This window comes from Oryza brachyantha, chromosome 7 (genome assembly GCF_000231095.2).
Source record: "Oryza brachyantha chromosome 7, ObraRS2, whole genome shotgun sequence".
NCBI lineage: Eukaryota > Viridiplantae > Streptophyta > Magnoliopsida > Poales > Poaceae > Oryza > Oryza brachyantha.
Genome location: NC_023169.2, coordinates 1,717,729 through 1,860,660, shown reverse-complemented (window position 1 = coordinate 1,860,660; position 142,932 = coordinate 1,717,729). Strand labels below are relative to the sequence as shown.

Here is a 142,932-nt window from a genome sequence, read left to right as displayed (position 1 = left end):
TAATGGAGTAATTTTGCAGAGTGTGTGTTAATGTCGATGATTTCACTGTCTGTCAGTCTGTCAGTGCAACAAGTGACAGAGAAAAATATGTGTAATTAACAGGGAGAGAATCTTGGGTTAGTGAGGATTAATTACCCTATACCTTGGGCCACATGCACAGTAGTGCTACTGCTAATTAGGCCTTAACTAGGGTTAGATTCTGGTTGGTTGGCTTGACGACAAAGCACATGTTAATTTACTGCTTAATTAAGCACATGCATATGCATACTTATGCAGTAATTAACAATGCGTGTAAATTACGGTCAGCTGCGTCCTAAGTACACTATATATAGTTAGTATGCGAATCACAAGTTGCAGGTTTTGTTACATTCTACTAGCAGATTAATTATTTATGCACTACTTAATATAGCTAAATGTAGACTAGCTTGTAGAATGATTAGCTTGGGTTGCAGAGAAGAACATGCCACTTTGAGCACTTGATTGTTATTATTTTTATTCTGTGAGGAGGGGACTTGATTAGTTATTTCAAAAGCTGAATTAAGTAAGGAGAGGATAAACTAATCTATGGATAAAAAGACAAGAACAAACTTTGCTGAACCTTTTCATTTGCTTTTGGGATTACATAGAAGACAAATATAAACACCACCAGACATTCACAATCCTAAATTTTTTTTTCTAGCATGCCTTACATTTGTGGCATAGCTAGCCGCAAAACTCAAAGGGTCCTCTTTTCGTTTTTTGAAGGAAAATCTCAAATGAATATTTGCAAATGAAAAATAATTTGTGAGTAAAACTTTTATATATGTGTTCTGAGTGATCTAAAAGCCGAAGCTAAAAATAAACTACTATGAAAAATCCTAAATTAACTCTAAATCTTAGATTAAAAATTTAAATTTTAGATTATAAGCAAAAGCAAAAAGATGGGGGTGAATACAAATAGTGGTGATAATAAATCCGTGATGACCTGACTAAATTATTTATAGGGAAAATCACACAATAACACGTATCATTGTAGACATCAAAATTTAAACCCTGACAGATAGAGTTACAAATCTAAAAATCCATCCCCACATCAATATGTGCTTTAGGATCGGCTCAGTTAATTAATTTCCTTTAATTGAAGCTTGCTTACGTACACATTAACTAATTAACCATGCATCTATTCTCTCAAAGAAAAATAATTAACCATGCATCTACTGTACGTAGATCACGGTTACCGTAGCAAAACATTAGTCAACTAAAAGAGGCGATCGATATTACCAAAACCCAACAGTTTGATCCCATATGCTTGTCTTGTTTAGTTGTCTACTGCTACATTGATCAGCACGCTAATTAAGAGATTGAAGAACTACATACGGATCATAGCTAGGCTAGGCTCAACGAAAACGTTTCTTAAATATGAATGCCATCGATCCTTGCAATTAGGTCAAACACACATGCATTGTGTACTGATGGTGTGATTAGTGGAGACAGTCCCCTTTAAAGAGAGAACATTAATTAGCATTAACTTCATAGCTAATGTGTACAAAAGTTTGGAAGCCAACTGGCTGAAAGATATAAATATTTCAATTTGAGAGAGATATGTCAACCTCAATTTGAAGATGATGAGTTAGTTGGAAAAGAAAACGTGATTTCAAAAGATTTTTTTCAACTATTTATTCATAAAGTTGCTATAAATATATTGTCTTATGGTAATATATATATTTCGTAATTAATCTATTCCCCTTCTCAAATATAAACATTTATATATTATTCAGCAGAGATTATCGTCAAGAAGATTTAAGGAGGGTTGAAATAAAGGTATGTTGGGAGTAAGAGAGTTGTCAGGAGCAAGACATGAAGAAATTTAATTAAATGATAGGTGATTAATAAAACAAGTGATATTCTGTAAATGATTATATGGTGCATAAAATTTAAATTCTAAAAGTGAATATATTTAAGAATGGTAGTTAGGGATGGATCTACCATGGACTTGAGCCAGGACCATGGGAAACCCCTAAAATTTCCTATCAAAGATTAATGAAAAATGATTCCAGAGTTATTCAAATCCCTTGTATTTTCTATTGGATCCGCCGTAATTATAATGTCATTTTAGCATAAGCTGCAATATCATGTTTTCATGGTATAAAAAAATCCATAATACTTCCCCTATATATGTGAGTACTTAACATTTGAGTAATCCCATTAATTAAGAATTAATTTTTCCAGTTAATCAAAGATGCAATAAGGATTAATTAGGTGTGTACCACTAGTGGATATGCATGCGTTGCGTTTGTTCTACGGCGTCAGCTGCTGACGTAATACTTACAAGCCCCCCAGCAGTTGTCAACCATGACCTAGTAGTGTGTGCACAGTACTTTTCTCCACTGACACGTGGGCCCCACACTTGGTGCTGACTAGATTATATAACATACGTGGAAGGTTTTCACCCGCATGCACCCAGCTGACGGGGCAAAGCGGCCTTGATTATGTGGACGGCTGGGATCCGTCGACTAACAAACGTAGGAACGATCTCTACCGTAGCCTCGTCTTTTCGTCGTTTTTGCTTATGTTATAAGTCAAAATTTAAATTTTAAATCTTAATTTTGAAGTTTATTTTAGAATTTTTTATTATTATTTATTTTTTTTGCCTTTACTTTAAATTGCTAAGAATACGTATATAAAAATTGTATGTATAAATTATTTTTTCTTACAAGTATATTGTTTGGTTTTTGCCCTAAAATAACGAAAAGATGACCCCCTAGAAGTTGAAACAATGTGGTCAAGACTACCTATCACGACCTCAAACTTGTGGAAACTTTTACAAAATATTGCAAATCAACACATGGTGAATTTGCTAATTTTCAGCAAGTTGGAAGAATACGTACCCATAATTATATGCAGTTGTTGCTTACCAATCAAGGCGAGAAGGGTCCAATGGAGGATTTGGAGGGCATTAATTTGTTCAATTAAGTTGGGAAATAACATCAATAGTTAAGCACAAGATCAGCCTTGAGGTTAAGGCCCTACTTAGGGAGTAGCCACCCGGTAAAAATATGAAAAGGTTAGGTTTTTTCATCTTCTATATTCTAATTTATTTTCCAAATTATATAGATGTGAATTTAAGATGTTTGTCAAGTTGAAGGCTCTCTGAGAAACTGTTAAAAGATCCCATAACATGCTGGTAGTTTGGCAAATAGGATAATTAATTAAGTGCTGGGTACATGTGATCCTTGAAGATAGCAAAATATTAGTTAGGAATATGGGATGCTTAATTAACCATCAAACCGAAGCAAGCCACAGCAGAACAAGCTAATTAACCTATCTACTGACCGTACAAGCCCTAGAATCAATTTGCTTGATTTTATTTTTAATTGGGGGTAGTATAGTAGAGCTAGGAGCTAGTTAAGCTGTAGGGAGACAGTTCTATTACTGTGTGACATGTCTCATATGGGCTTAACTAAGTACATAATTAACTAATTAGTTGGTGTGTGATTTGGATCTCTCTTGTACATGCATGTGCTTTTGGGCAGTGTTTGGTTCAAAGGATATGTTAATTAATGTTGTAAACTTAGATTACAGTTGATGATTTGGTGGTGCATGCAATGGTTAATTAAATTAATTAATTGATTGATCCAGTGTGTGAGAGGCTGCTCGAGACAATTGCTGCAGTGTCTTGACCATTAGCTTTGGATGTGAATGTGCTGTACTACTGTACATGTGAATATACATGGGATCTGAATATACGACCTACGGTCCAATTGGGACAAATGGCCGGTTTATTATGTAATCAATGGATCGGAATAAGTTTGGTTGTGTGTATTTTAGTTTTCTGTTTCACCCACAAAAAATGGCCCAATTAAACATACACGTACACCATGTTGGTGGATGAAAAAAATCTTTGAAATGTCAATTGGACAAACACATGGCCCATGCACAGTGACGTAGGCCGTACGTGTTCGGCAGCCTCTTCTTTCCAACCTGTACGCGTACGCTTTTCGAACTAGAAAAATTAACTTAAAAATTTTTATCAAATCTCTGTAAAGTTTTTTATAACTAATAACTAATTAATCATATACTAATCTACTATCATGTTTTGCACGCCAGTTTCTTATTAGCTTATGAGCGAGGTTGCTTAAGCATGCTTTCTAAACTGTGATAGAGCGTGTTTAATGTAAAAACTTTTTAAATAAAATTTCATAATAAATGGAATAAACTCATTTTCAAATTGATCGCTGCTGACACTTGATTAATCATGTGCTATGTGGCTAACATGCCCTTAGATGCATGCAATGGATGTCGGTGGCTCTAAAAACATGCAAGTTTCTGTCAAACCTCTAGAACCCAAACAACTCACTTTTCGCCCTTAAACAGTTTTAAACACCTCATTAATCGGAGTGTATAAAAGAAATATTTTTTTCGAACATACAGATGATAGGACAAGAAAGATGGTGCTTTGCAACGGTATGATAAGTGATCAGAAACAAATAATATGTAGGTTAATGAGGCCTTGTGAGATTAAAAATTTAGTACTTTGATTTGCTTATTGTCCCCATTTGTATATATTGAAAATGTGGTCCAATTTGAGCGTGTGATTGCAACACCTAGACGGTACCAAGCTGACTCTTGTGTATTTTTGCTGCCATTAGCAAAATCAAATTAATTAAATTAATTCATGATAGTGAACTCTGTACTCAACAATACTGTTGATCGATAGGGCCTGATGTACCAGAATGTTACTCCCTCCGTTTCATAATGTAAAATGTTTGACTTTTTTGCTTGTAAAATTTGAACATTCGTCTTATTCAAAAAATTATGAAAATATCATTTTTTTTCTTGTGACTTACTTTATTATCAAAAAAGAACTTTAAGTATGACTTGTTATTTTTTATATTTGTACTAAATTTTTGAATAAGACGAATAGTCAAACGTTATAAAAAAAAAGTCAAACATCTTACATTATAAACGAAGATAGTACAATTTTATCATGCTTAGGAAGAAAGGTGTATATGTAATCGAAAACTAATGCTGTAGATCGACTACTATAGAATGAGAAATAGCTCCAACCATTTTCACTTATATGGTCTTCTCAAGCTTGTCATTTTGGACAAACATTGATATTTTCTTTTGAAGATATTGACGTTGGACATGTGAATCATACGCCCCTAGATTTATTTTGAAAATGATTTTGTAGTATTATAATTTAATCCGGTTATATACACATGTATTGTAACAGAAATTACTCTCTGTATTGATGTTCAAAGCAACATGTGTTTTCAACCCCCGGAGGGTGATATCACATACATCAACCTTTAAGTGTTGTGCTAATTGAATCCCTAAAACAAACAATTGATAAATTGAGTCTCGTCCTCAGGTGATGTGCTAATTTCTTTTGTTCAATACAATATTTTAAAAATAGAAAAGAATGAGGAGGTGGAAAAATTTTAACAAAGGGCTTTTTCAACAAGAACAAAAAGTACATGCTTGGAGACACACTAGTCAAAAGGAGATAGGATTGATTTTGCATCAACTTTTACTTATCTCTAAATCAATCCTTATCTATATACATGTAATATATATCTACTTAGTTCGATAGGGGCGGAACTAGAGATGACAACGGGGACATGATCCGATTGATATTTACTCCGTTAGAGTATAAATATGGATTAAATTTATCACCCATGAGTATCTAATTGAGAAAATACCTTCACCCAGTGGATACGTAGGTATGGATACGTTCCTATGATCCCATACCCGTTTACCCATGGGTAATAAATACCGAAAGTCCAAATGCATATCTTAGCCTAATATCAAATTAGCCCACCACAATTAAGCAAAACACTAGGTATTTAAGTCTATGCCTCGACCCATACATCATTTTTCACCTATCCCCATCTCCTCCTAGCAGTTGGGTGTTAGCGGCCACACATCGCCGTGGCTCCGTGCATCTCGCACACATCGACGGACCGCATTGGTGTGAGGCAACCGCATGACCGCGTTATATGGGTGACCCAACGGGTGAGGTTTACTCAGGCGGGTATGGGTATGGGGGGATTTCTTATCCGTGACAGGTATGGGGATTTTGATAATACTAAATTTTATTGGTGGGTATGGGTCTGGGTACCAATACCCGATGGGGATTTACCCATTGCTATCTCTAGGCGGAACCAACTAGGAGGCACGCTTAGGGCTCAAATCTGTTATTTTATTTAAACTCTTTACAACTTCACCTTTTTTCTAAAAATTTGTAAGAAATTTATGTTGGGTTTGGATTTCAGGCCTGGTTCCGCTCCTGACTCAATATAATACATCATCGACATCCGCAGCACACACATCTACTGTGAGTGCTAAATTCAACAGAGATTTAACTCACATATATCAAGATAGATCTACCAAGGTGTACTACCACTGAAAAGGCCAGTGACAATGGATTAAAGGCTTAAAGCTGCTCAAGATGCAAGTTTTTTGGGGGGCAGGCAGCCCTAAGGTTTTAGTGAAGGCAGGAAAAGTTGCCAGCACAAAAGATAAAAACTAAAGCAAATTAAAGATGATCAAGGAGAGGTCGACATGCACGTGAATGTGTGTGTTCAGATCGAGCTAGGAGAAGCTAGCACTGTACTGTACTGCACTGCACTGCCACATCTATTAATTAATTAATTAATTAATTAATCAGGAACTAAACCTTTTAGGTTCTTGTTCATCGATGATCTCGTACGTACACCGTACTATGCGTATTGATTGTTTGTTAATTACAAACCATTTTACGAGGTTTGTTCATTGGGCGAAATCAATCGAATTTTGTTGTTCTTTGGCTAGCTAACAATTGGGTTCAGGATTAGCTTCTATGGACGAATGAGATTGATTAGTAGGGTGTGTTCAATTATGCGTCTGTCGATCGAGTAAGAATTAATAGATATATTATTGTGTTGACAGTCTTGTACGGGTGTACTTCCTCCGGTCACGGAAGAAAAAATCGTTTTAGAGCCATGTTTAAAGGTTGCAAGATACTCCCTCCATTCCAAAAAAAATCAATTCTTTGGTTTTCGTGTCCAGCGTTAATTCTTACTTGTTTATGATTTATCATCTGATAAAAATAAAAATATTAATTATATTTTTTTCAAATAAAACGAAGAGTCAAATATTATAGGTAAAAAGTGAAAAATTTATTTATTTTAGGACGGAGGGAGTATGCATGTAAGTTTGAATAATTTGCTCTTTTGTAGTACAAGTCTTTTAAAAATACAGAGTAATAATATGGTGAAAGATTTGGTTAGAACAAATTGGTTATCGTTTTTAATTAAAAAATGTATTCTAAATAATAATTGTATTTTAAAGTCAAATAACTGAATTGCACTTTTCACAGATAAATGCACCATGTTTAACTTTGCACCAGGTTTAGCATATATAGACTTTCACTTACTAGGTTGTATTGAAATAAGTTTCAGTTAACATGCACTATGATACAACAACATCAAAGTTATAGAAATGTAAAGAAATTTCATAAATTTCAAATAAAATTTAGTGACGGGTGGTTTAAATTCAACAAGTTTACAAATTTTACCCATATTTTACAATAGTTCTCTCCAATCATATGATGGATCCTAGTGCAAAGTGAAACTTATTTTGGTATATCATGGAGTAAAATGACAGGATGTGCTAAATTCAGTGCAAAGTGAAACAAGATGTTACAAATTTTACCCATATTTTGCAATATTTATCTTCAATCATGTGATGGAACCTAGTGCAAAGTGAAACTTATTTTGGTATATATGGAGTAAAATGACAGGATGTGCTAAATTATGTGCGAAGTGAAACAAGATGTTACCTAGTGCAAGGTGGTACCATTTACTTAAATTAAATGCATTTTTTTCCTATTGTATGGTAAATTTGAACTGAATAATGCGTTTACATTCGACCAAAATTTAATCTAGCTCATAAAAGTGGCGAAAAACACATAAAAATGATACCGGTACATAAATAATATACTAAAGGACAAAGTGGGTGATATTGAAGACGGACGTGTCACGTCCAAATTAAATTGCTGAAAACGCAGACAAATATATATACAAATACAGCCTAAAAATATGTGCGTCATAATTAACTTGATGGTTCATAACTCTCTGAATGAACCGCCGCCAAAGAAAATTTATGTCCTATACTTTTGTTGTTAAACGTCATGTCATAATATGTATTTTGCTGGGCCAGCTAACTGTGAAATGGCATATATGGCGCCATAAATGTGGAACAGTATGGAATTAAGCCCCTGGCTAGATACTTGATTTTTGCCTCCATTCTGGTTAATTAACTTTATTTACTTGCTAACTGCTTCCATGTCCCATAATAATTTTATTTTTTGATTTCTGTGTTCAAAATTTGATCATTCGTCTTATTTAAAAAAATTGTACAAAAATTTTAAAAAATAGTCACGCATAAAGTATTATTCATGTTTTATCATCTAGGAACAATAAAAATAGTAATCGCAAAAGAAATTAAATAAGGCGAAGATTCGAAACATTGTATCTAAAAACTAAAAAATAATCTTATTTTGAAACGGAGATAGTAGCTTGAAATTGGTCTAGATCACAGCTTATATCTGTGAACACTAATCTTTTTAATCAGTCTGCTGTCTGTCACTATTTTTGTACTGAATAAGTTCAGTCACGATTTTTTTTTTGCTAAATGATGCAATATTTCAGCTAAGTGATGTACACTGCTTGTGATATTTTTCATGAAGATTTTTCAAAGAACTACATACAGCCACAAGCACCTAATGCATTCACACTTAATGTTGTCGATGCAATTGTATCACCTTAATATGGTTTTACCATCTTAATGTAATTGGTGAGTTCAATATAAACTTCCATTATTAAAAAAATCACGAGAAGCTTATCATGTTGGCACACTAATTAAACCCTGTACATGTTCATGCCTTATCTGAATAAAGGGACAGCCTTAAACTACGTTGTTTGGGCAGAGATTCCACAAATATCTATAACCAAATGCTACTGTTATTACTAGCATTGTTTTGGACATCCTTAAATGCTAAAAATGGCGGTCTACCAGGTAGTGATTAGACAGGCAGTGGCATCTTTTGATTAATTTTCTGTGCACTGACAAAACAAAAAAAAAACATCACTCACACTGAACACTGAAAAAACTGTTGCTTCTATACAAGAGCAATTTAACCAAGAAGCAAGCAGCAGTTGTGGAAATCAGTTACACTATTACACTGGCTGGCACAACATAAAAGGTTGCAGGGATCTAGGGACAGTTTTACACACAGCTGCCTCTGTCTGTCTTCATTGGTTTTTTCCTAGGTTCATATGTTTTCTTTGCTTTGCTGAGCTCTGTTCCCAATGGTTACTAATTGAGTTCACTGCTTGGCTACATCTGGCAAGTGGCAATGCAGCTTAGGATGGTAAAGTTGAGTCAGAATAGTGATTAGAATAAACAATGTTGGTGAGGATGTGCTGCTTGTGCATTATGTGATCACTGTGGTTATAGGAAACCCTGGGGTATGTGTGTCTTGAGTTGGTTGGCATGACTGGGTTTTGGCTGATGGGTGTGATTTTACCTTTATTTTCAGAAAAATAAAAGTGGAGTATCAATATAATACTTTTGGATATTTGGTTGATGCCCACACAAGTCTTTGATCCACATAAACAAATCTAGAAATTAGAAAAACTATTTGTCTATACAGATAAGTAAAAAAAAATCAGTTTGTACAATTTGATACTCTTAAGCCCCTAGGTGGTAATATGTTGATGAATAATCAACGTATTCCTTTGCAATTATGTACATATCAATATACTATTCTAAGGAACATATCATCTATCTTATCAACACATACATATAATTACAAATAAAGCAGGGAAATAGTGATGGCTATCATCATCAACAAATTAAGGCTAACTAGACAGCCACAATGTGACGAAACAAAAACATACTGTGGCAATGTATGTTGATGCAAAAGTAGACCTCGCTGTTTCAGACTTTTCAAAATTGCACTGCCAGTGAATAGTGCCGATTAATTAGCAACATAAATACTACATGTTTAAAATTACGCAGGTTTATTTAGTTTCAAACAAGTGAGTGAGAGAGAGAGAGAGAGAGAGAGAGGGGAGGGGGGGTGGTCCTACCTGAAAGGCCATCACGTTCAATGCTCTGGTGATGTTCATAGGGCAGCAGCCGTTGTGCTACGGTACACAGTGAACAGTGTTGCGTGTTGAATGCTGTGCAGAGTGGCTGGCCACGGAAGATCCAAAGGACAGATGGCGATTGAATTAATAATGAATGATGCTAGTAGTAAGACAACCTTGCTATTAGAGTGCATTGGAAAATTACCATAAGAGCTTCTCTGTGTCACGAAAGCTTGCTCTCATTGGCCAGCTCCAGCTGCTGCTCTTCTCACTCTCTTCCTTCCTGCCTTGGATTCAGCAGCAGCTTTACCTGCATATATACACCAAGAGAGATGGTCAGATAGAGCTAGCTAGCAGGTAAGCAGAGAGCTCACAAGCAAGCACTTGCAGTACCTAGCTTGGTTCATTTTCTTTCTCTGAGGAATTTGTTGTTCTTGGCATCACCATTAGCCATGAGAAGTGTAGGTGCTTGTGTTCTGAATTTGTTTCAGTGTTGTCTTGCTCTTTCATGTCTTGCTTCCTGAATATATAGTTGCTTTTGTTTGCCTGTGGTTTCAAGCTTTTTTTCTTCCCTCTCATGGAGAAATTTTGTTTCTTGCAGGCAGCTCTGAGCTTCCAAGAACACGGCCATGGGCTGCAGGTGATCACCAGCCGAGGCGGCAATGGCGGCGCCGCGGCTCACGCAATGCCGTGGTGGGTTGGAGCTGGATCCCAACCACTGTTAGGAGCAGGAGAAGAATCATTCAGCCAATTAAGCAACGCAATCATGGACGACAGCCGACTGCTGCAGGACCACCACCACCACCAGATCCTCGCCTCCGGCAGGCAGCTGCACCACCGCGCCGGCGACTCCAGCCGCCACCACTTCCCGGCAATGCCGCCGGAGCGACAGCACCACCCTCCTCCACCAGCCGAAAGCTCTGTCATGAAGTTCCCAATCATCTCAGGTCAGTGCAAAAACAAACACACACAAAAAGAAGAACTTCCCCAACCATTTTCATCACAATCCTCTCCTAGACATCAATAGATTAATTGGAGGGTCATGAGATCATCGGTGGCTTCGTTCATGGCGCATTCGCACCGGTGTCGGCTGTCCGACATCGCCGCGGCGCAGCGCTGCCCTCCCATGGTGGAGATGGTGCACCAGACGGCTGTTCTGACAGTTGGCCGTCGGCCATGTCGGTTAATTACTGCCAGTGCAGTGCAGTGAAGAGATTGCATTGCATATGGTGCTGTGGTCCTTGAAAACCTTGATGGTCCTAGTCCTAGGAAACTTTAAATGATGATGATTTGGGTTCTCTGAATTTGGGAAGGAGGGTGAGGTTGCTGCCACAGTTAAGAGTTCTGGTACCCTAATCTTTTTGTTCCTTTCCAAGAGCAAGTAATCAAGTACTGGCACATAAGAGATTATTAACTATTTAAGTAGGAAAGCAGTACAATGGCATGGAGCTTTGCTTGGCTCATGGACAGGCTTTAGAACTGAAGAAAACTGAAAAAGAAAAAGGAGAGATGTTTCTCACTAGAAATCTGGTACCAGCACACAGAAAGGGTGGGGCCTGGTTGAGTGAGTTATAGAACTTGGCAAAAGAAGTATATTTTTTATGTTATGAGGAGGGTACAGATAGCACAATATTTTGTTCTTAATTTGTTTTTTGTGGAACTCTATGTAGTCTTTTTGGGCAACTGAACAAGAAAAAGATTTAGAGCAAAATGACATCACTCTTATCAGGAAGGGATAATACGCACTACTCTCAAATTAAGAACAATATTTTGTTCTTAATTTGTTTCTCAAATGTTTAATACGCACTACTCTCTTGTGTTCTAGATGAGATTCCAAAAACATTCTTAATTGTTATTCCCTTGTTGGAATCTTCCCTGGCCACTAATTTTCCCAGCAGAATAGTCAGATAGATACTATGACAAAAATCTTGTCAAGTACTAAGAAAGATCGTATCCTAGTCTACAGACGTCATGGATGACAAAACCATACCTTGTGGTTTTCAGGTGACTCTGATCTTTGCAAAGATATGAAGTTCCATGAGTCTTCTGTGCCGACCATCGCCGCCTACTCGCCATTGCAGGAGTACCAAGGTCATTTTGAGCTGGCCCTTGGACAGTCCATGGTGAGGCTTCTCTTACCCAGTGCAAGATTACTTCTTCAGAATTGTATCGGAGAACATCTTGGTTGACATAGCTAACTGTTGTCTCTGTGTAACTGAAGGTTTGCACCAATTTTTGCAACTCTGACCAAAGCTATGGCGTGTACTCCCCATATGGAGCTCAAGCCATGGTGTGTAGTATGATCTCTCCTCCACAGTTCTTCTGTTCTTGATCTCTGAACATTTCTGTCCAAATTCATGTGCATCATACTGTCATTTCAGTTCAGCTTCAATTCAGCATGCCATGCCATTTTGGCATGAACCTGACAAAGTCGATGTCTTTCAGATGCTTCTCTGAATATTTTCTGTGCTGATTTGCTGTTCGTCATTTGGATTTGGAAGGCTGGGAGGATGCTTCTGCCGCCGGCGATCGCCACCGACGTCGGGCCGATCTACGTCAACGCGAAGCAGTTCAACGGCATCATCCGGCGGCGGCTGGCCCGCGCCAAGGCGGAGCGGGAGCACCGGGTCTCCCGGAGCCGGAAGGTAAGACGACGACGACGACCATGTCGATATCAATACGGCGGCGCACTGGCAGTGACTGACTCGTCTTCTTCTTCCCCTCGCCATGGCGGCGCCGCAGCCGTACCTCCACGAATCGCGCCACCGCCACGCCATGCGCCGCGCGCGGGGCAGCGGCGGCCGCTTCCTCAACACCAAGAACATCTCCGCTGCTGCCGCCGCCGGCGGCGACGGTCCACGGAGCGCCGACACGGCGCCGCTGAGCTCCGGCGGCGGCGACCACGGGGCGAGCAACAAGAGCTCGTCGGCGTCGGAGGCGACGCGCGTGTACCCGGCGCACCACCACCACCACCACCACCACGACAACGACAACATGGGCACCGTCGGCGACTTCCACCACGCCATGGGGCACCTCCGCTCGCCGGCGTTCTTCCCGTCGCTGGCCGCGATGATGGACGGCGGCGGCGGCGGCGAGGGGAAGTGGACCACCGCGACGCCTCACGGGTGCTGCGTTGACCTCCTCAAGGTGTGACCGGCGCCGGCGGCCGTCGCCGGCGGCTCTCGCCGGCGCCTGGCTGGCAATTCATCCTTGGCTGCAGTAGTAGTAGGAGATGCTCATGCAATGCAAGTCAGATTCATGCAACTGATGCAAACTGCTTCTCAGTTGCACCTGTAAAAAAGAACTAGAGTTTGATTTGATTTGATGCAGAATTGTTTAAATCTTTGGCTATTTTTTGAATGTTCTTTGATTTTTGATGTTTAGTTCATCTTGGTGTTTAGGTGATTAGGCTCATGAAGATGTTAACATCGTCTGAAAGAGAGTGTTTACATTGTGAAACAAACCAGTCAGGCTTTGCTAACAGTGATGCTGGTGTTGATTTAGTTTCTAAGCAGAGCATTACCACAAAGTTGAAACACTGAAACAGTTACAAGCACAGTAATCCAGTCCCCCACAGATGTTCATAATCAGAACTAAGAGTAGAGGTGTTAGATGATAAACCACCAAATTTTCCATCTGATGAAACTGAAATTCTGGTAATAGTGGAACGCAATATGTTAAAGTCATGCTGAAGCAACATCCATCTGTAATTTCTCATGTGGTGTTCTTCCTTGTTTGAAAAGGAGCAAACAGGCAACGATCAGTGATACCAAAGTAGTTTACAACGATTTCGTGGAAAAAGCCAAATAACATATTTACAAATAAAAAATAATTTATTAATAAAATTTTATATATGTATCTTGGAGATCTAAAAGTTAAAGCTAAAAAATAAAACTCGGTGAAAAAACCTAAAATCAACTCTAAATTTAAGATTAAAAATTCAAATTTTAGCTTATAAGCATAAGCATAGACAATCAGAGAAAAACTAAAGAATGCACAAGCAATCAGTTCGATTTTGTTCTATTGGTGCCCATCATTCAGAAGGTGAATTGTTAGGGAGAATAATATTAGGGAGAAGCAAAAATCACCTTGCAAGTAGAAAACAAGTCAATATACGACCATGTTCTGAGTTAGTATAGGCATGTTCGTAATCTGCTACGTAGTTGATTTCGCTCTTATCACAACGAAATCCTACTAGACCGTGTGAATTTCAATAATTTGGATGGACATTGAGAAAATAATTTGAGTCAAAACATCAACTCATCCGTTAACTTGATATAAAAGCAGGGTTTCTAGATGGTTTCCATGAATATGATGTCCTAAACTTTATAAAAATTTTGCAAATTACAGAATGTTCGAAACCTTAGGCTGATAAATATAACAGAAATTCAAACCACCAATGAAACTGTATACTAGCCTATCCAAGCACAGTAGCTAAGATAAATTTACATTGCTGCTAACAGACAGTTCACTTTTTAACCACATGAGCAGAGGCATTGGTCATATGTTACTGTATAAAGTCCATGTTACAAAAAGAGTGAAGTGTACCAGCGGTCCCTAAACTTGTATGCATGTGTCATCTAGATCCCTGAACTTTCAAAATACATTTTTGGGTTCTCGAACTTATCCGAGGGTGTCATATAGGTCCAACGAGTTCTAACCCGCTCCATCTGCTAACGTGACATGCCACGGAGATGTCTACGTGTTGATGGTGTCACGTGGGTCCCACATGTCAGTTTCTCTCTCTCCTCCTTATTCTTTTCTCTTCTCTTCCTTCTCGTAGGAGCCACCGTGGCATGCCACATCAGCGATGGAGCAAGTCGGAGCCTGTTTGGACCTATATGACACCCCCAGACAAGTTCAGAAACCCAAAATTACATTTTGAGAGTTCAAGGACCTAGATGACACATGTATACAAGTTTAGGGACTGCTGGTCCACTTCACTCTTACAAAAATATGACCAAAATGAATCTTAGAAAGTTGAATCAGAACCAACTAAAAGAATTGCAGTAGAATTTTCAATAACATTTAAATATCAGATGTTTTTGCCATCACAGTATTCTACACCTGAGATTTCTCCAAAAGAAGCATTCTAACTAATGAACACTACCAAGATACCACTATCATTTAGCACAACAAAAAGCAATCGTGATTACAAAGACTAAAACCTCACAGCTATTGCAGGTATAGTAACTCCAGTTCTCCATTAGACTTTAGAACATTCAACTCACGGTTCATCACTCAGTTCAAACTTGCCCAATATTGCAATTTCAGCGCAACTCAAATTACACAAAACTAGACATTGCAATCACCAGTAGTAGCAAATAGGAACTACCCATCAATATAAAATGAATGCAAGAAGAGATAATAATCTAGAACAGGAAGCGTCCTCCTCCTGGTGGTACCAAATAACATAAAAGCATCAAAATTTCTTCGGTACACCGCGTTTCGCGTCCAACAATTATTCCGCAAAAAGCTTTATTTCCCACACAAAGGGGAACAAAATTAGCCCATTTTCCCCACAAAAGGGACCAAAATTAGCTCATTTCTCCCACAAAGGGGCCAAAATTAGCTCCATGAATCTATAATATAGTAGCTCATATCGAACAGCACAATAATATTATGAACTCGATAAGTGACCAAACAAATAGTATCAATTAGTATTAGTTACTCAAGAATCGGATTTTTCAGTCACCACTTCTTCCTCCTTTCTCTCATCAATGGCGGCCACGGAGGAAGCAGCCGACCTGTCATCAACCTCTTGTTTCTTCTCACCGGCGGCGGGCGCGGCCTCCTGGACCACCGCATCTACCTTATTCTCACCGGTGGAGGCCGGCGGCGGCGGCTCGGCTTGCTTGTCCTCGTCGGCGATGGCGGCGTCGGCGTGGTCGTTGACGGCCTGCTCGGCGCGGAGCACGGGACCGTAGTAGTCGGCGTGCGCGTCCATGCACCTCCTGAGGCTGGCGGTGGCCTCGAAGCAGCGCTCCACCATGTCGGAGCTCCCCCGCGCCGCCTCCACGCACTCCTCCCACGCCACGAAAGCGTCCCTGCAGCCCCCGCCCTTCATGTACAAGCAGAACCCGCACTCCCCCTCCTCATCCTCCTCCTCCTCCCCTTCCCCTTCCGCCGCCTCCTTCTCCTCCGCATCTACCGCCGCCGCGCCCTCCACGACTGGCTGCTCTCCCCCCGCCGCAGGTTCTCCCTCCGGGTGGGTCACCGCCATTGGCAAGATCTGCACGAGAGGAGGAGGAGGTGGTGGTGTGCTCGGCTGCTCGCCTCTGCTTCTTCTTGGGGAAGAAGAAGAGCAGGAGGAGTCGCGCCGCCGCCCGCCGCCGAGTTTGGGGAGAGGGATCCCTCCTGGGCCGTACTAGGCCCAACTAGCTCAGGCCCATCAATTAGTGCTCTGATCATTAGCCTATGGAGGAATAAGTTTATATGAGGTCCCTTGACTTGACAGCGAGTCCGATTTTCACCCGTAGACCTAGATAGCAGACTCAATTATCAAAACCGGTACAGACGAGATCCCTCGATGGTTTATATGGTGGTTTTGTCTTACATGATCAGTTTGACTTGGTATTTATTCTACGTGGTAGTGATGTAGCAATAAAAGCAAAATATATAAATTAAAAATTAAAAACATGTGAGGCCTATATATAGGGATAGCCATGGGTTTGACCCGCGGATATTTTAGGGTCGATTCTAATTCAACTAAATGAACTAAATTTCATTTTAGGGTAAAACTTAGTTCATTTTATTGAACTAGAGCTGATCTTAAATTATCCGTGGATCGACCCATGTCCATCCTTACCTATATACCAGTTAGTTCAAAACAATGGGAGTCACCTGTCAATGGATCATACACTCTGAGATAACGAGTCAGCGTTGCCTCCTCTCTAGCTCCTAGCCATCCTTCCTCCCACATATTTTGATTTACTTTTTTAATTATTAAAATTTACTTCATGCACCGGCGTCAATACCACATTGGCTGAAGACCAAGTCAAATTAGACACATAGGTGGCACGTCAGCTGAAACGATTGTTCAAACCGTCTTGGGACTTATTTTACACTGGTTTTAACGGTAGAGAGATCTGATGTATCTGGTTTTCTGGTTGGGGGACGAAAACCTGGTTTGTTGACAAGTTAAGGGACGTCATATGAACTTATTCCACATAGTGAGGCCCATCAAGTGTAGGTGCGGCCCATTAGGAAGCGGATAAGAAGAGATTAGCGAGAGCAGTGCTGCTGCTCCGCTAGCTCCACCTCGTCGCTGCGCTGCGCTTCTCCCGCCATCTCCACCTCCTCGGCCATGGCCGCCGTCGCCGCCACCGCCGCGGTCGCGTTCCGCTCCCTGATACACCCCGCCGCCGGCGCCGTCGAGCGCGCACTACCGCCGCCTGCTCACGTGCGGTTCCAGGGCCTGCAACGCCGCCGCGTCGGCCTTCGTCTCTTCGCCGCCTCCGGTCGCCGCCGCCCCATCCTGCTTCCGCCCACCGCCGCGGCCGCTGATGGTGGGGAGTTCTCTTCGTCGTCGAAGGAGTACGCCGACGACGACGACGAGGAGGAGGAGGAGGAGGGAGCTGGAGGGGAGGAGTACGTGGAGGAGGAGGAGGAGCAAGACGAAGAGGGGGAGGAGGTGCGGGCGGCGGCGCCTCGCGGCTACTACCCTCCAAGAAGCCGGCCGGCGCCGGGGCAAGAGGCCGGCCGCCTCTTCGTCGGCAACCTCCCCTACTCCATGACCTCCGGCGAGCTCTCCCAGGCCTTCTCCGAGGCCGGCAGGGTCGACAACGTCCAGGTAATCCCCCACAAACCCACACAAGAAACCAATCAAAACCCCCATAAATTTCCCCCATTTCAATCCCATGGTGGGATCTTGGCCGTCGATCGCCGGTGCAGATAATCTACGACAAGGTCACCGACCGGAGCCGCGGCTTCGCCTTCGTCACCATGGCCACCGCCGAGGAGGCCACCAAGGCCATCCAGATGTTCGACGGCGCCGTGAGTTCTTCTCATCCGAAGCAACTCAACTCAACTCCAACCAAATCCCACACACAGCTTCACATAAAACTGGTGCTGTCTCCTCCTCCGGTGCAGCTGCTGGGCGGCAGGACGGCGAGGGTGAACTTCCCGGAGGTGCCGCGAGGCGGCGAACGGACGGCGGCGGCGGCGGCGAGGGGGAGCAGCAGCCGGCGCGACGACGGCACGTACAAGATCTACGCCGGGAATCTCGGGTGGAGCGTGCGCGCCGACTCGCTGAGGGCGGCGTTCGAGGGGCGCCCCGGGCTGCTCGACGCCAGGGTCATCTTCGAGCGCGACACCGGCCGCTCCAGGGGCTTCGGCTTCGTCTCCTTCGCCACCGCGCAGGATGCACAGGCTGCGCTGGAGGCACTGGATGGAGTGGTGCGTGTGTTCTATTCCTCTCAGCTTTGAAACAATGCCACATTGCTCTGCTTGAACCCCTGAATTAGCTGATCCGACACATCTTTTTGCTTGTGCTTATAACTCAAATTTTGAATTTTTTTCAACCTTAAATTTGAAATTAATTTTGATTTTTGGGATCTGGAAGCTTATTTTGTGATCTTTGCTTTTAGATCGCTAAAAACACGTTTATAAAAGGTTTTTTTCACAGATTATCTTTGCTTGCAAGTATGTTGTTTCTTTTTTTCTATAAATAAGCTATAAAAGATGACCTCCTAATACAGTAGCATAAATGGGTCGTGCAAATGTGAGCACTTAAGCTTCCCTTATGGAATGCAGCAACAAGGTTACTAGGTTTGATTTGTCATAATGTTCTGTGCACAGAAGATGGTCACACTAATAATAGAAGGAAAAAATTGTAACCATGCCAAATTTCCCTAACTTCTATGTTGCTTCTTCATCCTATGGATAGGTAGTAACCATGGGGTATAACCAAAACTCTTTGTCTTTGCTAATTCAAAATCTTGTTTTAAAATGATTTGAAGGTTCATTGCTAAAATGCAGCAGCTAACATAATTATATGATCTGCAGGAACTAGAAGGGAGACCACTCCGGCTCAGTATGGCCGAACAAAACCCACCAGTTGGCTCTCCTAGCACAGTACAGTCACAGCAGGAAGAAACTGCTTCAGAATCATCTGAAGCAGAGACAGAACAGGACATTACTTCAGAACCTTCTCAAGCTGGGATGGAAGAAAGCAACTTGCAGACAGCTGCTAGTTATTAGCACCTAATTGATGGCTACAAATTAGTCAGCTTTAAGCTGTGTTGCACTGATTTGCTTATTCTGCCATTCCAGTCTAAATTTTACTCTGTCCAAGTGAAAATTTTGATACAAGAGATGCTCAAATGAGAGATCAGCCATAGCCAATAGAATATTAGACATAGAGGTGCTCCCAGTTTCATTTATTGCTGTAATATATTGTGCAGAAATCCGAAGTGCAACTCTTTGCTTCCTAAATTTATTCAGTTAATATGATCTGTCTAATATGAAGTAAAATATTACATTGATTATCGTGTACCTATTACTTGAATGAACAGGGTGATACTTGCGTTATCAGCTATTGTCAATCTTACTGTCATTTATTCTTTTCTCCAATTTGTTTCTATTTAGAAAAAACATTACTTCCAGACATAATCCAACTTGAGTAATCCAAAGTGACAGTTATAGTAGACACAGTGGGGATGCGATTCCTTATTAACATTTATAAACATGAACACTCCGACATGCCAAATTGACAATTGTCAATGTAAAGATCTTTAACCAGCAAAAGGATATCATAGGTTCACGTTGGAACTTAGAGCAAACATTGTTAAGTCAATATGTTAAGTAACAAACTCTCTGTCCCATCAGCTATTCTGAACAGCCGTACCACTCTCAAGCTGTGCATCCGCAGAAGTATCTAGGTCCTGAGGGAAGAAGAGCCTGCAAAGTAGAAAGATGAATCATTTCTCAAACACATGAAGTCATGAACTGAAAATTGAAACATTGAACTGTAGCTAGCATGAACCAAAAAAAAAAAAACTCAGAACTTAGAGAGCATGGCTGCATGCCTGCATTAGATAAGTACTTAGACTAGATACTCAGATAGCAGAAAGCTTTAGCGTGACAGTCACAGACAGCTTACCTGCACGTGTTGTGGTACAGAATTTTACTTAAGCCTTCAATGTCAGCAATTCCTTTGCATCCAGCCACAACCTCAAGGACTTGCCTGGAATTGACGCATCTTTAGTTATCAAATTTCTTGGAGGAAAAAGTTAGGTGCAAGTATAAAAAAAGAAACGGTTGATGAAATCAATTTCTGCTCCATCAAAAGATTCATTATTGATTATGATAATTGAATTTAAATTCATTTGGCTAAAAATCAGGGCAAAAACAAAAAAAATAGTTTTGCACCTATGGAGAATGCTAATCAAATAAATATTTGCATAGTATTGAACTGTCAATGATCAGAATTTTATTAGTCAAGTAACACATTTCAAACAAACATTTGGTAATAACAAAATAGCTTAATGCTCCTACAATCAAGAGCATTACATTTGCTCTGTTTCTTCTGAAAAAGAACTGAATAAAAGGCGCATGAAAAGCAAAAAATAACTTCAGGTGTTCACGCACACTTGACATATGACGTTGGTATTTGCAGGCCAGTCAAATATTACTCTAACTATAGTAACATTATTAGAGTTTATGCATAATTATCTTGAATTACCTGACTAAGCACGGCTCATTGCGACCTTTTACTGTGGAATCTGGCTCATACTTTTCTTTCTTCTTGGATTGCCAGACAGACTTTACAAACTTGATTCCAGCATGAGTATTTTTAATATCACAATATGGAGAGTCTGTCTCTATCATCATCCTCTCTGCAGGAATACCTTGTAGAACATCGAGATTTTCACTAGTCTTCAGAGAGCATCCATTAATACCTGCATTGGTACATTAAGTCGGTATGGTTTACCTGACATTTATTGAATTATAATGGAATGAGAGTTTTAAGTGCTACTGTTTATTCACATCCAATTTAGAGGTTTTCAACACAGAAGAACGAACTTGCAGTAGACACTGAATTGATCTTTGACTAGAAATGAAAGTGTTGTGGTACTCTTGAAGTTTTATAATTATCAAGGTGTGCTGCATGCAAATACATAACATCAAGGGTAGGTGATGAGTGATAACCTATAAACATCTTATCAAAAGAAAGAAGCTTGTCACGGTCCTCTGCAGTTCCAGTGAAGGAGTGAGTAACACCACCAGGGAATCTGAGATAGAGAAATATGGTTCTCAGACATGAATATATGCAAACATGCCAAACTGATTTTCAGAAAGTGAGACTTAAAGAACGATAACTAATCTTATTGTCAGTTTCTTTAAAAGTACTGATCTAGAATGCTGGAGTATAAATCAGTACTTATTAGTCCTTAGCAATGTAATTATTTGTCTCTGTGGCCACTGTAGTATTGGCTTACAGATTGAAACATTACCTGTACAGATTTTCCGACACAATTTCACAGAAGTCTTCACCAGCAGCCCGCATGTGAAGAAACATTGGCAATTTGACTGCTTCAGCAAGTTCAAATTGCTTCTTAAAGTACCTAAACAGCGAAGAATTGCTCAGAAAATATGTGAATAACTACCATTCTTCGATGTGTTTGTGTGAGACTATACTTCTTCTGTATATCTGAAGGACAAAAGTGAAGTCGATCATAATCCAGACCACATTCTCCAACTGCTACAACCTGTAGCATGTTTTAACTCCAAAAGACAAGAAAAGAATAAGTAAATAACTGAAGTACTTATTCTGCAAAAGGTTATATGCTCATGGAATCCAATGAAGAAATTTCTATAACTAGATTTTGTTGCATAGCGGGCTTGTTTACACTTAACAATACCATTAAATATTGCATACTGCAAAGAAGATAGGAATTCTGCAGTTTAGTGATTTTGGTCCTCTGCAGCTAATATTGAGAACTACAGACAAGATTCGGTGAGCCCAATTATTTTCAAGGAAAACAACTCAGTTATGACAAGATTGCAAGAACATAATTCACTACAGGATAAACCTACACAGCAAGTGATACACCCACCTTGCCTTTTGCAATGCCCTCCCTAGCTAGAGCCAGCAGTGCCTGAAAATGCCCTTCCGGATCTCCACTCTCCTCAAACTCCTAACATTCAGAAAAGCACTAATTACTTAACCAAATCATAAAAGGCACATACCAATCACTGAGACAGCGATGAAACGAAAGGGAAATACAATATCCCTTACCCCACATCTCGTCGGATGCACACCCACCGTGCAGAATAGCCTCCCTGCATCGCACACGCACAACACAGCTTCTCAGTCACATTTCATCAAACACGTTGAAGGCACTAAGGAGAAGATAGCCAAGCAGGCCGCATGAGAGCAGGCGAGCTCACCGTCGGTCTCTGCGATCTCAAGCGCTTCCCTGGACTCCTTGAGCGACCCTCCGGTGACCTTCCCCCGCACCAAACCAGGAGAGGTAGAGATTAAGCTGAGCAGTTCAAGCCCAAAGAAACCAAGCAAGAAAGAGGCGGAAGGTAATGCCGGCAGCAGCGTACGATGATGCGGTCGACGCCGGCCGCCCAGGCGCGGGCGAGCACGGCGGGGATGTCGGCGGCGTGGCACTGCTTGCCGTGGTAGATGCCCTTGAACATGCCATCTTCAATTCGCAGCAGCATCAACAGCGCCGCCACAGAAGGAGCAAGACACGAGGAGACAAAAGGTGTGAGAGTGATACAGACAGCGATACAGCCAACGAAACGAGGTGACAATCGGGCGGAGGCGCGGCGCTAGCTACCGGTTAAGTTGACGGCGATGTCTGTTCGTCGCGGGAGAGGGGCGCCGGAGACGGAGGAGAAGGCAGGGCAACGGCAGAAGCGTCAGCATAGGCAGAAGCATTTGAGCGACGGGAGAGAGTAGAGGAGCACTCGCCGATGAGCTTGACGCCGGTGGACGCCATCGCCGCCGCCGCCGCCGCCGTCGAGGAGGATAACTTCACAGTTGGGCCGGGCTTCGCGTTGGGCCTCCAATCATAATTACAAACCCTTCATAGATCGCGTGGAGTAAGTCTATCTGTCAAATGTTCGCTACAAAAGTTTTCTAACGAACACTTTATTTAACTAACATATATAAATTTTCAACATATAAAGTCTACGGATATAAACTTTATAGGTACGAACATTAGACATATAAACTTTACACGTATAACTTTAAGCATATAAATTTCATATGTATGAACTTTAAATATATAAATTTTGCGGATATATTTTTAATATAGATATATAAACATATAGATTTAAAATTAAAAAATTGAATCCTAGTTTGAATTAGAGTCAAAATGTGAACTTTATAGGTATAAACATTGATGATATAAGCTTTACATATATTTTTTTAAAAAAAAAGGAAATGAGTTGTATGCCAAAAAACAAAAAACGAGTGTTCGTGTGGAAACCGTTTGCTAAATATACTTTTGTGATCGTGTCTCGTTAATTCATTGACAGTTTGACACAACGTAAATTGAGTTGAGGAATATTTGATATGTTATTCACTGTCATTGATTCAAATAGTTTCACATGTCATACTCACAAGTGGGAACATAAAAATTTGACAGCGGAGAAAATATCAAACCATCAAATTCATCACTTTGAGGCTATTGCATGATTGGTGTTTTTCAAATCACTAGCAAAGTATCCATTCATTGCAACTAATGAGTAAAAATTAGTAATCAGCGAGTAAAAATTATAATATAACTAGCCGCACGGGACTATGAGGATTCTTTATTTACATGAGACGACTTGCACGTTAATTATATCATAGTTAAATTATTGTTACATTATAGTTATTCTATACTATAATTATATTCATGTTATTTTAAGGAAAAAAAACACTATGGTGATATGATATATAAACACTCCTCGTGAAAGATATTATTTGATGGTATAATTATTATAAATTTAATGGATCAACTATTATCAAGCTCAGAAATGGATGTTTAACGGTATTATAGGATTTATTTGTAGAAAGTTTTCTACAAAATGTACTATTTAGGAGCTTAGAAAAAAGGAGGGGTTTGCAAATTACCATTGGTTTTTTTATTACAAAGATGTTACTCGAATAACAGATCTAATGTCAATTTTGCAATCATCAGGTGGCAGCCCATAAAGCAGTGCATCGCAGAATAGGAGCAGTACACTTCTCCAGCACAGATAATATGCTGGATAAATTGAGATATGACAGATATTAAATTATCACAAAGGCATCTGGAAAATTGAGAAAGCTTTTTGTCCTGGCATCCTCTCTGCAGGGAGATTACATGGGGCATTTCATTCAGTTTCTTGATGACCCCCCCCCCCCCCCCCAAAAAAAAAAAAGGTTAAAATGCAGAGGCTAAACTTTACAATGGTGCATCAGCTGACTACATCTGTTGTACATTTTGGTGGCGGTTCTTTCTGGCACATGAGCAGTTACCATTATACAACACATCACATGCAAAAAAAAAGAGAGAGAAAAGAAAAGAAAATTGAAAGAGAAAAAGAAGACAAAATATGATGGAAGGGACCAGAAGTGTTGGCCAATTCCTCAGGTCCCTGAAAACGTTGTGCAACGAAAAAATCCAGGGCTCAGGGAGGGCACCCATGGCTGCCATCCTTGAACAATGGTCAAACTCACTCCCCTACACTGCTTGCCTCATCTCATTGCTGTCCCTTGCTGGAGAGCCTCCTCTTGTATCGCTTCAGCACGGATGCCAGGTTCTCCTTCCCCTTGGGGAAGGCAACGTCCCCAGCTGCTGTCCCACTCCTGCCCTTGCGCCCCGAGACCGCCGTCTCGACATCCTTGATCATCTCCAGGATCACAGATGCAGTGGTGAAGGAACCTCGGATCGGCCTCAGGATGGAGCTTGTTGCTATCAGGCTATTCTGAGGTGCCCGGATATCTTTGTGGAGGCACGCGCAAGCGGTAAGCGTGCTCCGAGCCTTGGAGAATGCAGGATCCAGGATGCCCTTCGAGCGAAAAGAAAAAAGGATTTGACAAAAGTTAGTTTTGGGCACCAAAAATGAAGTCTTGGGCACTGAAATTCAGACTGAGATAGCGCACCTGAAGACGGTTGAGAACATAAGTGTACTTGCCCCAAAGCTCTGGCCTGCTTTCCACCAGAGACAGGTCCAGCACCCGACGGATGCACCAGACACCAAAACTGACAACAAGGGAGGCGCGCCAAATGCAGTCGTCTCCGCAGTTGGGAAGAACACGCATGTACTGGATATCTGCCTTGTCACATGGCTGCTGAGCATCAATGTGCGACAGTTGGTTGTCACTGGTTCCTTGTTGCAATAGCTTCTCTACCGCAGCAACTTGATCGATCAGGTCTTCGTCGCTGCCACCATTTTGCTTGAACAGCCACCCTGATCCTTCTAGCTTCAGAAGCTTCGAGACGCAGAATCTAAGAGACTGAAGAAGCTTCGCCTCAGACTCCTTGTAAGAGAAATCATCCTTGGTTATGCCACTCGACCTGCCTGCAGGATTGAACTCACTTTTAGTGAGCTCAGCACTTGATACACCAAACAACTGCTCAAAAGGTTGCTTAGCCCAAAGGGATCTCGCACTGGGGCTTGGACTCGGTTGCATCGAGAAGATGTCCCTCTGAAGCTTAGGTGGAGAGAGCTCATCAAATGCTAAGGGAGCAGCAGCAGGCCTGGCAACTGAGTTTGCATACTGAGATCTTTCTGATGCAAGCCTGCTAAGGTAAGACTGGGGTCCAATGGTACCACCCAACTTCGATTCATTCAACAGAGCACTCCTGCTTGCAGCAATCAGTGCAGATATGTCCGGTGAGCTGTGGTACTTCTTTGAGTAAGCTGACGAACCAGCATTTTCATTCCCATCAAGAGTGGAAGGATCATAGTAAGATCTTTCTGCCATCATCGTACCTATCCGGGATGTTGCTGCAATCTGTGAAGGAGTAGCTCCCAGTGAAGCAAGCAGATTCTGGTTACGAGCATGCATGACAGAATCAACATAGGTTGGCACAGCGGATGCAGAAGATTTCGGAAGTCGCTGTGGGTCCAGTGGCATGCTAGAGTAAGGATTTCTATTAGCATTCATCTGTTTTAGGTATGACGCGAGCTGATACCCATGAATTGTTGCAGGTTGGTAGAACTGGCTGTTGTCTGAGTATGATGGTGCACTAAAATTTGAATTTAATCTAGCACCTTGATCGAGTAAGCTATTGCTTGAACCCTGCAGCTGCGTGCTTGGTAACTGCATGCCCTGAGACCAGGCTGATGACCCAATGTTAGTCCCCATCTGAAGCCCATATGTCAGATCCAAATTCGACATCTCATTCTTAGGAGACATTAGATCCCTTGAGCTTACCATGAAAGCAGACCCTCGTAGATTGTCTCGCACCACAGGGCTCTTCGGGATTTCATTAGTTTGATTGTCTGTTCTTGCAGTTGAGCTAGGTGTTCTCACGTCTAGCCCAAGCAAGATATCAAACCTTTTAGAGCTAGCTTCTTGAGTGAGTTTACCATGGTAATCAAAGAGATGCCCCCAGAACTCATCAAGAATGGCTGCTAGTTGCCTCCTCGCTGCACGGCCCAAACCAGATAACCTCGAGAGACTTCCACTGCCATTGCCTGCATCTGAGCTTTTGCCCCTGGTGAAGGTAAGAGATGGTGGGCCATCATCCGACGCACAGGAAGGATTGTTACCTCCAAGTGGCTTGTCAGACTCTAAAATATGTGGAGCCTCCTTATCATTGTCTATCAAAGCACCTAGCTCTACTTCAATATCCCTTTCAGCTGTGCTCTTGGAATCCACACTCTCTACTGTACTTTCCTCAGCCGCAATAGCATTAGAAATCGGCTCCAGAGGCTCTGTCCAGTCAACTGCAACAACTGGTTTTGACTCTTCAGGAATAAAAGATGGAGAGTAACAGATTTCAGGAGCAGTGGATGTATAAGCAGTAGAATGTTGAGAATCATGATCAGATTCCATAGCTGTGTCTGAACTATCGATGTACTCCAGAGCTGATTTCAGACAATCCTCAGGTGGATCCCTAGGAGAAGGAACAACATCAGATCTCTCATCTTCCTCATAGGTAACATTGCCCACAGAAGCCTCTTCTCTGTCTTGAGTAGAAGTTAACAGTTCTTTCTGAGAAGGCACAGAGCATTCCTGCGATTCAGCTTCATGCCTTCCTGATTTCAGTGGTGTAACAGCCATGTAGAGTGAAAATGCAACAGAGACACAAGCCACTGTGACAAGAGCTGTATATGGGAACACCACAGGGCTTCCAGTATTCCCTTTCAGAGTGTTCATCCAGCCACTGTCACCAAACAGCATTTCTGCCATAAAGATGATATTTGAAAAAAGCATCAGGAGAAATGCAAGAAATGTAAATATCTCCAGATGCAAAGACATTCTGTGGGGGCCCATTATTAATCTTGATGAGGCAACACGGAAGAGTGGCACGACTGATGATGGAAGAAGCATGGCCTGGATAATCTGGCAGGTTATCAGTAATTGGTATATTCCTTCAGCTCCAGCAACCTTTGCACAGTACAGAGCAGGAACTATGGCAAAACCCTTTACTATCAGATGATGCCCTGAAACAGGAAGGTTAATACCAAACAAATGCTGCAAAATCACTTGGCTACCAATAGCAGATGTCAACGAGATGATGTGACTAGAGAAGAGAAGAACCACTAGAAATATAGTTGGAGCCATAGGGTTTACGAATATCTGCAAAAAAAAAATAAAGATTTAAATGTAGGATTGCTACTCAAACAAAGATTTCTGCGGCAGCAGCTTAGTATATGGCAGGTAAGATAGTAGGAAATGCAGTACTAACCTGGTTCATTAGCTCTACAACATCTTGAAAGGTGAGAAGAAGAGTGTTAGTAGAATCAGCTGCCGCAGAGTTCATCAGAACATGATTCACCAGAAAAATTCCAGTAAAAATGAATAATACTGAAAACAAGTGATCATGAAATAAGGCACCAACAGCAAAGGCAGATCTTTTCTGACCCTGAAAAGAGATCACTTGATTAACAAATATGGATATAAACTGAAAAATAAAAGTGACCAAAAAGAAAAGACATAAGGGCAATGAACTGTAGCTGGTTTTGTTTTCAAACTCTTCAATGCTATCCACTTTTATACACATTTGGTAGTATATCATTACTTCATTAGTGAACCAAAATATGTACAAGTGAAACAAAAACAAATAAGAATAGATCACTGATTAAGAAAATTCTAAATTTGTGACTGTCAAAATCAGAAATAGTATTCTGATCCCAGGTTCACATGTTTTCCGCGTCTTTCTTTAATAGTGGCAAAAAGAAACGCATATTTTGCATGTGGCACAAGTTTTTAGAATTGCAAACTTAAATAGCATATTAAATAGTGTTGTTTCATTAGCCATAATTGTTGATTAAGCATCGAACTGAATTGACTGAGTAGGAATGCTTTCATTAATTAACAATGAGCATGCCTAACATATTTCTGCAATTCCACGGAAGAAATTTCTTGATATTTCAAAAATTAAGCTATTGGGCATCAGTTCAACCATATGCAAACAATTGGAACACGAACAACTACAGTTTGTTTCAGTTGGATAAAGCACACCCACAAACCACTGGATCATGAAGCCAGTTTGGTTCAGAGCCAAAATAGGCCTTACCATTTTTTCGGCAATGGCCACTTTTGGCACTGCCAATTTCTGGCAAGGTAAGATTGTATTTGGGTTGAGGCCAAATTGAGTTTTACCAGATTCTTCTCTCTATATGTATCTATCTATATCCACTACTTAGAATTGGCTAGTGCCAAATTTGACAAAGGCATGTCAAATTTTGGCCTCAACACAGATGGTACTTCAACACTATTGAAATTACCAAAATTTTGGTAAGGTCAGTTTTTGCCTCAAACAAAACCATAGAAAAAAAAAAGTGTTCCCCAAGTTACATCGGATATTAGACTGACAAGACTATTCCAATATAGTGACCACTTTGCAGTCAGTTTGGAGTTTTCTAAACTTCTAAACAAGAGCAAAGCTTGCAACACATGTCATTGTCCACCAAATGCCAGCACAACTGCATTAAATCAAATAATTCTAAATATATAACGGGCACAAAGAAACATCATAATTTACCTGAACAACTGATGAATGGATGTAAAAGTTGTGTGCCATCATGTTTGCACCAAGAAGAGCCATCAGAGAATAAGCACTTTCACCACTCAGCTTGGGAAAAATTACATTGGATGTGAGAGGAATTTGTGGCTGGCTGACCAATAAACCGAGAACATAACAAAGAAGTGCAAAGCCTGCGATGCAAGCATTTAATGTCCCCGCCATCTTCTTTCCCTATAATAGGAAAAGAGTAATTGAAAAAATATTAACTCCATCATCATATTATATTTTTGGTTGAAATCTTCTAATTGAAATATTATCCTCTTTACCAGGTGGGATATAGCATATGATAGCAGATTAGGAACAACTGTTGCAAAACATATCCCTGTGACGAGATCATCATATTCAAATAGCAGGTTGAATCCGAGTGCTATGCCAAAAATCTGAAATTCACAGATATTACAATCAGAACAAAGCATGTACAAAACATGGAAGAACTAATCTGCCAGGGCCTAAGGTGCCGTGTACTTTTTTGCCAAGTTAAGAAAAATAAAGCATTAACAACTGGGACTTCTCAGATTTCGGATAAAACAGAAGTAGAAAAGAGACTTCTTTTAAAAATATTATAAGGAGACAATTGCAATCAAGTGGGGAAAATACCATTGTCAGCTCTGATGTCAACAAGGACAATCCTGCTTGAACACCCAGAAAGATGCATGTTGGTTTGCTGTATTCTTGGTGGCAGATCTTTGTTCCATGTGAAGAAATATGAAAATGTCAGCAACTTCGCGTGAACAAAACAAATAACACAAGAGGATCAAAGCACACTGTTTTACTGGCAAAGATGCTTTTTTTTTTCTCCCTAAAATGACCAGCTAGAAAGGGAACCTGAGACAAGCAAAAGTTCCTTTTCCACCATTTCCAAAAATAAAACACTACCTTAAATTCACAATATGTACACTACAAGGGCGAAAAAGAGGATTCTTTGCACATATTAGGTCCAAGTGAACCACCATTTTCTTTATCAACAGAATTCATATACGAGATTAAGGACCTTTGTGATGCTTCTTTTCCTATTCATCTGAACGAATGAATCGTGCTCAGGTTCAATTCAGTATCAAACCATCATACACCGTTGCGAAAACGATACAAACCAATGTTGACTGAAGAGGACGGACGGAGTGAGTCCACTACAAAACCAGAGGAAACAAAAGCAATGATGGATCAGGTTCAAACATCCGATACCTCAGCGAGACTCCTCCCCGTGACCGTGCCAATGCAGGCAGCGAGGTACTGGCACAGGATGGCCATGAAGTTGAAGAGGAGAGCCAGCAGCACGAGGTCGAACCCGAACCGGGACCCTGCCTCCACCGCGGCGACCCATTTCCCGAGGTCAATGTACCCCATCGAGATCAGGAGCGCCGGCCCGAGGGCGTGGAACAGGTGAGGCGCGCCGCCCGCCGCCGGAGAATCCGAGCCACCGTGCTGCTGCTGACCATCCATGGCGCCGAAAAAAAATTAATAAAAAAAAGAAGAGGATTTCTTTCTCTCCTCTCCTCGCTAATCCAGCTTTAGTATCAGATCAGCAAGAAACGGCGCCACTGAGCAGGATGACCAGCTGCTGTTCGCGGAATCCGATCTCTCCAGCCGAGGGGACGACCTAGCTTGGGGCATGGGGCTTCTGCTGAATTTCTTGCAACCCAGCTGGTCGTACAACCGCTCCACCAAGCATCAAAGAAATCTGCAGCAAACATAGCGGGTTGATTAGGGGGGTAAAAAAGGCCACAGATTTGGATTAGAGCAAAAGCAAAACAGCAAAAGACCAAACCAAAAAACCCAGAAATTTCAATCCAAGAGAAAGCAAGCGAAGTTCATCAGCGGCAACCTCAAGAAAAAAAGCAATCCAGCTCCGGATGGATCTGACCTCTCTCGAGCCGAAGCCCTCGCCCGCGAGGCTAGACAAGAGCAGAGGGAACAAGAACAAAGGAGGCACGAGAGAAATCACGCCACGAAAAATTGGGGGAAAACCGGGAGAAACCCCGGTGGGTGCGGTAATGCAAGAATCGTACCTGGTGCTGCTCTTGGGCAGCTAATCCCCGGGATTAATTAGCGAAAAATCGCAGCTTTTTCCGCTCCTGGGTCCTCCTTATCTACGAGGAGGAGGAGGAGGAAGCAAGAAGAGAAGAAGCGAAGCAGCAGACCAGAAGAGCCTCTCAAAGCTTTCAGCTTTCTTCTCTCTCTCTCTCTCTCTCTCTCCTCTTTTCTTCACACTATTTTTCCTTTTTTTTTTCTTTTTTTTCTCTCTCTGTCTCCTGATTATTTTTCATGATTTTTTGTTTATATTATTTGGAAGATTCTGTGCTTACTGTGTAGTGTTCCCCTGGTTCACCAGTGTGTAGACCTGGTCCATGATGCACCCACCAGTGATAAGTACAAGTGACAGTAATTAACCCCTCTTGGGAATAATGTGACTTTGCTTTTTTGGTTTATGCATGATCTAACAATGGATTTACTGATGAGCTACTATCACATGACAGTGTCTAATTAAGTCAAAAACATGGAGGGCTTTCTGCAATCTTGAAGTATGGGGATGTGATTTTGTTAGGGTTTGTGCGATTTGGTGATGGTGCTCTCTCCAATATTTCAGAAATCAGAAGCACTGTTACCAGAAGAATACATGGTCCCATTGGTTGGTCAATTACGGATAATGTATATATGGATTAAACTTTTATATTTATAGTTTTAGAGGATTAACCAAAAGCAATCCCCATAAGTTTAGGAATCAAATTTGGTTGTGGCATGTGCATGCATTTCAGGCTAAAAAAGTGATCTATAATAAATAATTATTAGTAGTAGGAGGAGGAGGAGGGAGAGTGCATTGCAAAGCAACAAAATTATCACATTATTATTATTATTAGTACTTTTGCCATGTGTGCTTTCACTGTTGGAGAGGACTTGAAAGTGTCAACGTGGCCATACTTTGCATGCTTTGAGGTTGACAGTAATGCTGTTTGGCATAGGCTGCTTTCCACACCCTCTATCCCACGTTTTGGACACCACTATTTTCTTTCTTTTGGGATACAATGAAAAAGGTCGTATCTTTTATAATGAAACTAACATATTATCCGTGCGTGACAACATGATCTTATTAAAATATCATTAACATGTAATTAGAGTAGAATTAATAAAGTGATTTGATGTATATGTCTAAATTACTTATTCTTTCAAAAAATAGGAGGGAGTTGATGGTGGGGTATGTGGCAGATTTACCACCACCACTGCTCCTTTGTATAGTAGTAGATTAATGAAAGGATGTTTTTTAATTTGGCATTGTTTGATATTTTAATGACATGGTTATTGGTTAAACATTTTTATCTCAATCGGAAAAGCTAGTGGCTCTGCTGCAAATCACACATATTATAATATTAGAAAAAGGCTATCTCTAATGATTTCTCTAACAGTTTGTGCAATAATTAGAAAGCATTAGTTAGGGTGAAACATGTATGTATCATCTCTAACTGTTTAAGAACCATTATTGGTAGCGCTCAACTGAAAAAAATACTTGTAAAAAGTAATCTCTAAAGGTTCATAGTTATGAATCCTTAGATATTAATATTAGCACAGATCGTTTATGTGTCTTCAAAGCGAAATGTCTGTTGGAAATCACTTGAAATTAATGGTTCTTCTAGGAGAGATTACAAGACTAGATGTTGGGGATTTACTGCCCGCAGCTATAATACTTATGCAATCAAAATGGTGTGCATGGTCATGATCGTGTCATCATATGATATGTATATATGATTGGTGATCAACAAGTAATTAATTAATGCTCCTATATGAATTAACATAAGTTTTGGACCAATTAATTAATTAAAGATAAGTTGTGAATATTCATGGACACAAACACATAGATACTCCAAAATAGTGTAATTTTCATGGAGTTGGAGCATGCATGCATTTCTTGTGTGGTCAATGCAAAGAAGGAAGCAGTGAAACGGTACGGAAATGTACCGACAGTACCGATACTATTTTCGAAAATAATAATATAAAAATGAAATCTTACCGACCATTACCATTTTTAAAATTTAACATTTTCAGTTTCTGTCTGAATTTTATTGAATTTCACACTAAGTAGTGCAATTATAAATTTTCATAAATATGAAAATTTCCCGACCGTACTGATACCGTTTCAAAAAATATTATTAAAATATGATACCGTTTTCGACCGGTTCCGACCATTTTCATCCCGTCCAACAGGCACTAGTAGACTGCATCGATCTGAGGCGGTATACTCGTTTGGGAATTTATGACTTGCACATTTTTCATGATTCTGAAAATTTAAGATCTCAACCACAAATTAACTCTCACTCCCTGTATAGAAGACAAAGCCATCTCTAACAGTTTTTAAGGTCATTAATTGTGTTTTATGCTCTTGGGTAAAACATCACCTCTAACGGTTTGAACCGTTAATAGTGCACTGCAAAAAAAGTTATTAAAAATAATATCTAAATGTTCATGCTCATGAATCCTTAGAAACGAGCACACATTAGTTGGGATTGGTTGACTTGTGTAACAGTTCCAAGTGAGACTGCATCAATTGTGAGAATGATGGCATGAATGGCTGCACCACAACTATATATCTATGGAGAGATTCCATATCCATGATATAGTAAGTTAATAAGAGATTAATTTCGAATTATAGTCACTCATAGTACCTTACAAAACAACCATCTTTATGCATGCATTTCTTATATAATATCTTCTGGTACTTTACTACATTCGTCTTCCAGATTATCCATAGAATCTGTTACGTTTAAGAACAGGGGCAGTATAAATCAACCATATCTATGCGTGAATTTATTTCATATCTATGGGTGAAAATTTCCATTGTCTAAAAAATGTGACGTGAGACTAGGGGTCTGTTTGGGGAGCTTCTCCCAGCTGCAGTTTTTCCTAAAAGATGTTTCTGTCAGAAGCTGTCAGCTTCTGAGAATCTGTAAGAATCTATAGTTACAGATTTTAAAAAATAAACTAAGAATCCAGAAGCTGGAGAAGCTAAGTTTATGAGCTTTTCTGGATTAAGACAGACCCTAGGACAGTGCTATGGTGTATGGACCGGGTGCGTGCAGCAGCAGCAGAAGCTGTTGATTCGATCAGAGGAGGAGATCCCACGCCCAATGGACGGCGCCGATGCACTGCACTGCACTGCCCAATGCCTCTCTGCACATGTCCTCGCCTCATTGGGTCCCAAAATAATGCATTATTATATTTTTTTATATTTGTGTGTGCCACGTGTACATATACACATTGTTCTTTTTTTTACACCGTTAGAGGGAGTTCATCACTATAGCCCACTGCTGACTCCAATTCATATATAGTCAATCTAATCGCTAATTATACAATACTTACATATAAAACATATACTGCATACTCTCACCTGTCATATACACATTGAGTCTTGGAGTCCGTGTTACAGCTGGCTACAAATCTATAGCCCACTGCTCTTCTTTCTCTTCTCTTATCTCTTTAAAATATGTTTATAACTAATCTATTATACCTGCTCTTAACATTTAGGATCCAAACTTATTATCATTAATTATTATTATAATTTGATTTATCATTAGATTAACTTTAAAATAACTTACAATTTTTTATATTCGTAGAAAAATAAATAAGACAGACCATCTATATGAAAGTTAGCAGTGTTAAATTAAAAAAATTACTATGTGCTGTACAGTGCACATCTCTGACCACTTTATTTTGCTTCTACTACTCCATTATTCTAGTCCCCACACATATCACCCCCTCGTTTTTGTTTATTTGGAGCAATGGGATGATGCCACCTGTCCTGCCTCGTACTGTACTGCATTGTTTATGGGCACTGGCGCAGGTATATGATGCTCGCTGGTGTTAATTAAAGGAACTTGAGAGCTGCTTGTTATTGGGCATGGGGTCGACATAGGTGTATTAAATGTCGAATAGGTGTTAGTTTTGATCCTAAGTGGAAGGAGAAATTTAAGATTGCCACTGCTTAATGTTGGCTTTGATGTTATGTCATCTCATAAATAGGCTTCGATAAAGAGCCACGCTTAACTGGGTGGGCTTCGATCTTTTGTCATTTTAGCTCATTTTAGCATTTTAAATGTATTTTCAGTAAAATTTTGAGATTGTGTGACTGGGTTGCCCCTGTCTCGTTCTCTCTCATTCACTGTTCTGCAGGAGCCAGGAGGAGGCGACGAAGCGCTCGCCGTGCATGGCCGACGGCGACGGCGCGCCGCCGGTGGCGCCTTGCCCAGCCGGGGATGCCCCTCCCGACTCAAGCTCGTCGACACCCTCCGTCGCCGCCACGCCTCCCCCTGACAGCGGTCGCCCGACTTGAAGCCCCTCCCCCAGCTTGAACATGGCGGCACCGGCTAGCTGACGGCGGATCGGGCATCCCCTCTCCCTCCCTCCCTCCAACGCCGCCCCCTCCCTGTCCTCGTCTCGCCGGCGACGAACCGGCCAGCAGCGGATCCGGCCTCCCTTCTCCCTCCCTCCAGCGCCGCCCCCTCCTCGTCCTCGTCTCGGTGGCGGCGACGGCCCTGCCGACGGTGGATCTGGCCTCCCCCTCCCTCCCTCCCCCGTCGTCCCTTCCCCGTCTCAGCGACAGCGGATCCGGCCTCCTCCCTCCCCATCTCATCGGCATGCGGGGGCCCGGGCGGCGCCGGATCTTGTCATGGGAGCGCGGATCCAGCCTCCTCCGTCCCCATCTCGTTGGCGCACGGCGGCCCGAGCGGGGCGACGATGATTCGGCGCGGGCGACGATGGACCAGATCGGAGCAGCAGTGCCGACGGCGGTGGATCTGGGGAGGAAGAACGTGGCAGAGGCAATTCGGTCACATAATCCCAAAATTCTACCAAAAATACATCTAAAATGTATAAATGGACAAAAATGACAAAAGATTGAAGCCCACCCACTTAAGCGTGGCTCTTTATCGAAACTCATTTGTGAGATGGCATACCATTGAATCCAACATTAAGCAGTGGCAAAATCTCAGATTTCTCTAAGTGCAAGGTTAATAATATGGCCAACAAGCTAGCTACAAGACTCAGTTTTTTTCTTAGCTCACTCATACAGTAGTTAGCTCTTTATCATTAATGCAGTATCTACATGTCTCTCACATAATTTCTTGGTTCTTGTGTCCAAGCTGGATATAAGATTATAGCCCACTACCCCTCTCTCTCCTCCACATAAGCATTTAGTTAGCTTGTAGCATGCTATTATACTTGCTCTAAGAAGTTTAACTTTTAACTATTGTTTTTTAAACATTGTGAAACTTAAAAAAGATTTAAATGTAAGATATCAATTAATGAAGTATTTTGAGTACCCTAAGGCCAGTCTTAGTGGAAGTTTCATGTGCAATAAATAGAGTGTCATGTAGATATTCTTGATGATGTGACAAAGTATTAATGAAGAGAGAGATGAAATGAATTTTATGAAGATAAAACCTTCTATACACTGTTACATAGACAACTTGTGTCTTGTGTGTAACCTAGAAAACAACAATAAATAAAACTATGCATTGAGAGATGTGTGTTTAAGCCTAGTTTCAAATAGTTTAGATGACATGTCACTCTAGATAATCGTGTTCATAAAACCTGCATCGAGGATAGCCTAATTGTATATATGACTCTTTAATGCTAAATAGTTATACTATATTTAAAAAATATTTTTTTGGTCAAAGTATGACAACCAGCTCAACATTGGCAGTTGTTTTGCTCTAACAGCTGAGGAAATTGAGGGCCCTGTTTAGTTAACAAATTTTTTTTCCAAAAACATCACATCAAATTTTTGGACACCTAAATAAAACATTAAATGTAGATGAACCAAAAAACTAATTGCACAGTTATGGAAGAAATCTTGAGATGAATCTTTTGAGCCTAATTAGTCCATGATTAGCCATAAGTGCTACAGTAACCAACATGTGCTAATGACGGATTAATTAGACTCAAAAGATTCGTCTCACGATTTCTAGGCTAGCCGTGAAATTCGTTTTTTCATTCGTGTCCGAAAACCCCTTTCGACATCCGATCAAACATTTGATGTGACACTTCTCCTAAAAATTTTCTTAATCTAAACACCACCTGAATGCGATACAAATAAAAGGGTATACATGAAAGGTACGTAATTGTGAACAATAAGTTACTACATTAATTACTAGTAAAATGATAAAGATTTATTTGCTCAACTATATTTTTATACATCCACGACAACATCGTATAATAAACTGCTACCTCCACCTCAAGATATAATAGATTTAGACTATACATATTATGGACGAAGGTAGTATCTAGTAAATACATTTATTTGGATATTAATAAATGTATGAATATGGCCTAAGTTGATATTAATAAATAATTATAAACAGCTTGAACCAACACATTGTTTTGAGTTATTAATAAATGTATGAATATGGCCTAAGTCGATATTAATAAATAATTATAAACAGCTTGAACCAACACATTGTTTTGAGTTATTGAACACTTGAGGCTAAGGCCATGTTTAGATGGCAAAATTTTTTGGGGAAAGAGTCACGTACGTTTGACCGGATATCGGAAAGAGTTTCCGGACACGAATGAAAAACGAATTTTACGGCTCGGCTGGAACCTCGAGACGAATTTTTTGAGTCTAATTAAGCTGTCATTAGCACATGTCGGTTACTGTAGCACTTATGGCTAATCATGGACTAATTAGACTCAAAAGATTCGTCTCAACATTTCTCACATAACTGTGCAATTAGTTATTTGTTTTATTTATATTTAATGTTCTATTTAAATTTTTAAAAATTCAATGTAATGTTTTGGGAGAAAATTTCGAGAACTAAACAAGCCCTAAATAATCAAGCACAATGCAAGCTAGCTAGCTAGGTGTGGACCGTACAATTCAACCAATTAAGGTCCTATGCACACTGAAAATTACGTACTGACGATCAATTGCATGTCATGAATGGTCTAATGACAGCCCATCTGCCGTCCTCACTACACATATTTTATTCCATTTTGAAAAGTCTCATGACATGTCATCAAGTTAGTTTTTCTATCCATGTCAGCAAGTTAAATTGCAACAGACAGATCACAGTGCCCTCTTGCACTTATAAATTAATATTATATCTACAATTATATAAAAAAAGTGACGGTGAATCTGTCACCTATCCAAGCATCAACTCGATCCGTCCTATTTTTTAGGAAGAAAAAATAACTTATACCTATATATATATATCAAACCACTTTATTAATTCTATTTTAACAACACGGTAATAATATTTTTAATAAAATCACGTTGTAACACATGGGTAATATAGTATTATTAAAAAATGGGAGGAAAGGGACCTGCCAATATATATGATAAACAATTACAAAGCAAAGAACTCGATCGATAGAGACCTGCCTCCCATTTATCCTGAAAATATTTCATGTAAATTATTCATCCATTTGCTACTTGTTTATCCTTGAATCCACTCATCCCTACGAGAGCCTACTTGAGCTATGAGTTGACTAGTTAGCTAGAAACATTGCTTTTGTTAATCCCCATACACACATCATGGTATAAAAAAAAGGTCGCACATATATAGGGGGTAGTCTTTGTTTTTTTTAAAAAAAGTGAATAACATATTTATAAATAGAAAATAATTTGTAAACAAAACTTTTATATACGTGTTTATAGCGATATAAAAGGTAAGGCTAGAAAATAAACTGCAATGAATAAACATCAAAATTAGCTCTAAATTTAAGTTTAAAAATTTAAATTTTAACTTATAAGAAAAACAAAAGACAGGAGTGACAATTAGTTAAACAATAATAATATATTTTGCTTGGTCTTGCGTCACACATCTGTGCATCATGAAATATATATATACTGTTACTGCGTACGTAAGGCTCCTACCTAAGCATGCATTAACGTTTACAAGCATGCTGGAGTTGGTTAATTATATTGCAAGTTAAGTACGAGAGAAATGTGCATGTGATGTAGACGGTGTTAATTAATCGATCATTGCAACTTACAATATTGGACATAAAAAAGAAAAGAAAAAATATATAATTAGTTAACTATGCTATAGTGGTATCTAATTAATAAATGTTTATAAATTAAGCGAAATATATGGGATCATACATAGTACGTTAACTCGTGGGAAAAAAGTAGTGCATGATCTCGAAGGATTTCTAATCACAGAGATGAAAAAAAAACATTAGCTAGTATAAATAAAGGTAAGTATATACATTTAGGCGGAGAAGAAGTTTAAAAAAACATACCAATAATTTTTCATCAAATAACTCTTTTATACGATGATTTTTTTCCAAATTTAAAAAATTAAAACACAGTACTAACCAATAAATTAGACATATTAATTAGACACATTAAGTAAACTGTAAAATGTACATTAGCTTTTCCACTGCTGTCCAGGCTCGAAAAGCAAATCAGAGAAAGATAGAGCAGCGAAAAGTGACGCCGGCTGTCACGAGAGAAAAGGAAATGAAGGCGAAAGAAAGCCACTGAATTCACTGTACAGGACACACAGATGACACGGCTCTGCACAAAATTATTAATTATTAATTAATACTTGTATTTAAAACAAAAAAAATTAGCTGTATTAGTTATATTTACTATTGATCATATATATACAATTTGCAGGAAAAAAAAAAGCAACAAAACTGTGTGCTTGGAATTCAGGGTGTCCCGCTATCCGTGCAACTTGTTTGACTCACTGTGTCAGCATTGATGAATAGTACAAAAGTCCATGCAGGATGTATATATTATTGTGTGTGGTCTTGGAATTTTTTTTCCTCTGCTATTATGTATTTGTCTATATATCTTGGTAAATATTAATGTTTTTAAATATGTGTGACTATAAGTTAATAAATTAATATCGGTTAGTTGGCAGCCAATGTATGTAATGTATAAATATATTATGATCAACTAGCAGCTGCCTCTTTTGCTCGTACAAACATGACTCAAATGTGTGCCCATGTCACACAGCTCACACACGGCTGCTTTGTTCGTGACACACTACTCTTTTTTTTTTCTGCGAGATATAGCTATTATGTTTGGGCAATTGTTTATTATGGATTTTCTTTTCGTGAATATTTTGTTTTCTTCATTGATCTTTGTTCGTTTTCTTACTTATTTTGTGTTCCTTTTTAGTGTAAGAACGACAGTAATACTTTTAAAACGAGATGCATGTATGCATACTCACATGTTTAAATGCACACATGCATATTTGTTAGCGTGGAAGAGAGAAAAATGGTTGTTTTGCATGGAGTCGGCAAAACATCGACTCTTGGCGTATGAAACGATGAGACAATCAGAAAATCTACTTTGTACGTGTGCTGACTCTAATCAGAGATGTTGATTAGATGGAATACGAATAGAAAATTAATTAGTATGTAATTACAGAGAGTTAGCGTGAACGACTGTCCATTATATGAGTAGTTTTTTCTGCTGAAGTGGCTTGAGATAGAGCCTATAATGGGCTCTACCATTAAACATGTCCTAACGAACCCGACTAGGCTATCTTAAGATCGATGACACATCGTCATGTGTCGTCAATCGGCATATCATCTATCGTACTAAAGGAATACTTCCTCCATTCTATAATATAAATCACAACCACTACTAACCCAAAGACCAAGAAAGAGTTATGACTACCTTACATGTATGTATGTAATATGATTGGATGTTTTGATGATGAAAAATATGTTAGTTAATGCATATTCGCATGCACGCCTTATATTATGGGACAAAGAAAAAAATGGTTATACCTGGAGGGAGTAATTAGCTATAAATGCGTGCCATGTTATGTTAATTAAAGGCTCAAACCCGGATGGACATATTTCGCCAGAGGGAATCAAACCTGTAAATATGTGCCATGTTATGTTGAACTATTCTATATATATACACACACACCGTGAGAGCTGTTTATATACTCATCTAATCCTAAACATGTTAATTGGATTTAATTAGATAAAAGAGCACTCAATTTACCACACACCATGAGAGGTTGAAAGCTCTTTTTATTTTTTATTTTCAAGGCAACGCGATGTTGCTACACACATGAATCATATCAGTGCAAAGCATCAAGCCATTTGTTACAACTTGCAGCATGATTGTGACCCATGCATGGATGGAGTTAATCTGGACACCAGAGCCGACCCCTATTAAAACAAGATTTCCTTGTTCTTTTATTTTTTTTTACGACTTTTCACTTCAATTTTCACAAACTCAGACATATAAACTGAAAACTCACGACTAGTAGTGCTATTATAATTGCTCTAAGACTAATTCAGTAATTAGTATTACTCCGTCACATAATAACTGCAGCTCTATATTTTAAATTTAAACTATATGTTTGTATGTAGTTATTATGTGACCAGAGGAGTAATTAAGAGATGCATGGGAAAGTCTAGCTTCATATCTGATGTCCCTGATCATTGTTATTTCAAGATACAGATAATTAAGGTTCGTACGATGTATAAATGTTTATGTCTCGTCTATGCAATTGTGTCGTACACCCTATATCTTTTCGCCTCTGTTTATACTTATAGCCCAAATTTTCAATTTTCAACCTTAAAATTCAAGCTGATTTGGAGGGGGGTTATCATCAAAGTTTATTTTCCAGCTCTAGCTTTTAGATCGCTAGGAATACGTATATAAAAAGTTTATTCATAAATTATTTTTCATTTGTAAATATGTCATTTGACTTTTTTCCACGATAAATCCAAACAATTAAATAATTAATCACCCCCGTATTGTCAACCGTCCTTCTCTTCATTAGCAGTTGACAATGACTCGTTACTCATCAAAGTCCACGCATACTGTTAGCTAGCACCGTACTGCCCATGATGATGTATATGCATCCATCCATCCATGGGGTCATGATGTTTTAATTAGCCAGTTCTTTCAGTTAGCTAATTAAGAAATTAATCAATTCGATACATGCATGCATGTAACTATGATGGAGATCTAACATGATATCTGACAAATCTAGCTAGGAAGATCGATCGTATCGATCGAGTTCTTTTCGTGTGCAACGTAGTATGTTCGGTCGTCGTTGACTTTTTTATAAACGTTTGACCGTTCGTCTTATCTAACTTTTTTGTCAAATATGTAAAGTTATATATATGCTTAAAAGTATATTTAACAATAAATAAAATAAATAAAAAATAATTAATAATTATGTAATTTTTTTAATAAAACGAATAGTCAAACGAGGGAAAAGGGAGTATGAGTATATCTCGTAAACCAACTTTTGGGTTTAGATTAGATACAGTGTATGTCCAAATTAATTTCACCTATAAATTCGTTTTTTTCTAGGGCAGAGTGAGTATCTTACTATATATCTTGTCTTGGACTTTAATTATTTGTAGTTACACTGTAAATATGTGGGTTTTCTTAATTAATTGTTTGCAGCGGACTATATATAAAGCTATGATGATGCACATGTATGTGTTCAAATATATGTGCTCATCTCATGCAAAATATAGCAATATAGTACTAGATTACATGCATATTGCCTAGCTATTACTATATTCCTAGCTAGATAGTTGAATCTGAACAGAAACATATTTAATTTTTTACTATTCAGATGTCGTTGAATTTAGCAATAGAATGTTATATTTTGTAACGGATGAAGTACACTATTGTTCATAGAGGCTTATGCATGCATGCATCCATAGTGAAACAGAGGCAGGCAGGCAGGCAGGCATGTATATGAAAAAGATATATAAAGTCAATCAACTCATGGAGTAATTTGTGCGTGTTGTATATATGCTTTGTTGAGGTTAAGGACATTGACAATGTAGTAACAAGTAAGTTGCTATTAAGATAAAAGATGATGTTTCAAGTGAATAAATAAAGAAAGGTAAGGAGAATATGTTTTGTATAAGAGTATACTGAGACATGAGTAACATTGAATTCACGTGTAAATTAATAATGTTAGTATGGTAAAAATGATGCTTAGTACTAGTTTTTTAATTTATGACATGTAGGATATACAGAAATCAGGACTAGTTTCTTGCCTGGGTTATTCTAGTAGCGGTATAATTAATCGGTCATTAACTCTCGTTAAGCATGAAATCGATCGATCACAAAATTAATTATTCGATCGACAGATCGAATCAACGACCGAGATGGGATCCGGTTAGCCCTGCATGCATGCACAGCGATCCCGAACGCAAATACCGAGGCAAATTTAAATCAGCCATGCATGCATGCAAAGCGCGCTTAATTAATTTTCTTTAATCCTCTTGGAGGAAGCGCCCTCCTCCCAACACCCTTCAATTCAGTTAAACTAAGGGGTGTTTGGATTTGAGGAATTTTTTTAAGTCAGTATCACATCGAATATTTAAACACTAATTAAAAGTATTAGATATAGATTATTAATAAAATTCATCTCATACTCTGGACTATTTCGAAAGACGAATCTATTGAGCCTAATTAGTCCATCATTGGCAAATATGATGCTACCGTAAACATTTGCTAATCGAGGATTAATTATGCTTAAAAAATATCTAATGAAATAACCTTTATTTATGTGATTAGTTTTGTTATCAGTATATATTTAATATCCTAATTAACGTCCAAATATCCGATATGAAAAGGGACTAAAAAAATCCCTGAATCCAAACAGCCACTAAACAGTCATGGAAATTAAATTAGATGGTTATATCCATCCATCTTTGAGTCTTATTGTCCTATTATATTTATTATAAAAACTTAATTAATTTTCTTCATGGCACACGTAAGACATCTCCCTTAGGCCGTGTTCGTTCTAGCCGGGAAGTTAACTTACCTCTCTCGTTTCCCGCGCGCATGCTTCCCAAACTGTTAAACGTATATTTTTTATAAAAATTATCTATATGAAAGTTATTTTTAAAAATCATATTAATCTATTTTATATTTTTTAATAATTAATAATTAATTAATCATATACTAATCTATTACTGCGTTTTCTGTCAAGTAAGTTAACTTATCTGCCTCCTCTCACGAACGCGGCCTTAGTTGTTTTGGCACCCCATGCACGATGTACTATAAAAGTAAGCGTTATACAATAAAATACCTTCATATGAGCTATTTTTATACATTGTGAGGGTGATCATCATAGCATTACTGGCTAACGTGGTATATAGCCATATAGATTGTCCATAACAATAAATGCTCTCACATTCTTTTCTCATTTCAGAGTCACTCTATGTTATACTCTATTTATAAGCATTATGAAAACTTTCACACCTAATGTCACCTATAGTGATTCCTATCCATATAAACTACATGTTGTTTATACATTGCTCGTGTACTAAATGTCCACGTACTCAAATCATGGAACCCCATGCCAAGGGCAAATAAAAAGCTATAAGATTGATTTGTCGGTTTCATCTGTTTAGGATACGCTAGCGTCCAATTCAATTTTTAGCGTTATCCTTATTAACTAAACAATTTAACCATGAATTTCACTGAAGGTCGTCAGGGTCGCTGATCCCAACGGAACGCTATATATAGCTCCGCCCATACCCCCATGTTCATACATATGATGCTCTCGTACACACATTCATTAGTACAACTAACAAACTTAGTTAATCTAATATATATACGTACTCCTCCGCTTTACAATATAAGACTTTTCAGTCTTACCTAAATTTATATGGATGCTAATGAATCTAGACATATATATAAATTATATATTTTATTAATTAATAAATTTAGACAAGACTAAAAAATCTTACCATATGAAACGAAAGGTCTCAACTGAATGGCATTAACCGATTATTACTCTGCGACAAGTTGGGGAGAACATATATATGCATGCCGGATATATGCCTCCATTGAACAGACATGTAGGAAGCAAGGAACCAAAGAGGAGGGGCACATGTTACCATCATTAATTGTCAATTTGCATAATTAAGCTCACTTTGACCTGCAATTTGCAGTGACACTTGACAAACAAGTGCAACTTTCTTTTTATTTATTTATTTACTTTTTGATGTATATATGGATCGATATGGATGGTGACAGTGTTGTTATATAACTCAATTAATTAGCACTCAAGGACAAACCCGGTTTGCTTGGGAATTGAAGGTCTTGGTGTCTAGTCGGTATGCATGAAGGTCAGTCTTACTACATGTTTCATACGGTGTCACCACATCAGCAAAATTGCTGACTTGACATGGTCATTAAATGAGAGAGTTTCATGAAATGAGAAAGAAGTTTCATCCCAATAAAACTCATCTGACTCGGTTACCTAATTTACCGTCTTGATAACTATGCTATAAAACTATGTATTAAGACCGGTCATATAAATATAAGGCCCTGGCTTGGATGTGTAATATATGTTGACTGAAGAAATGGCATTAGACTAATTAATAGATGGGTGATGGATCAAACGACCTGGATGCTAGTGAAAAGAAATCATGCATGAATCTAAAATCATGGATACCAGTGAAATCTACTCTCTGCGTCACAAAATAATTGATAACTTTGGATTCAAAAGTTGTCTTAAAATAAGTGACCATTTTGTAGTACAAATTCTCTCGTCTACCACCCCGTTTTAAAATTTATCGTCAATTTATCCTCAACAACGACTCTCGAACTTATAGCCACATCCCATTTAATAAATGGTCACACATTTTAGGACAGAGGACTATATATGAAGCAAGAAAAATAAAGCACATGTTTTGACATGCCGAATCCTACATAATATAGAAACTCCCCTATAGAAGAATCGAATTGCTCAAAAACATGTGCATGCGTTTGAATCTTATGTCAAAATTAAATAGACGAAATTAAAATTCCGATGTCAATTTACTTTTATTGAGACAAGGGGTGGAGAGAATAAACATTTCCTCTAAGGCCCCGTTCGCTATGACATGGATATGTTAACTTATCTGAAAACGTAGTAATAGATTAGTACATGATTAATTAATTATTAATTATTAAAAAATATAAAATATATTAATATGATTTTTTTAAACAACTTTCCTATAGAATTTTTTTTTACAAAAAATACACCATTTAGCAGTTCGGGAAGTGTGCACGTGAAAAACAAGGGTGACTTAGTTAACTCGTAGGGAGGGCCGAACGCGGCCTAAAACGTGGAAGGATTTTTCCTATCATATGACATTAATTTGAAACAATTATACAATTTGTGTAATATATAAAAAGGCTTGCACAGGAATTTACGTACACCGCACAAAAAATAGAATCCACAGTATTCTACCAACTCCATTTTGTATATATAGCCTTTTCCATTGTAAAATCATCAATTATGCAAGTACATTTGACAAGTGACAACCAATCCACCTGCAGGTTAGCACACTAACTTTTATTTTTTTGCTAACCTTCTCTATATATACCCGAAGAAAATATAATAAATACAAGCAACCAATAAGAATGTGGAGTATATATTGATTTTTAAACAATTACTCCTTCCGTTTCCCAAAAAACTAAATTTTCAGTACGAATCTACATAGAACGTGTGTTCAGATTCATCCCTCAGAAAATGTTTTTTTTTCTGAGAAGGTGGGAATATAATTTTGAACTTCACCACATATATTTTATTTTACATTAGGGAAGACACCTCCTTTTCTCTTTTTTTTTTCTGTAAAAATACGAGAAAAACGCCGTTGAGAAATGAAACAGGCCACCTCCATTGGGCCGGGCCTAATCCCTCCATCCGCCAAATTGGGCCCAACTTGAGCCCAACCATTTAATTACAGCGAACCCAACCCGAACCCCACCAGACGCGACGCAACCCGACCCGGATGGCGCACGCGCGCGCCGCCCGCGCGCTGCTCGCCAGGTGCTCGACGGAATGCGCCCGCCGCCCCGCCGCGGCGCCCTCGTGTGTCCGCCGCGCTGCTCTCGGTCTCCCCTACTGCTCCCCCGCCGCCTACTCCCGGGCTCCCCTCACTGCGGCTCGCGCGGATTGGACGCGCGCTCTCGCGGGCAGGGCGTCATCGCATGGCGGCGCTGGCGCGGGTGGGGCGGTGGCCGAGGGGGAGGAGAGTGACTCGCAGGAGTGGATGGTGGGGTGGGAGGAGGAGGATGAGGAGGAGGAAGACGCCGAGCCCGAGGTTGCTCTTCGCCCAGTGCCCGCCGCCTCTGCCTCGACGGGTTCTTGACGGTTGCCTTGGGTGCGTTTCAGATCGGCGACGGCGGCGACGGTGGCGGGGTCGTCCTGCGGGACGTCAAGTGGGGGCAGCGCGCCCTCGCGGCGGCCGAGGAGGTTCTCGGCGAGCACTTCGGCGACGACGTCGCCATGTTCGCCTTCAAGGTGTCGCCCAAGGGATACGTATACGTGCGGCTTGACAAGCTCACCAACAGGTGAGTAAGGCCTTGTTCAGTTTATAATTTTTTTTTTTTGCAAAAACATCAAGTTAGATATGCGGACACACATTTAAATTATTAAACGTAGTCTATTTACAAAATAAATTACGGATCCCGCCAAGAAACTGTGAGATGAATATCTTGAGCCTAATTAGTCCGTCATAAGCACATGTAGGTTACTGTAGCACTTATGGCTAATCACGTGCTAATAAGGCTCAAAAGATTCGTCTCACTATTTTCTCATAACTATATAATTAGTTTTAATGTTCATGTATATTTAATGTTCTATTCAGATATCCAAAAATTTGATATGATGTTTTTGGGAAAACTTTTTGGAACTAAACAGGGCCTAAATCCTGAAACTTTACTAGTTTCAAGTGTTGCTTGATATCATCTGAACATTGCAGTGTGTCACTTCATGTATTTATATGTATCTTAATTCAGATTCGTGTTTTTTTGTTTAGTTTGTTTCCTATAGGATATGTTTATCCCTGAACTGTTCCAATGCTCGTGAACTTGGACATTTCGAGTTGTTTCAGGGAGATGATGTTGTGACTTGTGCCTACTTTGTTGGCTCGTCTTTGTGATTGAAACATGCCATGTCAGGTTGCCCGTCAATTTAGGAGTAGCATGCTTAACGCTGTTCATGCTTAAGTAGTTCAGTGTATATCACTTGCTGGTTCACAGCATATGATTGGATCCTGTCCCGTCTCCTTTTTGGGCCATGCCATGTTGCATCACAATTCTGGAAACTCCACATACCACCGAAAATGTCCCTATCATCTGACCTGATCTTGATAACATATTTAAGCAATGATACGACAATCTTGTTCATTTCCCTTTTCTTTGTGTTGCAATCTTGACAGATATGGGTGCCCTGGTATCGAGGAAATAGAGAGTTTCAATAAACTCTACAAGCAGAAATTGGATGAGATAATTGAAAGAGGCGAGATACCCTTGGACCTAGGAGTAGAGGCATGTCACCCAATCAAATTGCTTAATTTTCTGGTTAGTTGTATCTGCATTTCAGAGCGACTTACTGAGAACCGATTTGCTCATTGCAGGTCTCATCACCAGGAGCTGAACGACTTCTAAAGGTGCCTGAGGATCTGGATCGTTTCAAAGATATGGCCATGAGGGTGCAATACCTTGTTGAAGGCGACGACCTTGTCCTGAAGCAGATCCTGCAGAAGGATGGTATCTTCTTGCTCGAAGCTGTTGACATCCAAGGAGAACATTGCATATGGAAGCTTGCAGATGTTAAGGAGAATCGAGCTCAAGCTGGGAAAGGAAGGCCATTGAACAGGAAACAGAGAGACTGGAGGCTGCAAACTTCGTTTAAAGCAGTGAAAAAGGCAACCCTATACTTGGACTAAAACATGATGGAGTGTGTTTGGATAGAACTGATTTAGAACCAAATCCAGTATTAGTTTAAATTTTGAATTAAGTTCCACATACTCTGTATTACTTGCGAAGGGTGTTCAGTACTTCAGTTATAGAATTAGATTAGGGTCTATTTAGTTTGCAGAACTGAATGAATTTTCTGGAGGCAAATATCATTGTAATACACAGTTATCTCTGAGTTACTACTACATGCTGAGCAAAACACAGAATAGCATGATAAATGTGTTTGGGAGGCAATACATTCTATGGAGTTACCCAGTTTAGGTACTGAAATTAGTCTGTTGTGTATTCTATACTGTTCCATGAATCCATGCTCATGATCATACAAAGTGATGGCATGAAAGAAAATCAATATGTTGAAGAATTACAAGTTACTCAAGTGAAGTCACCATCTATCAATTTTAAATCCTCACTCACCATGATAGCAAAAAGCAAAGATGTGGATCCTCTGCAGTTACTGATGTAATTGCCACCAACATGTGGGTTAAAGAGGATCCCATTCCCAAAAGAAAAGCACATCTCACTATAGAAAGAAAGAGTATTTCCTCATTTACCACTGCAAAAATTTCCAGTTCCTTGTTTGCACTCATTGGTTCATTGGCATGGGGACCTGAGATCAGCATTCCAGTGACATGAGTGATAAATAAAGAACAATACCCATATCTTAGTCACATGGAAGAATGACAAATGAGGATTAAAAAAATAAAATGAAATAGGAAACATCTATACAGAAAGGGACAATTGCAAATTTGCCACTACTTTAAAATATTATTGTAAATCTGCCACTAGAAAATTACAAAAATACCATTAGAACTGTCATTCGAATGACATCCATGCAATTTAGAAAAAATGAGTGACAAATTTGCAAATGCCCCATAAAGAAACCACATATTAAACCAGTATCAGAAATCACATAGATCACTGAGACGGTTCAGGATTTATTCTCTGCAGTTGACTGCATTTGAAGATGTTCTTCATGGTTTATTCATCATTGTACATGTTTGTTCTCTCCTCACAAAGGATACAAACAAACTCAGATCAAATTTATTCATGTAGACTTGGCATCAAACAAGCAACTCATCACAGTGTATTCTAAACTCCACGCTTACTCCTCTTCTTGAGAAACCTTGCTGGGCTGAATGGCGCGAGATCGACAATCTTGGCATTGCCCTCGAGGATGAGCTCTGCGAGCGCGGCACCGGTGGCTGGAGCATTGAGGATCCCCCAGCAGTTGTGCCCGGTGGCGACATAGCATCCCTTCACCCCAGGCATCTCCCCGATCACAGGCAGCCCGTCACTGGTGCACGGCAGGTAGCATGCCTGCTCTGCCACCACCTCCGCGCCTTCCTCCCTCTTCAGCTGGCTGGATACCCTCCCGGCGATCTTGTGCAGCATTGCAATTGAGTCTGGCTCACCGGTGATCGTCGCCGGATCATCGGGCACCTCCGCATCCTTGGTCATTCCACAAATGTACACCTCCCCTGTACAGACACAAGCATAAAACAAGGTAATTCATTCTGGTCAGGGTGTGAGCAAGCTCCAATTGGGGTTAGTTCACATAGATGGATGGATGGATGGAGCTTGAGAGCGGCAATGGCGCACCGGTGGGGCGCGGGTAAACCTCCGGGTCGAGCATCTTGGCGCCGGGCTCCGGCTGGTAGCTGAGGAACAGCGCGTGCGGGGTGATAGTGTCGGGGTCGCGCGGCCGGAGCACGATGCTGTGCGCCTTGAGGCCGGACACGTCGAACACCTCCCTGATCATCTCGAGCCTGCCCGACCAGGGGCCGAGCGCGAGCACCACGGCGTCGGCGTCCACCACGCCGCGGCCCTTGACACCGACGCCGGCGACGCGGCCGTCCTCCCGGACGACGACGCGGTCCACCTCGCCGACGACCACCTCGGTGCCCGACGCGGCGAGGACGGCCCTGGTGAAGAGGCCCGGGTGGACCTGCGCGGTGGTGTCCGGTGTCCCGAGCTCCCGCGGCGGCGCGGCGGACGCGGAGGGGTCGACCCAGGGAGGGAGCAGCGGCGGGTGCGGGGAGGCGGGGCCGGCGTCGGAGGGGACGCACACGGAGAGGGTGTGGACGGGGCGGAAGCCGTAGGCGGAGGCGCCGTCGAGGGATGCGGCGAGGCGGCGGTGGAGCGCGAAGGAGGCGCGGGCGAGCGCGGAGAGGGGCGGCGTGGAGTCGCACCAGTCGAGGGCGAGGAAGCCGCCGGCCTTGCCCGAGGCGGCGCAGGCCGGGGACGACTTCTCGACGAGGGTCGGGACGGTCGGCGCGGTGGCGTGGGTGGCGAGGAAGTAGGCCGTGCACGCTCCGACGACCCCGCCGCCGCAGACCACCACGCGGCGGGGCGGCGGCGCGGTGGCCATGGCTTGCGGTGCTGAGTGCGGTGTGGAGTGTGGATCAATAGAAGCCAGCGACAAAACAGTACTCCCCCCCTCTCTCTCCAAAAGTGACTTTATTTTCAGTTATCTTTTCTTCAAAATGATACTATTTAAATAAAAAAATAAACAGTGTACTACCTCCGTTTTATATTGCAAAATTTCTAGTTTCGTCTAAATTTATCAACTGATAAATATATATAATTTATATATATGTATATATAGATTCATTAACATCTATATGAGTCTAGGCAAGACTAAAGAATCTTACTTCTAGAGACAATATTTATTTACTATTCTCAATTCTAATCTTTTTGTTGACACGTATATGCTACTAGTTCCGTCCTATATTAAATTTATTTTTTATTTTTTAATACAAATTCTTCATCTTATTTAAATTTTTTTGTAATTAATATTTTTATTATTATTAAATGGTAAATATGAATAGTATTTTATGTATGACTTTTTTTTTAAAGTTCTTTATAAATTCTACGAAGGATCGATGGACATAAAGATTAAAAAATAAAGTTATTTCGTGACGTGACGGAAGTAGCAGTATAATATTCCTATAAAAATAAAAAAAATCGTGAGTTGGGGGATTGATCCGGTTTCCGTGAGCGTCCACCCCTTTTCATCAGACGGCCCATTTCTCCGTTCGGCCCACCAACATCCACATTCAGCCCGTTGCTCGGCCCACCAAAACAGTCATCACCGCCGTGGGACCCACCTGTCATTGAGCACGCGCGCTTCCTCCTTTCAGTGGCGCGAAAGATTTTCGCTTCGTTTTCCAAAATTCCCCAAAATCTCCGAACCCTCCTCCTCGGCGGCGATCGGCCGACGGGCGGCGGCGGCGATGGTATTCCTGCAGCGTAGCCACGCCTCCAACCCGCGCAAGCGCCCGCCTCCGCCGCCGCCGCCGCCTTCCCCTCCGAAGCCTCCGGCGGCGCGGGCGCCCACCACGTCGACCACCCCGGACGCCGTCGACGACGCGGCGGCGCTGCTCGCGGAAGCCGGGTGCACGCTCCTGGTCCCGCCGCACCTGCCCCCGGCGCTCCCCTCCCCGCGCTCCTTCGCGACGCGCCTCGCGCGGGCGCTCGCCGCGGACGCCGCCGCGCTCCCGGGGCGCCTGCTCGCGGGGGTCGCGGCGTTCGCCGAGTCCCCCGCGCGGCTCCGCCAGCTCCTCCTCCCCACCTCCTCCGCGGCGCACTCCGCCAGCCTCGCGCGGGCGCTCCTCTCCGTCCCCGCGCTGCAGCCGGGCCTCCTCGGTCTCCTCCTCGACAAGCTGCCCGAGCACTTTGACAACGCGCTCGACGGAATGCCTCTGCACGATGATGTCGGGAGGCTCATTGTCGCGCAGTTCCGGTGGCTCGATTTCCTCGTCGACGCTGACGCCTTCGTTGCCAAGCTTATGGAGCTTCTGTCGGTGGCGCCGCCATGGCTGAAGAAGGAGATCATCGGCTCGCTTCCGGAGATTGTCGGAGACCAGAGCCATGCCGCTGTCGTAGCGGCACTGGAGAAGCTGCTGCAGGAGGACTCCGATGTCGTGGTCTCCGCGCTCGATGCTTTGTCTGACCTTAATTTGAGTGAGCAGTTGCAGGAGCAGGTGATGATCAAATCGACTTCATTTTACTATGTTTTGTTCTGAACATATGGAGTGAAATAAGTAATCAATTCACCTGTGACAATGCTTGAAGGCTGTGACAGTTGCAATCTCATGCATCCGGACAGTTCAGGCGGACCAAATGCCACACCTGCTCAGGTTCTTGCTGTTGTCTGCCACACCTTTCAATGCTGGGAGGATTATATCGCAGATCCGCGAACAGCTGAAGTTCGTCGGTATGGTTGATCCACGGGCTTCTCGGGGCAAGAAGCTGAAAGGGAAGGCATCGGCCAACGGTACCGATGGGGCAATCCTTGATGCCTTGAGTTCAGGCCTCCGTTTCAAGAATGTAGGTGATTTCAATCTTCTTTTTTTGAATATGAGATTTCAATCTTCCATTTATCTTTCAACAATGTTGCAAGCTCCTTTAAGTCTGGGTTTGTTGTGGATGCAGATGCTTTGTGAAGCTTTCTTGAAAGAGCTAAAATCAGTAGATAACCCAAGGGATCACAAAGTGATTGATGTGTGGCTCATCATGCTCATCTATGCGAATGGTGGTGCTCTACAGAAAAGTGCAGAGAAAATATTGAAGTCTAAGATCTTACAGTTGTGTATACGAGAGACACTGTTTGATCAATGCATTCGTGGGAATACTGAACTGGCAAAGGTCAGTTCTTTAATACTTGCAGTGAGTATAGAATAGCCATTTTCTTTTTCAGTTTTAACTATCCATGCTGAATAAGATATGATTGAACTTGACCCAGGACCATTTCATGTCATACCTCTCAGTGAGTGATTTCCTATTGGCTTGCAAAGAAGAAAAAGCAAGAGAATTTGCTGCTTATTTGTTCACAGCATTGTTTGAAGAATTCAATGATACATTTTCCAGACAAGAGGTATCCTTTGGTTGCCTACACTAAGCACTTCTAAAGTTCTAATATAGGCAAACTCTCACATTTACCTTGTGATTCCTGACTAGTTGATCTACTTGAAATATAATGTGGTAGATGAGTCCACTATCAGTAGCTCTGTTTGTTTCTGAAACTGTATGTTCTTCTACAAAGCTTATAGAGCATTCTCTACCATATTCAGACAAAAGAAAGAAGTTGAAAACCAAAAAGAAAATAAACTAATATTTGGGAGTGCTCTGTCACTCTGGCCTTGTACTGTCCAATTGTGCAACTATCTTGCACATTGAAGGTTTTGAGTAAATACCAGGACTTACACTTGGTCAAAACTATATGTGCTTTTATGAATTTATGCAATGAAAGTGTGGTTCTCTCAACTTGCTACTTAAATTTGTGCTTTTGGGATGATTTCACCACTGTTAGCATGCTTTTTGTCAGTTTTACTGTAATGTTCTGCACTACCTTTGACAGTTGAACTGTAATCATTTGCTACCATTATATATTAGATCAGATAACTAAAAACTGAATAGCCCCTTATTTTCTAACACTCTTACCACTTTTTTGCAGCTCGTAGGTTCACTGGTCGCTCATATAGGTTCTGGGGTTAGCTTTGAAGTTTCTTCTGCTCTGGATATTATGATTTCTCTGAGTTTGGATAAGTCTGAGGAATTGATCCCTGTATCTTCGTATATTACTGGTACTGTACATGGTGAAGTTCTATTTTGTTTGGTGCTTCTCTTTGTTGATTAATGTAAATAGTGTTGGTTGTGGCAACGTAGGCATATTGGATTACTTGGAGAGTTTTCAGGAAGATAATCTCCGAAAGGTTTGTGATAGATTGTTTATTTCTTTCTTCTAAATGGTCTCATTACAATGAGATACCTATATGGTTCATTAAATGAACTAGGTTTACGAGATCTTCTGCCATTTGGCACTGGCTGCTGGTTTCAATACTGGTTCAGGGGGCTCTTCAGTTGCTAATGAACTTATAATGGTTGTGAGAAAGCAGGTTCGGTAACAACTCTGCTATTTTCATTTTTTCTTGTTGGCAAGAACACATTAATTCAAACTTCTAATCTTTTGTTGTTTTTGACATGATTTCAATTTACATCTGCATGTCACCTTGTAGGTTAGTAATCCAGATATGAAGTACAAGAGAATGGGAATAATTGGGGCTTTAAGAATAGTTTCAACTATTTCAGATGTGAACGCTTCTATGAACTGCTCCTCATCTCAGGTTTGTCTGAGTATATGGTAAAAGTTATGATAAATATAATGCTTCTATAACTTTTTGAGCATCTTGATTATCGCATTGCTCTGGTCGTGAATGCCAGCATTTATGACAGAAGGTTTATTGTTTTCAAAGTTTCCCTGAATGTCGTGTGCTGATGCATCTGAAGACTGAAAGTGATACATCATATATCATGACACATCTTATTGGATAATAACAATTAAAGCAACAGTATTATTAGTTGAAGCCTTATTAAATTAAGTTTGTGTAACAGTAAACAAAACAATGAATATAAAGCATAAAAATAGTTGCATATATTTTGACAATTTTACAGGTTTTACTTTTGACGTTGAACTGTAATTCCTAGTTTTACTATGTTACCTCTAATGTTGTTTTGATTGGCAGCAATCAAATTATGATGAAGCCCTGGAACTGCTGAAAATGACTGTTAAATCCTGCAAGTTTGCGATGTTGCCCTTGATTCTTCTTTATGATGAATTAGCTGTTTTGTTGGAGAGCAGTGTTATTCATTCTGAAATTGTTGATTGGTAGGTACAAAATGATTTCTGGTATAAATGAAATAGAAAGATAAACCTGTCTTCAATATTTGTTCATACGTCTTTCATTGGTTGTTCGTTGTACATAAATAGTTATCAATATTCTGATGATTTCAGGGTTGGGGAACATGTAGGAGAATTTGCCACTGTTTTTCTTGCTGATCTTGACAATGGTGAGCTGTCAAACAAATATGTCTGTGATGGCATTGAAGGTACGTTACATGCTTTGTAGTTGTTATTGTATCATGGATTACTAAATATCTTTTAGATAGAGAATCTGATTTAACTTCTAATTTTAATTGCATAATGATGACACTTTGGTCTCAGGAGAATTGTGGATGAACTTGGACGGAACCATCTCCCCAGTTTGTGTAAACATTATGCCTCTGGTCTCCACCTCGCCACAAATGTACCTTTTTTTTTTGCCTGTTAATAATCATTATCTGTTTGTTAAATAATCTGAATGTCATCTGTACTAGTTTGCTTTACAAATGCCATCTGTGTTCATTGCAGATCTCAGGCCTGCTTGCAGATTCTTCCTTCCCAATTTTCACTTTTAACTACTGTGAGTGCTATAGACTTGTCAATCTGGCTGGCATGTCTTCTTAATGGAGAAACTAATGCTTGTCTTGTTATGATCAAAGATTGAACGTCTTGGAAGTCAAGGCTCACTTGGTGGAATAAATGCAGTACTAGGCTGCCCTTTGCATCTTCCCTCTCCAAAGGTTATACAGACAGTTCTATCAACTTAAAGTGATATCACCATCTAATTTGTTGCTTCAACTTAAATTACATGGAAGAAACTACTTTTAAATATTATCCATCTTTAACATCATGATAGAGATATTGAATATTATACTGTGACCTGCCTTTCCATGCCAAAGCAAGTTGAAGCCAAGAACAAATATGAAGGTTCTGTAAATCTAGTTTAATATATTTTTGACAGGTTTTGGTAAATTACAATTTAAAGGTTGATTAAATCAGTCCATATGTAAAAAATATCGTTGCAAAAATCATGATGAAGCCACATGGTTTCAATTTCTACTGGCAATCTTGCATTTGCAGGATTTCTGTTGTGGGTATTTAATGCTTACCAAATGATTGGCAACAGATCTCTACACATTTTTTGTTTGAAATATACGATTATAAACATACCTCATCTGTTTCATACGAAAGTAGTGTGCTTTTACCTCTTTCTGGTTACCATTTTGTTAATACCATTTACGTAACATATGGAACTTCAAATTTATTTGTGATACCATTCAAAAGATGTTCGTCAATAAATCTGTAAAGGAATTAATCCTGACTTGGACAACCAACAGCACCTCGATGGAGCTAGATGGGGAAGCTTGTCAGCAATGCAGAAAAAAACAGTGTGCCATTCACTGTACTATGCAATAAATTGGATGAGGGAGCTGGTATGTATTATATTTTCATATTGCACAATATATGTATGCCTAAAATTGGTGCCATCGATGGCAGCTCAATGCTTTCAGCACACAAGTTGCGGCTAGAGTTGACAACATTTCACAAAGGGCAAGGGATGAGACAGCTGTGAAACTTCTGATGCGTATGAGAAATCTAATGTGAGTGTACAATCATTGTTATTACTTATTATGCTTGATTGCTAAATGCAGTAGCATATCTTATACGTGGTAATGGTGTATAGATGACTAAGTCCTAATCCTTTCATGTTACTTGTGTACCTCACCATCAAATGACCCTTAACTCTTGTGTTGGATTGTTATTAAGCTATGCAGTGACCCACCATCCATGAGTAAAATATTTTTTAGATAACAATGAGTTAAATTTTGCACTATTCCTTACAGATTCACGATTTGTCTTCAGTTAGTAATGGTCTGTTTGTCACGTTTCCTGCTCCAGTTGCACCTCTCCTGGAGCTGGATATAGGGGTCGGTAGAAAAAACCAAACCGAAACCGAGTTATTCAGCCAGTAGTTCAGTCACTAGTTGAGACTAACTGGAATAATTTTGGTTAATTTGGTTATAATTGTCTGTTAACTAAAAAACCAAACTAATATAAATAACAGTGCAACAATATAGATATGAATGAGAGGCATGATTAGTGATGTTTATTTGCTTGTGTTTTGGCCTCTGAACTGAATATATGATTGATTAGTGATATTTATTTGGCTGTGCTGTCAAAAAGAAAAAAAAAGACAAAAGAGGGGAGGTGCTGTCATTTTTTTTTCCAATTCCTATCATTTTTTGTTGCAACCTCAATCTATCGAATTTTGGTTATGAGCAAAACCGGAACCAATTTGATTGGTTCTGGCTTTTCCCAAACTAATTTCGGTTCTGACTTTTTGAGAACCAAATTTGCCCTATAACCGAACTAACTGAACCAAAATAACCGAATACATACCCCTAGCTGGATCCCAACCAAACAGTTAACTCCACCCAGAATAGCAGTGGAGCAGGCTGTAGTGATATGGAAAAGTGAACTAGAAGCGGAGCTAGGTTTGAGCAGCTCCACAACTCCACTCCAGACTTCACTCCTAGAGTTAAATTTAACCAAACAAGCTCTCAATACTTCTAACCCAACCCACAATCGATTTGAATTTTGAACCTTGAACCTTCCATCTATTATTTTGGCAACCACCTTCCTTCATGGGAGATGGGACATTGGGATGTTTTAGGCCTTACAACAAAAGGATAAAGTTGTACTTTGCTTTTGCGATTGTAGAGTTTACCTGACGCATGTTATGCCCTTCAGAACATTATGACTAGATACATTTACCAACTGCAGATTACTGGAAGGCTTGTTGAATGCCTATCTCAAGATTCATCCTTTATCTCTGCCTGATCTGCAATATGTTGGAGATCATGGATCAAGTAGCACCAGCAAGTTCAACCTTCCCAAGAAAATGGGAGACCAGAACATGGAGGGTAATGTTTCCAGAAAAAGACAAAAAGGCCACAAGGACACATCATCAGATAAATCAAATTCTGATGAGAAGTTAAGGCAACCTACAATACTGGATGCTTTCAAAAGAGCAGGAGTAACTATTAGTCAAGAAACAAACAGAGATTCACAACCATCGTCAAGTGGAATGACCTCAAGGGATATGGAACGTGAGACAAATAGTCCTTGCAAATTTGGGATTATAGATTTAGTGGCTCCACCAGCTCAGCTGGATATGCAAAGATTCAAATTCAGAACTCTCCATGTAACTTGTTTGTCCTTGCTGAACTACTCGGAGGTATGCATTTGTCCAGATTGATTTTGACTTTGTTGATAAGAAAATCTGTTCTTTTAGAGTTTATTATTAAACTATCATTTGTACCCATACAAAGAATAAAAACTTCTCATTTGTTTTATTATATGAAATGGTGTCTTTTGGTTTGACAGCCCCAGGATTCAACATCTTCATACCATGAATCTGAGGTACTACTTGATCTCAATTATTCCCCCTGTTTCATATTATAAGATGTTTTAACTTTTATCAAAGTCAAATTTCTTCAAGTTTGACTAAGTTTATAAGGAAATACAGCAACACTCACTATACCAAATTAGTTTTATTAAATGTAGCATTGAATATATTTTGATACTATGTTGTTTTGTGCTGAAAGTGTTGTTATATTTTTCTATAAAATTGATCTAACATAACAAAGTTTGACTTTGAAAAAAAAATTAAACATCTTATATAATATGAAATGGAGGGGGTACATAAATTAGCAACTAAAATATGGTGAAATTATAAGACTTGATTATTTTTGTTATCCAGATGCCTCTATATCTTTATTTGCTCCGGGATCTTCACAGCAAATTAGATAATCTAAATCCTTCGAGCAAGCCATTTTTCAATTCTTCTCAAGTGAATTCTACCCATGCCTATTGGCGAAAGAGCATGGATGAATTTCTCAGCAAAATCCAGCCACTATTCTCGAGTCTAAGAAATCAACTAAATGGAGCAGTATCCATGATCAAAGATGGTAAGGTTTTACAGGAATTTATGCTTCTAGTTCTTCTACAGTGGAGTGTATTCTTATACCGCAGCACCGCCTTTATATTCTTTTGATCATGAGCATAATGGGCTGCAACTACTACCTTGAACGATCAGATAGCTGCCCGTACGACTGGAATTCACATTCAGCTTCAGCAGGAAACCCAGACATACCATATGTGGTGGTCTTGAAGTCTTCAGTAGCAACCTCAGTATTTAAGGAGGTTCTCTGTTGCTACAGGAAGGTAGTAATATAATATTATTTTTCTTACTTCCAAAAGTTAAAAACTGGACTCAAATTGCTTAGTGTTCTAACTTCTAAAAGTCCACGCTATGTGCCTCCTAGGTGCCTGTTTAAGCATTAGATGATGCAACAGGTGGCTAACTTACTCTTGGGTGGTGTTTGTTGCTATTTTAGAGCTATATTGTCTAACTTTTTAAGTATTATATGCTTACTATTTTCTTGGGTTAAGCTAGTTGGTTTGACGTAGGAGCTAGGTGCCACCCCTGCCTCTAGTGCCTAGTGCCTTCTTGAACCATGGAATTGCTAATGTTAACATGTGTGCTATATCCTGCAGTTGCTTGGCGTTCCGGATCTATTGAATCAAACAAATATATCAGTTCTGAAGGAGCTACTGCAGACCTTCCAGCCAACTGAAAATTTTGACGACGTCCTTTCTGAGTTTTCTCCGTCTCTTGTCCCTAGCAATCTTGATTACCTATACTGCGGGGCAAATACAATGCTTGCGGCTATTATGGATCTTGGTAACTAGCAGTTACAATGTGTTTCTTTAGTTTTAGAATTTCGTGTTATCATTCACCTCATTTCAGTGTTTTAACCTTACTGCAGTGTGCTCGTTCTCATACCTTTTGGCTTATGATGTGTTGATTACCATGCAATCAATTTTAAATAATGTTATCATGCTGTTTGAAAAATCTGGAGAACAAAATGGGAAGAACATACACATGGGATGCTCAAAAGAGATTCTTCCATTTTTACGAAAGCATCTTGGGCTATCAGCTCGTAAGCTGCTAACCTCTGATCTCCCTAGTGAAGATGCTGAAAATGGATGGCAGAGTAAAGTAAGCTAAAATACCTAGTACGTTCATTTGTGCTTATAAGCATGTAGATGTTCATTTGTTCATAAAAATTCTGCTGATTATTGCCTGCCAGGGTGATCTCATACAGAAGATATTACAAATATATCTCAAGAACAGTGACTCTACTTCGGATCTGCTTGATGAGCTGGCTTGCTCAGTGTTGCCCGAGGTGTCTCATATTAACAATCACAGAAATTTCATTTAACAAACAAAATTTGCAATTGAATGATTCTTCTTTCATATGATAAGATTTCCTTATGAGCATGCTATTTCATATTTAAAGGTGCCTTCACTCAAGACTGGAAGCACCCAAGATATGTCGCATGGTTTTCCAACACTCTGCTCTTCCACTATCCTTTCCTGGTATCGTGTGCTAGTAAGTATCTGGCATTCGGTGAATTATGAACAGTCCCATCTTTCTGTTTTCTTTAACATTTTGATTTACTAATGCAGCATGAAGAGAATACTGGGAATTTAAACAAGATGGTGAGTTTGTTAGCTAAGCATAGGCACTAAATGTATATGCTGTTTTTCTATCCAAAAGATAGCATCGTGCCTTGGTCTTTACCAGGTTCTGAGCCTTAGGTCTCTAATGGCTGATCAAATTCTTTCCTCTTCTGTCTTGTCTAGATCAAGCAAGTCTTGAAGATTAGACCACATTCAGAAAGAGCAGTGGAAACTGCACTGGAGGAAATTCATAAATCAGTTATTGTGTTTGTTTCTTTAATAAACATGTGCAAGATTCACAAGAAGGTTAGTTATGATGAAATCCCTTTATGCTGACCAGTTGCAAGCATAATATTGAAAATAACCTGATGCATCACCTGCACGTATTATTCATGCATATGGTGGCTGGTTGAATTGAGGCAAACCATAAACCTTATACTGATCACATATCGTAGGTTGCTATGCATGCAATGGCAGTTAAACATGGGGGAAGATTTGTCGATGCATTTCTTAAAGGTGAGGAACCGTAGATTGCTAAGTTTGCTATATGTGCCAATACGATAACATGCTTTTGATTAATTTTTTATTTAATCACGTTTCTTTGGTTACAGCATTCAACTTCTTGGAGAAACATTTTGGACAACATAATGATATTATACTTCAGATGGTAATTGACTGTTGATTATTTTTTATTATTTCGTTCTTTCTGCATGACTCCATGACTGCTTCATGTCCCACCAAACTGGAGTGGCTTTTTATGTTTCCTGAACCCTGATTACTTTCACTGATACAGCTAAAATCACTTCAGAAAGCTACAAGAACAATTCAAACCATATGTTCAGAGGCTAAGGTAGAACACCTGATCTCATTAGTAATGTTCATAACAGAGATCTTCGTTTGTCTCCCATGATTAAGAACAGTAGTATGTTAATCTTGCAGGGCCACAAGCGAACAATGATCACAAGCAAGATACCTGCTGCGAAGAGATCCCTGGAGCGTTTCGTATTCCAAGCGAAGGCACTCCTGCACAACTCTACCGAGGACATATTGTGCATACGTACATATTCTGCAACCCAGTTTCTGTTCCTGACAGCGTCAAGTGATTCATATGGCGATCAAATGCACCTACATAGATAGCAACCCAGTTGTTGATCTAACTTTTTTTTGCGGTTTTTGCGACAGGCAATTTGAGGCACAAGGACCTACAGGGCCATCTGGTGAGCTCCCAGGTCTATGGCAGCGTCGATGACAGCCCAGATGAAGAGCAAGAACAGATGGAGACTAATTCTGAAGCCCAAGCTGACGAAAACGGCAACGCCATGGACGAAGATGTCGCAGAAGACGGCAACGAGGCACCATTGGAGGAATAGCATAGCAGCCAATCAAATCAAACCTGTGAATATCTCCAATTTTGCCTCAAATTTAGCCTGGCAATGCAGCAATGCACACCCAACACTCCATCCATAGGAAAAAGTAGATCAGAACTGGAGACACATCAGCCTCAATTTGTACAGATCACAGAGCAAAATACACATCTCATCAGTTGCAGAGGGACACCAACATCAAGTCTGAAACTTCTGAATCATAACTGTAATATTGTAGATTGCCATGGAAGCATCTCATTTTACAGAAATTTGCTTAAATACTAGCAGCAGCAGCAAGCAAGCAATCTGCCATTTTTGTTCTTACCCAAAACCACATGAACAAACAGGAAGTCACACACGCAGAGAAGAGGGCTGAAGAGGCGGCGGATCAGTTGGGCTTGGCGGCGGCGAGGAGCGGCTCATTGGCGGCGGCGGTGGGGGAGTCGTCGGGGTCGTGGCCGGGGTCGAGGGCGCGGTCCATGGCGCGGCGGCCGGAGTCGAGGCAGGGCTTGCAGGCCATCTCGATGGTGATCCAGCCCAGCACCACCGCCGCGATGGCTATCACCGCCGTCACCACCGCGCCCATCCGATCCGACTAGCCCTCCTCCTCGTCGCCGGCGAGGAGGCAGCTGGCTTCTTCTCCGTCTCCGGCGGGTGTGGGTGGTGGGGGAAAGCGTGGACGGATCTGGAGGCGGAGCAACGACGAAGCAGCGAGCGCTCCAGGTGTTGGGGGCCGTTGTGTGGGGCCGTTGTGTGGGGCCCACTGTCAGTGAGGGTAGCCGAGCGTCAGGGGGATGTAGGGAGCCAGATGGGCTGGTGGTATGGGCCTCGGTCAGTCTCCTGGGCCGTTATATTTCGGCCCTAGGCCAAATTTCCAGCACATAAAAAATCAACCATCTTTTTTTGTTTCGCTAGCATCGCATTTCTTATCAATTTGTTTATGTTAAGATATACTCTCTCTGTCCCTAAATTAAATGTTTGACGCCGTTAACTTTTCTATACACATTTGACTATTCGTCTTATTCAAAAAATTTACATAATTATTATTATTTTTATATCATTTCATTTATTGTTAAATATACTTTTATGCATATATAACTTTACATATTTTAAAAAAGAATTTGAATAATACCAATGGTCAAACATATGTTAAAAGTCAATGGTGTCAAATATTTAGGGCCGGAGGGACAAAGGTAGGATAAGATCAATGTCAGTGAGCTAGAATAATTGAAACTTAATTTATAAAATATCACCTTAACGTTTTTTTAAGTGACGGAGGCTAACAACAAATTCGTAGAATCACTAGATTCCCATTAAAAGTGTGCGTTCATGTGTGTATTTAGTATTTTTAGGCACATTGATTTGAACCATAGTGCCACATGCTGTAGCGATTTTTCGAGGTTTATCCAAACTGCAAAGTAGATTCCTCCGCTGTATTTTTGGAAATGTTTACAGATCTCTGACTTAGTTTAATCTGATTACATTACTATCCGCTACTTCCTTTTTCCAAAATAAGTTAATTTAGACCCGTACCAAGAACTAGCGGCGAGAGAAAAATGCCAAATTAAGTATTCATGCTTAAAGTCAAAATTTGAATTTTCGACCTTAATTCTATAGCTGATTTTAATTTTTTAATCATACTTTACTTTTTAGTTTTTACATTTAGATCGCTAAGAACACGTATATAAAAGTTTTATTTATTTATTATTTTTTATTTACAAATATGTTGTTTCGCATTTTTCTCCATGCTGCAAAAAAATAACCACCACGTGATATGTAATAGGTAGGTAATATGGGTGTTGAAGGGATAAAACTTTTGGATTTGTAGATATATGATAGGAAGTAAAACACTTAAAATTAACTTATTCAGAGATAAAAATTTAAACTCTAGGAACCAATTTATTATACAAGAAGGGAGCACAGTATACTCCAGAAGTCAACTTTCTAGCTAAGTTAACTCCATCCAAATTGCAGAGCATATGTTAATTGCTCGATCTGCCGCATGTTAATTTGACCTCTGACCCCTACTTGCATTGCATGCGCAGTGATGCCAGCAGTGACGCCACTAACTTTGACCGCTGGTCAGCTCGGCTGACGCGACACCGTCATCTACCTTAATTATTTGCTTACGCCTGACTTTGCTGATTTCGATCGAGATAAGCATCGATCGATGCCAAAAGGAAGATCAAGGTATTCTCTCTAATCTATCTATCTAGGTCTTCTCTGATTAATTCCATTTCACATCATTTGTATTCGTGCGTGCAACACGTGAACATGCACGCACACATGCTAATTAATTACATAGTTACTAATGCACCCCTTTCAAAATAAAAATTTACTGGTTATTTACGAAAGATTAAAGTTGAGAAGAAAAGATTATGCTATCCCATATCTATACTTTATATATATATATATATGGAAAATTGCAAATTTCCCTATATATACATACATACATATAGCTTTTACCCCTAGCTATAAAGCGTTAACATTCACATATGCCATGTCATCATCCACCGATAACTATTATATTTAAACCTCATGTAAACATACTACATAAGCTCAATATGCAAGCATGACATGTCATAATATTTAGGTGGAAGAATATAAGCTGGATATATTTTACGAGGTTTTCATTCACCTGAAAATACCCACAAGTTTAGTACTTCCTTCTATTTTTGTTTGACGTTGGTACTAGTGCAAATGGGGTTCGGAACATGGTATATTTAATGTTACTTGGCTCTCGATGAGATGTGTCGCTGTAAATAATTTTGAATTGTTTGAGTTGAGTTGAGTAAAATATTGTTCGAATTTTGTTCGAAATTTCTTTTTATGGGTTATGAACATAGAACTATAACTTCATAATTGGTCCAACCTACATGTCCTTACACCCACCCATGTTATAAAACACATTAAATATTCTGTCCACCTTGCCATGATACCCCTCCACTACCATATGTTATTGGTGACTTTTAGCATCAACATACTTAAATTTAGTACTTCAATGAAATTAAGCTATTGAGCATATCTGTCATCTTATTGACACGACAGAGGCACCATTCTCACAATAGTGAATTCTGCCATGATACACCTCCATTACAATATGTTATTGGTGACTTTTAGCATCATCATCCTTAAATTTAACATTTCAATAAAATTAAGTTGTCGAGCATATCTATCACCTTAAAACACTGCGGAGCCACCATTTCCACAATAGTGAGTTCTGCCATGATACCCCTCATTACAATATGTTATTGGTGACTTTTAGAATCAATATCCTCAAATTTAGTACTTTAATAAAATTAAGTTGTCGAGCATATCTGTCATCTTAGATGACAAAATTATCTGTCAACCTTAAATTTAGAATTGATTTTAGGACTTCTCATCATAGTTTATTTTTGAGAATTTGTTTTTAGATGGCTGAAAACGCATATATAAAATTTTATTCATAAAATATTATTTATTTACAAATATGGCTTGACTTTTTCAAAAAAACCAAACGATCACCCATTCTCATTACAACTAACAACGAAAATAGGTTAACGGAGTGAGTACATGACATAGCTATAGCTAGTCTGACTGATCGCCTTCATCATATATACGGTTCTTGAGACATGAGATCATGGCCACAACCTTTCTGACATGATCAACACTTACACACATATATATGTAATGTATATATCTGGCCTATATATATAATAATATATGCCTAATTATATATGTCGACGACGGTTCTTGTGAATGACTACGATCGATCGATCAGAGCTGAGTTTTGTTTTGTACGCATGCATATGCATGCTAATTTGATGATCTGCTAGCTCTAGCTAACATGTACTCACTCTATTTTATAACGTGAGATGTTTGACTTCTTTGTTTGCAATATTTGATCACTCGTTTTATTAAAAAAATTAGTATAAATATAAAAATAGCCAAGTCGTGCTTAAAATTCTTTTGATATAATAAAGTAAGTCGCAAGCAAAATAATATTTTCATAATTTTTTTTAAATAAGATAAATTATTAAATATTATAGAAAAAAAGTCAAACATCTTGTATTATTAATATATATATCTGTAGCTAATGCATTGCTACGTGCATATTCCAGAGGTGGAGGTACGTACGTAGGTCTAGATTAAACCACGGGTTGAGGAAAGGCAGCACCTGGTTTTGCATGCTATCCGTCGTCAGCAATGACAACATATATGCAACACAGTATATATATATATATACTGCCAAAAAACAGCTTGTAATTCCTACTAATTAACATATATGCAGCATGTAGCTAGATACAAGCAATTAATTATATATATAGTATGGGTGATATGTTGCACATATATGTACACGTACGTACATCAGGCCATATGTATATGTGTATAAACGTGTGGCTAGCACAAGTCCAATGCATGAATTAATGACACCTTGATCTTCGCACGCTAGCCTCGATTGTTCTAGGGCAGACTCGTTAGATAAGCTATATATGCAGATCATATGTTTGAATTCGAAAGAAAAAAAATTCATATATATATATATATATAGAGGGAGTTAAACTAAAAGTAAATTTCACATAAGTATACATACAATGTATGCATATAGATATGCAGATGATGCAAGTCGGCATATCAATACAACAAAAACAAAAAAAAAAAGTGTGGAACCATAGACATTTCTCGTAATTAGTTTTACCATGTTGATTTATGTTCAAAACTGTAATTAGTTTTACCTTGTTGATTTATTTCAAAACTGTAGTTAGTTTTACCTTATAATAGAAATGAAAAGGTCCAAGTATGTAAGAAGAGATAAGCTTTTAATTAATATTGGAAGTATGCGTTGCCGCACACACATGTAATTTCTCGTAATGATGCTAGCCTAGTCAGCATGTATATTACATTTGTTTGTATTTTTTTAATACAAAGTACCTCTTTCGTTCCACAATATAAGACTATACAATTTTATTTAAATCTAAATAATTGCTAAAAAATATAGACATATTTACAAACCATATAAAAATTTGACCAATTATTGAGTCTAAAGAAGGCTAAAAAATATTAAAGAGTGGGGTAGTATATATTATATTATGACGCGTCACTACAAAAGTTAGGATAGTAATTCAAAATACAATTGACTGATGCATATTAATTGCACTTTCAGCTATTTAACATGAATAAAATGATAAAACGAAGGGCTGAGGATTTGAGTTAACAACCGATGTGATGTTTACATATAGATGAGAGGACGAATTATTCATTAATTGTGAACGGAGGGAGTACATAATATTAAAATTAAGCTAAGACCAGTCACAATGTATCTTTCATAGGAGTATCATGCACATTAAATAAGATATTACATCAGCAAAATTACTGTACTGGCAGAGCCATTAAATTGAGAGAGTTTTATGAGATGAGAGAGGTGTTTCATTCGCAACAAACTCATCTACTTCGGTTATCTATTTTACGGTCTTAGTAACTATACCATAAAACTATGCATTGAGGCCAGGATATAGTCGATCCAGCAATGTCGACATTAGCGTGGGCCAATTAACTCAGCTGATACACGTCAAGATCGAGTATATAGTCGCACTTGTCGGTAAATTAAAGGCATTTAAACAAATAAAGCATATATAGACGCACAAATATATATTTCGTTATTCTTGAATTAGTACCCTACACGGTCCTAGATATTTTGTCCTAGAATTGTCATATGTTTACACTGCTTACTAAAGTACACCAATCAGTGACAAACATGTATGTTTTGGGGTATGTCAATATATATATTATGTTTAAACTTTGACCACCAATATCTATTTAAATGATACGATTAAAGAGTCTGAATCTTTTGAATGATCTTAGGTTTGTCCTCGAGAATAGTTTCAAAATATTATAACTTTGCTGCACACTTTTCATAAGCTTTGCATTAATAATTAACCTATAGCGTCATATATAGTGACTGTAACATGACCAAATTAATTGTGACTTAATTATTTGTGCCATTACCTCCCTAACAAAAAAGAAAGAAAGAAATGTCCAGTATTATCAAAATGTCAGCACTGCTAGCATTGCTAATCTACTACACTAATTTTCATTTTTTTAGCCAGGCATGTATAACGTTTAGACCGGCCAGCTACCATCCATATCCATATGAACCAATTAACACAACATTTTTTACTCGTGCATCATGCAGGAATAATATCGCTAATTAACACATGGTTGTTATATATGAGAAATTAAGATGCTTAATTGACCCGTAACTCTCTTGTTTCATTTCTTAGCTTTCGAGAAGAGACTATATAGTACAATGTCCTAGAAGTTTCAAAATGTAAGTACATATAATTTACTAGATGAATTTTTATGTACGGCCCTACCCTAGCCAAACCAATTTGCATGATCCATCTCTGTGTGACTTGTGAAGGATATTTTAGTCATATGAAATTAAATGTTCTTTGTAGGAACATGTGTGCCCGGAACGAAAGTAGCACGTACACAAATTATTGTAATGGCTCTTGTTAACACTCTTGGTTTATTTTTCTAAACTTAATGGAAAATATATATGCATATCTTAGTCTATCAAGCTATATCTTTTTATGGAACATATTTTAAACGCTAGCTAGAAATGTAAGTAACTCTCGGTTGGACATGGGGAGTAACTTAGAAATTAATAAGTACTCTTAATTGCTTGTCTAGTTCAAATTAGTAAGTACTCCTCCAGTCTGATAATTTATGTCGTTTTGAATGAAAGTATGGTCAAACTTTTAAAATTTTGATTATTCATGGTTTTTAAAATATTTAGTTTAAAAACACTATGATAACATGTATAGATGAGTCATAAAAAATACTTTAATAAAAGTAAACATTTATTCTTTTATATTTTTAATAGAAATCACAATCAAAGATCGATAGAATTAGAAAACAATGCTTGATTGACTTAAATAATATGTACTTCAGTTCCTCCGTTTTTAATTATAAGTCATCATACGACATTTTATGTGAGCACAAGTTCTAAAATGAGCATGGAAACAAGAAACGGATAAACATAACTTACTATTCTACCTATATATAAAGACATTGGAAATATGAGAGAGTAATTAAGAAGATGCGTTGTAAGAGAGACTATAAATTAGATGCGTTTTAAGACAGAATATGAAATAAATAAGGCAAATGAAAAATAGGAAGGTGTAAGTAAATTTATATGCATGTCTTGATCATTGAAACCGGATGAAGAAACCTATGTGCAATATACCTATTTCCAACCTCATCTTTTCACTGGTTCTTATGCTTATAAACCTAAATTTAAATTTTTAACCTTAAATTCGAAGTTGATTTTAGAGTTTTTCTTATTTAACCATCGGTGCACAATAAAAGAACGGTGAATAGCCGAGGGTTAGCAATGTGAACGACCGAGGGACATCAATATAAGCTTTTGGGGGTGAAAAATCATTTATCATTAACAATATTTTTTCTGATCTATTTAAGCCTTAATCTCTTAAATGACCTAAAAATAAATTGAGGGAGTAGCAAGCAAACCAAGGGAGTAATAATTGACCTTATAGCTTGGCATACGTAATATATACGCCGCCCTCGTGACCACGACTTGGACAATACTTGCAGTAGCTTTTAAGCCACTTCCTCCACCAAAAATATCTGATCTTTGTGTAAATTTTTTGTCTAAAATAAATGATTATTTTAAACTTAAAATAAAAAAACCAGATTAAATAGGACATGATCATCTCCAATGGGTAAATAAATAAAGCATATATATCATTTTATTTAAATATTAATTTATCTAAAATTAATAAAATAGCTAATGCTCACTTATTTTGGAACACGCAAACCAATTTCGCTCGGGCAGTACAAACACACGCAACACGTTTGACACATAACCAACTTTAATTTTGTTAACACTATTTTGTACAATGTTTGCAACAATCCGACAACCACCAACCTCAGCATAAATAAATAAATAACTAAATAAATTTCAGACAGAAAATTGTTGAAATGACAAATTGTACCTTACCAAATATACGGTATATATATACATGTAGCAGATACATCTGTAAAACATCCCATGTACTGCATATATACCATCAGAAAATACATGTTCAATTAAGCAGATATACATGTACAGGCGGTCGGTGTCTGCACCACTAAAAATTACGACCGCAAATATACCTGCCCAATTATTATTATTCACTGCTGTTAATATTTTTTTTACTGCTACTACTATTCCCTAGTAGTAAAAAAATTAAGCAACTCTGGAATTAATTTAATCTGTCTTTTTTTTTGTTGCTGAAGCTAATCAATCGAGGTAGCTAAGCTAAGCTTGTTGATGCAGCTCGTTGGCGCCAATGAAGGTGCCGTGCAATCCGTACGGCACGCGGCCGGGCAGCTTCACGGCGGCCTCCGCCTTCATCTCGCCGGCGTTCACCACCACCAGCTCCGACCTGCCGCGCTCCTCGTCGTGCACGAAGCACAGCACGTGGCCGTCGTCCTCGGCGCCGGCGTCGGAGCGCGGCACGAAGCATGGCTCGCCGCCGTACCGGCCTTCCCCGTAGATCAACTTCTCCACCGTGCCGGCCTCGAGGTCGACCTTCGCGAAGCCCGACACGCGCGGCCATGGCTCGGCGATGGCGAGGTAGGCGTACCGCGTCTTCCGGCCGAGCAGCTGCCGGTTCACCATGCCGGCCTCGAGGTTCACCTGGTCGGCCTCGCGCAGCACGGCGCGCCGCCGGGACTTGCCCGTGCGCGGGTCGAGGCGGATCTCCGAGAGCACGCTGCGGAAGCTCTGGTCCGGGGACGACTCGTTGAACACGGCGTCCGGCGGCGTCATGCAGGAGCCGATCACCACGATCTCGCCGGTGGCGTCGTCCTCCCACGCGTTCCAGAGGTGGAAGCAGAAGCAGTCGGGGACCTCCACCCACCGGAGCTCCGATGCGTCGGTGGCGCGCTTCGGGAGCACGCCGAACCGCGACGCCTTGTCCTTGTCGTACACCACCGGCGAGCCGCCGCGCACCATCTCCTGGAGCTTGAACACGATCTGCTGGTCCGGGATGACGGCATAGTTCTCGGTGACGGCGAAGTCGTGGATCATCGTCGGCGCGTCGACGGGGATGTCGACGTCGGGGGACTTGCGGCCGTCGGTGGTGAAGTAGAAGTACTTGAGGTACGGCTTGGACACGACATTGTAGCTGAGCGCGAAGAGCTCGCCGGTGACCGGGTCGAGCTTGGGGTGCGCGATCATGGCGCTGTCGAGCTGGCCATGGAAGTCGTACCTCCCGACGGTCTCGAGGTCGCCATCGGCGGTGACGCGGACGTGGTAGGGGAGGTCATCCTCGGACATGGCGAGGAGGCGGCCGTCGTGGAAGACGAGCCCGGCGTTGGCGACGCCGATGCCCTGCGACGCGTCGAGCACGCCGCAGAGTGAGCGCGCGCCGAAGAGGAGGAGCCGCGCGACGCCCGAGTGGCCGTGGAGCTCGCCGATGGCCTTGGGGAAGACCGGGCGGCCGAGCTCGCGCTCCTGCCGGAGCCGCGCCGTCTCGGTGAACCGGCACACGTAGGACTCAGCGCGGCCGCCGGAGATCCGCACGGCGTGGAGCATCCCGTCGCCGTCGAACAGGTGGTGACCCGCGCGCGGCGCGTGGAGTGGGTTAGCGCCGTTGCGCACGTACACCCCGTCGAGGCACGCCGGGAGGCGGCCGCCGGACACGGGCAGCTCCCTGACCGGCGCGCGCTCCCCGACGGGCGCGTAGTTCCCGGCGATCTGCACGGCCGGGTCAGCCGTCCGCGGCAGCGCGTGGCCGCGCTCCAGCAAACCGGCCACGACCCCTTCCTCCACCGCATCAATCGCCGCCGCCGCCAGCCGCTGCAGCGGGTTCCACTTCGCCGCGCGCATTGGCCTGGCACCGCCCTGCTGCTTCTTGCCCTTGGCTGGCACAGCCACCTTCACCCTGGACGGCGGCGGCGGCGGTTTGGCGACCGGCGCGAGGCCGGGGGCGGAGGGGGCGGAGGACGCCATTGCTAGGACACCCAGACGTAGGTCGGTGGATCGGGTGATCGATCTGGACGCGGATTGAGAGCTCGATGATGGTGGTGACGAGATGGGTGGAATGGTGGGGGAGATTTATAGGTGGAGCCGTGGAGGTGGAGGTGGCGGGAGAGAGAGAGAGCGGCGGTCAACTCAACTAGCTTGAAAGTGCGGGAAGTGGTGGGGGACACGTGGCGGGAGGAGAGGGACGCTGATGGTTTTTGCTTCTCCCTTCTCGGTGGCTCCCTCAAAAACACCACGTGGATGGCACTTTTCAGTTCGCATTTCCTCGCGTGATTAACGCAAAAAATTAATCTAATTCGACTATGGATTTTTGACAGCATGTTTTTTTCAAGCTGCTTGAAATATTCCGTACAAGAATTCTGTATATAATTTTTTTTATAATATCATGGAAAAAGATTTTTTAATGACGGACAAGAATTACGTGGCTGCATTCCATCGGTGTGGATTTCGATCTCTAGTTGATGCGTAGTCTATTTTCTCTTTTACGTGAGGTATTACGGTGAGACTAATTAGTTACCCATGCACTGTGATCTACTGCCTCTAAAGGTAACCGTAGCTTGTGTTAAGCATGCGCACATGTGTGTGTATATATGTGAGTGACCTAAGTATAATGTGTGTTGTGTTTGTGTCCATTTTTATTTATACCCTTAATTTTCTTAATTTGCAGCAATTCGTAGTCCCACTCGACAAAAATTGGTACTACGGGAGTGGTAGTGTCTACCATGGCAACAGTGCAGAACGTGCTTTAATTAATACTCGTACTATACTAGAAAAAGACCTTTGTGCCTAACCTAGGACAATTAATTTTTAATTTCCCACACCGGCCTATTTAAGTAAGCCAATAGCTTTTTTGTGCTTCGAAATCATACTAACCCCCTCTCTTGTTCGTGATAGTACTACATTCACCCTAAATTAAGATCATTTTTTGTTTTATCTTGTTTGTTCTAAAATAAATTTATTTAAACATTCATTGCCTCAGAGTTTGCAAAACTATGAAATAAATGCAATGAAAATAGATAATGTAAAAAATAATTACATTGTGAGTTAAAAAAGTGAATGGTATTAGTCTTTTTTGGTATTAGTGTGGAGAGTGTAAATTGAAGTTATTTTGGGATAGAGGGAGTAGAAGAAAGTTCCATATGCTCCAAAGTAACCACTCCCTCAATTTTGTCATATAAACAACCCACAACATTTAAATTTTATCTGAAAATATATATAGATAACCCTCTTTACTGCCTACTCCCTCATCCCATGACACAAAAATAGCTTGGCCACAAAAGCTGAAATTATTAAGTATATTTGTTGACGCCTAATAAATTTGAACATCATTCCAATGAATCCGGATATATATTAATTAGAAGAAATCTCGTTTGTACCACCATCGAATTTCAACGTACTAATATCATCCCATTTATCCTGATAAAAATAATAGCTTAATTACTAGTACTCCGTATATATATCCTTATGGCTACAGGAAAATACCTATGTACCGGTTGGGAACACTTCATATGTGCTGTATTTCCAACCGGTATACACCAATGATCTACGTCACTAAAGTCAGTCATACAGGTCAAATTGGTACCATATATACGTTAAAATTGTTGGTTTTTGTCCAGTCACCTTAAGTGTGTGTATATATATATATATGTGCGCGCGCGCGCTTATATTATTTTAAAAAATCAGCACCCAATAAAAATGATCCAGCAGATAAAAATATCGCCGACCATCCCAAATTAAGATGCCGGTTCTTACGTAAAAACTGGCTCCTATATGTTGGGTCGTAGTATAGTTACCAGCCGTTTTTGAAAGTTTGGCATATATAAGTTGGCTCAATCACCATCAGGGGCGATCCTACATATAGCTTCCCGGGTCCTCGGGACCCGGATAAATTATCTAATTTTTACTAAATTATATCATATTAATTAGTGTACATGTATAAAATTAGATAGTTCGTACGTATTGGACCCTGATACTTTTTATCTGGGTTCGCCACTGATCACCATCGTGCAACCTAAGCTCTCTTTATATGCATCACGAATAGATATACCTGAAGTATAATATTACTTATGGTTTAGTGGTTTTACAGACCTTATCAGAAAATTAGAAACGGTGAATATATAAATAGCGGTTAAATAAATATAAACCGACACCTATATATGAGTCGGTATATATCAATTAGGGTTTTGTTGTATCAATTGCCTTATTATACGTATATATACCGTAGTATATACTTAGTGGCATCTGTTTGTGCATACATACATGCACGTGTCTCTGTCATAAGAAAGCAGGACCCTGGCAGGCCTGCTTACGAGTTACATACTCCACTCTCTTGAGCCGTGTTGACTGCATAAAAAAGTGCTTAATTAATCTCATAATAATTATTATTATGTATATGGTGGCCACTGCTTGGGTTAGCTAGAGCTTAGCTGGATCATTGTAACCCACATGAAAGAAACCCATTTTCGGTGGCCCTGATTTCTCCACGGCGAATGGACACTCCCCACGTAATCAGGACACGTGTCACCCTCTCCTGCTTCGTTTCACACCACTCCGACCCCACCAACGCATGTACCCTAGCTAACCGCCAAAAGATGGAAAAAGTGACTGAATAAGCCGAACAATATGTTCGTAAATAACAATAATTTTAAATTAAACTTATATATATATATATATACACGTATTTTTTATGATCTAAAATCAAGTCTAGAAATAGAACTTCGGTAAAAAAAGATAAAATCAGCTTTAAATTTAAGATTAAAAATTAAAACTTGGGTTATAAGTATAAGCAGAAACGAAGAGACGCGGATCTAAAGAAAACGAGGAGAAAAAGATTAGTTAAGCTAATTTTTTTGTTGGAAAAAGAGAAAAACTTTAGACGGAAAGCTTGCTTGCGTTTGGGGCCGGTGTGTAGCGTAGGTGATGACTGCTTCAACGCGGAATTAGGGCGTTTTCAGAGATCTCATGAGATAGATGTATAGATTGCTATCTAATCGACACCTCTCCATCCCATACTGATCGATATAGTATGCACTAACTAATGTTACGTACTGTATATTTAATTAATTAATCACCTTTTACTCTTACTTGATGTATCCATTGGTATATTAATTGTTTAATTTATTCAATTGATTAATTCATCATCTCACATAAGCTACATAGCTGTCTCTGTCTGAACGCCCAAGATGGCAGTAGCATGCATGTATATATACACGTCGAAGCTGCACCTGAGTGTACGTACGCACTTCATTCTATTAAGAATTAAAATTTAAATTATACTATTTTTTCACTATTTGGCATGAATATATCATGTTGATATTTTTTTTATAAAAAACATACCTGGCCGATTCACCTACAGAAGGCCGGCATGATGACACATGTGGTATTTTGCCATATTGTGATGCGCGATACCACACCATGTTTGTGGCTATGACATTTAATAAGACAAGCTAGTGCGGCGATTCTATGACACTTATATATATATATCCCTTTATGTCTAAGGTGCAGAAATAATTCCATACATATTTCTGCTCTTTCCTAACAGAAAGTACAAACTCTATACATATAGTTGTATCATTCATATGAGATTTAATATTGTCTATACCCTTTGTTGGATGGGAGCAGAAGCAGTTATGAGGATGTTTTTCATTATGAACGTGAAGGGAGTAGCTACACCTGGTAGTAGGATCTTCTATATATATATATATATATGACATAGTAATATATTTTTTATATCTTATAACTATTTAATTGATATATAAAAAACGAGATGACGTTTTCTTGGAGAGTTTTAATAGAGTTTTGTCGATGACTCGCGCGTGCAACGGTGCAATTCAAGCATAATACAACTAGATCACGGCTAACAACTAGCATTAATTAATTATTAAGCGTGCGTGCGTACGTACGTACGTGTGCTTGGATATAATAGAATCTGTCTTGACGACAAACGTACAAACCTGTCGGTCTAACAAAGCGTATATAATTAATTAGGCTGAGACTACTCGCGTCGATTAATTAATATATAAGATGAATAAATACGTCAATAATTTACTTAATTAAGTTGGATATATTTATATGGAGGAGTACAGTGATTCCGCGTGCATATTAGGGTGAAGTGGAGCTATCAGCTTAGCTGCAGCATCCAGGGATCCAGCTGCTGCTTCTGCTGCTGGCGACGCCGGTGACAGATGCAAGCAGCTGAAGATCGGACAGCAGCAGCTTCCCAGAAGCCTTCTATGGGAAAGTACTGTCTCTGTTTAATTACATGCATTTTGCTGTTCAATTAATTGCCACAGCCAAAATTCAAATTTTAAAGCTAAAATGTGGAGTTAATTTTACAATTTTGTAAGTCATGAATAATGCATGCATGTCATACGTACCATAAATCAGGGGTGGAACTATATGGTATGTCAGATATGTCCTAGGCCTGTTCGGCACCAGAGATAAGTTATCAATATTCTCTTATTTTTCGTGTGCATGTTTACCAGACAGTTAAACGGTGTTTTTTACGAAAATTTTCTATAGGAAAGTTACATTAAAATATCATATTAATCTTTTTTTATTTTTTATAATTAATTAATCATTTATTAATCTATTACTGTGTTTTCGCGCCAGATAACTTACCTCAACTCCCACCATAACGAACACAGCCCTAGTATATACCTTGCATTCCGTATCCGGTACACACACTTGAATATGAATACGTGCTACCTAGTGAATATATATTGAATCGTGTTGTCAATTTTGTAATTATTACCATTTGCTAAAATGAATTTACCGAATTATATATCATAAATTTTGGGCGGACATACCCTTGTCTTAAATCCTAGATTCACCAAATTACTGATTTCTTTGTTCATTTTCCGCTGCTTATTAGCTCGCTTGTTGAATGATTTGTATTAGGATCTGTGCATTCATATATAGTACACTGACTTACACGTTCGTCGTTTTGCTAATTTTACTTATGTTTATAAGCCAAAATTTAATTTTTAATCTTATTTGTAGTTGATGTTAGAGTTTTTTTCATCATAGTTTATATGTTAGCCTTGACTTATATATATATATAAAATATTTGGAAATTATTTTTTCATTTACAAATATGTCTTTTGGCTTTTTTCTCAAAACAAAGATGACCAACTTACTAGGGTTCAACAAGTCAAATTAATATCTACTACAAATAAGGTAAACACCAGATCATATCAGATCAGAGGCGAAATCTTAATCTATCATCTCTAAAATCTAAATATATGGCCCCATGCTCTCAAAACATTGCAATCGATACACTTTTGACTTGGACACATATATGTCCAAGCAACTGGGGCACACTACCTTATAAATGTGTAGGTAGCCTACGGCCGTGTTCGGCAAAGGACATAAGTTATCTTATGTATCTTGTTTTCTGTGCGCACGCTTTTCGAACTGTTAAATGGTGTATTTTTGTGAAAACTTTCTACAGAAAAGTTGTTTTAAAAAATTATACTAGTCTATTTCATATTTTTGAATAATTAATTATCAATTAATCATGTACTAATTTTCGTGTCGAATAACTAACCCCCTCCCCTCTCGTACCAAACGCATCCACATGTCTATGACGGATGGGTGTGCGTGAGTCTTTCATGTAATCGGAAAAAAATTCCCATATAGGTACTAAGGTACGTATTTATTTGACGCACTTGACTTTTTTATACATGTTTGACTATTCGTCTTATAAACAAATTTACATAATTATTAATCATTTATATATCATGTCATTTAATGTTAAATATAATTTTATGCATATATATATAGCTTTACATATGTCAATTTTTTTTGAATAATTAAGACGAATAGTCAAACATATATAAAAAAGTCAATGACATCAAACATTTAAGTACAGAGGGAGTATTATTTATGCTTTCAGTAGGTTGGACTTGAATCTCTATAACTCTCTTCACCTTTGTACGTATGTATATGTAGTGTAGCTAGCATGGCGCACGTACTGTATGGATGAGAATATGAGCATGACACACACGCATGAAAAACTAGCTAGAGTTTTGCACGGAACAAATTAACCTAGATAGACTCCCCTAATCAACCTGCAGGTAATAAATTGGTTATAGTGGACTAGTAGTAATTAATTAAGAGTATCCACATATATGACTACATGTACGTTGGAAGTTATAAAGTGGTTCACTTCGTTTAATTTTCTATCTATCTATCTATCTAGATAGCTTCATCGATCATGCATGGCAAGTAACTGATGATGATCTCTTTTTTGACTGAATGAATTGAACGTATTGGAACGGATGGAGATCGAAGACATGGTCAAGTTAGATATGATATATATCCAGCACTCCAGCACTGAAGAACCTGCTTGCTTGCACAACAGCTCGCTATATACAGATGCATTAGGGGTTGTTTAGATGGTGCTAAACTTTTTAGCCCCATGTCACATCGGATGTTTGAATACTAATTTGAAGTATTAAACATAGATTAATAAAAAAACTAATTTCATAAATGAGTGGTAACCCACGAGACGAATTTTTTAAGCCTAATTAATCCATAATTAGAGTATGTTTACTGTAGCATCACATAGGCTAATCATAGAGTAATTATGCTCAATAGATTCGTCTCGCGAATTAATCCAAGATTATGGATGAGTTTTATTAATAGTCTACGTTACTATTTATAATAAACGTCTAAACATTCGATGGGGCAAGGGATTAAAAACAAACACCATCTTAATTTGGCTAGATCGTCAACATAAGATCTAGCCGGCCCAGACGATCGACATTAATTATTCCGTTCTGAACAGCTTTAATTTGTTAGGCCAATAAGGTAGTACGTAGTGGTGGTGGAAGAGAATAATTAAGCTGACTCTCACTGACCTTGCATTAGTCGTCATGGAAATTTGGTTGTCGTTAGGATCTTATTAGAGTTGTGGGGATCCATCTTGCCTACTTGTCGGCGGAGAAAAACTATTATTACCTCCATCCATCCCATAAATAAATCCCATAAATAGTATTCCATCCGTCAAATGTTTGACGTCATTGACCTTTTTTTACATGTTTGACTATTCGTCTTATTTAAAAATTTACATATTTATTAATTATGCTTATATCATTTTTTTATTGTTAATTATACTTTTATGTGTATATATAACTTTACATATTTCACAAAAGGTTTGAATAAACCTTTGTCAAAAAGTCAACTGCGTCAAATTAACATTTATGGACCGGGGTGGTATGTTTTTATACTGTTTATATTCTAACGTTTGCCCGTTCGATTTATTTTTTTTAAAAAAATATGAGTATTATTATTATTAAATGATAAAACATGAATATTACTTTATATATGACTTTTTTTATTTTTTATAATTTTTTAAATAAGACGAACTGTCAAACATTTCACATGAAAATTGATAAATATAGTTAAATTGAAACGGATGTGGTATTATATATATAGCGTGTCGGGTAAGCATTATTGGTGCGGTGCTGGAATTGTCATATCGTGACTTCTATTCACCGGGTGTTAAATCGTGACACCCATAATAAAACGATTGCATGTATGCATGTCTAGTTTATATAAAGTTATGATTTGTTCCATTATTTTAAAATGATATGTTTAACTGTGTACGTTATGGCAGATGACGAGAAGTTTTTCATTATCTAAAAAATAAAATAAATCATGTATAGTAGCCAAAACTTGTTCATTTCTGGTATATGTTTAATTGAACTAGTAGTGTAGTGGTTGGTATAAGTTTTCTGGATATGGATGATGATGTAATACCATGCATGAACATCAGGCCGGTTGGTATGCAATCTATATGAATTTCTTTTTTTGTTTAGATGCACTGACAAACTTGGAGTGTCGAACAGATCATCTCCATGGAATTATTTTTGACAAAAATTGCCCATAAAATTAAAGTGGCCCAATTTTGCCGATAACCAAGGGTAAAGCAGGAAAAAAATAGTTTCGTACATATGCATGCATTTGGGCGATTATTGAAGCGCCAAGAATCTAGGAAAGACAAAATTTCATCAAAGCATTCGTTGACGAATTGAAAAGCGTGTGATGTTTTTTTGATGCACGTGTTCAAATGAAATAGCTAGCTTAATTAGCTAGGCCGCCAAATATACATATATATGTGTATATATAGGACCATGAATTAATACACATGTTATGATGATAGCTACACATCCAAGAGTTGTCTGATCCTTGTAACAGCTAGGCTCCAACTGTGCAATTAATACCTGATTAATTAGCGACACGTGGCGGAGCTGCGTGGCGCCAAGTGTCCGTATATAAACACGGGACCAATGATTGGTTCATGCATGCATTTAATCTCATCAATCATGCACCAAGTTGGATATACATTCCTAGTAGATGCATAGATCAGTCATATAAACCAGATATGTCTAGTCAGAGTGTACTACTGGCCGGCTTAATTAGTTGGGCACATGGATCACACATATGTCATGGAGTGACTAATCTTAGAATTTATGTGATGAATCCTTTGCTTAGGGGATAGCTATACCTATCTAGTGGATGTACCATATATTGCCACCACATTGCATATATGTATGGAATAAGAACCACATACATTACTTGCATTTTAGCATGTTGGTGTGACAAATTATATGTAACTTTAAGTGTCTTAGGCCGCGTTCGTTTATACTCGTTACTAACCCAGATTTTCTCTTTTTCGTGTGCATACTTCTCAAACTGCTAAATGGTATATTTTTTCTAAAATTTTCTATAGAAAAGATGTTTTAAAAATCATATTAATCATTTTTTATTTTTTTATAGCTAATAATTAAGTAATGATAAGTCAATCTACTACCATGTTTTCCATACCAATTACTAACCCCAACAAAAAAACTGAGCCCCAATTATGCTATTGGAGGCATGTGTTTTAGCTAGTGTGACAGCACACGTGGGACCTGGCTCACAGAGAATGACTCATCCATCCACACAGGCTTGGGCCAAACAATCTAGGTAAAACCTGAGACTCACTTGCTAGTTATATATATACTCCGGTACGTCCAGATACCGACGTAGCCGACTAATAACTAGATAGCCGTATAATTTAGGGAAGACTAGAAAACTTCTATACTCACTACTAAATTGGTTAGGCAAACATACGAATTGGATGAATAAAACGTAGGCACATATGTTTGTATTTAGCTAATTAAGCTTACCAAATGTTGAGTATTTGACCGTCCTAGCTAGATGCAGAAAGTTGGATGACATGCAGCAATGCAAGCTGAAAAGTGAACCGTGCTGACTGGCATATATGCATATGTGGAGGCTGGTCGCTGATGACTGGGACGTGCAGCTGCCACGTGGGCGGCTGTGTCGGCTCCGACCCTTACGGTGGGCTCCACCGGTCTCCTCTCTGTCGGGACGGAGGCTTTAGCTGGCTGCCACGTGGTTGGTTGACCGTGTCCACGTTTTCTTAGTTTGACTGTACGTGTACGTGTTCGAGGATGATCAAAGCCTTTGACCGTGTCAAACGGCTCCACGTCAGCACAGCACTGTCGTACTACCATGATGGATTGAGTTTGTGCATGCGGTGGGCCCATCCAGACTGCCAACTCATACTAATAAGAAAACGATATTGGCCGTGATAGATTTAACCAACGAGATTAAGGGGGTTCGAGCCACGTCGCCTCCATGGTAGATCTATCCTTGAATATTGATCAACTGCATCTAAACAAACTTGCCAGTGCACCATAAATATACCCGCTAGGCGATGTTCTGGACTAGAGGCATGAGAAGTGCTGTCGGTGAATGCAAATTATCCATAGTGGCCTGGTTACGTGGCCAGGCAGCGAAGATGGCAGGTCAAAAGACATGTGCCACTTCATCTTCGCTGTCGGGCCACGTTATCGAGCGCTGATGATGGATGAAGCATTTTTAAGTATTGTCAGCGATCATGACCTCGAGATAAGTCTTTTAATGATCGTTATTTCTTTACTAAATTTATTTGATATGAGATTGATGTTATTAGATTTTCTGAAAAGTACTTATTTATCGGTATATTTTTGTCACACAAATTAATGATATCCTGATATATTAATTTATTAATGATTGATCAAATTTTTGCCTTCACTGCCGTCGTCTATAGAAAAGATTCGATGCCGTCATCTATACTCAAGGGGCCAAATACAAAAATTCATTGAGCCATCGTCATCGCCTTTATTGGTGTCCGTCGTGCCATGTGCCATATAGTCTTCCAGAGGGTGGCAGGAGGTTATTTTTAAAATGAAAATGTAATTTTATAAATTATTTAATAAATAAAATTAAAAATCCAAAAAATTCCGTTATATATCACTCGAATAAAGCCCGTGCATTGCTCACATTAAGCCCAATCAACTAAAGGCCCATTGAGTCTGTTCCGGCCTACCAAGTTGAGTAGCATACGAATTAACCGGGCCAGGCCCAGCCAAGGACTAAACGGGCCGGATGGAATATTATGTTGAGTAGCATAATATGGGTGTTCCTAATATACACACGCGCACGGCTTAAGCAAGTTGCTCCCATCATTTCGTTTTTTTAAGAAAAAACAAAACTGTGTTTTTAAATAAAAAATAATTTGTAGGTAAAAATTTTATATACATGTCCATAGCGACTCAAACGTAAATGCTATAAAATAAACCATGATAAAAAAAACTATAAAATTGTTCAAATCCCAAAATAAGTTTTAAAATATAAATTTTGGCATGTATATATCAACAATTGTAACTTTGAAATGATGGGAGACATTATGTAGACTCAATTTCAGAGTTGAGGAATGGCAGTGCAATTCCCATAAATTAAACATACCAAACTACTGCCTCCGTTTCATATTATAAGACTCTCTAGCCTTGCCTAAATTCATTTATTGATAAATGTATATAATTTATATATGTGTCTAGATTCATTAGCATCCATATGAATCTAGTCAATGCTAGAAAGTCTTACATTACGAAACGGAGGGAGTAGCTAATAAGTTTTGCCATGCTAGAGGACCTCTTGAGGGAGGGAGAGGGGGGGTAGTAAGAGAGACGTCGGGCATGGCCAATCTGCATGCTATATCGAAGGAGGTGGCAAGTGTAGGACTCCCCTTGATAACTCATCCTCGTAGAAGCATCCCTAGGTTTAGGACTAATATGTTGCATCCGGATGTGGAACAACCAAATTGGGTGGGGGTTGGCAAACACATTCATGTCGATGTTACATGCCTTAGGGTGGATTTTTGTGGGTGAAAACCTAATCCCAAGTATCTACAATATCTACGATGACATCCTAAATTCCATGGTCTTCTTGAAGACGTCGCATTGGAGGTTTATCGTTCATGGGCATCCCTACCGCTGGATTTGCTTCGATAGTTATGGGAAAGATGATTTGGTCAAGGACCAATTTTTTTTTATTTCAATTGCTTTGTCGTATTATCTTGTAGTTTGGTTCGGTGTCCGTGGACAGTAGTGATGTGAGCAAAATTCAATCAACTGGTTAGTCTCTGATTTTGGAAATTTTATTTCTTAATTTAAGGAAGACAAGTACTACAACGAATTTCAAGCCATAGGAGAAACAATATTTACGCAATTTCTCGCTACGTACTACAGATAAAGTCTGTTGTGTTTGTTTGTAGACGTTAATCATGAAAATTCGTGCGCCCACCTCTACATTTTTGTGGCTGTTCTGACAGTCAGGACAATTTTAATGAGGAACAGCCCTCGTGGCATGTATAGACGCTGTCATCGTGGATGATGCATGACTGTCATGAGGACGCACTACTAGCAGGACAACAAATTGTCGGGGTTGCCCAATTAGCTTCCAGAAAAGCAAAAGTTGCAAACCTCAAAATATCACTCTCAATTTGAGATTTCTATGATACAATGATTTGTTGCAAATTCTCCCTCTTAATTCACCTTGGTTTAAGATCCTAAATTACGGTTGCTTGCGTACATATTTATTAGTCTTGTCCATATGTGTTATATATATGACCTAACATATTTCTTAGCTGGCATGGTTCCAAACACATCCTCTTTTCTTAGTGACACAATATTGTAGCTAGTCAACTCGCCTTCACTATCTTGAGTCTGTTGAAGAAGCTAACAATGGCCAAACTCCATAATGCAAGCGGAGACATGTTACCACCATCGTCCAATGACGTTCTAGATGCTATGCGTGTGGACTCCACGCTGTGTCAGAGCTTTCAACCCAAAAGAAATTGTATATGCAGTGTATATATATACACACACACATCAAATTATAGAGAGTAATTAATACCGCTTAGAGCAATATTATAATGGCAACACTATTATTACTTTCGCTTTATCGATCCTACTCTTTAATGGATCTGTATAGTCACATGTAATGACACTGTATATAGGAGTAATAAAGAGGTTATGAAGCAACTATTTTAATGGTTTGGCGAGTTTCTGGTTGAAAACCAAAGTAAAGAACCAATCGATATTAGGTGGTGTTTAGATTGAGAAAATTTTTGTGAGAAGTATCACATTAAATGTTTGACCGAATGTCAGTTAGGGTTTTCTAATACGGATGAAAAAACGAATTTCACGGCTAGCCTATAAACCGCGAGACGAATCTTTTGAACATAATTAATCCGTCATTAAGTACATGTTGGTTACTGTAGCACTTATGGCTAATTATGGGCTAATTAGGCTCAAAAGATTCATCTCAAGATTTCTTCCATAACTTTGTGATTAGTTTTTTGGTTCAGCTATATTTAATATTTTATTTAGTTGTTCAAAAATTAAATGTGATGTTTTTAATTTAGAAAAAAATTTAGGAACTAAAAAAAAGACCTTAGTGCTGTCCTTTCCTCGACTCCGAGGAAGACGAAGACAAAGCAGCAGCAACAGCTGGTGAGGCCCACCGTCTAGTGGTGGGGCCTCAGTTGCCAAGTGGAGGCCAGTAGGTATGACTGTTTGTGCACACATCAGACACTATTATTTTGTTATCACTTTTCTGTTCAGTTTTTTGATACTCTTCGTCTTATTTTAAATTTTTTTACAATTAATATTTTTATTCTTAATGAATATACTATGTGACTAATTTTTCTAAGTTTTTTTATAATTTTTTTAAATACATTAAATATGGAACGACGAAAAAGGATGTTATTACGTGACGACGGAGGTAGCATTAACCATCCGTTGCTTTGAGCCGGATTGCAGAAGATTATTGCTGACTTTTCGTTGGAGGTCAGCGTCGTCACACACAGACGCACGCTACTATACCGACAAACTCAGCCAGTACACTAGCCCACTCCACTGCGGCCCGTACGGACGGCCCATGGGGCCCACCGCACACGTGCATGACGCGGCCCAATTGGTCCTGCCTGCCACCTTTAAAACAACACTTTGTATGATATTAGTAGTCGTCTTCACGGGTAATGTATGTTGTGTCCACGTAAGGGAAAAAAAAATTAATACTAGTCCAAAGTCAGTTGGATTTAATCACATGGATCAGGAAAAGATGTGATTCAAATGAAAAAAAAGGATTCTTTCAAAAGATCTGTAAGTGTTAGTCCTACAATATACTCTCCCCGTTCTAAAACAACTTCGTTTTCCCCGTTCCACGCATACTAATCAATTATCCTACATTTTATCGGCGTCCAATACATTTATTTACTACTTTCATAAATTCTAACACATTAATTATCTAAAAAGGAACTTGTTTTGGGACAAACAAGAATGATCTTATTTTCTGTAATACAGTTTTCATTAATAAGAGAATATTAGTTAGGACCATATTATTATCTCGAAAGAAACTTTACACTATGTCAGGCATGTGATGGCCACATGTATACATAGTGTAAATGGTTGAGTACCACTCGAGACCCATCGATTGTAAAGTTCGACAAAAGAAAAATCAGCTTATAAGACATTTTATTTTGTCTTCTAAATTTAAGATACATAAAACCCAATCATAAAAAGTAAATTTTAGATGAGATATCAACTACTCGTTCGGTCCCAAAATAACTTTATTTTTCAGTTTTTTATAAAATGTTTTACTCTTTGTTTTATTTTTAAAAAAATTACACTCAATATTTTTACTTTACGTGTAAGTAATTTTTTTTATTTTTTAATAAAATTTTTAAATAAGATGGATAATCAAACACTGGACATAAACTTTTTCTAAGACAGATGGAGTACGTGGTTGCGGTACGGTATGACTGCCATAACGAGAAATTCCTTAAATCAACTCACAAAACAACGTTCCAAAATTCGAATTGGGCTATGACTTGCACTCCAAATATGGAGCAGATCGATGAAACAAACGACCATATATATATATATATATATATATATATATATATATATATATATATATATATATATATATATATATATATATATATATATATATATATATATACATATATAAATATAATAAGACTAATATGTGCACCCCATAGTATAAACTATTCTACACCTCCCTCCCTTCCAAGGCTTCCTAATGCCTATCTTACCTCCCACCCTACTCCTAAGACCCAAAAACCACCCCTACCTTGTTTAAAGGCTGGTCAAAGGGTTAATCCCGTGGGTCAACTTCTTTATGGGCTTCCCCTCATGTTTATCTAAGCTTATCTCTCGTCTCACAGAAATTGTGTAGTAACACGACGATAAAAATACAGTAACACGAGGACTAATTTGCAGTAACAACATCGAAACATATCCATGAGGGATCTACTTTTTTAGAACAATTTTTTCAAACAATATAGTACAAAAGTTATTAAAAAATAATATATGAGGTGAGAGATAAAGTTATTTAAAGTTCAAAATCTTAAGAAATATCTATATGTGCAGTAATGATGCGCCTCCTATACAGTAATAGCTTTATGTTACTATAAAATATATATTGTTACTGTACAATTACAGTAATATCATGATAGATATACAGTAACATCGCGATATACGTGCAGTAACACGTGTGTTGCACGGTTGCAGTAACATCGTGACAGAAATACAGTAACATCATGATAGAAGGACAGTAACATCATGACTTTATATTGTTGTTACAGTACAACTAATGCACGCTAAAAATAGTGTATTTCCAATTTTTGGAGAGCAATATCTCATGTGTTTTATATTATTTTTCAAAACTGTTTTCACCACATTGGTTAAAAAATATAACTTAAAAAACTAGATCCGTCGTGACTATATTTTGATGTTGTTCCTGTATTTTATAAGGCATGTTACTGTATTTTTAGCTTCGTGTTACTGCACTTTTTAAATAGACGGGAGTTGGTAAAAGTTGGGTGTGGAGGAAGGTCAAATGACGGGTTTGACCGGTGCGAGAGTGCTTTGACCAGGTTAGAAGAGAGGTTTTGAGCCTTTGAAAGGGGTGGGAGAGGGTTTGAGCCTTATGAGAGAGAGGACATAGAATAAATAGCTTATTTAAAAGGGTGCGTGTGTGTATATATATATATATATATAAAATGCGCGCGCTGGACTGGGCGGGCCAATAATCAAGAACAATAGCAGACACAACATTATTGCAGAGAGCTCCAATGAGTGGTGCCTGAATTGAGGGCAAGCATCAACGAACGTACGTACCAAAAGGCATCTACTGTATCTATATAGTACAGTAGTATCGATCATGTCCAAGACTCCAACATCTCTCTCTGTCGTCCGTCCTAGCTAGCTTGCTTGTCCGTCGTGGTTGCTATCATATGGCGTACTGTACGTAGCAACAGCAGCTAGCCATGACGACTCTTCAACACACCATTGCAGATTAATTTTCAGGCAGCTTTTAATTTGCAGGATGATTTATGTTAGGGAAAATTCTCTGTGTGCACCTCTAAACTCAGCCAAACCCTTATATGCACCTTAAAAATGTCCAATCCCTTATGTGCCCTCAAAATTTTATTTCGAACCCTTGCATACCCCTCCCGTCAGGTCTCCCTTAGTTTTAGTGTTAGTTTGCTTTGAAATGTCCATTGTGCCAATTGAAAATGGAGAATGTGAAAATAAGTGCAGAGTTGGCAGATTTTTTGTTGTATGGAAACAAACCTATATTCATTAGTCAGTTCCTGCAACAGAGCATGCAATGTCCTGGCTTGCAAGAAAACTAGTATGAAGTAGGCAAACTAGATGCGAAGGCATACAATTACAGACCTTTTTTAGTGCTGTTATAAAGTGATCGTTCTTCTGAAGAAATGGTGCAACCGTGGTGTCCTGGGCTAGGAACAGCTGCTGCCGCCGCCACCCAGGCTGGGGAGAGGCTGGCGCCGCCGCCGCCGCCCGGGTTGTGAGAGGCAGCACTAGTGCTGGGGGACTGCCGTCGCCGTCTCCCGTGCTGGGGACCACCGCCTGGGCTGGGGAGAGGACGCCAGCCGCCCGGGCTAGGGACCACCGCCGTCGCCCGTGTTGGGGTCTTGGGGACTACCGCCGCTCGGGTTGGGGATAGGCCGCCCTAGCCGCCACAAGTGCTGGGGACTGCCGCCACCGTCGCCCGGGCTGGGAGAGGCCACCGCGGCCGCCGAGGAGAGAGCCGCCGCCGGCCGGATCTGTTGCCCCCACCAGACGAGACGAGAGACATGAGAGAGTTGAGCTAGTTACTAGGGATGGAGAGGGCAATTCAGTCTTTTTTTTTAATCCGACAAGCTGACACCCACGTATTTGACGGAGACGTGACGGTAGGGGCATGCAGGGGTTCCAAATAAAATTTTGAGGGCACATAAGGGACTAGGCATTTTTGAAGTGCATATAAGAGATTGCCTAAGTTTGAAGGTGCACGCAAGGAATTTTCCCTTTCCGTTACTAGTACTACTAGGGCAGGCAGGCAGGCGAACTTGATTTTATGTATATAGGCCTTGTTTAGTCCCTAAAAATTTTTTCCAAAAACATCACATCGAATTTTTGGACACCTAAATAAAATATTAAATATACATAAACATTAAAACTAATTACACGGTTACGGGGGAAATCATGTGATGAATCTTTTGAGTCTAATTAGGACATGATTAGCCATAAGTGCTACAGTAACCAACATGTGCTAATGACGGATTAATTAGACTCAAAAGATTCGTCTCGCGGTTTCCAGACGGAATCTAAAATTTGTTTTTCCATTCATATCCGAAATCCTCTTCCGACATCCGGTAAAACGTTTGATGTGACCCCATCAGCAAAAATTTTTGCCAACTAAACAACCCCATATATATGTATATATATATATATATATGCTCCAGAATCATTCTAGACCTAAATTTAAGGATGACGGACAGTCACCAATAACATATAGTAATTGAGAAGTATCATAGCAAGGTGGACTAAATATTTATTACGGTTCGTGACATGGTGGGTGTAAGGACTTGTAGGTTGTACCAATTACGAGGATACAACTCTATATTCATAATGCATAAAAACGATATTTCTGATTGAAAATCAACCAATATTTTACTCGATTCAAACAAATTCAAATTTTTTTGCAATGACACATCTCATCCGGAACTAAGGCCATGTTTAGTTCATGAAAAGAAAATTTTTAGGTGTCACGTCGAACGTTTGACCAGAAGTCGAAAGGAGTTTTTGGACAAGAATGAAAAAGCAAATCTTTTGAGCCTAATTAATCCGTCATTAGTACATGTGGTATGTTGTAGCACTTATGGCTAATTATAGACTAATTAGGCTCAAAAGATTAATTCATCTTATGTTTCTCCCTAACTGTGCAATTAGTTTCTTTTTTATTTATGTTTAATGCTCTATTTATGTGTCAAAAGATTTGATGTGATGTTTTTTGAAAAAAAATTAGGAACGGAACAGGCACTAAGTAACCATTAGACCATTAAATAGATGAGGTTCCGAACTCCAAAGTAGTATCATCAAATGCACAACAGTACTCCCTCTATATGCACTAGCCAACGTCAAAAAAACATCGGGAGGGAGTACTAAACTTGTGGGTATTTTTGGGTGAATGAAAACCTAGCTAGTTATATCCATGTATATGAGCAACTCATTCATCTCTATGGGCATATTGGGGGGCTTAAGATTCTGAGAAGTAGTTGATGAGAAGTCTGTTGCTCATAATCTTAAAAAAAATATTTCTCAGCTTTTGACTCCTAGTTTATTTTCTGGATTCTGTAACTCTAGATTATCAGAAACTGTGTTGTTTGGAAAAGCTCCCCTAAATAGTCCCTATGTCCATGTAGACCTCACCTTGCATTGTTCCACATAAATATTGTTGTGTTTAAGTTATCACACCACCGTCCCACATATTTAATTAAGGGGTGGCCGTTTGGCTTTTTGAGGGACAAACCAATGATATAATCGCAAACGAATATAATTTGTGAATAAATATTTTCTACATGTGTTCTTACCGATAAAAAAATCAAGGCTAAAAAATAAACTACAATAAAAAATTCTTAAAATCAACTTTAAATTTAAAATTAAAAATTTAAAATTGGGTTTATAAGCAAAAACGAAAAGATGATGATGGATAGATGCCGATATATACTCCTGCTGCGATGCAGGCTAGCTGCATCTCTTGCTTCCCCAATATAGTTAAAAAGCTTCATATCCGTTCTTCCATTTATCGATCGAAGCTACTCCAGTAGCTAGCCACAAAGAATATAGTACTCATTAGCATATATTGGATCTTTTATATATTCATTTATGGAGCCTTCTCGTCGTCGAGCGGGCGGCGGCGGCGGCGCGCGGCTGTTCCCGTGCCTCTTCTGCAGCAAGACGTTCCTCAAGTCGCAGGCCCTCGGCGGCCACCAGAACGCGCACAAGAAGGAGCGCGTCGCCGGCGCCTGGAACAACCCCTACGTCTACGGCGGCCACGAACAGTACTCCGCCGCGGAGCCGGAGCCGGACGCCTGGAGGTGGAGGGGCGTCGTCCCGGGCTCCGGCTGCAATCCTGCCGCCGCGAAGACGACCATCGTCGCCGGGGCTTCCCACGGCGGCGCGGAGGAGCGCAGGCTGCTCTTGGCGACGACGCCCAGGTCCAGGCACGGCCTTGGCTGCTGGCGGATGGGCTCTGAGGGCGCCTCGGAGAAGGACGTGGACGGCGGAGATACCGTCGTCTTCGTCGGCGGCGAGAAGCTCGACCTCCAGCTGAGGCTCTAGCTATATAGCTATATAATCTTGTATGGCAAACGTAAATTTAATTACCTTTCTTGATCATTTCTTCTTATCCAGTGTATGTACGTATTCTGTGTGTATATATCACCTCTCCTGTATAAAATGTGCGATTTCCATTATTCGTCCGCTCCAACACATTTACTTCCATGTTTCATTGTTATTAAGCAAAACATACATATGTACGTATAACCAAAGGGCCGGACAACTAATATTCTTCCGTCAAAATATTGTATTTTGTTTACATATATATACCAGCATTTTTACCATGATCTATCTTGGCAAATAAACTAAATTAAGCTAAATAACTTATTTATTTAATAAATTAAGCTCGCTCTAGCTAAGCAGTGATCGATGATCGCCGGGATGCATGAATATTCATCATTAGTTACTCCTGCAGTTTTGATAAATGATAACGTCTCCAAAATCGACCCCTTTAACTATAGTTTTCTGTTACAGTATATATACGAGAAATAAATAAAACCAAACTAGTTTTTAAGGCTTAACTTATACAATTAAATATTTTTTTACAGTTATTAACTTATACAAGTAGTTTTCTAAACGAGAAAACTGGAGAGACAGATTATAGTAGTACATACTATATGTTAGCTGACTTTTCCAAGCTAGCTGGAGCGTAGCATCAACCGTTAGGTCATTTTGTTGCAATAATTTAATAAGAGGCTGACTTTTCCACGCCGGCCGGCAAGCACTGCTCATTAATGGTGGGCACATGCACGCCTGTGGACTGGAGTATGTGGCGACAAGCCCTTCGTACGTCCGTGTGACTGACTGACTGGTACCCCCCCTGCCTATGACCTCGATCGATGTCTCCCATCGCAACAAATTAAATCGTCTTTAATATCCTTAATTAAGGGGTGTTTAGTCGGTGAAATAAAAATTTTTGCATGTCACATCAACACGTTTGATCAGACGTCGGAAGGGGTTTTTGGACAAGAATAAAAAAACGAATTTCACAGCTGGCATGGAAACCGCAAAACGAATCTTTTGAGCCTAATTAATCTGTCATTAGCGCATGTGGGATACCGTAGCACTTATGGGTGTCCTAATTAGGCTCAAAAGATTCGTCTCATGATTTCTCACACAACTGTGCAATTAGTTTTTCGATTTATCTATGTTTATTTAGGTGTCCAAAAATTTGATGTGATGTTTTTGAGTAAAAATTTTTGGAAACTAAACAGGGCCTAATATATAGTTGCACATAGCAAACACACGCACTGCTCCTTCGATCCTAAAGTACACGACATCCGTTTACCATCGTCTAAATTCATCCATTGATAAATACATATAATTGATATGAATCTAGACAGGCCTAAAAAGTCTTACACCGTGAACAGTGAGAGTAGCTTTTATGTATGCCTCTATAGATAAAAAGGATTTGGTCTTATTACAAATACGGACATGCTCTCCTTCTAGACACGAATTATTTTTCATTTATAAATCTGTTGTATGCATTTTTCTTCAACAAGCGAAATACATAATTACTGCCGATGTATTTGTTCTATATATATATTTTTATATTGTAAGACTTTCTAATACCGGTCTAAATTAATTCTTTAATCAATTATATTTTATGTATGTGTCTAGTTTAATTAGTATTTATATTAATCTAAATAATAATAATAATAATAATAATAGAAAGTCTTGCATTATAAATTGAATGGAGTTGTACATATATTACAAATCGGGTTTAACTAAGATACGTTCTCTCGGTGAACTTTGATATTTCTCTTAAATTATAGCAACCTAATACAAAATACGATATACCGTATAATATTATTAACATACGCCACGTCTAGTACTAGATTGTTGTTATACTGTGGAACAGAGTGAACTCTGCGTATAAGGGTATTTATAATTGATTGATCGATACATTGTTATCGTTATGCTTGTGTGTATTGCAGTATTTTCGTTCTGCTGAGGTAGTAAGATGGATGGTAAGGATCTCGCCAGCTCAGTTTTTGTACGGAGTTGGCGCGGTCCCCGTCATCATGCTCGAGCACTGCCGCCCAGTGGCTGTGCGCCACGTGGCTTCCTGACCTGCCGCACCCACTAACCAGCAATGCTGGCTACTAGCTTTACTAAAGTAGACTGATTGATTGGTGTTACTTCTGTTTCCATCGTGATCTAGGGACTTTGTTTGATCGATTTCTATATATGGGCCCACATATGTCTATTATCTTATCCATTAGCTATCTAATTAAAAGATCCATTTACCCTTCACGGGTTAAATCCATTTAGAACCTAAAATAACCTAACCAAATCCAGTCCATACCGATCCATTTGTCTCTTTAACCCAATCCAATCCAGACCATTTGAAGTTACAATCCATTTGCACCCAACCAAACACAATTCAAATTAAAACCAACCCATTTAACCCATTTCCATCCAACCCATTAGCAGGCCTAGTGATAGGGACTAAAAAAAAGTCATATAGTATCCAAACAGGGTCTAAGATTTTCCGCGCTCGCTCGATTCATATGATTGATTGTAATGAATGTAACAATAAAAATAAAACATATTGATTGATTCATGGATAATAAATCAGATGGGGCTGAAACATGTTATTGTAAGGGTTAATTAAAAAAACCAATTAAATCGTCCACAATGTTTTAGAATTTGGTATCACAAATAGCAAACGAACATGTACCATTGTAAAGCAATTTCATCACCTAGATATAGCTTGTCATTATAAAAAATTTAGTTATGTCAATCTAATTTGTATGGGTAATAACAAACCATTTGATTACTGACGTGATTTACCAAAAGAGGGGACGGCCTAGATTTACTGAAATCCATTTGGTGGGTTATGTGTAAATCCAAGGGATCCAAACTTGACAGCAGCAGCATTGTCGTTTCTTATGCCTCCAAGTGGTCCTGTAATTTCTCAATTATTAATTTGCTATATGCCTTTTAGATCACCGGTTTATGTGCCATTTCAGATTCATTCCAACAGGAATATGATTCATTATTAATGATCTCTTTTGCTTCAAAGACAAACCCATTTTTGCGAGAGAATAAAACTAGCACTACCATAGAAGAAACCATTTGTGTCATGTCTTCAATCTCATCAGTGTCGAGTATGGACCTGGCACTGATGAGACCTACTCATCAATGCTGGTTCTTACACCCAGCATCGATAGTTTCCCAATTAATAAAGAAAGCATCAATCGACTCGAATCGAGCTAGCTAAATCCAAATCATCCTCAAAATCATAGAATGACCCACTCACAGATCACAAATTCATCTGAATCAAACTTCAAAATCACATATCTAGATATGATGGACTTGAGTTGAACTCGTGGATAACCTAGATCTAGATAACATAGACCTTAACATTGATAACCTACAGAGAAGGGGGTAACGAGAACTCGTTGGAGCTACGTGTGGGGAGTGCGGGCCCATCGGCGGTGGCATGGGCCTTAGAGGAGGCCGAGGGTTTGTGGCACATCCGGATTTGTGGAGGCTAAGGAGACTGTCGGTGCTCGCTTTTACCTGCCGCCACCACTGCTCGCCAAGGAGCCTCTGCCACTCGCTTATTGAGGTTGCCGTTGTGCGCCACTCACGTGTCTTGGAGCTGCCTCTCACTCGCTAAAGAGCTTCCGCCGCCTGGTCACTGAGGAGCCAACGCCGACCACTTGTCGAACATGTGGAGACGAGGAGAGAATGGGAATAGAGAAACGGCGCAGACAGCCTGTGGTAGAGAGCGAGAGAATGAGCCAACTTTATATGTTAGGCACAACTAAATGAGTGAGAGAATGAGCCAGGTTTGGAGTAAACCAGTACAAATGAATATTTCCAAATAAAACCCGACAAAAATGATTGTTCATTTGTGCCAAATCTTACATGCAACCGGCACATATACGTAGGTATTCTATCTGTGCCGAGTTTTCCTTCTAACTAGCACAGATGATATCTCATTTGTGCCGGGTGTTTTTTTTTTGCCGTGCTAGAGGGTTCGCGGAGGCCTATCAGTGTCGATCTAAGTGTAGAGGGTAGAATGGGGAGAGCGGTAGAAGATGCGAAATACAATCTAAGTGTTGGCGGAAGAATGGGGAGGCAATCACAACCGAGTAGTGCTCCGAGCTCGCCCCCTTTCGCCACGAAAGGTGAGATACATGATCTGCAATATCACAAGTGAACTTTATGAGTTTCAGTGTTAATTTTGTGCTGAATTATGTCTGTTGTGATTGGTTATAGAACATCCATCATTGCTCTTAAGGATCGATTCGACTGGATATGTTAGTAGAATGATCAGCTTTTCCATTTTGTGTAATGCCTTTTTTGACTGGAAGCACCGGTTACTTTTGTTTAACTCCAAATGATTGCTGGAAGAACCAGGGCTGATGCATGCCGGCCCTTTTGATCAATGCCAAACGAGTAGTGCTGGTTAGGGAGCCGACACTAACTAATGAGCCTTTCTAATCGACTATAATGTGGTTTTATGCAGTAGTGATGTATAGGCCATTCCTGTTGCTAATGTCGGCATGTAAAGATTAAGGCCAGGGTACGCCCTGCCCTATGTTCGATGATAGCCGATGATAAGGCACATCCAAAGCCAAGCTAGTTAATAGGGTGGATGGACCACATGATCAAATTGGTAGTGTTGAGCAAAAGATTAGATGAGTGATCTTTGAAGTTTCAATTCTTATGCTGACTTTTCTCTAGTTATTCCTAGATCCAAATATAGGGGCGATTGTTTGGCTTTTTATGGAAAATGCAAAACGGTTTATTTGCGATCAAAAAATATTTTATGAATAAAAAAATTATATTCGTATTCCTAGTGATCTAAAAGCTAATTAAGGCTGAAAAATAAAGTTTGGTGAAAAATATCAAATCAATTCTAAATTTAAGGTCTAAAATTTAAATGTTGACTTATAAGCATAGAAAGAAGCGAAAATACACGAGAGTGATATAGGCCATTTTAGATTTATGCGCATCCATTAAGGAAATAGTACCAATTTATGTAGGTGGGTGTCAACTCAGATCGAGACATCCAAATTACGGGAAGTCGTATCGAGCGACTAGATTAAAGCAAGAAGATGTGATTTTTTTTTGTCCATTTATACTAGAGGAGAAGAAAAAATAGTTTCGATCAGTGCGTCAGGGGAATAAATTCCCATCCAATAAAGAAATTCTGCGGTTTGATCACAATTATATTCAGCACTGTGTTTTTTTTTTGGGGGGGGGGGGGGGGGGGGGCTGAGCCTGACTGCAATATCCATGCATGATGCATTAATTTCGTATACTCTCGCAGCCTCCTGGTATAAAGATCACGAACGATATTACCCGTTTAAATTTCTACTGCACCTAATATTGATATATAATTTAATCAAAATCGTTCAATAAAAATATATCAATAATATAGATTAAATTCTACTATTAGTATTATACATCAGAGTCAGCCAATACATAATACATATAACGTACTGAAGCCAGAGTTGTTCGTGCAAAAGGTCACAGTGCAGCGAGAAATTAAGCTGTGGTACCTGCACCCACATTAATATGGCGACAAGGGGAGAGATCCAGGCCGGGCCCGGAGGGTGGCCCGCCGTCGGCGGTGGACGCGCGCGGCGGCGAATCTCGCCGGCCGGCCGGAAGCAAGCAGAGATGGACAGATCGAGACCTGTACATGCATGTTCTTGTTGTTTTCTCTCCTTGCGATGGGAGAGAGAGAGACTAATTTGTTTCGATGTCGTCGATCGGTCGCTAGCTCGAGATGATCAATCCATATCTTCTTGTTGAACCATCGATCGATCGATAGATAGATATTGTGCATGTTGAGAGATGATCGACCAATCACAGCAAATTATAATCCAATAATAATGAGGTTGTTTCTGTAAAGCTCTCTTAACTGATCGACATGCATTAATTCAGCGCAACGACAACATATATTACCCTACTTTTCTTTTGTTTCGTGCCGTTGGCTTTTGGATCTAAGTTTAACAATCCGTCTTATTTAAAATTTTTATATAATTAATAATTATTTTATTATCATTTAATTTATTACTAAATAATAATAATAATAATTTATTATTTATATACTTTAAGTAAGATAAAAGGTTAAATATAAATAAAAAGCCAATATCGTTAAATAAAAAACAAAGGTAGTGCATTTTCACCAAGCATGCATATGTAGTTTGACAAATCAAAGCCAATAATTCCATGCAAGCTCCAGGGTGTGCGTGTTCCATCGGAGGAGGCGAAGGCCCAACCACAAAAAGACATACATGGATTAATTTAGTTCTCGACAGATCCAGCAGTTTGCTCTCACAGTGCTGGCTAGTGACAGAAAAGAATCTTTTTTTTTTGTCCCTAGAAATGAAAATCTCACAGCTTGGATTATGCATCCATATGTATATATGCGTGGTCGCCATCTAGTTGCCGCATATATAGTACACGATCAATAATAGAATTTAATTCACTCACATCCAAGTTCAAGGGCGGAGGGATTAGCATATCTGTGGGTGGAAGAAATTAATAGTAAGAATAAGATAAAAATTAAGACGTAAAATAACTTAGTTACGTTTGGGTAAATTGGATATGTCATGAAGCGTTACGCAAGTGAGAAGTAATGTCAAGGAAACCTATATACGATACCTATCAATAACAATTATTAGATGATGACTATATATTTCCTTATAGCGAGAAGATAACGATGAAAAAGACGAAGAACCTATGGATTTATATAGAGGTAGCTTTCATGGAAAAGCATCTCTTGCATCAACCAAGAGACACAAAGCTGCAGTCTAGCCCTACTAAAAAAACATAATTGAACCCACTGATCCTTCAAAAATCAGCATTAGTTTTTTTCTTCAAAATAACAGTTTGTGGTTCCAGTGTGTTTTAAATCAGATTTTTTTCTATGATTATGCTACTTAAAAAAATATTATTAATGTCCACACATATTTTCCCTTTGTCACGTCTCGCATACGAACAATAACAGTGGTTTGTTGCATCTGTCCATTTTAGACCGGCCCTACGCTTTGCCGGCAAAATAATACTGTTGTATCTTAACGTTGGCCATTGCAAAGATGAATTATAATTGAGCTCAATGTGTGGCAAACTTCACGAGCAGTCATAAATCACCATTAATTAGGCTCTTTAACTTGTAATCAATTCATTATTAAAACATGTCATAAGATCGCTCTCGCCTAATACTTTAATTATATAACTATTTACATGTGAGTTTTGTGGTTTACTTTTTACATGTTTAGATGTATTCATGTACATATTTGTGTTATTCCATCTTAAATAAAGCGGTTCATTGGATTTAAGGTACTTAATTGGTCAATCTTGCAACAACGAAATTTCAGCCAGATCGATCATACATTTAGAATTGATAACGGTGAAAGAGTTCCCAAAATTGGATGACAAAATATTGGGCTTGCTGTGGATGACCGTGGTTCAACCCACGGATAATTTATAGCTGATTGTATTTTAATTAAATAAACCTAGTTTTATTACTAAATAAAATTCAATTTATTTAGTTAAGCCAGCTCAAAATTACACACGGGGGAACTGCACATCCCGGGCACATGCATATGTTTGTTTTTCTCATGTTAGTGATTTAATTTTCTAATTAAGATAGACGGGGGTTATTGTACCATCACCTACTGCTTTAATTCACGGCTTTTAACTCCACAAATCGTGTCCATATGCTTGTAAGAGGTCTAGAATATAATATATTTATTATTAGAAAATCATCTGTTGTGCATTAAAATCTCGATCAAGAAATACTAAACTTTCCCGACGAGAAAATTATTTAATTAGGAGTACGTACAGAGAGTTCCAATACATATGGGCAGTAAGGTTTGGTGTGTGGTTAGTCTCAACTTGGTTGCCACTTAATTTTCTTTTCCGAGACCGATCGGGGTTATAGCCACTAATTAATTGTTGACGCTAACATGCGAATATGCATCTCCTGTCTGCTCTCGTTCATACTAAAATAAATTTATTTTTCTAGTCTCGCTCTCTATTTTAAAATAATTTTGTCATTATAGTCTCGATGGGAAGGATATAAATGTATTATTATTTCTCCTGCACTCTTCATGTTGTGCATGCTATTTTTTTTCCATAGGATCGACCGATGTACGTGGGCATATTAATATAATGAGACCAATTTAATGGGCATCGTTTTTTTTTGTCGTGTATGTACATCCTCCATTCTCCATTTCAAATTAAAGGTAAATGTTTCTGGGATTTAAATCTTGTAGAAAATATAAGTATTTTTGATACTATTCGTAGCAGTATATATCCCACCAATTGTTTCTCATTCAATTTTTTTTCCTATTTTACCTCCACTTGTCCTTTCACTCTCATTTATTTTTTTATCAAGAGGTATTACAGTCTTTTATTTTTATCCTTAATCGCTGATAAAAATATAGAAATGCTTATATTTTTATGGGTGTTTGTTTAGTTGTTTATAATAGATTCGGAACAAATGATTTTTTTGTAGTCCTAGACGAATATAAAAAGACATGAAACGAGAAGAGATGTTCGATCTCGTATTGCATCACAGGAAAAAATAAACCTAAGAAAGTTTTCAAGAGATATAACCACTTTGCTTATTCTTTGATAGAACTGGCCATAGTTATGCAATCCTAGGGAAAATTTTGTCTATACTTTTCCAATAAATCAAACATGTTTAGAATAAATCCTTAATTAGGAAATTCAGATCTCCAAAAAATCATTTGCTAACCCTCCATGCCAAAGGGTTCTTGGACAAGCAACTTTTTGACCACGCGTTGTGTATATTTGAGTGAAAAGACAAATAATTTTGTTTGCGATTACACACAGGAGGCACATGTATAGGTCATATACATATATATGTATGTAATGTATGTGTATATATATATATATGTTTATATATACATATATATATATATTTATATATATATATACACACACATATATATATATATACACACACACAACCAAACCATAGTCTAGCATATATAGATCGATTGTGACCCTTAATTAGAAAGTACTATTTCACAAAATATGAACAAACACCATAATCTAAACCACAATATTTGGTCTGAACCCATTGTCACACAACCATTACACAACCTACGCCTAAGTATTTGTCATAGATCATATTTACTCCCTCCATCCATAAAACTTAAATACCTATTGTAGATAGCATCATAGAGTAAATTCTCCTAAGATTCAAACAATTTCCCCTACTACAAATCTAGAGTACTCTTTTCCTCCAACCATCTTCCATTTCTCCCCACCTTACCCCCAATCACCATTCACTTTGAATCATGTCTAGATCATTTCTTGGGACTATTGATTAATTAATTTTATACGAGAAATCATATAATAGCATATTGCTAGGGATGGATGTAATTTATGAAGAAATATATGCACTTTCATATATATCATCGCGTTGCACTAATTATCCTGACTTAGATCACAATATATTAAACACCTAGCAACAACAATTAAAGTTTTTATTTGCAATCTATTTTACAGACTATACCGATATTAACAACTGTGTATTCTAGTGTAAGTATTTTCTTTCACCATGTATTTATCAATAAGACACGTGCTATAGATAGTAATAAAGATCAGTCCAAGAGTTAGTATTTTGGTGAGCAGAGCGGGAGAGAGTACATTGAGATGTAGGAAAAACCAGCTACTCTATAAATATATACATAGGCAGCACATAGCTGGTTAAGTAGCTGTTGGCACTTGCCAATTAATTAAGCTGATTATATTTCCATGGCGTCCTTGTACATGTCCCTGGCGGCGAGCAACGACGAGTGGGAGGCGGCGGCGCCGACGGCGTGCGTCGACGGCAAGCAAGTGCGGCTGTTCCAGTGCCTCTTCTGCGACAAGACGTTCCTCAAGTCGCAGGCGCTTGGCGGCCACCAGAACGCGCACCGGAAGGAGCGCGTCGCCGGCGGCGCCCACAACCCTTACGCCCCCTACTACGCCGCCGCCGGTGAGCCCACTGCCGCTAGGTCCATACCATTCTCCTTGCACGGACACGGCTTCCGCGCGGCGCCGGCGCCCGCCAACGTCGGCGGACTCGGGCCCGAGTGGTGGGCGAGCGGCGGCGGCGGCGCGCCGCGCTTCACATCCGCCGGCCGCGACGACACGGTGGACATGCTCAACTGGAAGAGGGCCTCCCACGCCTCAGGCACGAGTCAGGGCGCCGCCGCCGCCGCCGCCGCCTCCTCCATGGCCGCCGGCGAGGGGCAGCTAGACCTCGAGCTGCGTCTTTAGTTAGATCGAACGACATCGATCCGCATGCATCATTTTCAGCCCACCAAATTAAGCTTCTTCTAGCTAGCAGCAGTGCATCTTGCAAAAGGGTATTACTACCTACCTAATCCTCATCCTCCCTAGCTAGCTAGCTAGTAATCTCTTATCTCTCCTATATTTTTTTTTCTCAAGATTTAATCTTGGTGTGGTGATGTAATTATGAACTGTTTTGGCCTCCAGTTGCAACAAGCTCTGGTTAGAGTATGGCCTGATTTCCATGTATTGTAGTATTATTTTGTATGTGGGAATTAATTAATTAAACTTGTGTGTGTAAGTATAGATGTATGTATATTGTCCGTTATACCATACATATACATGTACAAAGTACACTAATTGTGTTGATGCTATATATATAATCATGCATCCACAGGGCTGTCATCTCTTCTATTTTTGTGAGGGGCAAGAAAACATTTTCTAGACCCAATGATAAATGCTTAATTTAGGCCACCCTATTACATTTAAGATATGACTTGATTTAAGTATAAACTAGAGAGCACTTTCGATTAGGCTCTTTCATTCCGTTCACTATTAATCCAAAACTGAAATGTGTGTGTGTGTGTGTATCAGCGTGAGAGAATCAAATCAATGCGCGTGTGTGGGGGAATAATGTGTGCATATTATTTGTGTGTCAGGCCTTCAACGTACGACGTGTTTTAAATTATATTCGATATTGATGCACAAATCTAATAGGAAGATAAGTTATGAATCTTTTAAAGTGTATCCCTATTATAACACATAAGCTACTTTTAGCCCTAACAACCTAAAAGGAAAACTTTACTGATGTTAATAATAGTAACAAAAATCATGGGATATGAATAAATCACATACGTGTCACGACTGGCTAGCATGTTACTCATTGATTAACTTATTAAATTCCATGCTAAAAACTACACTTAAATAATCAATGAGATAAAAAGGGTGAAAACAAGCGAATAATTCATCGGCTAATTTTTCGTTTATACGCACAAATGCATAACAAGAGATTAGCTAGACTCGGAAGCACATGCAAACAGAAAGAATTACACTTTTCCTATTGGTCAAACGTTTGTTTTTTTATTTTTTTGTCAAACACGCGTACAATACATGAGGGACTGGAGAGGGAGGACGTGTATGAGATTTTTAACTTGCATACATGCTCTCAAATTATCATCTAACAACAGTGACCAAATTTGATTGATAGAATTAAAATTCTCAAATATTTGATCAATAGGCGGACCCAAAGAATTAATGTTACTCCCTTTGGCTTTTAACATACGATACCTTTACATGTATATTTGACCATTTGTGGTACTCCCCAAGTCCTTTGTTTCAAAATATAGAAATCTAATACTACCTCCGTTTCATATTATAAGACTTTTTAGTTTTGCCTAAATTCATCAATTGATGAATATATATAACTTATATATGTCTAGATTTATTAGCATCCATATGAATCTAGATAATGCTAAAAAATCTTATATTATGAAACGGAGAGAGTATTAGATATGACACGTCCGAGTACTAGAAATCTAGATGTCGCTATGTCACATCTAAATAAATTCCAATATTTTAGAACAGAGACAGTATTAAATTATTATATAACTATTATTTATTTTATTAAAGCTTACTTTATTATTAAACTTACTTTAAACATATTGCTATCATCCTAAAGAGACTTCATCTTTCACTGCCCCACACATACCAATAAAAATCCAATGCCTTGTTCATTTCAGATTAGGCTTATAGTGTTTAAGTTTTTAAGCTGACTTTTTAACTTATATGATTTATAATCTGGTATATTAAAAGCTATAAACTTAGTACTGGGTACTACGACCTTTACATTTGAAGTAAGCCAAAAACATTTCTTCAACCTAGTTTTTGACTTGACATGGTAAGAGTGGACACGGCCGCCTCTTCACACCACTACCCACCTCCACATGTCGCCCTCTCCATCGTAAAACAATATAAGCATTTTTAGGACATGAATTTTATACCATAATATAAATATTTCTATAGTTATTTCTATTATTTGATCCATTCTAATATCCAGTCAGATGCACCAAAAGAAAATCCAATCAATTTAAAATTTAAAAATTAACCACCGAAATAGATAATAGAAAATCTTTTAGCATCTTTTTTAATTTAGTCTATAATAAATAATCTGATGAGATAGATACTCCCTCCGTTTCATAATATAAGATGTTTAACTTTTTTTCTTGTAATGTTTGAGTATTTGTTTTATTCAAAAAATTATAAAAATATCATTTATTTTGCTTGTGAGTTATTTTATTATTAAAAAAACTTTAAGCATGACTTGCTATTTTTTATATTTAACTATATTTTTGAATAAGACAAATAGTCCAACATTGCGAACGAAAAAAGTCGAACATTATGAAACAGAGGAATTATCACGTACTACCTCCGTCCTGAAATAAGATCATTTTTCAGTTTTTTGATACAATTGACTCTTCTTCTCATTTGAATTTTTTTTTACGATTAATATTTTTATTCTTACTAGATGATAAAATATAAATAATATTTTATGGTAACTAATTTTTTTTATATAAATTTTTTATATAAAACGAATGGTCATACGGAAAATACAGTTACTAGACGAGGGAGGCAGTAGCAGTAGGATACGCTGGCATGCTCTCATATATAATTGGTGGCGGTAATGCATGGGTCTGTGGTGTGGGCCCCAGTTGTCAGAGCAGAGGCGCGCGCCCGCAACGCGACAAGCTAGCGAGCCTCCCCACATGAATGTTGGTGCATGCGGATGCGGCGAGCCGACATGCCGTACGCAGCTAGCGTTACGCAGGAGCTCGACGTGACGACACGTCGATCACTGCTTCTGCTTGGACAAAAAAAAATTCAATTCATGGCATATACCAAAAGTATACGACCTCCAGGCCCCAGCTAGTTATTACCTCTTTAATACGATAATCTCTCCGTCCAATAATATGAGGTATTTTGTCATTCAAATTTGTTCAACGATATAAGAGATTTTATGATCACAAGAATGTGCTTTATTCGACACTTGTTAATTTTTGTACTATTTACCAACATTTATACTTAGTTTGTTTCATATCATAAATCACTTGGGTTTATCTAAGTACTACCTCCGTCAGGTTCCGAAATAAAATCATTTTTCAGTTTTTTATACAATGTTTTGACTCTTCGTTTTATTTAAAATTTTGTTGCGATTAATATTTTTATTCTTACTAGATTAGATGATAAAACATGAATAGTACTTTATGTGCGACTAATTTTTTTAAAGTTTTTTATAAATTTTTCAAATAAGACAAATGGTTAAACGCTGGACACGGAAAAAACGAAAAATGAAATTATTATGGGATGGAGGTAGTAAAACTTATTTAAATTTGATCCAGTTTATAGAAAAATATGATAATATTTGTAACATAAAATAAATATACTATAAAAATATTTTATTTGGATTTAATTGAACTAACTTGGTGTAGTTTATGCTAGTATATTTTTCTATAAATTCAACCAAACTTAAAGAAAGTGATTTACAATGTGAAATGGAGGGAGCACCAATTTGTTTCCCCTCAACCAATTTTATACTACTTTTTCCTCCAACTACCATAATTTTTTACATGATTTGAACTATTGCTACTTTCTTAATTTTGGCAAAAAAATAACATAAGCTATTATATTATGGGACGAATGGAGTAGTTTGCTTACTGATAAATCTAGTAACACCATTCTTATATCATCGATCTTTTTGATTTTTTTTGTTATTAATATTTAATATTAATGTTTGTCCTAGCACTATTACAAAGGTACATAGCTATATTTGGGATCATATATAGCATGAAACTGTATATATGCTCATTCCGTTTTAAATATTGCTATTTCTTGCCATGTTCATAGACGCATTCAGAAATAACTAATTTCGAACATATATAGGAGTATATACCTTGTATAGAGTATAACAATAATAGTGTTGGCCATCATATGTCACTGCATGCTCTGATTCGTTCAGCCATATAATTTTTTATATCTTAAATAGTGCCACGTAAGAGAGTTATACTTCAAGGATGGGAAGATGCCTAGCGGTATACTATGTTTCATGTGTTTCATGATTTTTTTTAAAAAAAAATAGAACTTTTAGTATACTGCCGGTAAAATGCCTACACCGATAGTAGCAAACATTAAGCAAATCATGCGGTTGAGTATGCTGAAACACATGCAATCTATCTACTGGACAGACAACTGTGTAATAGAGGATCGAACTCAGGAGACACAGTCAACATAAGTATTTATATTCCATATATTTAAATAGTTCCACCAAGAATAATACTCTCTCATTTTTTTATTTGACGCCGTTGAATTTTGGTTCTAATTTTTTTTATATTATTTAATTTTTTTGCAACTATGAAAAAGTATAAGTCATTCTAAAAATTCTTTTAGTAATAATCAAAATCATAATAAAATAATTAATAATTATATAAACTTTTAAATAGGATGGATGGTTAAATTAAATGTAAGCTCAAAAGTCAAAAGTGTAAATAAAGAAAATGGAGGAAGCAACTAAAGTCGTTGAAAAGCCATCTCCAAAATGGTGCTTTCTGCATATGCTATTCCATTGAAATTAGAGATTATTGGCATGAAAATGTGTTTCCACCAAAACGAGTAATTCGTTGAATTGCTTGAAAAGATAGTGGATCACTTACATATATAGTACAATGACCATACTAGACTTATCTGTAGGGTAGGTTTTGATGTTGAAGAATTTATCCAGGTCTTTGAGTATCAATTTATTGTTTGTTTAATTTGAATGCGCTCATATAGAAAGTTGGAAAGGATGACAAATGACTGAGTTTATATATAGTTACAATAACGGATGTTTACAGCGGTGCAGACGACGATCAGGGTACAGCAACACCTTTTCTCCTGCTACAAGATACGTGTGCCGATCTTTTTGGAAATTAAGAAAAAATAATATGAATGTTAGTTTGGAATCTTCCAATAGTTAACTTGTTTCGGTTTGGATAAAAATAGAAGATTTGATTTTCTAAGGATTAGTACCCATGAGTGCCATTTGGTTTGTATGAATTGAAATATAAAGAGAAAACTTTTAAAAAAATTACCCACTCTAAATTGTTGAAAAATTCATATAATTTTTTTTTGATGAGAACACAGTACAACGCACATAACACGCACATACTCCCATGAGTGCCACGGGCGCCTTGTTGTTGACGGGCACGTCGTCTCCCACTGAAAGCACAAGGCCGTTAGAATCCTGAAAAATTCGCTCTAACGAGGAGTCGAACCAGAACCTCAGGTGCTACTAATTAAGGCCTTATACGTAACCAATAGGCTATAGATCATTTCGCAAAAATTCATATAAATTAACCTGAACACATATTTCTATTACTTCACTTGACCTATCCCTATGGACCGAAATTATATTCCCCAAACTGACCAAGTCCTCAATTAAATTTGGAACACTCAACACAGCTATATATAGCCACTGTGTGCACAATATATCTTGAGAGAATCTCGATCAAACAGTGTTCATAGGATCGATCATTGCCTCTCCTGACATTTGTTGTCGCCATCCACTTGTGTTTGTACGTAGCACAGTGTGGGTCTGTGCGTGCCATTATTCTCCTGCTATAGCACCACTGATCGATATCTAGCTTTTAGCAGCATCTTTTCTCCTCATATAATTGGGGTAACTTAATTATATCAACACGTATTTGTACAAACTTCATCCATCATAAAATCGTTTTATTTAAGAGAATACAAATAATATTTTTATTGTAATTAGACGATAAAACACAAATAATATTTTATATGTGACTAATCTTTTTTATTATTACTCTTATTTAAATAAGACGGATAATTAAACGCTAAACCCACGAACCGAAGAATAAATCTTTTCTTTTCTAGACTTAACTCCGGCAGGAGAAATGTCTATATAAGGAATAACGCAGGAGCACCTGATCTAGCTAGCAGCTACCTCCATATATCCTTAATAAATTCAGATTCGGCCGGAAAGTAGCTGGTGAGTTTTCTAGTTGAGGCATATTGCATCTATATATTGAGTTTCCTTTCATGGATCACCCATCGTCGCCACGTCGAGCTCCGGTGGTGGAGCTGGCCCTGTCTCTGTCTCTGTCCCGGGCGGCGGCGGCGGCGGCGGAGAGCAACGTTGACCACCTCCACGAGCAGTGGGAGGCGGCGCCGACGGCGCGCGTGGACGGTAAGGAAGTCCGGCTGTTCCAGTGCCTCTTCTGCGACAGGACGTTCACCAAGTCGCAGGCGCTCGGCGGCCACCAGAACGCCCACCGGAAGGAGCGCGTCGCCGGCGCTAGCTGGAACCCCTACGTCTACGACCCCGCCGCCGCCGCCGTGTCCATACCCATCGCCTCGCACGGCGTGGCTACTGCCGGCGAGTGGAGCGGCGCCGCCGTCGACAAGCTCAACAGGGCAAGGGCCGCCGGTTTTGCTGGCCCGAAAAGGGGTTCTTCTACCATGGGCGCCGTCACCGGCGACGAGCTCGACGTCGAGCTCTACCTCCACCTCTAGATCCTCTAGCTAGCGTGCGTGGGTACGTACGTCTACCACGAAATTATTGATCCATCTCTCCATGGTCACCACGATTTGTAGACTGCTTTGCTCCTCCAGTCTCCAGTTAGTTTGCAAGGTGGTGGTTAATTAATTATGCATCATGGTTGGTTGTTACTAAGTAATCTCTAATTTTCTAATGTACTTATCTTAATGTATATTTGTGCCTTCTGGGCATGCATGAATTAATGAATCATTAATTATGGTTTAAATGGTAGCAAGAAGACAGAAATTACGATTTAAAAAGATATGACTTCAGAATAAAAATGAAATAGAGAAAATCATCGGGAGTCGGAATACTAAAGCAATACTGAAATTTTGAAAACTAACCCATAAGGAATTAATTCGGAAATTTAAAAATAGTTCAATATATGTTTTCGAAATTGTTGGCTTTAAATTTTGTCTATGCAAGAATATGTATTTAATCTATATGTAATAGCCACGTGTGACACAACACATCCTTTATACTGGCTCAGTCTATGTATTTATTCTAATCGATTGATATCAAATGTATAGCTGGATATTTGGGATTAAAATAGAATATATAAGCATGAAAATTAAACATATGAACCATATTAACATTTTGAAAAAAAAAATATAGTTTGTCATTATTGGTGGACGATTCATAAATACGATAAAAGATTAAGGAATAAGAACATACAATGGGCCGCTGGCTGGTCCCCACTTTTCACCCATGTTAGCCTTCAATAATTTGTAGTTGAAAAGGATAGGAGTATCGATCAATTAGTTGCGGTGCTAGGCATACGGTTGCTTTGAACTATTTACGATAACTTATATATATATATATATATATATATATATATATATATATATATATATATATGTATGTATGTATGTATTTTAATACCGTATAGTTTATGATGCAAAAGAAAATGTATTCTTTCCCAAAGACACTCAGAAAAAGTTATTGACTGGGTATGCCAACAATCGACAAGACATTTTCTGCCCTAGAGAAAACAGCATCACAAGTGGTTGTCGCATAACTGTTGCTCACGCCGTACAGTACGTTGCCGTCGCTTGATTATTATTGCATTTATTCGTTGTATATATGCATCACTTGTGAGTTGTGATGGGAGATACATAAACCATGTTTACGTACATTCTGCGTAACATGCATTAATTCCTGGTCATCTAGTAGTATTATATTTTTTTATTGGACCTGTGCATGTAAACTGACCAGCGTGCAACAGTAGTCCTGATCGACTTTTCAACAAAGTGGGTAGCTACGTTATAATTTCCTACCACCATCTCACGGTGTAATATCGCTTTTAGGTACTTTAGTTAAAATTAATATTAAGAAAAGAAAAGACAGTATTACCCACAACAAACGAGTAATGGATAACAATAGAATCATAGGTGACGATAAAATAGAAAAAATTTAAACTAGAAAGTGATTGGTGTGATAAGTAATAAATATATTATTAGAAATAATTATATTTTGAAAAACAGAGAGAGTAGCTTTCGAAGGACAGGGTATTTTTTTTTCAATCTACTAGTGCGTACTGTTATCTATTCCGTCCTTCTAAAAAAATGATTTCGAGTATATATAACCTCATCCTCACTAATACTTACAAAGACTAAGATGTTCTTCAATTTTTCAAGACTAAACGCAGTTGCTCCTTACTTTTTCAAATCATAAGGTATTTGTCACTCATTTTACTAAACTCTCATATAATAATTGCTCAAATAATAAATTATTTATAGGACAAATATGAAGTCTTTTGCGGACAGAGGGAGTAGATTTATTATACCTCCTGTATTTCAAAATATAAGTTATACTACCTACGTCCCTAGATGTTTGACGCCGTTGATTTTTTATAAACGTTTGAGTTTGACTATTTGTATAGTGGCACAAAATTATAATCATAAGTAGGTACTTTCCAATACAAATATAATAATATTTTAATAAACTAATTGTTGATCAAACTCCTATATTGACGATACTAAATATACCATACATATATTTTGAGTACTACAAATAAGCTTCTTCTGCCCTTGCCATAAGCAAGTAAAAAAAGACCATATCGGTGGTGGAACAAAAAAAAAAAGGAACGGATGACCTCTGCGTCTCGGTTACTGTCCTTGCAATTGAACAGGGTAAACCTAGCGGTTTTGCGTGAACCGACAAACCGGTGGCAATTTTTTAGATTCAAACCGGTTTTTTAGTTTGTCATTATGAATTTATTATGCCACCGCTCTATAATTATTTTTTCGATGTTGTGCTCATGTAATAGTAGATATATTGGTTGATTTATACATACTTTACAAATATGTGATGGTTATATATTAAAAATAATATAAAGTAAATATAATATTACTTCCTCTGTTTCAGGTCATAAGTCATTTTGACTTCAGTGAAAGTCAGATTGCTCTAAATTTGACCAAATTTATAAACAAAGATAGAACCATGTATCACACCAAATTAGTTTCATTAAATCTATAATTAAACATTTTTCATAGTATGTGTATCTTGGTTATAAATGTTAATTTTTTTATATGAACTTAATCACACTTAGAACAATTTGACTTTAACCAAAATCAAAACAACTTATAACCAGAACGGACGGAGTAAGGCCCATTTGATTCAAAGGATATTTATTGGAATTTTAGATGATTTCATTCCTAAAGGTATTTTTCGTACAAAGTCATTTGAATCAAGGGAATGAATCCTATGAAATTCCTATGAAATGTCTCTTCCCATACAAGTTTTGAAGAAAATTTAACAAGAGAGGTATAACTTTATGGAAACAAATCCTTTTGAGTCTTTATCTCTTCTCGAATTGCTGTATTAATTTTCTGTGGTCTAATCAAACGGTCATTTTTATGTTTTTTTACGTGTTTTGCAATCATCTATCATACACTTATATTCTTGTTAGAATCTTATCTTTTTTATTACTCTGTTTTTTTATTCATGTGATTCGAATGGTTCTAATAAATAAAAAACAACCGTCCGAATAAATAAAAAACCAACGGCTCAGCCTATGATCTAACGGTTCCCCCCATGAAGCAGGATCGGTGAGATCTTATGCACGCTTTTCAAACGCGTACGACAAGATCTCATGGCAGCATGACCTGCCTGTATGTGTATATATAGCCAGCGTCAGGATCTTTCAACGTCGAGTCGTCGCTGTCATACTTTTGATATGCGTCTCTCTGTGTCTCTCTCTCTCTCTCTCTCTCTCTATATATATATATATATATATATATATATATATATATATATATATATATATATATATATATATATATATATATATATATATATATATATATATATATATATATATATATAAGTATTTCATTTTTTATATGGAGCGTTGACTTTATGTTTGATTATTTATTTTATTTAAAAATTTAGTATAAATATAAAAAATTATAAGTAATACTTAAACTATTTTTAATAATAAATAAAATAATAAACAAACTAAATAATATTTTTAAATTTTTTAAATAAGAAGGTGGTTAAACATTATAAATAAAAAGTCAAAATATCATATAATATGAATAATATGAGACAGAGGTAGCACGTATGTACCGTGTATTTTTGAAATCAAAAGAATCAATATTCTAGCTCGGAGGCCATGAAGCCATGATGATAAATTTAAAATGTATTACTCCCTCCTCTTTATTTCTATTTATCGCTGTTAATATTTAAGTTCATATTTGATGGTTTGTTTTATTCAAAACAAATTTATACAATTATTAATTATTCTGTTGTGATATGATTTATTACTAAATAAATTTTAAGTATGACTTATAATTTTTTATATTTACAAAAAAATTAAATAATACGAATAGATCTAAATTAAAGTCAATAGTGTTATATATATATATAACAAAACTAATATGTGCATTCCCCTTAGAATAAGCTATTCTATGCCTCTTCCCCTCACAAGGTCCAAATCCATCTTCCACCCTCTTCCAAGAGCCCAAAACCTCTCTCATGGCCTGGTCAAAGCTCTTCCTCGCCGGTCAAATCTATCCTTTGATCTTTCTCCCCACCCCACCTTTGTTCAGTCCCGCCTATCTGAAAAGTACAATAACACGAAGCCAAAAATACAGTAACATGCCTTATAAAATACAGTAACAACACCATAATGGATCTAATTTTTTAAATCATAATTTTTTAACCACCGAAGTGAAAACGGTTTTAAAAAATAATATTAGACACATGAGATATTGCTAAAGATTAAGAATACAACATTTTATCTCTTCCATATGTATTAGTTGTACTGTAGCAATAGTATGCAGTCACATCTCGTGTTACTGCATTTTGATCATTATGTTACTATACTTGTATCATGACATTACTGCAATTGTGTAGTAACAACGCACATGCTACTGCAATTATATCAGTATGTTTCTGTTATTATGCAGTAACAATACATATATTTTATAGTAACATAATGTTATAGCGTTACTGCAGTTATTGACATAGCATTAGTGTATACTAGTATAAATCCTATAGATATTTCTTAAGATTTTAAACTTTAAACAACTTTATCTCTCACCTTATATATTATTTTTTAAAAACATTTGTACCACGTTGTTAGAAAAAAGTGCTTTAAAAAAGTAGATTTCTCTTGGATATGTTTCGACGTTGTTACTGTGAATTAGTTGTTGTGTTACTGTATTTTTGCCTTCATGTATTTACAGAATTTCTGTGAGATGAGGGATGAGCTTAGATAGACATGAGAAAAAACCCATAAGGGGGTTGAACCACCGGGGGAACTCTTTGACCAATCTTTAATTGAGATAGGGATGATTTTTAAGCCTAGAAAAAGGGGTGGGAGGTGAGATAAGCCTTGGGAGGTCTTGAAAGAGAGGGATGTAGAATAGCTTATACTAAGGGGTGCACATATTAGTCTTATATATATATATACACACACAACTACTTTGAGCGCTACGTAATAAACAGCGCATGACAAACTACAACCAAACCAGACCGTACACCACCTACTAACAGAGCAACCACTCCACTTTTGCACGTTGTAGTTAAATTTAAACCTTTTGAATTACTTGCGGGGTGTCCCCGAATAAAGTGAGTTAAGCTTTGACTTCTTTCGGTCAAATTTTAACTTACCGAAGCACGAATACAAGCCGAGTTAATTTTTAACTCAAGAATACGTTGTACATATATTGATTATTTTTTAACTGACACGTCCACCACCAAACACGCACATCACACTGTTATACTATACGGTTAAAGCTTAACTTATCGAATAACACAACGCATGCTAGAGATATGAGTTAATTTTTAACCAACATACTGGTAGTGGGATTTAATGTGTGAGAAAGTTAATTTTTAACTCCTCAACCAGTAAACGAGCATATTTCTTTTATGTTGTCATCAGTTAAATTTTAACTTCATAGTGTATCGTAGTAAACACCCCACGCATATATAAGTTATTTTTTTTAACTCAACACTTGCATCAGTCAGTTATTTTTTAACTCCACTAGCTTTTGTTGGGATGGTGGTGGTGGGAAGAGGTAGACTGACGTGAAGGTTGGTTGGTTGATCGTTGTGTGACGTGCTGTGTAATGCCACCGATATATATATATATATATATACATATATATATATATACATATATATATATATACACACACACCTATTATAGCATAAGTATTGTACGCCCCTTTCCTTCCATGACTCAACCTAATACTCACCACCGTCCTGAGGTCCAAAAACCTAGATTGAGATACTTTGCTTTGAAAAGGTACGTGAAAAGGTATGTTGTTTTTTTAATTCACATGTGAGATCTAGGATTCACTGTGCCCACATGTCAATAATAAAGTTATGTGATTTTGAAGATAGAAAACTTGATTCTAAAAACCCACAACTCTCTCTTAAAGGCTGGTCAAAGGATCCCAAAATTGGTCAAACCTCAATAAAAGTCATCCCAAGCCTCCTACACCACACGTTTACTTACCTCTCACAACTATCTCGCACTCGCAGCAGTGCAATAACACAATAGCTAACATGCAATAACTCTATAGCTTGTGTACGATAACATCTTTAAAATTTAGTCAAAATTTGAATCCTAAAATCATACTCTCTCCGTCTCAGAATAAGGCAAACTTTAGATTTGTCTGTCCAGTGTTTGACTATCTGTTTTATTTGAAAAATTTTCAAGAATTTTTTTAAAAAATAGTCACACGTAAAATACTATTCATAATTTATAATCTAATAAAAACAAAAATATTAATCGTAATTTTTTTCAAATAAGACGAAGAGTTAAATATTATAGGTAAAAAGTGAAAGATTGGTTTATTTTGAAATGGAGGGAGGGAGTACATTTTAATTCTAGGAATCAATACAGAAATGATTATACTATGATATAAAATTTAAATTTTATAAATACTTATATTAAATTGTATATAAGCATTTCTGATTCCGATATACTATTTCGATCGTTTCCACAATTAGCAAGTCAAGAAGATGCTTTGAATGGAATTACTAGTATTACTGTGGCGCTCTGCTTGTCGTGGCAATACGTACATATGATGTGCCAACCAGCAGTCTGTCTGAAAAAAAATAAACAGAGAGAAAAGAGACCTGTAGTGTCAACAGTACTATAGATTCGCCAGCGCTTACATCCATTGATGGTATACAGCTAGTTTTAATTGTTTTGATGAGATTAGTTCAACAAAGTGAATCCAAAATTTTGAACAAAATAATACTCTTTTTTTATATGACGTTTTTTATATGACGTTGATTAGTTAAAAACAATATTGAATTAATTAACCAACATCATATAAAATATGGAGATTATATAGCATGAAAACAATTAGAGTTAAGCATCTGCATTAATCTGCGTCCATGCATGGCCTACCCGGCCGAAAGATCGAAAGCCAAAATTAAGTCGATGATATAATTACTTCCAACCAATTGTGGTGGAGAAGATATGTGTGCTCCCCTTTTGTCGGCATTGCCTTTTCAATTCTGGGTTTCCATCGCTTTCCCTGAACTTTTCTACCATTTGGTTTCTTCTGAGAAATAATTTAAAGTTTCTATCAGAGCGACTATTGTACGGACAGTGACCGACTTGGCACCACCGGCCTCATTCTTCGACAAAAAACTACTGTTGACTTAGGGGTGTGGTTAAACTGCCTCACGTCACATCAAATGTTTGAGCACTTATTATAGATATTAAACGTAGACTAATTATAAAATTAATTATAAATATGAGAGCTAATTTACATAATAATTTTTAAGCCTAATTAATCCATAATTAGAGCATGTTTATTGTAGCATTACATATGTTTATCATGGATTAATTAGACTCAATAGATTCGTCTCGCGAATTAGTCCAAAATTATTGATAGGTTCTATTATAGTCTATATTTATTATTTATAATAAGTGTCCAAATATTTATTGGGACAAGAGACTAATGGGACTAAACACCCCATAACATGGATTTGGTATGTGAGCTACTGTAGCTAGCTTATTTTATAATAGTAGTACACTACAAGAGCATCACCAACGGCTCATCTATCATATCCTCTATCAATAGAGGATGAAAACTATAAATTGAGCTCCAACAGAACAGTTATCCTATCATCTATTTTTAGATGTCATCCATATTAAGAGAGAACCTTCATATTTAGATAATTTCTCTCCATCCTCCAAAGAGATACAGAGAATGTCATATATGGACGATCTAGTAAAGTACATTGAGATACGAAGGATGAAACTAGTTTAGATGATCATCCAAATGAAGATATGGATGATCAAATTTAGATAAGCTGTTAGGGATGCTCTAAGATGAATGAAAACTGATGTGGAGGAACAGGAGGATAGATTGAGTGAAGAAAAAGGAAGTTTGCTTCTAGTATAAGAGGTAGCTCTCCATATATTCCAAAATATATATTGAATACATAGGTGAGAGAAGAATATATAAGTGATAAAATTTAGTTAGTTAATCTGTTACATGTGTTGCCTCTAGTATAGAATTATAACTAGCAAGTCGATTCTACCGTTAAACTTGCTCTAATAAATTATCATTTTAGCTGTCACACTCACACTACATTGTTGATTTTACTGTTAAATGGTACAAGTTTTGTAGAACCACATATACGTTAGCGTATTGCTTTATTTTAAATAATGCATCATTCGTTCAAAATATAATAGTAACACTCAAAAATTATCCAAAAATATATTAACTTCACCACCTACTCTGTCATCTCAACAAATCTTTAATTTCTCCGACTACGTAGAATATTTTCTTAATCCATCACAATCTTTTTACATATTTAATTTCATCTATTATTACTCCCTCTTTTATAAAATGCAAGTATCTATGAGATTTGAATCTGGTACCAAAATCTAATTATTTTTAGCAAATATTCACAGTACTACTTATTGCATCCATCACATTCTATTCAAAGTCCTTCTCATTTTACCGCTACATATCCTCTCGCCACATCTATTCCTCATTTATTAATCATTTATTAAGTAGTTGCATATTATTTTCTTCTAAACCTTAATGTCTGCTAAACAAATAAAATGCTTATGTTTTAGGATGTAAGTACTACTACATACTCTGTATTGTGCTTATATGGTCTATTTGGCTTTCATATTTTGATATAAAGGGATATATAATTGATGATCCTCTTAAGGCTTTTTTTTATATGCTCCAAGTCTTTATATGTAATCATTGAGTTGATTTAGCTCCAATTCTCATACATACAACCCTTTTATCATTCTCATTGTTGAATGCAAACGCTCTTTCATGTAATCGTGGTTATGCATAACTACAGTGTGGAGGCAAAAAATCTTCTTTTGTGATCTAAACGATATTATCGTACCATTCCCTTGATTTTATCCCTAGTGGGTGATTTTATATATACTATAGTAGAGGAAACATTGTAGATACATAAATTTATCAAATCTACATGTAGTTTGACTAAATTATCACAAAACTACATATTTAATGTTGTGTGTCACAAAACTACAGATTTAGCAACAAATTTCTCAAAAAACTACATATTTAACATCTTGTATTACAGAACTACAGATTTAGTAGTGAGACTATAAAAAAACTTCAGGTTTTGAAGTTCCACTGTTATCTTTGTTAAGTTACAAAAGTTATAGTTTTATGATAATATTGATGTTAAATCCGTAGTTTTGGGATACAAAGCCTTAAGACTATAGTTCTATCAAAAAATTGGTGTTCAATCTGTGGTTTCATGATATAGAAACTTAAATATGTAGTTTTACAATACTTTGAGAAAACTATTTGCAGTTTTGTGTAATTTACTCTACACACTAATTAGTGTCTCTTAAAGTTAGATTTGATTGTGTTTTATATCATTCTTTGATGAATCATAGGATACATTGTTGGTATACATTACCACATAAAATATTTCTCTATACGGCTAAAACTAATTGTTTGCATGCCATTAAACTACTGCTTGTAAGCAAAATACTTGTGAAATAGAGATTTTCATATGCGATTGATTGGCCCATATGAAAAAATCGATTTTCACATATATACGGGTGTCTTAAGATGTGGCAATCGATTTTCGCTTGCGGATGTCTTAATATGGTTCTCTGTGAAAATAAATTTTTGCATTTTGAATTTTCTTAGTGTCAAAACAAAACCAAAAAATATATTTTCATTTTTAGTTAGAAACCTATATACATTCGTAGACCCATGTTATAGGCCACATTCATAGTCCCACGTTGCTACAATATTTTTGCAGGAATCTACACAAGGGTGGAATAGGATATGAACTCAAGACCTCACTTTCACTCAAACCCATTATTATCGTCACACCATCAAGTACTTGTTGTTTACAAGAAATATGTTATTCTTTTGACTTTACCTTTGCTACCCTTGAGATGTTTATCTAGTTCTCTAAATTATCTTAAATAAAATGGTCACAAACTACACGAAAGTTGTCCCTTTTATTATGGGGATTTACCCATAAGAGAGATGCACAGAGGAAGAGAACGAATTTTTTATATCCCTCTTTTACTCAATCAAGAAACAAGATCGGACGAGATTCCGGTTCGTCTCCATTTTTTTCATCAATTATAAAAGTTGTAGATTTGGTTAAGCTCTACAGATTTGATATACATAACATCTTTATCGGATGTCGTTTAAAATATAGATCTAAACTATCAAATTAGAGGAAACATATACAACACATTACCTCAAGCATACATCCTGTAATACACCATAATAAATTCCACTTGAATTATTTTCTATTAATGCATTGGTCTATTTCGTTTATCTTTCTTGGAGATTGTGTAGATGTTGCTCCTTGCATAAGAGGTGGCTCATGTTCTATCTCTTCTTTTTCACTCCACCTCATCGTTTGATCTGGCATAGTATCTTGAGGTAAGTGCTTAGGGGTTTATAGTACTTTCTCTAAGATCTTGTAAATTGGAGCTAAAATCTTGCATTTTTTTCCTTATGATATGCTTTGGGATTCTTGGTTTGGACTATAGCTCCTTCTCATCTATCTTTAGCAACCCAAACAAATGAAAGTGCAATTAGGTTTAAGTTTTGGTGTTGGAGGCAAAGAGGAAGTTGTGGTACGGTTGCATATCTAGTGGTGAGAAGCAACCAAAAATTGGAAAATATGGTAGGGTAAGGGACACCTCGCCCTACCCAACTTGGGGAGAAGGAGAGGAGGGGAATAGGAAGTGGGACGAAGCTGGATGTATGGGTGGGAACGCAAAGAGGGGGGATCGAGAAAGAATCTGATGACAACGGTGGGAGCGAGAAGGGTTAGGGTTGATGTTATTTGCATAAATCCCAACGTGATCGAATGGTTCAAAATTTGCAATACTTTTAGGGTGTTTTCTACCAAATGTGTAATACAGTCTATGGGAATAATTAACTATTTGCCACTCTTATATGTGGCATTTAATCAATGTGTCTATGACATGTAGGTTTAGGACCCACATATCATAGACACTTCAGATGGAAAATATGTAAAAAAATATGTAAAGTTGTTACTGTAGCAGTAGCAAAGAATTAAATGCCCGCCGACGAGGTGTCCTCCTCATCACTCGACCATGTAGAAGTCTTGGTTCTTGTTGAACTCGCTGAGCTTGAGCAATGATTCACCGTGACACTGTTAGCTGATGTGTAGATCCTCAGACCTGTGCTCCACCACTGGAATAATGTTCGGGCACTCCAAGATAAGGATGATCGCCGATGAGTGCACCAATGTGGTGTTCCCCTCCCATTGGAGCAAGTCGAAGCTCTTGTATACCAGAGCAGAGCCTCTAGTGCCAACCTTAGTGGTGATGACCATCCTCCACAGGTCGTCTCCCAATAGAGCCACACCGTCAAGCCATCGAGGGGTACGTTGGCGGGGATAGTGATGACTAGGTTGTACTTAGGCTTTTCCCACTCATCGATCAAGTAGGTTCTTGACGAAGGCCACATTGTGCACACACGTGTTGTTAGCATTCCTGCCGGTGCAAAGGAAGGCATGGCGGGCGCCGAGGAGGATGATGATGGAGGAAGGGTGGGAAACTGGGGAAGGGATGATAGAGGATCAAGGGACACGTGGGTCTAGTGTTTTTTATTCTATTTTTCAGACTTGCAGGTAGCTCCCACGAGTCTTTAAATTAGTTTTGTTGTTTGCACAATTACCTTACTGACACATAGGTGCCACGTAGTTAAGGGAGTCTTTGTACCTAATTTTATGCTTGTGGCGTCACATGATACGAAACCGTCGTCCAAATTATCAAGGAGGTAAGGTGATTCAATCGATAATTGAGGGAGTCTTTCTACCTAATTTTATGGTTGAGTGTTAAGATTTGGACTCAGGCAATAGCTCAAGGAATCAAAGTAGACATTTTGTAATTCTTTTACCTTCTTTTGTTCTTATTGGGCCTAGCCAAGCCCAATTCTTCCAATTTAATTTTAGAGTTGAGTTTGAGGTTTTGTCATTATCTTTTTTTTTTAATCACTGGTAAGGTGTTACAGCTTATATTATCTATTATAGGTGAAACGATGAAGTTGATATATTCTGAGAGAATTCTTTATTTGCCTTAATAAAATTGGTAGCTTTCAGTCTCTCAAAAAGTTGTATCTCCCTACTTCGCCTCTCTTTCTCCAAGTAGTTTTGGCCCTGGTCTCCTACTCTTGTCGATCAGTTCCTTGTAAATAATTGGCTTCTAACTGAGTAGTTCTTGCCAACAGTCCAACCTCAGGATGTTCTTCCTTGTAAATATGCGTCACTCTGATTCCTCTAATCACAAACCAGTTAATCAGTGGGTTACTCACTAATTGATATGGTTCACCAACCCCTCTCGCTCACCTAACACTGAGCTGGAACCTATTATTACTTGATCATAGTTTATTTTATTTTCCCCTCTCCTGGAAGAGATGAATGCCTGATGGCTACTGATTAACAGGTGTACATCAACCATACATATTGACTAAGTTCTCTTAGATAAAGATAAAAAATGAAAAATATCTTATTACTACTATAGCTATTTCATAATATATAAACGATAGAATTAACTACAACAAAGTTAAAAAATATACTTTAGAAATTTAAGATACATAAAAATACATTGTTTAATAGCTTGGAATGTATGCATGCGAAAACCAAGAGATAATATTGACAAAAAAAAAGCCGCCGTTACTTCATACTACTCATTATACTACAATTAGGCTTCTCTATGAAATGAAATGGAGTACGAGAAAAAAATGCACCACCAAACCTGCAATAAATAGAGTATTCTTGCAAAGTTGCAATGGATAATATATTAATGTAGAAAAGTTGATGTGTTTATATGATATTATCTCTGAATGACAACCTAATATTTTAGTCTCTTTTGGCAAAAACAAAACTGATGGTAACACAATGCTTCTAACTTCGTCCTATAATAACTTTATTTTTTGTTTTTCCATGTCCAATATTTGACTATTCGTCTTATTTAAAATTTTTGTGATTAATATTTTTATTATTACTAGATGATAAAATTTGAATAGTACTTTATTCATAACTAATTTTTTAGGTTTTTACAGAAATTTTTCAAATAAAACGAATGGTCAAACGTTGGACACGAAAAAAAACGAAAAATTATGTTATTATGGAACGGAGGTAGTATAATTTTTTTCCTAAGCTAAAACAGAAAAATATACTGGAGGATAAACAAGAAAAAGAATAAGAGGAGGAGTAGGTAGGTCCAGCAGAAGGTGGGGCCCACCCACCAAACAAAGGTGTTGAATTGCAGGATGGTCTGTTAACTAGAGGTTGAGCTTAGCTGACCATGTTTGTTGGTTTGACCCTTCCTTCCTTCCTTTCTTTGGTTGGTAGTTAAAAAGAAGAACAAACACCATTCTTGCAAATGTCAGGGGGAGCTTTTCCTCTCCTGCATCAGCTGCAGTGCAGGTCTTCCTCTGTGCAGTACTATTAGCTTGTGCTGGAAACGGTCCTGGAAATCAAGGCTTCTTGTAGATCTTGGGGAAAAGATCCTCTCTTTCTGCAGGAATTCAAGTCAGTTTCTTTACTTTTCTTCTTTTCTTTGGAGTATCATCTTGTTTGACAAGTTCTGCAAGAATCCCCTTTCTTTCGCCGGAATCTTTGGTAAAAACTGCTTCTTGCTAGAACCTATTCCCCTTACGTTGAGATTGAGTGCGAATTGGGTATCTACTGGTAGGTTTAATAAGCTAGGGTTCGGTTGGTTTTTCAGTCTTTGTAGGGGAGGCTCGATTTGTTTTGGTTTTTTTTTTTTTTTTGGGGGGGGGGGGGGGGGTGGGGGGAAACTAGAGCATCCTTGCAAGTTCCAACTCCATTCTTGCTATGCAGGTTAGTTTCTTGTTATTTCTATATAAGGTGGAAAGATTGGTTCTTGAAATGTCATGGATGAAAGACTGGGGCTCTCTATGGCCCAACAAATTGGGGATTTTTCATATGTGTAGGGACAGGAGTTTAGTTCACCATGGACCACCATTCTCCTCACTGAAGTAGCACTTGAGCTCGATTTTTCAGTGTCCTGTGAGAAGACCTGAATTGATGCTGATTTGTGTTTTTTTTTTTCCCCTGGTGTTCAGGGCATTGTTGGTGCCCTCTTCAGCTCTGCTAACTCTAAGACGAGTATGCGCCGCGTCCGGGTCTCATCCCACCAGTCTCCAGTTCACAAGCTTGGTGATTCACAGATGAAACTGACACCCAAATTCCGGCTTGCCACGACCTCTGCATTGCCATCGTCGACGCCGTCCTCTGATTTGGAGCAAACCTCATGGGAGACACCCCTCATACCTGGCCTTCCTGATGATGCTGCTCTAAATTGTCTCCTCCGGCTACCTGTTGAGACCCATGAGGCATGCCGGCTTGTGTGTCGCCGGTGGCACCACCTCCTAGCCGACAAGGCGCGGTTCTTCATGCAGAGGAAGGTGATGGGCTTCCGGTCACCGTTGTTGTTCACTCTGGCATTCCACCGTTGCACAGGTAAGATACAATGGAAGGTGCTGGACCTGAACTACTTAACCTGGCACACAATTCCTGCCATGCCGTGTCGGGACCGGGCTTGCCCCCGAGGTTTCGGTTGTGTCGCAATCCCTAGTGATGGCACCCTCCTTGTTTGCGGCGGGTTGGTCTCGGACATGGATTGCCCACTGCACTTGGTCCTCAAGTATGATGTTTACAAGAACCGCTGGACTGTCATGACTCGGATGCTTGCTGCTCGGTCGTTCTTTGCCGGTGGTGTCATCGATGGGCGGGTTTATGTTGCTGGAGGTTATAGTACTGATCAATTTGAGCTCAATTCAGCAGAGGTTCTTGATCCTGATAAGGGTGCCTGGCAACCTGTTGCTAGTATGGGCATGAACATGGCATCATCGGATTCTGCTGTCATCAATGGTAGGCTTTATGTCACTGAAGGCTGTGCATGGCCTTTCTTCTCCTCGCCGAGAGGCCAGGTTTATGACCCAAAGATTGACCGGTGGGAGACGATGCCAGTTGGGATGCGTGAAGGGTGGACGGGTTTAAGTGTTGTAATTGATGAACATTTGTTCGTCATTTCAGAATATGAGAGGATGAAAGTTAAGGTCTATGATCCGGATACGGACTCGTGGGACTCTGTAAAAGGCCCTCCTATGCCTGAGCGAATTATGAAGCCTTTTTCGGTGAGTTGTTTGGACAATAAGATGGTTGTTGTTGGCCGAGGCCTCCATGTAGCTATTGGACATGTCAAGAAGCAACCTGGTAGCCATCCTGATAGTAGGAGTTCAAGCTACTTAATTCAATGGCAAGATGTGGATGTTCCGAGGGAATTTGGTGATCTCACACCTTCAAACAGTCAGATTTTGCATGCTTAACTGCTGCTACTGCCGGATCTGCAGAAACACCACCCTTGTTCTTTCATTCTATTTGCTCAACGGGTTGAGGAGCTATTCTGAGCTGTAAAATTGCTGTGCTCTGTATGTTAAGTCTCTTTCCCAGTTAATTTTACATCCTGTAAGTGCTATATCAGTAAGTAAATAAATAAACTCAAGAGTGTAAGTAGAAGTTTGTTTGTACTTGAGACTATTTGTTATATTTCACTCACTAAACTGATTTAACTTCTTGTTCAGTGCACTGCCAAGATTCTGTATATGTATGTTTATGGCCTTATAGATTTTTGTGTTGAATTTTCATTTCTAGCAGACGAAAGGATCTTTTTCTTTGCAGATGATTGCATAGCTGAGACATCTTAAAGACAGTTTGTTCTATTATTGAAATTCAGATCAATACGGTGTTGAGTACTCCTATGTTTGTTGGGTATTGATTCCTATAGTTCTTTGGATCAGTTCTGAATAACCTTTCAGATGATTCTGGAGATCAATGCTGTAGCATTATCGTCTCCTTAATTCCAATTTTGCTTTTGAGTGCCAGTGATGTGTTATTCTGATTTCCTAACTTTGCTAGTTATTGTAATAATCCACAAGAGTGCAGGGGCCCAACTCTCTCTAGTAACTAATATAAGATCATTTTCCACAAGATGTGTGTTTGTTGTTTACATTGCTACATCTTGTCACACACAGTAGCTACTTAAGAAAGGCTCAGTCTCTGTAGACATTTTTCTTGTTTCTTTTTTTCAGAACATAAATACTGCTACTTCCAAGAAAAGAAAAGATCAAGAGATCAACATCATAGTTTTTTCCCTTACAAAATGCTCTCTTTTACAATGGAAGCAAAGATTGTTTGTTATTCACTCATGCAGTTCTCCCAGAAGCCTACAACCAAGTGACCAAACACCACAGCTACTACTCCACTGATGTGTATGCACTACCTACCACAAATATACAAGCCACTCAAGAATGGAACCCCCCAAACGAAATCCAATCCAATTGCTCTCTTGTGGCCATCATTAAGTCAACCAAACACACATGTAGCTCCAATGCAAACATTGATCAATACAACAAGTACAACTAGCCACTTCTTCTCTAGATAATCAATCAATTGGCTGCTTGAAATTCAGTTTTGTTGCTGATGACAGTAATTTGGTTAGAGAGAAAAAGAAACCCCAATCTTTTTACCTGCATCACAAAGATTATTAGATGATAACTTATCTGAAACTTCAGAAATCTGAACTCTGAAGCAGCAGCAGCAATGGAGGCGCTCTACTTGCTGGCGTCCTTAGCCGCCACGCTCCTCACCTCCACCGTCCTCTCCCTCCTCCTCCTCCTCCGCCTCCTCCTCCTCCGGTTCCAGCGCCGCCCTCTCGCCGGCGCCGATGGAGCTGTGCGCCTGTACGAGGGGCGCGTCCGGCACTCGCGGCGGCGGCCCGCGGCGCACGCCTTCGAGTACCCCGTGCGCTACGCGCTCGTTGACCTCGACCGCCTCCCGCTCCCCGGCCACCTCTCGCCCGCCGACGCCCGCCGCATCGCCTCCACCTCCGGCCCCGTGTAAGCCGCCGCCGCCGCCGCCGCTGCCGCCTCTCCGATTCTCCCGGCACATTTCCTGTAAAAAAATCGCATATTTTTTTATGCTGCCAAATTAAAGATTAAGATTTTTGTGTTGTAGGAGAGCAAAAGGCAGAACATTTTCGTGCAAAAAATCGTTCTTTTTATTTATTGTGTAAAACTCTTCTTTTTTAAGATGAAATCACCGGGGGAACTGACATGAAAGTCTTTCTTTGATAAAGGCATAACCCATTTTGACATGAAATAAAATTTGAGAATCTTGAGGAAAGCAATGGGGGTGCTGACATGAAAATCTCTTGTTGTCAAATGAATTCTTTGATGAAGGCATCTCCTGACGATACCCAAGAGCGTAGGGTACGAACAGAACCCGCTCAGCATTTACTACTGCTATGATTCAGCAGAGCAAGGACAGGATGGAGACCTCAAGATGTGCATTGCTGAGGTGACGACTCCGTGTATTCAGTTCATTTTGGTTGGTTTCTGTTCTGTTTGTTGTACATTTTCTAATTTTCATTTTTGTTATTGGTTTCAGGTCACAAACACTCCGTGGGGGGAGAGGGTGATGTTCACCTTCCAACCAGGTTCTGATCTCGTTGCGAAACCGTTACATGTCAGCCCTTTCATGGTAAGGCCATTGCTATGAATCAATGTGTGTAGTAATGCAATGTAGTGCTGTTTAGATGGCAGATGTGGTGTGCTCAAACCTGAAACATTCCGAGTCTCAATTCAGCTTTATTTGAAGCTTGATTACGAAATCTATTCTTTCTTACTGTCATGTTATGGACATTTCTGATGCCGCCTTTTGTCTTTGTTTACATTATGTAGTTGTTGAATCTGGTTCACTTTAATCACTTGGATCATATCTTCTTAGTGGCTTTCTTTTTTTATTTCTTGAGCTTTAGGATATGCTTGGCAATTGGAGTATTCGTGCTGAATCCCCTGGGGATGCTCTCTATGTGGTTATTTCAGTTCAGCATCCAACACTCGGCAACTATTTCACCGCAGCATTGCACGCCAAATTAGTTGAGAAGACGAGTAGTTCTCTTAGGCTAGCAGCATTCTTCTGGCTGATGCCTCATAAAGTTGCTGTCGGGATTTACTGGGAGGTAAGTGTTCTCTCCTGTACATGTTCTTACTGTTCCAGTACTATTCTTACAAGACAATTTAAACTCACACACACACACATATATATATACACACATACATACACACTTATATTGATATATAATATACACATGCTACCTCTGTTTCATATTATTATAAGACCTTTTGGCTCTACCTAGATTCTTCCATAAATCAATATGTATACTTTATATATGTGTTTAGATTCATTAGTTTTTATGTAAATTTGGATAAGCCTAAAAAGTTTTACAATGTGGAACGGATGGAATATATATATGGAATGGTATCTTGAAACTCTAGCGGTTAGGGTGTGAAGAACTATACAAAGTAGATTAATTTCATGGTTATGTTTTCCATTTCGTTTTTGTTAGTTTGGTTTTTGAATAAATTGAATTGATAGCACAAATTTAATGAAAAGCTTCGAGATTTGGTTCATGGTCTCCATGATTGGCTTTTGTTTGAGTTATGTTTAAAACTCTTATGTTAGTAGAATTTGCTTGAAGGATCAGATCAACATTTGGTACTTTTAGCGGTTTAGCCCCAATTTCCGTTTAATAAAACCAAAAAGGATACATAGGAAACCAATAACAGACTCCATGATCTCATTCTTACAAACCTAACACAACACATAAAACCTTTGAAAATAAAATCCACACAGTAATCACAATAAAATCCCACATTGTCGAGGAAGTTGATGTGGTACAATCACAACGAAACAGATATTCAGGATAGCCAAACTTGGACAAGAATAAAAGATAGCAATCTGCTTGTTAGCCACATTTAACCTCAACAATCACTGTCAGTGTGTATTTCAAAAGGTATTCTCCAAATGTCCCTTTCATTGCTAGACAAATCTTCCCACATCGTCAAGCTTTATTCCATGAAACTCTATTGTTAAAATGCATTTTTCATATGTCATTTTGTTGGTAGTGTCAAACTCATCTTGTCCTTCAGTTCCTTCTTGTAACAATCCTTGTTATAAGATACTGGATGCCATGGACTGACGCTTTTGATAAAGGCATCATTAACGATTCCATCATATCCTTATCTCTGCTCATCTTTCTAGACTCCATAAAGTCATAACTTCGTATAAGCTCCTAGTCTAACGAGAGGATCTTTGATGCAATGTAATCTAGTCTTTCTGTCAAAAACATGCAGCCACTTGAGCGAAAACTAAGTATATATTATGTCCATACCCTTTATTGATAACTAACTCTGGTAGTTATTTTCTCCTTTTCACAATCATGAAATATATAGGAGCATAACCAAGCCCAAATTACATGAGGCAGAAGCTTGTTACTTTTTCAGGGCATATCGTAAATTCAGATCTTGAGGTAGCATGTCTTCCTACTTACTTCTATCAGGACTTTGGAAAACATCTCATTTCCTGTTAAGTTCTATAACTACTACATCACAGCCAAAAAAAACAAGAAGAATTGGAGATATCAAACTACTAGTATCAGGAGTTTATCTTCAAAATAGGATACTAAGCAATTCATGGCATGCAGATTTTTTATGTCAGAATCAAGGCATGCTGGCTGCTAAGAGCACATGATAAATTCAGATAGTTCTAGGTGTGACTATAAAGTAGGACACAGCTTGGTTCACACCTAAACTGTCATTTTCCTCTCAAACTTGCAGTTTCATTTTCTTCCTGGTCTTACTAACTGGTATTATACTCTGCTGCCTGCTCCTTCTCTAGGCCGTCAGACTTTGGCTGAAGAGTGTCAAATTCCTGGACCATCCAAGATACCTGAACATGGCTTACAGAGACGAAGCGCAGAAGCGCGATCTCGAGATCCGATCATCGTGCAGCTTCCTTCAGAAACAGAAACTGAACGATCAAAGAAGCGGCAGCGCGGCTGATGAAATCTCAGTTCATCATGATCACAGCGGTGAAGGGGGAGTCACGAAGAGGCGGTGCGTGTGGAGGGATGCACAATGGCCATGGTCATGACTAAATTAACAGCACGAATTGTCTTTTCAGAAAGAACACGAGGAGATACCATGTCGATTCAGTACTACACTGCACTGCTGTTTAATAATCCACTCCTTCCATGAACAATATTTAGAACATCACCAACCACTCCATCGATGCGATTGTAGTTTGTCCACACTGCAAGTTGTTGAGAATTTCTTAGCGACAGCTCACTTTAATTTATTTCTGTCATCAGTAACATCGACAGAACTGAATCTTGTCGATCTAACCACATGGTCTCGTTCCCTGAAGAGACAAGTTTGGTCAGTGTGTGACTAGTTTTTGACCCGATCAAAGACTAATGTTCTAAATTCGAATGTGTAATCTCCTGTTGATGCTATGATTAGGCAGTGCTTAATGTCAATTAGCATGTGCCTTGCTGCTGAGATGAAAGTGCGTGATTCTTTTTTTAGCAGCCAGTTCATGGGTCAATGTTTTTGTGCTCAGAGATGCATCTCCCTCTCTCTCTCTGACGTCTGATGTGTATCGGACGGTGGAGATTGAGCGGATGCACGTCCAACACGTGTCCATACGTACTCTGCTTGCCTTTGTCTATCTGCTGTATTTTGCACGTGTGAATTGTAATAAGAAGGGAAGAGAAAGAAGTGCGTGTTTGTCTAAGAGAGCTTGCGATCACGATTAAGGCGATTTAATGCGCCATTAACGTATAAAATTAGTTAACCGCAGTAGGTGTTGTCATGTCAAAATCAACAGCTGGCTAGCTAGCTCGCTCTATAGCCACACACACACTATCTTTCTTGCGAGTGCCCACCGGTTAGAGAAACAATGGACAGGACAGTAATCAGGTTGCTACATATTCTAGAGAAATGATATTTTATTCGGTCAAAAATATTTATCGTTTATAATAAAATTTAGTTAGACTTCTACTCCCTCTGTTAAAAAAACAATTCTACGGTTTCCGTGTCCAACGTTTGACCATCCATCTTATTTAAAATTTTTTTAGAAAATTAGAAAAAAATTAGTCACACGTAAAATACTATTCATAATTTATCATCTAATAAAAACAAAAATATCAATCGCAAAAAGAATTGAATAAGACGAAAAGTCAAAAATTGTAGGTAAAAAATGAAAAATTGGTTTATTTTGGGACGGAGGGAGTAATATTTTAGTAAGTAATTTTGTGTTAGAATAGATTTATAAAACCTAATAAGTTAATGATACTATGATAGTATTTTTCGAGAAGAATCGATGCATATCATTTGTCTTGTATTTAAACTAAGTATTTAAGAAATTATCAATGGTCGAAATTTTAAAAGTTTAAACAAATTTTGTTCTAAACGACAAATATTTTTGACCAGAGAGAATACTATTATATCAACACCATTTGAATAAGATTTTCTTTAAATAATAAAATCTTTATAAGATATAAGTCAATTACATCAATGAGATATAACAAAGAACGCTCCCAACTTCTCCATAATTAAGATGCAGAGATAAAACATTATAATTCGTATAGCCAGACATCGAGAGTTGGAGACAATAAATCATTCATAGATGAAAAATATCATAATTGTATTCATAGAAAATATTATTAGTAGATTTGTCAATAAAAATTCGTTCATATAGTTATTTTTATATTTTTTATGTACATATATTTTGAGAAAGCAACGTAAAACATATATGTGTTGGAAGTTGTATCAGGGTCTAAAACTTTTAGTTGAGATCTTGGGTAGTACTAATTAAGTTGTGTTTAAGTTAGCTAGCTGGTAGTTGAAGAAAACAAAACTTTTAGTTGAGAACATGAGATAGACGACAGTTTTGCTTTCCTTTGAGTATGTATACATTATCAAGAATCTATTTAAAAGAAAATACACATGTTTTGTATGGTTTTCGTCAGCCTTGATCTGATTAATCTCTAACGTCCTTCCGAACTACTTACAAGACTAATTAATTATAATTGTCTTTCTCTCTAAGTTAACAGTAGACTGAAAATGATTGTCATCAGCTTTTGACAACAAAGTCCTAGGAATATACTTCCTCCGATTTTTTTAATTGATATAGTTACTTTTAGATTTATGTTTGACCCTTGTTCAAAACTTTTGTCCGAATATACAAAATTATAAATCAAATTTAAAGTTATTTTAGTAATAAATCAAATCATAACAAAATAATTAATAATAATATATTTTTTAAATAAGACAAAGGGTCAAACGTAGATCGAAAAGTTAATATCATCAGTTTAAAAACATAGAGAGTATTCAGCAAAGATAAGTGGAGAGAATAATTTGCACACGCCTAAAATTAGACATACGACGATATCGACCATTGTTACGTCAAGAGTATATGTTTCGTGTGAGGCCGACAAAATATTTTAGATCTCAACCTAATTGATTATTACAGCTTTTTAGAAAAAGTTACGTACAAGTTGAATATTTTTTATTTAGTGAATTAACGTCCAAGCGGTCCGTTCAGTATAAAAAGTACGTTAATTATTGTAGTACAAGTACGTACTTGAGTGTGCCCTTTGAAAACGACTTAATTGGAGAATGAAACTATATCGTTTTCCATGTTTATAATGTTTTTATATATAACTGTGTAATTGATGTACGGACTCGTACTATAATATTGAAAATAACACAATTAAGGACATGCGATACATATTTTGCATTCTTGCAAAATAATTTATAAATAAAATTTTTATATACATATTCTCAGCGAATTAAAAATCAAAATTAAACATATAACCTCTTCCACTACTTATAAATCTGGTTATCGTTTACAACCCACCTATAACGGGATTAATATATCGTGATGGAGCTCGTCACCGGTGATGAGTGGTAACTTGGCCCATCACATGTTGGGTCATAAGCCATGAATTATCACAGGTAGTACAACTTATCCGTGACCAGTGTAAGTATAAATCGTCACTAGTGAGACCATATATATGTAAAGGGTCATAACTACGAAATATCGTGGATGAGTGATAGATTTTAAGTTATGATCCATCATGGATGAGTGGAAATGGAAATCCTAAATTGATCAGGCGCTAGAGAGAGAATTAAGTCAAAATTGCTGATCGAATAGCGAAATCCTAGGGCGTAGGACCTCAGTTTTTGACTCCCAGAAAAATAGAAGATGCAAGAAGAATACACGGCACATGGATAAATACAATTGAACCATTAATTGACATCCGACACGTGGGGCCCCTGAAACCTAGCACACCACATGCACAAAACTATTAACAATGAGATCCATCGAAAGCGACACGCCCACAACATATACGTAGGTACACTTAATATATATTCTTAATTAGCATATACCTGCATGCCATTATTATTATTTAAGATGGATATATAAATTAATCTCCCACACAAATGGATTTAAGCACATGCATTCATGACGAAATTAAGATGCATGCATGCATATATACCACACATAGTCGTGGACAAGAAATCGACCAAAATAGCTGTATATACTCTTAACCGGGCACGTGTGTGATTTTGTATACATACATGTGTTTTTCATATAATTGAAAGAATAATCAGCAGGCAATTAAGATTATTTAATTTCCCTATAGTATAGTAGAACTGGGCTCCTATCGATCGGATTTTAGAAAGTACATGTTTGTATATGAGATTTGTAAAAGTTATACAAATTGAAGTCTATAGTACAGATTCTGATAAATTTATTTGATATTTTTGAACATTTGGGTGATTCTGTAATCGAGATTGAGATACTATAAAAACAAATTAGGATACCAATTAGGATCGATATTGTTTTGTCTTGTTAGATTACAATAGAACAGTACGAATCGAAACATTGACAAAATTGGCTGTTATCATGTGTTTTTTTTTTCAAAATTAAGGAATGATGTTCGATAATAATACCTACAGTTAAACCTCAAATATTCAGTCATTAAGAAATGGGAAAATAAAAAAAATAAAATACAAAATCACATTAGTAAACTTGTAAAAAAAAACTCTTTCGTGTGTAGTTATATTTTTAATATTTTATGAATATATATATATATTTAAAATAAAATTTTTGAATAAGACTAATGATGCAAAAAAAATTGTATCGCGTATATATTATAGATTTACAAGACTAGTAGACTTGTGAGGTACAGTAATAAAAACATGCATGACCGTATAATTAATAAATAGAAACCGCACGTGTTGATGCCTTAAAACACCATGCATCCTTTAATTAAGAAACGGAGGGAGGTGGGCAAAATCAGGCGCGCAAAACCAGGCCGGTGTGGTTTATATGTGGAAAACCGAAGAACGGGAGAGAGGGAAAAGCCAGCTAGGAGGAGTCCCGTACTCCGGCGCCACCGCTAGCTTCTCTTTTCTTTCCCGCTCATTCTCCACGTGCATCTTGCGAGCGCGCGCGCGTGATCGTATGTATATATGGAGCAATCGATCGATATATATATATGAGCCATGCCCGTCCATCCAATCCAGCTAGCGAGCGAGCTACTCCGATCGATCGCATCCTGTCCCCGCATATGATAGGGAGGCGATCGATCGACGAATTGACCGCCGCCGGAGCTGGGGACGACGACGGCGGCGGCCAAGCTGTGCTGCGATTGTTTCATCCACCGACGACCGGTCGATGGCGGAGGGGTGGCGCTGCGGGGGGCGCGACGAAGGCGGCGCCGTGGAGCTGAGCCTCCGACTGAGGACGGGAGACGACGGCGAGGGTAGTAGTAGTGCTGCTGCGTCGGCGGCGGCGGTGGCGCAGGAGGAGGAGGCAGCGGCGAGGAGGAGGAGGAGCATGACCATCTTCTACAACGGCCGGGTTTGCGCCCTCAACGTCACCGACCTCCAGGTAATTAATAACTAATAATTAATTACGGCCTTATTAATTGATCGTTTCGATCATCAAGTCGTTGCTGGTGATTTTCATGTTCTTGTGATCGTCTAGTTATGCTAGCCTGGATCTGCCCATATATATCGATCACTGCTACAATAAACCTTTGTTCAGGAATATATCCATCTCAACTTAACCTCATATTGTTGATTGTTACTGCTACTTACTTAATTGGCTTGGTAATCTCATATACTATCTTTCTTACAAAATATAATTATTCCCATTTTATTTAACACGAATTAAAATTAAGGAAAAAGACTATATTGCAACAAATGGCGAATGATTGTGGTGGAAGCATAGATGGAGAGAAAATGGGATGAATATTGCGTAAGAAGTAATTGATATGATAAGTAGTAGAGTTAATTGTGCCAGAAATAATTATATTGTCTATAAGAATTAAATTCTAGAAACGCTTATCTTTTGAAACAGATGAAGTAGTAATTAGCACAAGAACACATATACATATATATGAAACCATGGTGATGCGTTCAAAACAACATGTTTAGAAAAATCATTGATTACTTAATTATTACTTTGCAGAAAGTGGTGTGTCCCTTAATTTTTCCCATTTTACAAAGTCTAAAGTTAAGCACTTCAGTTCGCTCTCTCAGTTTTCAAATTTATGCACACCAGTATGGCCTTTCATAATTGATGGTCCATTAACAGCATTTCTTATTTTCAGGTAGTGTGCACCAGCGCTACTGCCATAAATTATACTTATGTTTACAAAAAAAATATTTATCTTGTTCAATAATTAGTTAACAGATCGATCATATCATGACCAAATATGTTCTCTACCTAGCTTAAACTAATCAGATAATTAACCGGGGTAGGTTTAACACCATATGGTTGAAAGATTCTTACCACTAAACAATTTTCTTCTACACGTGGTGTACCAAATCAAGGAGACAGAACAGGCTAAGACTACTGTTCCTGCACACTAGCTAATGTACCTTTAGTTGGTGTCTGCGTCATTGACCAGCAATGAACGCGTAATTAATAATCCATGGCACATAATGCAAGCACGTTGTTTTGCTGCGCATTCCAGCAAACCAAAGCTGGCTAATGAGAACAACCTGATTAATTTAGACTTGACCAGCTAAAAATAATTTGTCTTGGTCTTAATCCGTCGTCCCTGCTCACTATACACAAAAGTAAAACAATTACTAGTAATTAACAAAAGCGATCGCTTTAATTACACATCGATGCTTTTGCGGTTTGATTAAATAAATAAATAATTGGAGTGATTGAATGAGTGATTATTCGCAGGCAAGGACGATCATATCCATGGCGAACCAAGGAAATGTCACCGATCAGCAGCAAAGACAAGTTGTTAGGGAGGATCACGATCATCACTGCCATCAGGCTGACAGCGGCAGCGCTTCCACGGCGGCGCAGCAGCTGAACCCGGCGGTGGCGGCGGTGGCTGATGATCGCCATGTGCCGCCGCCGGCGGTGGCTCCTCCTCCTCGTCAAGATCACCTTGAAGCGGCGGCGAGCGGGCTGTCCATGAAGCGCTCGCTGCAGCGCTTCCTCGAGAAGCGGAAGGCGAGGGCCGCGGCGGCGGCGCCGCTCTACCCCGGCGAGAGGCCGGTGGCTCGTCGATGAGACGACACTGGTTTTTTTTTTATTCTGTCTTTTTTGTAATCTTAATTTGTTACAAGATCCACACACCTGAAAAATATATACGACTAACTAGTTGGCTAACCTGTTTCATTAGGTAAGTTTTCTTTAAATCTTTTCTAATTTAATTGCTCCAAATTTGATTTTTGAAAAGTAAATTTGGAATTTGGGAGAAAGAGAACTAGGGAAATTAATCTCATGCAAATTACTAAAATATTTGCAATAAGGGTATTAATTTGATTGTTTGGTATATATAAACCGCCAGTAATAATCCAAGAAATTAACCAGGTACAGTGATCGATCACTTGAAGGACATTAATTCCAAAACTATAATTAAGCTTGTGTTCCATCCAAAATCAAATCTTTCTTCGGCTACCACCTTCGATTCCCGGCGTGTCGTCGTCGGCGGCGGCGGCGGCGACGACCGATCGTCGATCGACGGCCATTGTATTGAGTTCGAGTGACACGTGCGGCGGCGACGGAGCACAGCCGTGCGTGCGTGTTTACAAGCGTGAGGGCATGACGCCGAGCTTGTCGGCCTCGGTGATGACGTGGTTGCGGGTGATGTCGGCGAGCGAGGTGCAGCCGCTGAGCGCCATGGTGAGCTCGAACTCGTCGCGCAGCATCTGGAGCACGTTCCTCACGCCGGCCTCCCCCGCCGCCGCCAGCGAGAACACCACCGGCCTCCCGATCTGCATCCGGTTGCCGATCACTACGCGTCACAAAAAGAAACGATTCTCGATGATTCAATGGTGGTGGTGGTGGTGGTGGTGTACTCACGAAGACGCCGGCGGCGCCGAGAGCGAGCGCCTTGAAGACGTCGGTGCCACGGCGGACGCCGCCGTCGAGGAAGACGGGGAGCTGCCCGCGAGCCGCCTTGACGACCTCCTCGAGGGCGCTGATGGTGGCGGGCACGTAGTCCAGCTGACGGGCGCCGTGGTTGGACACGATGATCCCCGCCGCGCCGTTCTCCACGGCGAGCCTCGCTGCAATAATTCACACCACCAACCAACAATTTTCTTAATAACTTTAACGAAAAATAATTTGTGAATAAAACTTTTAGATTCGTATCAATATTGGAAAATAAACTTTGAAGAAAAAAAACCCTCAAAATTAATTCCAAATTTAAAGTTAAAAATTAAAATTTTGGCAGCATCTGGATCAATGATCGAGCATGGTAGAGATCAGGCAATGGCTTACTGTCTTCTGCGGTGATCACTCCCTTCACCAGGATCGGCAGCGTGGTGATGGTCTGCAGCCACTTCACATCCTGCACAAATATTGTTCATAGTTTCAGACCAACCATGCTCATCATATCTTGATGAATATCATCAGTTGGTCACAGTGATTATAAAACAGTAGTAATTCGGAGAAGAAACTAGGCGAGATTAGTGTGGTGTGTAAGGAAACTCTGGAGATGATGGTACCTTCCAGCTCAGGGTGCGATCGATTTGCCCGGCGACGTAAGAAGCCAGTCCTGAATCACTAGCCTGATCATCACAAGGAGATATTCCATGAGAAATTAGAGGAGCATGGCTACGATGTGTACTGAAAAACAAGAATTATGTTTCACCTGGTCCATTTTCCCCAGTTCCAGACCTTCAAAGTTCTTCAGTGTCAAAAATGGTGGCAGAACGAACCTGCAACAGCATCAGAACACAGGGTCTGTTTCAGGTCATGGCAAATGTGAAATTCTGGATCCCTATTTTTGCTCACTTCAGTGCATCTGTGTATGCTTCCCATGTTCAAGTTCAACACACTGGCTGCTCATACTTTATGGTCTCTATTTTTGTAATGCTTGTGGGTTCAATCCATGGGATAGATTCATTCAGGGTACCTGTTCTTGATGTCAGCCTCCCTGCGACCAAGTCTTGGGGTGTCCACCGTAAGCGCAATCGCCTTGAATCCAGCCCTTTCAGCCCTCCTGACAAGCTGCTCCACCACTTTCCTGTCTTTGTAAACCTACAGAGATCAAAGGTGCATGATCACTGATAATGAAACTCAAAGACGAAAAGATTAGCAAATTGTAGTAGAAGTTCTGCAGTGTGTTTACATAAAGCTGGAAGAAACGGATCCCAGGTCCAGTTGAGGCAACCTCCTCAACGCTTGAAGTAGCCCATGATGACAATGTCTGAAGATAAAAAAAGCCACAAGATGATGTTCAGTACTTTCAGTATCATTAACTGGATTGCTCAATTTCATAAGTAGAATTCTGGAGCATTGACCAAACCATTATAGTGCCTGCTGCTGATGCTGCGCGCGCAGTAGCGTACTCTCCTGAATCAAATATTACAACAATGATGCCAATATTAGCTCTACATACATGGTAGGCAAATCAGAAGAAATGACAGGTTGTTTCAGGAAGTCAATAATCTTCGGTTATTAATGCTTTGCTATAACCATGAGTATCCCATTGTGTCGAACATATAGATGAGTAAAACAAATGAAATCTGACAACATACCATCCGGGTGAGCCATCTTCTGCATGGCAGAGGGAGCAATCATAATGGGCATTGAAATCTTGAACCCCAGAACAGTTGTGGCCATGTCAATCTTTGATACATCGATCAGGATGCGTGGGCGAAACCTGGTCAAAACAGATATGAGAAGATGAGTAACACTCGGAGTATAATACTACCAATAGAGAGCACCGTACCGTTCTCATGAATAAATGATGCAGCTGTGAAAGACGTATTGAGAAATTACTTGAGCAACAAATTCTACATGAGCAGGAAAATATAACTGTTCTTCAATTTCTAGCAACATGAAACATTTGGATATGATATGAGAATGGATTTTCAGTACTACTGATGAATAAATACAAGATAGCAAAAAGATTGACTATGACAAAGGAAGTCTGCCTGGAAGAACGATGAGCAGTGGCCTTTAATTTTCGGTGAATCAGAGACAATAAAACATCCAGTGAAATAAGAGAACATTTCTTCTGTACCAATCATAGAAATAGAAGTGCCGCTACAAACTTATTACTGATAAATAACCTCTGAAAATTTACCCAAAAGGATAAGGGAATTATAATCTTATTAAAAGAGTGTATTGGAGGCTGATTAACAATGAAAACTTTGGCTCAGCTATTTTATACTTGTCATTCACATTCCCACAAGTAAAAACCATGCACAGTGGCAGGAGCTATAACATAGCAAAATAAAATCTGGAATGCTTACAGGATCCTAGAGAAGGCCTCCCTGTTCTCCTGGAGAGTCCATTCATCCTCTGCGCCAGATGCATAGTAGTCGTAGATCATCTTCGGAAGCTTCTGCTTCGCGATGGCCTGGTACTCCGTGACATTGGTGATCTCCCCCATCTTCGTGTCGAACTAGTAATCGCCTACACAACTCTGCACCAAACAAGAAACCCAGTTGATTGATTTGTCCAAGAAAGAACAAGAATTGTGCAAATCTCTCTACTACATGCAAGTGGTGGCTTTATCTGAAGAAAGTATAACAGCAGCTGCAATGAACAATCAGGCTTCATCTTCAGAACACTTATTGCAATGGGAACCATGCAAAAATGAGTTCCAAATTAAGACACCATCAATTCAATAGAGCTGTGTATATACTATAGGATTGCAAGATATTGGACCATGAACTGAATCAAGAACAAAACAAAATTATTCTTCTTGATCTCCAGTGAGTTTTTACCTTTGCAGCAAGCTGTGCCTGGCCCCTGCAGGAACAGGGGGGAATGGAGTGAAAGAACAAAGCAAGAAATGGAGGGTGTGGTGGAGGTGAGAGTAATATAAGAGATGAGGTGGTGACCAAAGCATTTGTAGATGAAGACAAACAATGGAAAATAATTGTTGAATTTGCTACAGAGAGAGAGAGAGAGAGACAGAGGTGTTGTATGGATGAGCTATTGGAGGTGAGCAGAGAGGATGGCTCTCCTACACTGCTTCCTCATCCTCTCCTGAACCTCCATTTCATGCCATTGCAGCCCCAGAAAAGGGAGGAAAAAAAAGGGTTTGTCTAGGAATTGTTTCTGCACTGGGGATTATCTCCTCCCTTTGTCACAAAAATCGCCTTCAGTTTCAGGATTTAGTTTCTTTTTTTCATTGGGGATAACTGAGGCACAAGCTTTTGTCAGAATTGATCGTTGGTTTTGGCGTGCTAACGACGTGGCGATTTTGGCAGTTTTGTTGCTTTTATTGGCTACTTTATTAGTAGTGACAATTGATGGCCTGGAGGACGGGGGTGAGATGCTAGGCCAGACAAGCCAGATGCTTATCAACACAATACGAAAAAACTCTTGTTTTTGTGCATAACCTGTTCGTTCGTGCACCGTCAACCTGCGATGATTCAGGCGACAGGCTTTACCAGGTGATGCGGATGATTCCGCACGGAATTATTCAGCTAAATTTGTTAGTATACCATCACAATATGCTGCTGCAGAGATTCTTAGTGAGCACTGACCAGAAATGTCAACAGAAGAAACCAAGCATTTGCATGGCAGTCCTGACGAAGTATCATCAGCATGTCCAAGGCAAGCTTGAGTTCACACCGACTCCAAGGAAAACAATATAGTAATACATTTTGCTCAGCTCTCCCAGTTACAGTATTAATTACCCACAAGATACAACATACTTACTTTAAACATCATTGCACGATCTGGCAAACTGTACTTGCCCACAACTTGTTGGACATGTCCACTAGGACTCAGACATATCGCAGAAAAGCCGTGAAAATCAGAAAGTCGAGTATCAATGCCATTCCCTAATTCCAGCAGGCAATTCATCTTAACAGGGACTCTTCGTCCTGATTCCCTGCTGACTTGCAAGCTTCCATGCAATGATAATCCCTTTGTAAACTGTATGTTCTACTCACATATCACTATATGGAAGGCGTCTCAATTTCCCCAAACATTGTCCCATGAGTTGTTCCCTTTTGGTGCCTCGATGAAATGCTGGGCAGGTCCCTCGAATGCTGGGGCATCTGGGCCCTGAACCTTGCCCTTCTTTGATTTTGTTCGGATTCCTAACATACGCAAGACAAATCTTGCAAGTTCGCCATAAAGCATCCCAGACCGATCAAAGAGCTGTGGTAATCACGATACCAAGAATTCAGTGAAATGGAGCAAGCAAGCAACCTTAGAACCAAGTACAAGGAGAAACAATTGCAATACCTGCAACATAGCTGTTATAAATAGATAGAATGCTTGTGTGTTCTGTTCAACAAGGAATGCAACTCGCCCAAAGAAATTGACAACACCATGCATCTGCAGCAAGTTCAGAACATGATTATTAGATTAGGGACAAATTAAGGAATAAGCGACATAATGGTTCTTAATGAATAGGGGGCTGCTATTGTACAGTATCGTGTTTTAGAACATGATGATTGCTATAAGGTACCAAATATGATAGCTATCACTATCAGATCTAATATCACACCAATACCACCTGATACTCGCGTGGTACCAGCTGATACCAAAAGGGTACCAACTCACTATTGGCAATACTTGTAAAGGAAAAAAAAACTAAAAGGGTCTTGAGTGACTGTATGACAAGTCACGCAGAACACTTCTTAGTACGTTTTGATGGGAACTAAGGGTGTCCTGTTCCAAACAATCTATAGGATGGGACACCATCCTATAGATTTTCCCTAATGAATATGCTGTGAAAATGATATGCTACTTTATACTTAAATAGATATATTGTTGCGTATTGCATAGATGATAAAACAAACTATATTAAAAGACAAATGTTACTGAACATGACAAAATGTAACAGTTTCAACATAAAAACGGAGAAAGGTTATGGTATCAAACTAAAAGAAACAGACAAATTTGATGAACTACAGAGTTTGACATAAGTTCACCAAAATGAAGTCTTTTGCGGTTCACAACCAAAGAGTCTAATTCAACATCGAGTTGTTTTGGTCCGCCGATGATTGTAATAGATAATGTTGCACAAATGATCAATTTCAGGAACTTGACACTTCAATGTGAACTGGGCAGAGTAAAACACAAAACAGACTAACAAATAATACTAAGTTCGTGAGAAAAGTATATTACCACTCGTAGGAATGACACCCAAACACTTGGTGGTGGTGCAGGAGGACCAAATGAATTAGGATCCTGGTTACCATAAGGGCCCATGCCCATACCACCCATGCCGCCCATGCCACCCATGCCGTAACCACCATAAGGCCCTCCCATCCCACTACTATACATGCCTCCACCATACATCCCAGAACCTCCGTAAAGGCCACCACCATAACCACCGCCGTAACTAGAATACATGCTATTTCCATAGAGCCCACCACTACCATAGGAATTGCCAAATCCACCATACGAACTATACATATTGGATCCATAACCTGTAGGAAAATAGAAGAGTCAAGGCCTGAGGCTTCCTAAAGAAATCCCAAACAAAATAATGATTTCAAGGAAGTTAATTACCTCCATAACTGTTTCCATAGCCTGTCTGCTGCCACGGACGCTGTGGCATAGGCCTTGAGACAGCGCTGTTTATGTTGGCGGATGTGTTCCTCTCTGCCGCAGTAACGGTTTCTCCGGGTTTAGCCGTACCAGAAGCCTCAACTACATCGCTAGTGGTGCCACCAGATGGGGGCTTAAAAGGTGCTGGGCCAGAAGCCCCCTCAGCCCCGGCACGTTCCCATGGCTTCGGTGGTGAACCTGCAAAGTGCATTCACATGTTACCTTGAGAATTCATCCAGCAATTACGGCTAACAATAGCTAGCCACAAGCAAAATAACCAGTTTAAGTGCATAGCAGCAGTAGCCCTAGCCCCATCTTTACAAAAGGCAGAAAAAATAAATGCTTACAGTTATTAAGTATAGCAGCAAAGCACGAATCATCATAAGCTAACATGACAGATGAGCGTCATATGCTAAGACCAAATATTATCATCTTAAAGGGGAGAAAAATTTCGGGTACACAACAAAACGAAGCAATTAGTAAGAAATCGAAAGGTGAAGCCGCATGTGGATCGGGAAGCATCGACAATTCAGGAACAGCATCGCCCGCCGCAGAGGTCGGGGAACCCGGCGATGGAGGTGCTGCCGCCTACATACAAAATAAATCACAACCACGAGACCATGACAACACCACCTCCAAGGCGGCAATGAGACGAGGGACGAAACGATTCATGCCCGCGGATAGCCCTAGTGCATCCATGCCTAGCACCGGCTCTTCCCCCACCCCCGAGGCGAAAACAGCGAAACCTCTCTCGAGTCCTTAGCGCGCGCGATCTCCCCCCGAATCTAAGAGGCTGAGATCGAAATCGAGGGGAATCAATCCCTAACAACAGCACCCCCCCCCCCCCCACCACCAAGGAGAAGTCGATTACGGAGCCGGGGGCGGAGCAACCGAGGGGAGGGGAGGGGGGTTCGGGAGGCGAGACGAACCTGCCATGGCGGGCGGGCGGGAGGGTCGAACGCGCGCGCGGCTCCCTTCCCTTGCCTTCTCCGATGGTGGATGCGCGTCGAGGAAGAGGAAGAGATGAGGATGTTGTGTTGTGCCGGTCACGTTGCGGAGAACCAACGCGTGACGACGACCAGAAGGTCGTGTCACTGCCAGGTGGGGCCCACGGTGCGTTGCGTCGCGTTGCCTGCCTCGCCTCATCCGCACGTGCTGTCCGTCCGCAGATTCACCTCACTCTCCTCTCGGCTTTTGCCCGTGTTCTATCCAAACTGCTAGACGTATAATACTATAGTTTATTGTACTATATTTTAAAAATAGATTTTAAACTTTATAATATTTAATTTCTATCATATATATTATTAAATAGCTATTAAAAATTTTATACTTTTATTTGTCTTTCATAGGAAACGTAGCCTTAATTTAAAATTGTACTCAAGTTAGGATTGGAATTAAGAAGAGAAAGATATAATATTATTTAATAAATGAGAAATATATGGCAACAGGACGGTAGATCCACACAAAATGAGAAGAATTAAATA

General features: G+C 38.9%; 16 protein-coding genes across 17 annotated transcripts; 10 read left to right on the top strand and 6 right to left on the bottom strand.

The window, feature by feature from the left end:
- Positions 1-10,393: 10,393 nt before the first annotated feature.
- On the top strand, positions 10,394-13,607 carry LOC102715496 (nuclear transcription factor Y subunit A-2-like). 2 transcript variants are annotated; one of them, XM_040526262.1, is made up of 6 exons: positions 10,394-10,475; positions 10,720-11,065; positions 12,123-12,241; positions 12,340-12,408; positions 12,620-12,763; positions 12,861-13,607. In XM_040526262.1, the coding sequence occupies exons 2-6, from the start codon at positions 10,804-10,806 to the stop codon at positions 13,269-13,271; spliced, it is 1,005 nt and encodes a 334-aa protein (XP_040382196.1). In that variant the 5' UTR covers positions 10,394-10,475; positions 10,720-10,803; the 3' UTR covers positions 13,272-13,607. The 2 variants fall into 2 exon arrangements, with proteins under 2 accessions (XP_040382196.1, XP_040382195.1); XM_040526261.1 differs by lacking the exon at positions 10,394-10,475 and adding an exon at positions 10,529-10,579.
- A 1,835-nt stretch (positions 13,608-15,442) lies between these two features.
- On the bottom strand, positions 15,443-16,414 carry LOC102715220. Its single transcript, XM_006658228.3, has one exon. It carries the CDS (start codon positions 16,339-16,341, stop codon positions 15,790-15,792), a length of 552 nt encoding a protein of 183 aa, XP_006658291.2. The 5' UTR covers positions 16,342-16,414; the 3' UTR covers positions 15,443-15,789.
- Positions 16,415-17,358: 944 nt separating this feature from the next.
- LOC102714935 (33 kDa ribonucleoprotein, chloroplastic) lies at positions 17,359-19,335 on the top strand. Its single transcript, XM_006658227.3, has 4 exons — positions 17,359-17,910; positions 18,012-18,113; positions 18,210-18,515; positions 19,125-19,335. Exons 1-4 carry the CDS (start codon positions 17,425-17,427, stop codon positions 19,317-19,319), a joined length of 1,089 nt encoding a protein of 362 aa, XP_006658290.2. The 5' UTR covers positions 17,359-17,424; the 3' UTR covers positions 19,320-19,335.
- A 312-nt stretch (positions 19,336-19,647) lies between these two features.
- Positions 19,648-23,138, bottom strand: LOC102710798 (putative deoxyribonuclease TATDN1). Its single transcript, XM_006657394.3, has 12 exons — positions 23,047-23,138; positions 22,913-22,933; positions 22,674-22,774; positions 22,512-22,569; positions 22,360-22,403; positions 22,178-22,258; positions 21,759-21,829; positions 21,575-21,685; positions 21,270-21,352; positions 20,803-21,019; positions 20,221-20,304; positions 19,648-20,018 (listed from the first exon to the last, which is right to left on the bottom strand). Exons 1-12 carry the CDS (start codon positions 23,072-23,074, stop codon positions 19,943-19,945), a joined length of 975 nt encoding a protein of 324 aa, XP_006657457.1. The 5' UTR covers positions 23,075-23,138; the 3' UTR covers positions 19,648-19,942.
- Positions 23,139-24,387: 1,249 nt separating this feature from the next.
- Positions 24,388-31,536, bottom strand: LOC102710509 (protein ETHYLENE-INSENSITIVE 2). The gene is made up of 8 exons (XM_006657393.3): positions 31,315-31,536; positions 30,491-30,986; positions 29,906-29,992; positions 29,575-29,688; positions 29,267-29,479; positions 27,968-28,144; positions 25,210-27,858; positions 24,388-25,115 (listed from the first exon to the last, which is right to left on the bottom strand). The coding sequence occupies exons 2-8, from the start codon at positions 30,746-30,748 to the stop codon at positions 24,807-24,809; spliced, it is 3,807 nt and encodes a 1,268-aa protein (XP_006657456.1). The 5' UTR covers positions 30,749-30,986; positions 31,315-31,536; the 3' UTR covers positions 24,388-24,806.
- Positions 31,537-46,995: 15,459 nt separating this feature from the next.
- On the top strand, positions 46,996-49,257 carry LOC102714660. The gene is made up of 4 exons (XM_015839555.2): positions 46,996-47,347; positions 47,419-47,597; positions 48,467-48,575; positions 48,665-49,257. Exons 1-4 carry the CDS (start codon positions 47,036-47,038, stop codon positions 48,974-48,976), a joined length of 912 nt encoding a protein of 303 aa, XP_015695041.2. The 5' UTR covers positions 46,996-47,035; the 3' UTR covers positions 48,977-49,257.
- Positions 49,258-49,926: 669 nt separating this feature from the next.
- Positions 49,927-51,428, bottom strand: LOC102710220 (putative oxidoreductase C1F5.03c). The gene is made up of 2 exons (XM_006657392.3): positions 50,607-51,428; positions 49,927-50,485 (listed from the first exon to the last, which is right to left on the bottom strand). Exons 1-2 carry the CDS (start codon positions 51,373-51,375, stop codon positions 50,097-50,099), a joined length of 1,158 nt encoding a protein of 385 aa, XP_006657455.2. The 5' UTR covers positions 51,376-51,428; the 3' UTR covers positions 49,927-50,096.
- Positions 51,429-52,240: 812 nt separating this feature from the next.
- Positions 52,241-63,519, top strand: LOC102714389 (Fanconi anemia group D2 protein homolog). The gene is made up of 30 exons (XM_040525844.1): positions 52,241-52,990; positions 53,082-53,336; positions 53,442-53,654; positions 53,752-53,883; positions 54,463-54,592; positions 54,675-54,721; positions 54,803-54,904; positions 55,025-55,132; positions 55,532-55,674; positions 55,801-55,895; positions 56,011-56,092; positions 56,197-56,248; positions 56,328-56,408; positions 57,006-57,101; positions 57,166-57,269; positions 58,453-58,906; positions 59,056-59,091; positions 59,432-59,639; positions 59,768-59,895; positions 60,229-60,415; positions 60,501-60,733; positions 60,825-60,920; positions 61,035-61,127; positions 61,205-61,237; positions 61,382-61,504; positions 61,654-61,714; positions 61,810-61,865; positions 61,992-62,048; positions 62,138-62,255; positions 62,381-63,519. The coding sequence occupies exons 1-30, from the start codon at positions 52,241-52,243 to the stop codon at positions 62,566-62,568; spliced, it is 4,461 nt and encodes a 1,486-aa protein (XP_040381778.1). The 3' UTR covers positions 62,569-63,519.
- A 7,043-nt stretch (positions 63,520-70,562) lies between these two features.
- On the bottom strand, positions 70,563-72,617 carry LOC102709942 (9-cis-epoxycarotenoid dioxygenase NCED4, chloroplastic). Its single transcript, XM_040526267.1, has one exon. The coding sequence runs from the start codon at positions 72,560-72,562 to the stop codon at positions 70,865-70,867; it is 1,698 nt and encodes a 565-aa protein (XP_040382201.1). The 5' UTR covers positions 72,563-72,617; the 3' UTR covers positions 70,563-70,864.
- An 18,477-nt stretch (positions 72,618-91,094) lies between these two features.
- On the top strand, positions 91,095-91,755 carry LOC121055050 (zinc finger protein GIS-like). Its single transcript, XM_040526474.1, has one exon. The coding sequence runs from the start codon at positions 91,198-91,200 to the stop codon at positions 91,651-91,653; it is 456 nt and encodes a 151-aa protein (XP_040382408.1). The 5' UTR covers positions 91,095-91,197; the 3' UTR covers positions 91,654-91,755.
- Positions 91,756-101,412: 9,657 nt separating this feature from the next.
- On the top strand, positions 101,413-102,158 carry LOC121054902 (zinc finger protein STAMENLESS 1-like). The gene is made up of 2 exons (XM_040525843.1): positions 101,413-101,833; positions 102,139-102,158. The coding sequence occupies exons 1-2, from the start codon at positions 101,413-101,415 to the stop codon at positions 102,156-102,158; spliced, it is 441 nt and encodes a 146-aa protein (XP_040381777.1).
- Positions 102,159-108,021: 5,863 nt separating this feature from the next.
- LOC102713836 lies at positions 108,022-108,529 on the top strand. The gene has a single exon (XM_006658223.2). It carries the CDS (start codon positions 108,022-108,024, stop codon positions 108,493-108,495), a length of 474 nt encoding a protein of 157 aa, XP_006658286.2. The 3' UTR covers positions 108,496-108,529.
- Positions 108,530-121,815: 13,286 nt separating this feature from the next.
- On the top strand, positions 121,816-124,045 carry LOC102709660 (F-box/kelch-repeat protein At1g30090). Its single transcript, XM_006657391.2, has 2 exons — positions 121,816-122,032; positions 122,590-124,045. The coding sequence occupies exon 2, from the start codon at positions 122,635-122,637 to the stop codon at positions 123,853-123,855; it is 1,221 nt and encodes a 406-aa protein (XP_006657454.1). The 5' UTR covers positions 121,816-122,032; positions 122,590-122,634; the 3' UTR covers positions 123,856-124,045.
- Positions 124,046-124,867: 822 nt separating this feature from the next.
- Positions 124,868-128,948, top strand: LOC102713561. The gene is made up of 5 exons (XM_040526146.1): positions 124,868-125,424; positions 125,767-125,884; positions 125,975-126,067; positions 126,345-126,548; positions 128,267-128,948. The coding sequence occupies exons 1-5, from the start codon at positions 125,129-125,131 to the stop codon at positions 128,519-128,521; spliced, it is 966 nt and encodes a 321-aa protein (XP_040382080.1). The 5' UTR covers positions 124,868-125,128; the 3' UTR covers positions 128,522-128,948.
- A 4,005-nt stretch (positions 128,949-132,953) lies between these two features.
- LOC102713287 (protein TIFY 5-like) lies at positions 132,954-135,080 on the top strand. The gene is made up of 2 exons (XM_015839650.2): positions 132,954-133,333; positions 134,645-135,080. The coding sequence occupies exons 1-2, from the start codon at positions 133,118-133,120 to the stop codon at positions 134,981-134,983; spliced, it is 555 nt and encodes a 184-aa protein (XP_015695136.1). The 5' UTR covers positions 132,954-133,117; the 3' UTR covers positions 134,984-135,080.
- Positions 135,081-135,214: 134 nt separating this feature from the next.
- Positions 135,215-142,489, bottom strand: LOC102709381 (peroxisomal (S)-2-hydroxy-acid oxidase GLO5). The gene is made up of 16 exons (XM_040525842.1): positions 142,378-142,489; positions 141,410-141,646; positions 141,023-141,327; positions 140,135-140,227; positions 139,863-140,047; positions 139,601-139,790; positions 138,181-138,332; positions 137,461-137,585; positions 137,229-137,275; positions 137,052-137,129; positions 136,836-136,960; positions 136,572-136,638; positions 136,426-136,488; positions 136,199-136,268; positions 135,779-135,984; positions 135,215-135,690 (listed from the first exon to the last, which is right to left on the bottom strand). The coding sequence occupies exons 1-16, from the start codon at positions 142,382-142,384 to the stop codon at positions 135,502-135,504; spliced, it is 2,139 nt and encodes a 712-aa protein (XP_040381776.1). The 5' UTR covers positions 142,385-142,489; the 3' UTR covers positions 135,215-135,501.
- Positions 142,490-142,932: the final 443 nt, after the last annotated feature.

Coding starts and splice junctions, on each gene's coding strand:
- LOC102715496 (XM_040526261.1), top strand. Junction 12,242..12,339: donor TGGCCCTTGGACAGTCCATG/GTGAGGCTTCTC, acceptor GTGTAACTGAAG/GTTTGCACCAATTTTTGCAA. Junction 12,409..12,619: donor CATATGGAGCTCAAGCCATG/GTGTGTAGTATG, acceptor TGGATTTGGAAG/GCTGGGAGGATGCTTCTGCC.
- LOC102715220 (XM_006658228.3), bottom strand. CDS start 16,341: ATGGCGGTGACCCACCCGGAGGGAGAACCTGCGGCGGGGGGAGAGCAG.
- LOC102714935 (XM_006658227.3), top strand. CDS start 17,425: ATGGCCGCCGTCGCCGCCACCGCCGCGGTCGCGTTCCGCTCCCTGATA. Junction 18,114..18,209: donor TCCAGATGTTCGACGGCGCC/GTGAGTTCTTCT, acceptor CCTCCGGTGCAG/CTGCTGGGCGGCAGGACGGC. Junction 18,516..19,124: donor TGGAGGCACTGGATGGAGTG/GTGCGTGTGTTC, acceptor TATGATCTGCAG/GAACTAGAAGGGAGACCACT.
- LOC102710798 (XM_006657394.3), bottom strand. CDS start 23,074: ATGGCGTCCACCGGCGTCAAGCTCATCG. Junction 20,305..20,802: donor AATGAGCCGTGCTTAGTCAG/GTAATTCAAGAT, acceptor CGTCAATTCCAG/GCAAGTCCTTGAGGTTGTGG. Junction 20,019..20,220: donor CTGTACCACAACACGTGCAG/GTAAGCTGTCTG, acceptor TCTACTTTGCAG/GCTCTTCTTCCCTCAGGACC.
- LOC102710509 (XM_006657393.3), bottom strand. CDS start 30,748: ATGGATGGTCAGCAGCAGCACGGTGGCTCGGATTCTCCGGCGGCGGGC. Junction 29,993..30,490: donor CGGGGAGGAGTCTCGCTGAG/GTATCGGATGTT, acceptor CATGGAACAAAG/ATCTGCCACCAAGAATACAG. Junction 27,859..27,967: donor TTGTAGAGCTAATGAACCAG/GTTAGTACTGCA, acceptor TTTTTTTTGCAG/ATATTCGTAAACCCTATGGC.
- LOC102714660 (XM_015839555.2), top strand. CDS start 47,036: ATGGCGCACGCGCGCGCCGCCCGCGCGCTGCTCGCCAGGTGCTCGACG. Junction 47,348..47,418: donor AGGAAGACGCCGAGCCCGAG/GTTGCTCTTCGC, acceptor GGTGCGTTTCAG/ATCGGCGACGGCGGCGACGG. Junction 47,598..48,466: donor CTTGACAAGCTCACCAACAG/GTGAGTAAGGCC, acceptor CAATCTTGACAG/ATATGGGTGCCCTGGTATCG.
- LOC102710220 (XM_006657392.3), bottom strand. CDS start 51,375: ATGGCCACCGCGCCGCCGCCCCGCCGCGTGGTGGTCTGCGGCGGCGGG. Junction 50,486..50,606: donor GGTTTACCCGCGCCCCACCG/GTGCGCCATTGC, acceptor GTGTCTGTACAG/GGGAGGTGTACATTTGTGGA.
- LOC102714389 (XM_040525844.1), top strand. CDS start 52,241: ATGGTATTCCTGCAGCGTAGCCACGCCTCCAACCCGCGCAAGCGCCCG. Junction 54,722..54,802: donor AGGAAGATAATCTCCGAAAG/GTTTGTGATAGA, acceptor TAAATGAACTAG/GTTTACGAGATCTTCTGCCA. Junction 55,133..55,531: donor TGAACTGCTCCTCATCTCAG/GTTTGTCTGAGT, acceptor TTTGATTGGCAG/CAATCAAATTATGATGAAGC.
- LOC102709942 (XM_040526267.1), bottom strand. CDS start 72,562: ATGGCGTCCTCCGCCCCCTCCGCCCCCGGCCTCGCGCCGGTCGCCAAA.
- LOC121055050 (XM_040526474.1), top strand. CDS start 91,198: ATGGAGCCTTCTCGTCGTCGAGCGGGCGGCGGCGGCGGCGCGCGGCTG.
- LOC121054902 (XM_040525843.1), top strand. CDS start 101,413: ATGGCGTCCTTGTACATGTCCCTGGCGGCGAGCAACGACGAGTGGGAG. Junction 101,834..102,138: donor GAGGGCCTCCCACGCCTCAG/GCACGAGTCAGG, acceptor TTTGGCCTCCAG/TTGCAACAAGCTCTGGTTAG.
- LOC102713836 (XM_006658223.2), top strand. CDS start 108,022: ATGGATCACCCATCGTCGCCACGTCGAGCTCCGGTGGTGGAGCTGGCC.
- LOC102709660 (XM_006657391.2), top strand. CDS start 122,635: ATGCGCCGCGTCCGGGTCTCATCCCACCAGTCTCCAGTTCACAAGCTT.
- LOC102713561 (XM_040526146.1), top strand. CDS start 125,129: ATGGAGGCGCTCTACTTGCTGGCGTCCTTAGCCGCCACGCTCCTCACC. Junction 125,885..125,974: donor TCAAGATGTGCATTGCTGAG/GTGACGACTCCG, acceptor TATTGGTTTCAG/GTCACAAACACTCCGTGGGG. Junction 126,068..126,344: donor TACATGTCAGCCCTTTCATG/GTAAGGCCATTG, acceptor CTTGAGCTTTAG/GATATGCTTGGCAATTGGAG.
- LOC102713287 (XM_015839650.2), top strand. CDS start 133,118: ATGGCGGAGGGGTGGCGCTGCGGGGGGCGCGACGAAGGCGGCGCCGTG. Junction 133,334..134,644: donor TCAACGTCACCGACCTCCAG/GTAATTAATAAC, acceptor GATTATTCGCAG/GCAAGGACGATCATATCCAT.
- LOC102709381 (XM_040525842.1), bottom strand. Junction 141,328..141,409: donor CTATGGAAACAGTTATGGAG/GTAATTAACTTC, acceptor ATTTTCCTACAG/GTTATGGATCCAATATGTAT. Junction 135,985..136,198: donor AGTGATCACCGCAGAAGACA/GTAAGCCATTGC, acceptor GAATTATTGCAG/CGAGGCTCGCCGTGGAGAAC.